We start from the raw sequence: 144179 nt of genomic DNA, 5'->3' as shown, positions 1-144179 counted from the left end.
AATTATTCCAATTACTCAGAAACACATCATTCCACACTTCGCCATCAAAATTTAATTTCACTCACAGGTGGATTTTTGGTTTTAATATAAATTATGACTATTCTAGTTCTTTTTAGTCCCTCCAGACTCGTTGGAAGACGTATGAAAACACTCTGTTATGATTTTTTCCTTAACAAAGTTCAATTACATGATTAGAATTTCTCAGAATGACTTCTATGAATATGCAAATATGGCTTGTTTCTAAAGTATAACTTGAGATTAGGCCGAGCTTTCTGCTGCAAACTGAAACAAACGAATCCCTGTTATCTTTCATAATTCATCCTTCCTATTCCTAAACTTGTTTGTCAAAGCTTCATGTAAGAAACGAACGTATAAACGGGTTTATTTTTCTGCTCTGCCTCAGTCCACCCCGAGCTTCTGTCCTGGTTTGGCCTCTTTTGCAGACGCCGTTCACGCTCCAAGATGACGACCAGACAGATTTCTTTTGACAGGACTTTGGCTGATTGAAGTCTTGCGTTCTTTATTTAGCAAAATCTGTGTAAGTGATGAAGCCGCTTCTCTGTCTGTCTTCGAACAAAGCCGGATGTGTTGATCTTCTGATGGTGAGATCATGTTTTGTCTGCTCAGATTTAACTGATCCACTTCAGGGTCCTAAAGCGATGAGCGCTGCCTCCTTAGAAACCTTCAGTCCAGACATGATTTGAGCTCCTCTCCGCTCAGAATAACAATCAGATTTCTGACACTTTCACTTACTTCTGATTCAGTGTTTATCACGATGACAATGCTAGATAATGAGCAGCGTTCTGGTGGAAGGTTTCGAGTGGCTGCAGGTTGATTTACCTGAACTAACCTCTGATGACTCAGGTAAGAGACAGTCAACTGTCAACAGTATTCTGACTTTCTTTTTACAGGATTTTTTAAACATACATGATAAAACTTAGGTAACTATGGTATTTTTCTTGAGGATTAAACCTGATTGTTTGCTTTATAACATGTTTCAACTGCATCAGTGTGCAGGTGTTTTAACTGTTTTTAAATAAAAGTGTGTAGATATCTTTCATTATGCATTAAACACCAAAATAAATTTAAAAAAACACATAATACAAAACAAAGTCCATAAAGGCCATTCAAACAGTGGAAAATTTAATTTTTTTGTTCATGAGAGAGCTATTTTTTGTTATTTTACTGTATCTTTGTTGCCCCAGCTGCTGGAATATTACAGGTTTCTTTTCTAGTGTGCTAATTAACCTTCTCCAGTTTAATTTCTGACTGAGAAATAGAGCAGAATCTGAAATATTTTGTCTTCATGCATAACTACTCATGTTTAAAAATGTTTCTAAACCCTGAAATGCGGTGATTTTTTTTTCAGGTCGAAATGAAAATCTTAGATTTTTGGACTCCACTGTATTTCTAAATCATTTATCCATTTAAATACGTTAAATTCTCAGATCCTCAGATCTGCCTTTTGCCAATGAAGAAATAAAACGTGGTGTGAACGGACATGATGTGCTGCAGATGCACATTCCTCCACACTGTGTTGACTGTACCTACCATAACAGGGATTAGGTCCACACACACACACACACACACACACACACGCACACACACACGTGTGTGTGTGCCCATGTTTTTGCTATATTGTGGGGACCAAATGTCCCCACAACTGTAGGAAAATTGAAAACTATGTCACTTGTGGGGACCTCATTTCGGTCCCCACAAGTTTAAACAGTGTTTTCTTGGCCATGTTGTTGTTACTGAAAAAAGTAAAAGTGCAAAAACGTTTCTTTAGGGTTAGCCATTGTTTTGGTTAGGGTTAGGGTTTGGTTAAGGTTAGGGTTAGGGTAAGGGTTAGGGGTTAGATATGAATGGGAGTCAATGGTATGTCCCCACAATGATAGCAAGACACACACACACACACACACACACACACACACACACACACACACACCAGGTCCATCTGTCTGGCTCTGTTTGAGGTGAACTAGATGACGTAATGCTGCTGTTCTGACACATTTTCTCCTCTTCATTAAAAATGTCTGTCAGATTCCTCAGATTTCACCCTGATAAACAACAAGAACATCTCTTTTTTCTCTGCGAACTAACACTGTGTTGGCATCGGATCAATATTCCAGAGTTTCTGAGTCTACAAAGAAGAAAGAAAAACAGTCTTTCCTTCTATTAGTGACATAAAATAGACGTGTTTTTCCTGTAGGAGCGCTGTCATTAGTGGCATTTGTTTACTACTGCAGTGATCTTCTCATCTTTCTGTCTGTGTTAGTCAGATTTTCCTCGACATTCAGCATTTCTGCGTGTTGTATACAGTAAGATTGTCATGTGAGGTCATGACACCAGTTTGTTGTTCTGTTTATTAACAGTAGAGGCTGCTGCTGACTCTTACTGTACAACGAGTCCGCTGGCATCCACAAATTTACCTGAAATGCACTTTTATCAGATAACTTGAGCATGAAAAAGGAATTTGGTTGACGTCTCAGTGCAGGGCAACTGAGGTAACACAGTACGATCACTACTTTACAGGTCCTCAGGGGTTTGAGACTGAAAGTTTTATTAGTTTTCAACCAAAAGAAGGCAGTTAGAAAGAAGAGATTTGGTTGTTTTTCTGTTGATTTACAAAAATAACCTTGTTGGAGCTGCAGTAGTTCAGTTCATGCACTGCTCTAAACATTTGGTCTTTCTGTATATTCCATTTTTATATATATTAGATTTTCTTTAACGTTGAGTATTTCCACGTGGTGCAAACAGTCTGATTGTCATTCAAGGTCATGAAACCACTTTGTTGTTCTTGTAGACGGTAGATGCTGCCTCTTCAGCTATACAATGTTCTTCACATTCAACCCGGTCTCACGGGGATTCGTGAAACTGTCACGTAAGTTTTAGTTTCGGTTTCGTGCGCACCAACACGATTTCGTCATGTTTTTCGTGCCGCTCACCACGAAATGTTTTTCGCTGTGGTAATCACATCTGAAAGTGGTTTATACCGGCGGATTCATGACGATCTAAGCTGTCCATCGGCGTATACTGCTTGTGTGATCGCGTTTGCGGCCGCTGGCCGCCGGACATTCTTGAAATTCCTATGCAAATTGGTAAGTGTACCACCGGCTTATGGTTAGGTTATGGTTATGGTTATGGTTAGGGTTATGTTTAGGAACGATGTCATGCAAAATATAGCGTTGGATTCGCCACGGTTTTACATTAAAAATATAATATACACATTCTTTTGAAATACGTTCTGAGTGGCACGAAAAGTCCGCCGTTTAAAATACATTGGTGCGCATTTCGTGGTGAGCGGCACGAAAAACATGACGAAATCGTGTTGGTGCGCACGAAACCGAAACTAAAACTTACGTGACAGTTTCACGAATCCTCGTGAGATCGGGCTCTCACATTGGGTGTTTCTGTATAAAATAATATATATATTAGACATATTTTGGTGTACAGGTTGTCCTCGAATTACTTCGCAGTTCCGTTCCTACGGCCCGACCTAAGTCGATTTTCGCCATAAGTCGGAACTCCATCAGAAGACTCTGACTTACACTTGGGAGTCAAAATGAAGGGCAAAAAGATAGTGAATGCAGCACAATCCAAGGTGGTGTACAACCGGAGAACGTAAACAAAGCCGTCTTGAATGACTATTCCTCTGCTCCGCTCGCTAACTAGTTCCACATAACCAGTTCTGACATAACGACGAAACGCCATAGGTCGAGGATGTTGTAAACCGAGGATCCCTGTATTCAGTCTGATTGTCCTTTAAGGTCATGAAACCAGTTCTGTTCTGATCATTAAGGGTAGATGCCGCCAATGCAGACTTAAAAATGTTAGGATTGACAATGTGGCATCAACAAATTAACCTGAAATGTACTTTTATCAGACAATGTCACCTTAAAAGAATAATTTGGTTGACGTCTGAGGGTAACTGAGGTAACACAGTACAATTACTATACAGTTCCTCAGCTGTTTGACAAAAATATGTAAGCTGGGACAAGGTTGGAAATCTAAGGGGCCGTTTACACGAGGACCATCTTAACAGAAAACACAAAAGTGGCGTCTTGTCATTTCACGTTTAGACGAGCGGTTTTGAAGGAAATCTGCGTATATACGGTGACTCTATAGTGTGTAGAATTCGATTGGAAATGCATGCCAGGCAGCTGGGTGGCGCTGTGATAAAACTCCGCCATGTCTACGCGCATGCGTACTTTCGGATCTCCGCCGCGGTAAATGTTCATGAATGGAATCTGTACAGATTCTGTACGTTTGTTGGTACGACTCCTGTAGTGTACATAGAGCTGCCAGAGTTGCTTGAAGGTACGAAGGATGGAAATAATCACACATCTTTGTTTACTTCCTTGTACCGGCCGGCAAACCAAAGCACCGGCGCACGTATGTGACATAATCGCGTACCCGACGTGGTCAGATCTTGGCAAAGTTTTGTGTTTTGCTGTTTAGACGGAAACGTAACGGCGGAGCGTTTTCTACTTTTCCACTCTGGAGGCCGGTTTCAAATTTTTGCGTTTTTAAGCCCCCAAAACACCGTCCTCGTATAAACGATAGGGTGTTTTGTTGAAATATTTTGACGTTTTTACCTGCAAGCGTTCTCATGTAAACGGCCCCTAAGACTGCACATTTTCTGAGCTTTAAACCAAAAGAGGAAGGTTAGAAAGAAGGGATTTGTTTTTTTTCCTGTTGATTTGGTGTTTCATTGTAGAAAAATCTACAAAAAATAACCTAAAAACACGATGCATGCTATTTTAACATGTAAACAAATGTAAATGTGGGCGTTTTCTGAAGTTTAACTGTGAGTATGTTATTACTTAATTAATTTGCTGGTATATCTGGAAAAGAAGTCAAAGACCTGCAGCTGAGGGATTCACACATTGCTTAGGATACATGAATTTAATGTGACATTTTTCTTGTTTTACGCCTGACGTCGATAATTCAGAGTATTTAGCATCGCACGTGGAGCTAAATGATAAATGCTAACTGGCTGCTGACATTTAAACAATCCCCAGAAGGCAAACAGCCACCACAGGGATGCTGAACTTGCTCAGTCTGGTGGCTAGTTTATAAACAAACAATAATATTGTCATGATTCGAAGGAGGCGGACTCGAGCAGAGAGCACACTACCAAGGCAGGAGTAAAGTGTTTTATTGCTCGGGAAATGAATAATGGAGAGGAGTGAGGGTTGCCTGGAAGGGGTGGAACAGAGTGGATCAGGGTCGGGGCTCCGGAGCCGGGGATCGGCGGTTGCCGTGGGTCCTGGGGGGGACCAGAGTGCGGCGGGAGGTGGTGGATGGATCCCTGGCGGCCGGAGATGGATGAGGACGGAGAGCTGGGGCAGAGGCGGGTGCAGGGGGACGTCAGACGTTGACGATCCGGGGGGCCATGATGGTGGAAGAGCCAGTCGACGGCTGACGTCTCGGGTCCCGTGGGGAGATGCTGGGAGGGAGCGCCGGAGAGGAGAGGAGGCGATGGGGACCAGTGGTGTTTCCAGCCGGAGGTTTCAGCTGAGGAATCCAGGAGGCGAGCCGAGAGGAGCCGATGCAGAGCCTGAGGCGGGTCGGAGCCGGAGTGGCTGGAGAATCCAGGGACAGAGCCGAGTGGGGAATCCAAGAGAGGGGAAAACTGACCGAGTAGGGGGTCCAGGAGGGTAGGAAGGGTGCCGAATGGTTTCCGAGGGGGTCTCAGGGAGGCAGGGCAGGAGAGAACCCGGACAGCTGGATCCTAAGCAGGGCAGAAGACACAGAATGTTAGAAATGTCAAAATTTTCAAGGTACTCTGGAATGGCTAGAGAGCACTAACTGGTAAGTCGAGTTCAACAATCTGGCAGGGTGTGGAAGGTTCAGTCGGTCTTTATTGCAGTTGGTGTAATCATGGTGATGAGGTGCAGCTGTCCGGGTCTCGGGGAGAGGCTAATTACCTGAGTGAAGGCAGCTGTGAAGCCACACTCCACTCAGGTGCAGCGCTGAGGAGAGAGCAGAGGGAGAGGAGAGCAAGAGAGGGAGAGGAAGAGGAGAGTAAAAGAGGGGGAGTAAAAAGGGGGAGACAGATAGGATGGGGTATTTGGGATGCCAGGTAGGAAGGGCGGAGAGGGCCCTGACAAATATTTATCAAGAGTTGTGGTTTAGCTGTTAAAGCTTTGGGCTGAATGTTGAACATCGAGCATCACCAAGCTGTCACTGTTGGGTCCTCACAAAATATAGTTCCTTTGCATGAATAACACAGTGGACCAATAAAATGCAATAAAAAAGATGGCTTATAATGAATTATCAAATCTATTTTCAGGTTAAGTCACTGTCAAAGGACTCTACTGAATATTCACTCAGGGATGGGATCAGCAAGTTCTGATTCTAGCGGAAAGTTGTTGGGAGGGGGGGTGCGGCGGAGGCGCAGCGACTTCCAATCGCTGGGCCGTTTACAATCGTCGTTAACAAGCTATCGCTAACGTCGTTACCATCGCGCGGGAGTATCAGCGACAATAAAGTGTTCAAACTTGTGAAATCGGCGTTCAAACAAATGAAATCGGCGGAAATCGGCGGATCCGCGGTAAATTCCCATCCCTGAAAAAAAGCGGAATTCCGCGAATTCGCGGAAAAATCACATCCCTGTTCACTGTAGAAGATCTGAAAGTAAATAAATGTTTTTATTTAAATTGTGCATTACAAAGTACTCTGGCACAGTTTTTGTCACTTTGTGTCTCTTTTTGTCATTTTGTGTCTCATTTTTCTCATTTTGTCTCATTTTTCTCACTTTGTGTCTCATTTTTGTTGCTTTGTGTCTCGCTGTCATTTTATATCTTGTTTTTGTCATTCTGTCTCGTTTTTGTCGTTTTGTGTCTTGTTTTTCTCACGTTGTGTCTCTTTGTCATTTTGTGTCTCATTTTTGTCATTTTGCCTCATTTTTCTCACTTTGTGTCTCATTTTTGTCGCTTTGTCTCGTCATTTTATATCTTGTTTTTGTCATTCTCTGTCTCATTTTTGTCATTTTGCGTCTTGTTTTTCTCATTTTGTGTCTTGTTTTTCTCATTTTGTGTCTTGTTGTCATTTTGTGTCTTGTTTTTGTCGTCAGCATCATCAAACAGTTTTCCAAAAGAATGTGTGGAGCAAAGCTATGTCCTCTCTTCTAGTTTTCATATTTTCATCACATTGTCAGCCTTGATTGAATGTCTCACTCTACCTCATATTATCAGGAGCAGACTCATTCTTTTAACTGTTTTCCATCAGTCAGTTTGTCCTCTGTCCTTTTCTTATGAAGACGATGCAAATGACCACTGATCACAGTTAATAAAAGCTCAGATTTCCATGACTAAAGGTGAGATAAAGGTCAGAGAAATGTTTGCCGTAGCTTCGACTGAGGCCTTCTTTTCATTTTATCTCTGTCTGCTAAACAAAAGCATCTTTATCGTCCCTTCAGCACTCCACTACCATCCCAACGTACATCTGATAAGAAGCAGATTATTCACCTGTCGGCAGGTAGCTTCATGTCTGCAGCCTCACCAGGATGTTTTTCCTGCAGCTCTGACCTTGTGTCCACTGCTGCCTCTTCTGGTGCCTCCTCAGCTGCTAATTATCACGACAACAAGAGGAGCTAATGTGCTAAAACCAGGTGAGAAAAAAAAGATGAGGTAGAGGAGTTCGAATTAATAAAAATGGGTTTTGAATAACAGGAAAATTCAAAAACTTTCCTTTCAAAAACACAAACCTTATATAGTAAATCATAACATTTTAGATTAGATTTAGTGTTATTGTCATTGCACAGAGACAAAGAAATGCAGTTTAGCATCTGACCAGAAGACTAAAAGCAGCAGTAAAGTGCAGATTTATGGTATAAACAGTATGGAGACCATTTAAATTAGATCTAAATTGACAGATAGTGATAAATAACGGTATGATTTTAGGTTGAATATCTGGTTTAAAGATAGATTGTAGAAGTTATGGTGAGTTTAAGCCTCCAGGAAGTTATTGTAAGTGTGTATGAGTGGGTAAAGATGATAGGAAGGAAGGACCAAAGGGGAAAAGTGATAACAAGAAGGAAATAAGATGCAAGAGAAAAAAACAGCAGAAAATAGAGAAAAAAGGAAGCTGGGCAAGAAGAAAACAACCTTGAAAGTTCACTCTGTGGTTTCAGTTCCTCTACTTTGACAAATTTTGGAAGTTTGTGTTGAAATAAAAAGAATATATGAAATCTCTAAAAATTCAATATATCTGCTCATTATCACAGCAGACAGACAGAGTTAGAGACAAGCTGAACACAGTGCAGCATTTATCTGATCCAGAGTCCGACTATTCCCCCTGGAGCTGGTGGAGACCAAAGACTGAACTGACACTCACGTTCATGTGTAACTATTTATAATGTACAGCTCATTATTTCCAACATTGTTATTTGTTTTTGCAAATCTCTTCTTTTTATCTCGTGTCCCGGTCTGAACCTACCCCGGATGCAGAGAGGAGGAGGATGGAGGATGGAGGATGAGGTTTCAGCGACATGCAGCATGGAGGGGGTGAGCGTGAAAACGATGATGTCATTGTAGCAACCCAAACAGTGGCTCAGCTTTCAGCTGTGGGGACAAATGCTGAGGCCTTCTGCTTTGGTTACTGCAGGACAAACAGCATGATGGGGATTCCTCTGACCCGACCAAAGGCTTCGTCTTCCATCAGAGTCTCACCTCGTCTCCTACCTGCTGCCACATTCAAAAACAATGAGACAGAAAGCGTTAGAGCCTGGCAGACAGAATCCTACAGCTTTGACCCTGAAGTTTTTATTAATTAAGCAGCAGAGTGAAGAACAGAATACATGTATAGTTGCTGGAGTTAAGGATGCCAGTGAGACAGAATGCTAGTCAACAAACAACACACTTTGCTGATGGAAACATTTCATCCTCAAAAATGTCAACTTTTTTAGGAACTAAGAAAAACAAAGTAGCCCAGTTTTAAGCCTAAAAACCACACGTTTTTCAGTTTCTTTACTTAGCTTTGAGAAGGTTTCAGTCACCCGACCGTGGTGAGACGTTTTTCCTCTCACAAATCTTTCCACAAATTGCAGTTCTTTGTGTCAGGTGTGCCTTCATTTTACCCTCTACCTTTACATCGCCACGTCATCCTCAGATTTAAACACCACTCATATATGAACAACTTGTTGCTTTAGAAGAAGAAGAATGTCTTTATTGTCATTATACAGAGTACAACGAAATTGCTATCACACACTGATGGGGAAGCTGCCATGCAGGGCGCTAACCACAGCTCATCAGGAGCAGTTAGGGGTTCAGTGTCTTACTCAGGGACACCTTGACATGAGCTCTCCAGGCCAAGGACTGAACCGGCAACCCTCTGGTTGTAAGACGGCCGTTCTACCCACTGACGCATGCTGTCCCCACCAGCACCACCACCAGCACCAGTTTACCATGTGATACTTGGATAAAATCTCACTTTATTGAGCGACCTTACAAAAGAACAGCTGAGGTTGTACAGCTGGCCAGACTGTTGGAATGAAACAGAGTTGGAGACGATCAAGCTGACAGATCTCATTTACATGCTTATCATAGCTACAGACGTATAGATTACCTGTCAGTGTGTGTGTGTTTGTGTCTGTGTGTGTTTAGGATGGTGCAGGTAAAGGCATTGGTCAATGAGTTTTGTTTACACCTTATCTGGTGCCGTCATATCGTCTCTCTGTTGCATGACTGCTCTCAGGTTACAATGGGTAACCCCCCCCTAAACACACACACACACACACACACACACACACACACACACACACACACACACACACACACACACTTTGCAGGATAGAAAACAACACTGGTGATGCAGCCTGGAACTGAAAACCCGGCAGGTGACTTCACCACAGGTGGCATCAGTCATGGATTGGCATCGGTGTTTTGGTTGGTCTGTGTTGGGCCGGAGACATGCTAATGTGTGACTAACCCCTCAGCCTGCACTTGTTCTAGCGCTGCAAGAATCTACACGAAAAACAAGGACAACCAGAATCTAAACAACTCATGAGTCATAAACTTCAGATCAAGGATAAATTAATCAACGAAAATTTGAAAATGTTTCACTTCAATTATTGGGCCAAGAACTTTTATCAATCTCATCACTCTCATTGCTATTTTTTAGACTCACTAGGCAGCTTTTAGCAGAAAAACATCTAAAATTTCATTGTACATTATAGTTACTCCATCCTAACAGCAGAACGATACAGTTAGAGATGAACTGGAGAAGTCTGTAGCAGCTAAAGAGCCAGATATTTCCATTAAAATCCAGACACAGCATTAAGAGATTTAATATTGGACTTAAATGACAATTCATCAAACCAACTTTTAAAAAGTGATCTTAGTGCTATGTTCACTACTGTCTCTGCACCTCAAGTAAGTTAATGGAGGTTTGAGATAATAAAATTGGATCCCAAAATGAAAATCTCAGTCAGCGGAAAGAGAAAATCACTGATGGTTTCAGAATAAAAACAAGAAATGTGTAAGTTAGTACAAGAACACTGAATGTCAGACAACCAAATAGCAAAAAAATACTTTTACCCTCTACATTTACAAACCTTCCAGGGCTTACAGAAACATCCCCACATAATGATGCTGCCACCACCGTGCTTTGCAGTGAGAATGATGTCTTTGTTACGATGTACAGTGTTTGGTGTCTTTTCTAACGCTCAAAAAGTTCATTTTGGTTTCATCAGGCTAAACAAATTTCTTCCAGTTGACATCAGAGTCTCCCATATGCCATCTGATGAATTCTAATCAAGATTTAATTTGACCAAAAGATACACAATTAGAGAGGAGCTGGTGAAGTCTTCAGCAGCCAAAGAGCCAGATATTTCCCTTAGGATTCAAAAGAGCCTGGATACGACAATAAAATATTGGATTTGTAAATACTGTATGTTTAAATACAAATAAAGTAACTCTTAAAAAGTGATCTCAGTGCAACGTTTACGACTCTCCCTGCCCCCTGAGTAAACAACACAGTCAGTTAAGGAAGGTTTGAGACAATAAAATTTTGCCCCAAAATGAAGATCTTGATCAGTGGAAAAAGAAATGCATTGATAGTTTTACAGTAAAAACAAAACGTGTTAGTAGGAGTAGTTAGTAAATGTCAGGCAACCAAATAGCAAAATGGTCCTTTCACCCTCTACATTTACAAACCTTACAATCATCCAGAAACATCATCACATAATGATGCTGCCACCACCGTGCTTTACAGTGAGAATGGTGTGTTTGTGACGATGTACAATGTTTGGTGTCTAGTCTAACGGTCAAAAAGTTCATTTTGGTCTCACTAGACCAAAGATGTTTCTTCCAGTTGACTTTAGAGTCTCCCACATGCCTTCCGATGAGCTATCTACCTATTTGAACCATCAATTACCCTTAGGAGTCAACAAAGGCTGGACATGACAATAAAGTACTGGACTTGTAAATACTGCATGTATCATTGTGTACTATTATTATATATTGTTTGATTAAAGTAACTCTTAAAAAGCAATCTCAGTGCTACGTTCACCATTAGAGGTCATATTACCCTCTCCATTGACAAACCTTTCAGAAACATCCCCACATGATGATGCTGCCACCACCGTGTTTCAGTCAACTGCCATACATTTCACTGCATGTCAGTCCTTTACTCTGTTTTCTGTCTGTCTCCAATGTTTCCTTAAAGCAAAGACACAAAAAATAAAAATAAAAAAGAACTGTTAATGCCACATGTTCAACACCAGAAGATCTTGGAGAGGATGAATAAGCTGCACTGTTCATCATCATAATTGGTAGTTATTTATTCTTTTGAAAAAGAAGGCCAGATTTGTACTTTTCACCTTACATCTCCCAAATGTGTTAATGATACTGAGACGAAAAAGAACAATGACAAAAACAAGACGACTGCACCTGGGAAGGAACATTAACCAGGTTATTCCTTGTTCGTCGTGTCTTTCCTGTCATGTGAACAAAGTGTTGTGATGTACTCACAATAGGAGCGAAAAATGGGCGAAGAAATGTAATTAATGATACACCAAAGTGCCAAAGAAAGACGTCTTCATAACAGACATTTGTGAGTACCGGTGACTTAATTCTAAATAAAACTCACAGACCTAAGAATCTTTTGACAGCTTGTTATTTTACAAGTAATCCATGCTTCATAATAACACAAAAAAGCGACTGCAACCTTTTTACAAAAGCAGCCTAACAGGATATTCACTGGTAGCGGCGCTGACTCACATTCATTATCTGGTCTCTTAAGAAAAATAAATTCAACGTCAACAACGTTAGGCTTCAGTTTATCATTTACACATTACAACTTACAGATCAGAGAATGTCTACAAGAAGGCACACAACATTTAGTCACAGGTATCTGGAACTGAACGATACAGTATTTACTTTATGATCAAAATGAGAAAGACAAAAAGACAAAAAAAGACAAAAAAACAACAAAAACAAGATACAAAATGACAAAAAAATGAGACAAACACCAAGAATAAGACAAAAAACGTCAACAGAACAACAAAAACAAGACAAAATATTACAAAAATGAGACACAAAATGACAAAAGTGAGACACAAAACGACAAAAGCGAGAAACAGAATGACAAAAGATTAGACAAATGACACGAAACACAACAAAAAAGACAAAAAAGAAAAGGTTACAAAGGTACAAAAACACATAAATGACAAAAATGAGACAAAAATGACATAAATGACACAAACGAGACAAAGAATAACAAAAGCGAGAAACAAAATGCCAAAAACATGAGACAAGCGACAACAATAAGACAAAAAAGACAACAGAACAACAAAAACAAGACAAAATATTACAAAAATGAGACAAAAATGACAAAAGCAATGAAAAAAAGACAAAAAATGAGACAAACGACATGAAATACAACAAAAATAGACAAAAAGTAAAAGAATTTACAAAGCGACAGAAAAATGGACAAATGACAAAAATGACAAGAACACAACAAAAACAAGACAAAATATGACAAAAACGAGACACAAAATGACAAAAAAAATAGACAAATGACATAAAACAAAACAAAAATCAGGCGCACAGTGTTGTGATGTACTCACAATATACACACGTGGACAAAATTGTTGGTACCTCTCAGTTAAAGAAGGAAAAACCCACAATTCTCACTGAAATCACTTGAAACTCACAAAAGTAACAATAAATAAAAATTTATTGAAAATTAAATCATCAAAAACAGCCATTACTTTTGAATTGTTGATTAACATAATTATTTAAAAAAACAAACTAATGAAACAGGCCTGGACAAAAATGATGGTACCTCTATAAAAGATTGAAAACTATTTGACCAGAGTGACATGATTAACTCAGGTGTGTCATTTAATTGACATCACAGGTGTTTCCAAACTCATAATCAGTCAGTCTGCCTATTTAAAGGGAGACAAGTAGTCACCCTGCTGTTTGGTGAAAAGGTGTGTACCACACTGAACATGGACAACAGAAAGCGAAGGAGAGAATTGTCCCAGGACATCCGAAAAAAAATGATAGACAAACATCTTAAAGGTAAAGGCTATAAGACCATCTCTAAACAGCTTGAAGTTCCTGTGACAACAGTGGCTCATATTATTCAGAAGTTCAAGACTCACGGGACAGTAGTCAACCTCCCTGGACGTGGCCGCAAGAGGAAAATTGATGACAAATTGAAGAGACGGATCGTTGGAATTGTATCCAAAGAGCCCAGAGCAACCTCCAAAGAAATTAAAGGTGAACTCCAAGGCCAAGGTACATCAGTGTCAGATCGCACCATTCGTCGTTGTTTGAGCCAAAGTGGACTTCATGGGAGACGACCAAGGAGGACACCACTGCTGAAAAAAACTCATAAAAAAGCCAGACTGGAATTTGCAAAAATGCATGTTGACAAGCCACAAAGCTTCTGGGAGAATGTCCTTTGGACAGATGAGACCAAACTGGAGCTTTTTGGTAAGGCACATCAACTCTATGTTCATAGACTCAAAAACCAAGCATACGAAGAAAAGAACACTGTCCCTACGGTGAAACATGGAGGAGGCTCAGTAATGTTTTGGGGCTGCTTTGCTGCATCTGGCACAGGGTGTCTTGAAAGTGTGCAAGGTACGATGAAATCTGAAGACTATCAAGGCATTCTGGAGAGAAATGTGCTGCCTAGTGTCAGAAAGCTTGGTCTCAGTCGCAGGTCATGGGTCTTCCAACAGGACAACCATCCAAAACACACAGCCAAAAACACCCAAGAATGGCTGAGAGAAAAGCGTTGGACTATTCTAAAGTGGCCTTCTATGAGCCCAGATCTGAATCCCATTGAACATATGTGGAAGGAGCTGAAACATGCCATTTGGAGAAGACACCCATCAAACCTGAGACAACTGGAGCTGTTTGCTCATGAGGAGTGGGCCAAAATACCTGTTGACAGCTGCAGAACGCTCATTGACAAATACAGAAATCCTTTAATTGCAGTGATTGCCTCAAAAGGTTGTGCAACAAAATATTAAGTTATGGGTACCATCATTTTTGTCCAGCCCTATTTCATTAGTTTTTTTTTTTTTAAATAATTATGTTAATCAACAATTCAAAAGTGATGGCTGATTTTGATTATTTAATTTTCAATAAATTTTTATTTATTGTTACTTTTGTGAGTTTCAAGTGATTTCAGTGAGAATTGTGGGTTTTTCCTTCTTTAACTGAGGGGTGCCAACAATTTTGTCCACGTGTGTATGAAGAGTTCATTTTCAAAAACAGATAACTCCGTTTTGATAAATTTTCACAAAACTTTTTTTATTGTTTACTTGAGATAATATCAATCAAACTGAAGTTGAGTGGATTTGACTCAGTAGAAAAATGCATGACAAAATAGAGAAAAAGTAAATTATTAGTGTTATTATTATTATTATTATCTCAAGTAAACAATAAAAAAAAATGAGTTTTCTGAAAACGGAGTTACCTGTTTTTGCAAATGAACTCTTCATATGTATAAATGTAATTAATGATACACCAAAGTGCCAAAGAAGGACGTCTTCATAAGAGACATTGGAGAGTACCAGTGACTTTATTCTAAACAAAACTCACAGACCTAAGAATCTTTTGACAGCTTGTTATTTTACAAGTAATCCATGCTTCATAACACAAAAAAGTGACTGCAACCTTTTTAAAAAAGCAGCCTAACAGGATTTTTGATGATAGCGGTGCTGACTCGCATTAGCATTCATTATCTGGTCTCTACAAGCTAACTGCTGACCACACGTCATGCAAAGATGGCAGAGGATCTTCGCCTGGGCATGTACCTGAGATGCACCCACCCCCTCAAACCCCTTCCTCCCCAAACAAAGGGGTGTGTTCCATTCTGAAGCTGGAGGAGGCGGAGGGGGCTTCGAGACAAGCTGCCGTTTCCAGCCGATTGAATGGCCTCCGACCCCGTCTCATGCCCCGCAGCTGAGGGGTATTTCCAGAAAACAATGGTCTGAGGGTCAGGGGGCGAGACAGCGGGGGGTTCTGCAGTCATTTGGGATGCTAATGTTATGGAGGGTTCTCAGAGCCTCGGTGTAAAAGCTCGAACAATTAGGCCGCTGTTGTGACTTGCAACTTTACTGTGGGCTGCTATCTGGAAAGATGATTTATGAGCCTTAACGTCAAGCTGCGAGGTGTCAAAGTCAGATTTTAAAAAAACACTTTAACTGCCTTAAAGTACAAACATCTTCTCTGTGCAACTAGAAAACGTGTGCCAGGTGTGTTTGAATACTGTTTGGATTGGACTGCTAAGATTTATCATTATTGGATTTGTTAACAAAACACCCACTAATCCTGGATTATAATTTAGAATGTTTGGGGTTTAGGAAATCTGATCCGAACGCCATCAAAAGGATTTTTATTGAAGCTTCAACTGCAGAGAAAATCTGGTTGTGGAGCAAACACAGTTACTACAGAGGGAAATGGAAGGTGAAATTATATTTTTCTGTCCTTATCAGTGATTTATGATAAAATCCTTTCAAGTCATTTTAAATATCAAGGAATGATGTAAATAATTAAATAATGTGCTCAAATTTGTAAAAACATGAGCTGTCTCATTAAAATCGTTTTATTTTTTCTTATCTGTGCAGCTCTAACAAATGGATTTACTCAACTGGATCATTTTCTGTGTCCTCTTGTGATGTCAAACCAGTCTGTTGTGTCCGACTCGTTTAATTTACTGCTTGGAATTGACATTAAACTCCTTTTAAGAATCGTGAAATCGAACAGAACAGACTGTGTGGCCTCCAGTCAGTGAAGAGTAAATACTGAGTGGCTGTTTACACGTGACCGAGCTTCACAGCTTTAAAACTGTGAAATGCCTGGAAATTGAAATTCGCTGAAACGCTCCTTTCATCTCGGAGACGCAGCAGAATGTACATTGGATCTGTTGAGACTTTATCGGATTCTTTTTCTTCGAATCCACCAACATACAGATCAGATAGATTAGCGACAAAAAAAATGGGCAAACGACAAAAACGTTTGACACAAATGACACAAACAAGACCAACAATGCCAAAAAAGAAAGAAAATGATGAAAACAATATACAAAACACTGAATAAAGCAAAACACAAAAGGACAAAAATAAGACAAAAAACACAAGCAAGACAAAAAGGAAATGCAAAATGAATAAAACACGAGACAAATGAAAAAGTCAGACAAAAAACAACAAAAGCAAGTTAAATATTACAAAAACGAGACAAAAATGAGACAAAAGATACGAAACAAAACAAAAAAAATAGATAAAATATTTGGCAAAAAAAGTTACAAAGCAACAAAAAAATGGACAAACAACAAAAACAAGACAAAATATTACACAAATGACACAAACTAGACAAGAAATGACAAATGCGAGAAACAAAACAACAAAATAATAGACAGACAGCACAAGCGAGACAAAAAAGAAAACGACACAAATGATACACAACACGACAAATAAACTGAAGCACAAAATGACAAAAATAAGACAAAAAACACAAGTGAGACAAAAAGGAAACACAAAACGACATAAATAGGACACGAACGACACAAAACAATACCAAAAGAGACAAAAAATTATGGAAAAAGTTACAAAGAGACAAAACAGTGGACAAAAACTAGACAAAAAATGACTAAAGTTAGAAACAAAACAACAAAAAATAGACAACACAAGCAAGACAAAAAACAGAAAAAGACAAAAAACAGAAAACAACACAAATGATACACAAAAAGAGAAATAAAACAATCTAATATTTTGCTTCATCATCAAAACAACTTGTCATGGACTAGAAATTATTTTAAATTTATAGTTTTATTAATTTACAATCTGCAATTAATGTCTTCTCTGGAATTTTTACTCTTTACAAAGTCGTCTTCATGTTTGACACCCTGTTTTAAACTGTCAGATAAATAGTTTATTCCTCTTAAACCTGAATCAAAACAGTCAGACGTCATACGATGTGTGTGTAAACAGTTGTGACACTCGCTACTCTTGTAGTAAATGTGTCATAAACACTGCTACTGTAAACTGTAGCCTGACTCAGCTCCACTCACACTGGATCACACTGTGTTGGTTTACAGCTGCTGCAGATGTGTCAAACTGCTGGAGGGGGAAGCTGGGGGAAGCCTGCCGATCAGCCAGCCGACCGGGGGTGGGGGGGTGGGGGGAGAGGAGTTAAAGTGTTTGTGTGAGTGTGGGTGGGGGGATGTTTTGTTTCCTTTGTGGGGTTGTCACATGATGAGGACACAGCTGAGGCAAGAGAAGTTAAAGATTGAAGGGAGGACATGCGGGGCATCTAAAGTTGCATTTCAAGTCTGGTTTCATGACTCAGACAAACAGACAGAGTAAAATTCTTGCTATGACTCAGTTTGTAGGGAGAAAAAAAAGGAAAAGGGAATGTGGAAGAAGGAGAAGTACAGTTTGAGGGAAGTAGACTCAGCAGCAGCAGCAGCATCTTGTCAGGGAGCATGTCAGCACTTGTTGTGGGCACAGACGGAAGTCAAAGTTAGCAACAACTGCACTGAGGAGCGGCTATCAAAATAAAAGCACCGTAACTGGGTGCATCTCAGGACAGCACTTGAAAGCCTCTCTTTCAGACTCCTTTGTGTTAATCTGAGGAAAACTGAGTACGTTGGCTTAATGTCTGAATTGTCACGTTTCTGTAAACATCCCTTGAGCAATCCAACCAGGCATTTCTATAACACTTTCAACAGTTTTTCTACACTCTTTTGGGTCATGTGAATTAAATAAGAAGGCTTTTTCTACATTTCAACACCAGTATTCATTCAAAACGTCAGAGTCTTTCCTCTGGGTTTATTAAATACTATCTTAGCATGTGCGCTGTGATGAAGTCCATCAGGAACATTAATAGACAAGTGACCTCCATTTAATTAACAGATTGCTATCAGTTTTAGAGGATTGATGAAGCCACAGTATTCTATATTTCATGTCTGAAAAGCATGAAAGAAGCTAATTTGGACAAAAAATAATCAATGTTGTTCATTGCAGCATGGTAAATACAAAATAAAAGATTGTAAGTGACTTAATGTGCACATAAAATGAGACTAAATGTGATGTTTTATTGTTTTACTTGAGCACATTTTGCATCTCTGGCAGCGATAAAAGGTGTATTTTTCTGATTTCACACGAATTTCTGCTTTTTTTGTATTGTTTCGCTGTTTCAGTTACTCAATTAAGGATTTTTAAAAAATTAAACACATCTGGCTGAGGCGCATTCATATAATTAGATGCGCTGAAAAATGATTAAAATGACAGCATTTTTTTTTTTTAAAAAGGATGACTTGTGGGGTGCAAATGGGATATATTGTGTATAGCTACTTTTCTTCCTTTAAAGTCTTTTTAACATAATAATGTCAGGTTTATTATTATACATAAATAGCAATAATTCTTCTTATTGAAAACTTACCAGCTGTTCGCAGTTTTCTTCTTTATAAATCCCAACATAAATTAGATTTTTTTTGTCCAATTTGCATTTAGTTTTGTTCATTTCATCAAACTTAGATTTGTTTTAGCTTCAAAACATTCTCCGTGTTTTTTATTTTGGCTGAAAAACTATCGTTTAACCTTCTTTAACGGTTCTGCTCGTCAGTGTTTTTGCTGTTACGCACCAAACATCCACTTACCAACACGACCGTTTCTGTGGGGTCTTATTGTGAAGGCTGGAAGCAAACCGGAAGTCCGCCTTGCTGTTCTGCGCTTTGACCGGGATGCTTAAAGGAGAGCGGCGGCGCTCAGAGCGAACATCCCGCAGAGACAGCAGCTCGAGCAGACTGCTCTTCGCTCCCTCCACCGTTGCATCTCATCGGCTCCGCGTCGACACTCGTGTTTTGATGGGTTAACCTGCGACGGAGAACCGAGCGAACATCCGACCGAGACAATCCGAGCCCGGGACGCCCGACATGGAATGACACCTCCGAGGGGAGACACTTCTCTGTCGTGGGGCTCCGCCGGTTCGCATCCACGGCTCGTCTTTGGCACCTTCCACTGTCTGATGTCCACCTGTTACTCTGAGCTCCACACCTGCAGACAGACTCACCACGGAGCCGCACACACTCGCAGTAAGCTCCGTCTCTTTTTTTAATTGTCGCTGCAGAAGTTGGTTGTAAATTTGACAAGCGCAAAGTTGCATCATCTGTCCGGCTGTTTGGTGGGAAAAAAACCGCTGCGGTTTCAACTTTGCCTGGATGACCGCATTTCTTCCCTACTTTTTTTATATTACCAACATTTGATTTGCTTTAGCGCGTTTAGGTTGATTTTTGTAGGTCAGTTAGCTGATGTGTGCCTTCGACCTTTTCGTGTTTTGTGACAGACAGGTCCGGACATGTCAGAGGGGCTAAAAAAACAAAAAACAATTCAACGTAGAAATAGAATTTAAAATCTTACCAGAAAGGAGACGTGCCCGTAAAAAGTAGCCGTCAAACACAGTTAGCCGACCGGAGAGTTAAATTTACTTAAAAATATAGATTTTTAACCGATTTTTTTCGCAGAATTGCAATTTTTGCGGTGAATTTACGTTAAGACATCGACATTTTGTTGTTTTGTTTGTTGCCTTTTCGGCTTAATGATTTCTTAAAAAAAATAAAGAATCTAAGTTAAAAAAAAACGACCGTTGGTATTTTTCTTAGGCTTGCAGCCGCTCACACTGCGCAGGCGCCGCTGCCTCTGTACGCGTGTGCGACGCCTCGTGCTCGGCGGCACGGATTTGTTTACAAACAGAGTCTCGTGCTACCGGGGAGCCACCGCTGCCTCCTCGCGGCTGACAGCAGGATGTGGGTCAACCGGGAGAAACAGCGGAGATGAAACCACCGATTAAATCCTTTTAATTCATTTATGTATTTTATAAAATATATAAAATACTATTTAATTTTTTTTCATATCCAGTGTCTAGCTTTATTATGATATACTACATTATTTTTTGCAAATTTTTGACTATTTTTTCCCCTTTAAATTTTGATTCATTTTTTATTTTTTTTGCATATATTTACACATGTGCACACTTGTCTTCCTGTGTGTGTCTACGTGTGATATTGCAAATAAACTATGACAATATAACAGTAAAATATATAAAATACTATTTTAAAAAATGTTGTTTTTATTTCCAGTGTCTAGCTTTATTATTACATTAGTTACACTGTAGAGTCTCAGCCTTAATATGCATTGTCTTTAAATTAAAGTAGTAGTTTATGTCGTTTATGTGGCATTAAACCTTAAAGTGTATATTTCTCCGGTGTAAGAAATAACACAACAGAGTCTAAGATTAGATAAGATCTGCTTCATTGCTTCAAGGGGATTTTCTTTCTCTTGCTGCGACGTCACAAAGTTAAACATAACATGCAATAAAACAATATAAACAGCCTTATCACACGTGTAATAGAACATAATGCAGTAACATACAGTAATAAATAAAACACAATGTGATAATGTCCAGTGGCCTGTGCAGACACAGTCATAACTGCAGCAGTAAAAACAGATTATGTGACACTGTTGAATTAGGTGGAAAACATTTTAATTGGCAGCAGATGTTGGAGTGGATTGCCCTTCAACCTCAAGGTTGATGGTTTGACCCCCAGCCTTCCACGTGCCGAAACATCCTGGAGCAAGACGCTGAACTACAAGCGGCGAAACACGTGGTAAAAAGGGCTTCATAAATGGGCAATTTAACTGCAGTGTTTATTCTTGTTAGGTCGTTTTGTGCTGGAATGCTGATATTCCAGATGTGCTGTCGACTTTATTTTATCTTCATACCTGCTCTGGAGGAGTCATGTGATGTTGAATCTAATATATAAATGTAAATATAAATATACACTACTGTTCAAAAGTTTGAGGTCACCCAGACAATCTCATGTTTTCCATGAAAACTCTCACTTTTATTCTCGTGCTAACATAACTGCACAAGGGTTTTCTAATCATCAATGAGCCTTTCAACATCATTAGCTAACACAATGTAGGATTAGAACACAGGAGTGATGGTTGCTGGAAATGTCCCTCTGTACCCCTATGGAGATATTCCATTAAAAATCAGCTGTTTCCAGCTAGAATAGTCATTTACCACATTAACAATGTCTAGACTGGAATTATCATTCATTTAATGTTAACATCATTGAAAAAAGCTGCTTTTCTTTCAAAAATAAAGACATTTCTAAGTGACCCCAAACTTTTGAACGGTAGCGTGTATACAGTATATATACATATATATGTGTGTGTGAGTGTGAGTGTGCACGAGTGTGGAAAAGGCCTCATATTCCTGAGCCAAGTCGGTAAAATTGGGTTCATCGGTACCACTTTGGGGGGCAAATTCTCATATGCATTTTTGTTAAGGACCATAGGTACGTCAATACGTCAAAATTTGGGTGGCTGTGGCTCAGGTGGTAGAGCGGGTCGATTCCCGCTCTCGCCTAGTCATGTGCTGTTGTGTCTTTGGGCAAGACACTTCACCCACCTTGCCTCCAGTGCTGCTCTCACACTGGTGTATGAATGCGTGTGAATGTTGGTGGTGGTCGGAGGGGCCGTAGGCACAGATTGGCAGCCACGCTTCTGTCAGTCTGTCCCAGGGCAGCTGTGGCTACAAATGTAGCTTACCACCACCAGAGTGAGAATGTGTGAGTGAATGAGTGAGTGAATGAATGGATCCATTGTGAAGCGCTTTGAGTGCCTAGAAAAGCGCTATATAAATCTAATCCATTATTATTATTATTAATACAGTTTTTTAGCCACTGATGGGGTAAAATAAAAGCATATACACTGATTTAGATACTACCTACCCTCATAAAAGACATTCAAAATCATTTAAACTGTGATGAATTTGTTACTGATGAGCTGTGATACAAAGAACTCATATTAATGTCAGTTATTAATATGTATTATAATGTAATAACTGATAGCTTGCATTGTGATGAAGGTAATCTCTTTAAACTTGAAATAATGTAGGGAAAATGAAAACATACATTGCATCTTTGTTTTCATTATTCAAGTTTGACATGAATCTAAAACCCTTTTTGAGTTATTATTATTGTTGTTTTCTTGAGGCTACTACTGAGATGGCCCGTGCAGAGACCATGGAGACCGTCGGGGAAACTGGAGGAGCAGCAAACGGACCTCTTCCCGGCCACAACACCTGCCGCATGGAGCTGCCTCACTCCCTGCATGCCTGCGTTGGCGCCATGCACCTCCATCACAATCACCACCCTCTGCACACTTTACAGGCCCTCTACGTGTCGTACCCGCTGCCTTACCCCGACCCGCAGGGCCAGGACCAGCCCCAGACTCACCAGCAGTTACCCCCGTTATCGCCGTCAGCAACGCCGCCTCCTCCATCATCACCGCTCTGCAGCCGGAGGGACGAGAGGAGCCGAGGCACCGTTGGACCTAGCGACCTCTCAGGAGAGCAGCCAGGTAAGACATTTATTATTTATTAGCTTATAAATAAAGAAAATAAGATTAGAAAGCAGCAATCTTACATGAGCAGTAAGACCATGTGGCCTAGTTCTCTGATGTTTTGACGGACAGGGAAAGGGGGCAACGTAACACCAAGATCTGCATCAGAGCACATCATTAATCATTAAACCAGCCAGCGACAGCAACGGGATTGATTTTTAAAGCAGGAAACGGTGGAATAAAAACATTAGATGTAACTCAGTTTGCCTTTCAGACCTCCACCCTTAACCCTCCTGTTGTCCTTATTTACAGGCACCAAAAAATACTGTTTCCTTGTCTGAAAAAAAATCCAAAAATTCAGCAAAATAATTCCCAAATTTCTGAAAATTTGCAAAACCTTCAGGAAGGAAATTCCAATAATTCCTTAAAAGTTTCCCTTGGGCGTTTTATTTTTAAAAATCCCCCAAATTTGGCAAGAAAATTCTTGTAAATATTTTCAAAAATCTTCCCAAAAAAATCTTAAAAATATCTAAAGTGATTACATATCAGTAAAGCTTTTAATATTTTTTAAAGAACATTCACATAAAAATCAACCAAAATCCAGTGAGTTTCACTGGATTTTGGTTGATTTGAGCAAACATTTTAAACATTTCTTTTTTTCCACCAAAAAATTTTCAGAGATTCCCCAAAAATGTTGAAAATGTGGACATCAGAAGTTTCACTGTGAAAATATATTTTTTCCCACATTTTCAAACTTTAAAACGGGTCAGTTTTGACGACATGAGGGTTAAGCAAACGGGAGCGTTATCAGTTAGCGGGAGGGCGTCGGTTATGTGCACACGAGGCTTTATTTCCATGACAGGAGTTTGTTTGGCCAGTGTTGACGGGGTGAGGGGGGTAGGATGGAGAGGAAATGTGCTACAGCTGTCTCAGGGATCAACATGGGAGGCTAGTATTGCAGGATGACATGTAACCGGCGTTAAATTATACAGGACACAGGCAGTGAAACGAGCAGTAGAGAGAAAACGGCACAAAGAGAAACATTAAATAGACGTTAGGATTTTTCTCATTCCGCTGCCGTCACTCTGGAGTTGTTTAGAGCCTCAATAAATCATCTCTCGGGTTGTTTACGTGATGATTCAGCGTCCCAGGAGGGGAATTTCTAGAAGGCAGAAAGTGAAATCCAGGTGAGGCGGCTGGGCAGGTTACAGGACAGGCCGAGCCAAGCTGCCGTGTTGTGACAGATTTTTAGTAAACAGATGAGCTGCCGCCCTCCTCCTCCTCTCAGCTGCAGGTCAGCTGTGCATGCAGGCATGTTCAGACTTGTCCTCTGCACCATGGCTGAGATAAAAGAAACAGTCTGCAGCGTTTCCTCCTCCTCCTTCATCAGAGCTGCTCAGCCAGGCAGCACAAAGCCAAGTCAATCTGTCAAACCACACAATCTTAAGAGATTCATTTGGTTTAGCTAACAGTTATTTTAGCTAAACAGATCGCTTAAAGAAAATAGTTTATCATCAGATTTACCTATTTAGTCAGACTACACATTTCTCATTTGTATTTAGTTTGGTAGTTCAGGGTATTTTTTTTTGAGTAATTGGACCCTAAACTCTTCCACAAGTGGGTCAAAAATGATCTTAAATAAGAATAAATGTGTTTTTCTGCCATTTTTTGTCATTTTAGTTAATAATATTTTCTTGTTTGTTTTAGTTTTTGTCCACACAAAGATGATTTCATGTTTGAAATGTTTTTTTTTCATTCTCAAACAGATTTTGAACATTTTAGTACATGAAAAAGAACAATGTTACACAGAGCAGCAACAAAAGAATGCCGACATCCATTTTGTTGACATTTTTCCACTCTTTTCCTCCAAGTCTGTGCACTACACCACCTCTTAAATGACATTATCAGTGATACACAGCACTACAAATGTCACAATTTCTTTAAAAGTTTAATAGGAAACTTCAAAATTTAAACGGAGTGATATCAGAAACATGTTTTATGAGGAATAGCTGGAAAATGAAATAACTTTTCTTTTTAAGGATAATTACAAGAAAGCAACCATTTTTGACCCACTTAAGCATGTAAGGGTTAAACATTCAGAAAAGTGAGTTTGTCTGACTCAAAGTTTATTCTTTTTAAATTTTTTTTTTTTAAGATTCAAGTCCTTTATTTATCACGAACACAATTACAGCATAGTAAAATGTGCCGTGAAATGCATTGTGCACCTGTTCCAAACTGAAACAATAAGAATAAAAGACATTAGCAAAATAAATACCTAATGTATAAATATATACATCAAAGTGAAATTCCCTGGGCTTATCAGATAATAGTCCAATAATCCCTCAGTTAATAAACAAGTGCGTTTTTTATCCACTAAGTGGGTTATTTATGCAGCAATCTAGTTAATCAATTATTCAGACACTTGGGTTAATCCATAATCAATCACTCAGTTGACTAATAAAGCAGAGAGACAACCAGTCACAGACTTTAATTACTCAGGTCATTTATTAGTCAGTAACCAAACACCTCACATCCTGTTATTTTTTTCCTGTTTGTTCGTGTGTTACTTTCATTTGTTTGCTCAGTGAGTCAGTCGGTTAATCTGTTTGTTGCTTAAGTTGTTATCGAGTAACGGCGTAATTAAACTAAGAGAATTATCCGGCTCACATTTAAAGCTTTCTACCTCCCCCGTTGGTGCGTCTTCAGTCTGTTTTGATTTTTAACGCTGCCCAACAACCGAACCCTCCTGCTGCTCCCACATTTAACCGGTCAAGGGGGTCCCTCTGTCACCTTGTCAATCCGTCAGCCAATCAAGCGGACAGGTCGATCCCAAGCCCCGCCCCCTTCTCATCCAGCTCGGCCTATCGCTGCTTGGCCCCGCGTTCTGTCCTCCAATCACACGCACACGCCTCCAGGAGCGCTGCCTTAGAGTTACCTTGGCAACAAGCCAGGGTTTTCCTGTTTGTTTTTTTTCTGCCGCTCTCTCTTTTCTGTCTTTCTCTCCCTCCCTCCGTCTCTCTCTCTCTGTCTGTCTAGTCACCTGCATCTTTAAAGGATCAGTCGTAATCCTCCTAGCAAAGCAGATGCTGCGCCGTTGCCAGGGGTGCCCGTTTCTGTGGCAACTAGAGTTGTGGTTGCCACGGGCAATCCGCTCCGCGCCGGAGACACGAGGGTCAAAAGCTGTGATTGGACAAAGGTGTGCAGTGGAGAGGTTAGAGCAGGATAGCGGCTCTACTTTAGCAATAAAAGTACATTAAAGTCATTTTATTGTCTGTTTAAAAAAAAGATGGGATGCATAAAAACAAATATGGTTATTTAATTCACCATCTTCTACACTACAAAGTACGATTTAACTGATTAAAGAATCAATTTCAACCTGGAAAAATGGAAATAAGCAGGTAGCTACAAATGAATAAATACTAAATAAATGAAAACTATTTCTGAGCTCATCAGTTTTCACTAAATCACAGCTTTTAGTGCAGGTTTAGGCCTGTTTTTCAGTCCAGACAGAGGGTTCAGGTATCAGTTCATTAAGAAAAAAAACAGTCTGTAAACAAACACAAACGCGGTACCTCTCCATACCAGACTTATTAAGCAGATTAAGAGATTACTCTCCCAAGTTCCATGAAGAGGAAAATAAGTCACCGTCACGCCGTCAGGCTCCTCGAAAAATTTGTGCTTGTGTGAGTGAGAACTAAAAACCTACTTTTGGTTTGTTTTTATTAAAAGGTCAAAGCTTATATCGTTAAAAATCACTGGTTCCTGTTCTGTCAGGATCAGAGAGTCACTTTTTCAACTTTGCACAAGCAAAAACAAGCATCTTCACGCTTTAGAAAGCTAAATATTTTAACTTTAATGATCACGTGTGGTTTAATTACATTTTAAAATCCAGTTCAGTACCAGTTCTTGGTTTACTGTGTGTTTTTGGGTGCGTTGGTCTGTTTGCTCATTAAATACTGTTGCTCAGCAGCCGGTCCATGTGTTACTATGTGTGGCCTGAACCAGCATCTAAGGTGACGTTAATACAATTCTACAATTCTATAAGTTCATTTAGCTTTTATCCAAAGCGACGTACATCTGAGAGTAGATTCACTGTCATGTTTACTGACCCACTGACTCATAAACATTCATGGAAACTGAAAGGAATGTCTGACTAGAAACTAACACATGAAATGTCTGTTTGACAGTATAATTACAAACCAGGACTGATTTCTGGGAGTCATTCCTGTCTGAATGGCTTTGATCTTTGACCCTTTTATGTTAAAGGACAGCTTCACTATTTATATATGTGACGATTGGCCTATGTTTGTCTGACTGTCTGTCTGTCTGTTAGCAACATTACTCAAAAACAGACAAACAGATTTAGATGAAATTTTCAGGGAAGGTCAGAAATGACACAAGGACAAAGTGATTAGATTTAGGCAGTGAAGCAGCTTATAGTCTGGATCCACGGATTTGTTAAAGATTTCTGTATCATTGCGAGATAGCGGCACCAGCACTGTAACTATGACAACAAGTGAACGCTACGTCAGCTGCCTGCTGACGATCACATGATTGTGATCCTACTACAGATCCACCACTGTGGACTTATCAGGACTTAAAAATAACACCAGGACCAACTGATTAAATTGTGGAGGTGTTTCTGAGTCCCATCAATTCCTGCCATCCGCTACATATGTAGACCACATGATTCGGTGTCTGTACATAACATACACATGCATAAAGCTATGTGTCCACAGGATCTGTTTTTTTCGCATGTAAACGCATCTGAAAATCACCTGCTTGGTGGGAGGTCACTAGAGGCCGTCGAGGTGTTCAAATGACAGTGCCTTAGCTTCAGTCTGCTAGAAACGTTGAACCACCATGGCGGCTCGGTCACAAACTTCTTTTATTATGAAAACACTGACGTAAAAAGTATTTCTGAAGAAATTTGAGGCGAGAAATAAACTGCTGAATCTGTTCTTTAGTTCAACGACGGCTAGTTTACACGTTAGACGAAAGGTTCGCAATGCGTCGGATCTCCGTTCGCCGCGCTGAATTTGCATAAAGTAGAACTGTAGTCTACTTTATGCAAATGAGCTGCTCATCACAGCTCGAATCACACCACAACGTCACCAACATCCAGTGTGCTGTGACTTCTGATCATAAATAACTAATAAACAAACGCTGCATTTCTGACAATGCCATATGGGGGAATGAGCAGCCTTGGAGGAGTACTGCGCTCTCTGAGTGCTTGTCTAGTTTGTTCTGTGTCAGCGACCCCTTTTCTGAATTTATTTCTGCCTTTTCTGGTCCAGACTCGGACAGAGAGGAGCACCTGCAGGCCTCCAGCCGACAGGGACCCCTGCCTGACCTGCTGCCCCAAAACGAGCACCCGTCCTGGGCCTCGCAGCAGCACCGGGCCCCCAGGGGAGAGGCGGTGCAGGAGCTGGAGCTCAGGAGAGTGGCCAACCAGCTGAGGGCGATCGGAGACGAATTCAACACCACGAGCCTGCGCAGAGCGGTGAGCAGAGGGATGGGGAGTCCAGAGCTTCGGTTTTTAACCCGGGAGAGGGGAGAGGCATGTAGATAAGTTCATGAGGACGCTTATAACATGTTGTCTGTGCACACGTGAAATACACGAGAAATCACACGTTTTCCTTTAACCTTCGTGTCATCCTGCGGGCCAAACTTGACCCATTTAAAAGGTATTTAAGTTATTAAAAATACTTTCACAGTGAAACTTCTGATGTCCACATTTTGAAAATTTTTGGGAAATCTTTGAACATTTTTTGGTGGGGGAAAAAAAAGAAATGTTAGAAATGTTTCTTTAAGAATATTCACAAAAAAAATCAACCAAAATCCAGCGAAATTTGGTTGATTTGGTTGATTGGTTGATTTGGTTGAATCCAGTGAAATACGCTGGATTTTGGTTGATTTTTTTTTTTTGAATGTTCTTAAAGAAAATAGAAGTTTTACTGATAAATATGTAGTCACTTTAGGTATTTTTAGGATTTCCAGGGAAGATTTTTACTCATTTTTTGAAAATATTTACAAGATTTTTAAAAATAAAACTTTTAGGGGAAACTTTTAAGGAATTATTGGAATTTTCTTCCTGGAGGTTTTGCACATTTTCACAAATTTGGGGAATTTTGCTGAATTTTTGGATTTTTTTCAGACAAAGAAACAATATTTTTTTGGTGCCTGTAAATGAAGGCAGCAGGAGTGTTAAAAAGTAGGGAATGAGACGCTGATTTTGTGGAGATGAGGCGATAATGAGCCTCTCTGCAGCGTTGTGTAACCGTCTTTTGTAGTGTCGAGTTTAAGTGAGGAGTCTGAAGTGTTTTCGTGTCCTTGAACGCACCACGGCTGCCCTGATTCCTCTCTCTGTTGCTGTCTGAGCGGTCCACCGTGTTCCTGCATGGATGAACATGTGAGTCAGATCGATATTCGCGTGTGAGAGTGAATCAATGACATCTGTGTGCGGAGCCGCTCCGTTATTTATTCATTCTACTTGGGCGTTTTTTTTTTTTTTTCACAATCTCTCAAATTAGGTCACTTTTTTGATTACATGCAGAGTCCTTCCTCCCTTCCTGTGGTCTCCTTCTGATTTCACTTTCCTTCTCTTTGCTTTTTCCTTTAAAATCACTTAATTTCCTGTCCGAACGACAACAGAAAGAAGCTTCCTGTGTGGCTCCTCAGTGGATCCTGTTTGCTTTATATGAACTGTGGGTACTTTTCTGGCTGCTTCTTTCTGATTGTTGTTTCTTTATGTCGCCCCTCCCTCCTCGCTCTGCTCGGTGGATCGCGTGAGGACTTGGCAGCGACTCTCCCCCTCTTCCTCGACCTCCTCGTCCTCCCCCACCGCTCTCTCCTCCCTCGTCCTCCCGCCTTTTTGCACATAAACAAAGATGACGTCACCCTCGGCTCTCGCTCAGACGCCCATCGCACACTTCTTTTTTTCTTTTTTTTTTATGAGGATGAAGCCGCCCTCTCTTTTTGTTTTTTACATTTTTTGCAGACATGTGCAGCAGGTTTTTCAGGTTGATTCCCTCCCTGGCTTTAACTCTCCTGGGGGGGGGAAACGGAGCATGTCGTTTACAAGCAGTCAAGGTTTTCTAAACGAGTGGTTTGAAACAAAAGGAATGATGGCTGAGAGATCGCAGAGGGAGGGTTAACCACAGGCACGTGAGGTTCAGGCAGCTCAGAGTCGCATCTCCAGCACGGAAACATGCTTGTTTATCCTTCATTAATCATGTCAACAAACAGCCTTTCTGTCCGTTCACTCGACTCTACTCCTGGATCGACAAAAAAACGCTCCCAGCTGACCGAAAAAACGTCATTCAAAGCTCACATGTGACTGGTGAATACTTTGTACATAAAGTACACAATTTTATGTAGTTTTTACATCTAGCTTGCAAGTTCTGTGTATATTTTGCACCACTTTAAGTGTTACTTTTGTCATGTGTGTGCAGTAAAAAGTAACCACTTTTAGAGTTTCTAACAAGATGTTGTCATAGATGCACTTGTACACTCACTTTTTCTTCTGGAGTTTAATATTTTATATTCTCATATCTCCTCCTATACTTGAAAAAAAGGGAAATTTTAGATGCAGTGGTACGAAAGAAGATAAAAAAACAACAAAAACATGACAAAAAATGAGGCAAATGTCACGAAACAAAACAAAAATGAGAAAAAATTTGACAAAAAAGTTACAAAAAATGGACAAACGACAAAAACGATACACAAAATGACAAAAAAACAAGACAAAGAACACAAGCAAGACAAAAAGGAAAGACAAAGGGACGAAAACCACGACAAGTCAGACGAAAAAAGACAAAAAACGACAAAACAAGATAAAATATTACAAAAATGAGACAAAATAAGAGACAAAGCGACAAGAAAATAATCAAAAACAGGACAAAAACCAACGCATAAAGCAAAACACAAAATTACAAAAATAAGACAAAAATGGAAACATTTACAAATGCATGACCATGTTTATAGTTCCTAACAAAAGGTTTTCATAGATGCACTTGTACACATGCTTTTTGTTCTGGATTTTAATATTTTATATTTGCACATCTCCTCCAGTACTTTAAAAGAAGTCACATTTAGCCGTTATTCTATAACCCAGAGTTATAACTATGATTTAAAAATCAAGGATTTGTGCAATATTTATACTATTTGCATGTGCATTACTGTTATTTCCACTTATTTTATTTTTCTACTAATATTTCCTAAATATTTGCACTGTAATCCACATTGATGCCCCAATTATGAAATGTCCCCCATCATATTGAATCAAAATGGATAAAATGTGATTTTTTTTTTTTGCCTGTTGACTGTCTTTAAAAGGAGTTAGATAATTTTCTGACAGAGCTTTGGCAGCTCAACCACCCAAAATGGTTCCAGCAGTTCTGACTTGCATGAAGTCTGTTGAGCCGTTTGGCACTAAATCTGCATTTTTTAGCATCTCGGCTCGTCTGAAAAGGTCGCTGGCTGAATAATCAAACGTCTCATTTGGATTAAAGATCTCTTATTCTTTCTTTCCTGTCTTTCAGCACGTCGCCCCCCACTGGCAGAACTGGAGGGACGCCTGCCGAGGACTGCTCAACTTCATCACCCAGACCCTCAGCACTCTCTACAGGCTGACGTAGGCCTGGAAGACGCCGGTTAGGACTTCTATTTTCTTACTTCCTGGACTCGACTGGCTGCTGCGCTTGTTCGTTTGACACTGGAGGGGAAAATTTGCTCAAACGAAGGACTTTGGGAGGACGTTCGCAGCCGGAAACCGGACTGCAGCTCGTCCCTCAGTCAGTCTGCTGGTACAGACTGCAGCTGATGGACCGTCAGTCGCCTGTACATTCTGTAAAGTTGTTTCCATCTCGGGGGTTCGGCTTGTCATGTAGCAGGCGGTGTGTTTGCATGGACCTGGGTCAGACTGAAATCGATCCAACAAGAGGGTCTTAACCACTTGGAGAACAGAAATAAGACAGTTCAGCCAACGTTTTGGTCCAAATTTGATGGTTTCGACCCTCGTCTGGACGTGCGCCGTCACGTCTTTACCCCCATCGTTGTCGCAAAACTGTGAAACTGGACGCCGTGGTTGCATCGCAGGGAAACGCCGGGTGTTATTCCACTACGGAGCAAAAACCTCTCTCCCCTACTGCTTAATTTCATCGTACAACGTGCCTTTCTGCTTGGCTTCAATCTCCAAAACCAGGACAATCAGCCTCTTTAAAGTGCTTTTTGTTTTGCTGCCGCTTTCACTCAAACAGTTTGAGGCCGTTTCAGAACAGGAACAGCTTCTAATCCTCAGCCAAACATTCATCCGGGTCCTGCTGAGTCGATAGTGTTCCTAGTTAATCGACTGTAAATATCGTTTTCTGGAAGATGATTCTCTTTCACCGAAGCGTCTGGGAGGAGTTTGTGTATTTCTGAGCGGCCGTCGGCAACAGTAGTCTGAATTTAAATCCAGTGGATTTGAGAAGGTATTTCCGTGAGTTGAATGAAAAAAAAAGAAAAAAGATTTGGATCCTTTTGATTGTCGGAAAAAGTATTTGATGATGTTTGTAAAAATGATGCCCTTCGGTTGTTGCGATTCTTTTCATCGTAGTTTAAAATTGCTCGTATGAAGGGCGTAATTTATTTGGGACAGTAGCCTATCTGTAGCTTTGTTTGTTTTTTCATTTTTTATATGTAAATGTATTTATTTGTTCTTACATTCCTGATCAGAATTATGATTTACGTCGTTATTTGAGTTGTAAACTGTTCGAAGACACTGAAAAGCGGAATTTGGGAGATTTGCTAACGTAAAAACGGACTACTTTCAAACGGTACGATTTTTTTTAGAAGCTATTCAAGTGTTTGCCGCCTTTTTTGGCCATAAAGCAGCAAACCGTTAATGATTTAAGTGTTACAGAAGCAGAAAGTGAAAGCGATGTGTTGCCGTTTGACATGTTTATCGAATGAGAAGGAAAATTATCCCTTTTTTTAAAGCACAAAGAAACTAAAACCAGGTGTCCATAAGTGTTCATTGACAGCTTAAAATGACTGAACTGAAATTTTTCTTTAATTGTAAATTTAATTCTAAAGCTTTTTGGTTCCGCTGGTGCTAAAATTGAGATTTATGTACTGTAACGTACTTTGGCTTGATGGACTTTTTCAGCTTTTATTTCAGGAAATCTTTCAGGTTTTTGTTTTTTTGCCGTTTACATGATCTCACTCAGCCTCAGCAACGCTGTTTTTGGTTCTTTTTTTCAGCCCAGGGCCTTGTTTTTGGATGTATAAAGTCATAACGAAGCTGAACAAACAGCGCTAGCATGGCAGACTCGTGTGTTCGTAGTATCTAGCAGAGCTTTTAGCCTCAGCGCTGGCGGTCGGTTGCTTCTCCTCGTCGGAGGTCCTGGTTCAGCGCTCGCCTCGGTGTCAGTCACATGCAGTGTATATTTTGGCCGTTTTTCAACTTTTTTCTATTGTAAAATTTCTACAAGAATTTTGTACTTTTTTCTTTTTTTATACAATAAAGATAAGGATGAATATATCCTCCTGTTTGGTGTATGATTTATGTACATCATTTACATTTACAGAATCAGGAATATCTACACCTTTATACCTGCTATATCAGGGGTCAAACTGATTTTAGTTCAGAGACCAAATTTGATCTCCAGTGATCAGTAAAATCACAGCATAATAACCTATAAATAACCACAACTCCAAATGTTTTTCTGAGTTTTAGTGCAAAAAAGTACATTTTGAAAATGTTCACACTAAATGAAATATCTTTTTTATAAAACATTATGATATTTCTTTAGAAAAATAAGTGAAACTTCAGGAACATGATGCCTCAGTTTATCATTTACACATTACAACTTCCAGATCACAGTTTCTATACAAAAGAACACATTTAGTCATAGCTATCTGGAACTGAACAATACAGTATTTTACTGTATGATCAAAACAACAAAAGTCAGATAAAAAAAGAAAAAAATTAAAAAATGACACAAAACAATGTAAACGATACACAAAGCAACAAATAAAGCAAAACAAAGTGACAATAAGACAAAATATTTCAAAAACGAGACAGAAAATGGCAAAAATGAGACAAAGACACACGACAAAACAAAAATATGAAAAAATTTTTACAAAGCAACAATAAAATGGACAACCGACAAAAACGGGACAAAAAATTACGCAAAATGACAAAAACGATACACAAAACAACGAATAAAGAAAAACACAAAATGACAAAAATAGGCCAAAAAGCACAAGCGAGGCAAACAACCCCCAGCGAAAACGAGACAAAATATTATAAAAATCAGACAAACAACATGAAACAAAACATAAAAGAGAAAAAATTTGACAAAAAAATTACGAAGTGACACATAATGGACAAATGACGAAAACAGGTCAAAAAATTATACAAAACACCAAAAACGATTCACATAGCAACAAATAAAGCAAAATGCAGACTTATAAAAATAAGATAACACAAATGAGACAAAAAAGACAACAAAAACAAGACAAAATATTACAAAAATGAGACACAGAAAGAAAAAATTTATCCAAAAAAGTTACAAATAAAAAATAAAGCAAAACACCAAATGACAAAAATAAGACAAAAAACACAAGCGAGACAAAAACCAGAAACAAAACGACAAAAGACAGACAAAAAAAGACGTAGAACAGCAAAAACGACAAAATATTACAAAAATAAGACACAAAATGACAAAAGAACAATCTAGTATTTTAGTTAAAACTTTTCTTTGAATGAAAACAGAAAATACCTACATATAAAACACAACAGTTTTAAATGACATTGATTTTTTAAATTACTATTTTTACACATTTTGAATTTTTTTTTCGTTTTAAGGAGTCGATAACTGAACACTTCTTCTCCTCAAGGTGAATATGTGAAGTTAACCATTTTGATTTTTTATGTTGTTTACATTTATTAAGCCAATCAGAAGAAGTTTCATCCAGAAAAATACAGACAATTAATTATTATTACTATTTTTTACTTCAAAATGGGTCAATCTGACCTGTAACATAACAGGAGGGTTCATGTGATGAAGGTTTCATTATCTGCTCCCAAAGTTCAGGATTTGTCTGTTTCCAAGTAACTGCTTTGTGTATTTTTGCTCAAACTTTAGTATTTGAAGTTTTCCTACAGTTTTCAGAGCACTTATCTAACAGAAAAACACTGTTTCGGAGCACTTTTGTTTGAGAAATCGATCAACGAGGAGCCACGAGAGCTGTACTTATCAGGAGAAAAAGCCAAAATTTCTGAAAACCGCAGAATTAAAAGCTCTGCAAAGTGCAGTCGGGTTGAAGAAAAGCACCTGGATGCTGTAATCCTGACAATCATCCTCAAAAAGAGGCTCTAAATGAGGCTAATAGAGGACTCAGAGGTGATGTTACCTGTGTTTTATTTATGTTTGAACTACTGTGTAAAGAAATAATTTAAAAGTAGAATTATATGACATTTGAGCTGATGTTTAAAAGGCACAAAGCTTGTTTTTCCTGTTTTTTGGGGGTGATTTTTTGGCGTCTCGTGTTGGGATAACACCGCTGTGGGAGGACAGCAGCAGTTTATTGGATTGTGGCTGAGCAGATGTTTACAGATGTTGGTGCCTCCGGACCCTGTGGACATGCGTGACACGAGGCCACCGTGGTCGCAGCTACATCTGGAGAGGAGCTGGGATTAGCAGGCCTGAGGTCGAGACCCTCGCTGGCTGCTCAGACACACAAGTGTTTACAGCGATTATCAACACGACAATCTGGGACACGACACGCAGCAAAATACAAACATGAGCGCATGTTTTGATGCTGTAGAAGAGACCTCGAATAACCTCGAACAGCGGATACGGCTTCATTTCAGTTATTTCTTGATAACAGCAGCAGGAATCTGTCAAAGTGTCCTGAGATCCACTGTCACGTTTACTGACCCACTGACTCATAAACATTCATGGAAACTGAAAGGAATGTCTGCTTAGAAACTAACAGATGAAATGTCCGTTTAACAGTATAATTACAAACCAAAACTGATTTCTGGGAGTCATTCCTGTCTGACTGGCTTTGATCTTTGACCTCTAAGTTAAAGGACAGCTTCACTATTTATACAGTCCTGGAAAAAATGATTAGACCACCCTCGTTTCCTTTTCAATAGAAGGCAGAGGAAAGTCCAGTTACTCTTTGCTGGGATCACAAGGATTGGACTGTTGATGATTGGGTTAAGGTTCTCTTCAGGGATGAATCCAGTTTTCAATTGATGTCTACTCCAGCCAACTTACTGGTTAGGAGGAAGCCTGGAGAAGCTACAAACCAGACTGTCTGTCCCTACAGTAAAACATGGGGGTGGATCAGTGACCATCTGGGGTAGTTTCAGTCTGGGTGGAACAGGGTCAATGAACCAGGTCATGTACAGCACTACTCTTGAAAACAGTCTTCTTCCATCAGGTGGAAAACTCTTTCCTGCTTTCAATGACTGGATTTTCCAACAAGACAAGGTCAGTTAAAGCCTGGATGGAGAATCAGAACATTGGAACCATGCCTTGGCTGCTCAATCACCAGATCTAAATCCAACTGAAAACCTGTGGATAATCACCAAATGCAAAATGGAGAACCACAAGCCCAAAAGCAAAGCAAAAACAATGGTTATGAATCAGTACTAACTCTTGTGTGGATCATGGGACTAAAACAGACAGAAAAGAAAACATGGAATCCTAAAAGTGTTTTTTAGCAGTACAATTACACAGCTACTAGGGGCGAAATAAAAAATGACGAAATAAAATTCAAAGACGCATGAAATAAAAGCACGAAATAAAAAAAAAAACGCGAAGGGGTGCCACGCACCACTGAAACTGATGATTTTTGACCCTCCTCGCCTACTGTAGCAAAACACTCGCTTCAAAATGGAGGAAGACGAGGTTGAGGAATTAGCTGACGCTCCTTCGTCAAATAAATCGGTTATTTATTTTGTACTGATGCAGCATTATTTTTTGCATGTCTGCATAAGGAAGAAAATAAAGAAAATGAGATTTTTGCATAACTTCCTAGTGTTGGGGATTTTCTGTAATCTTTATTTCATATTGTGAGTATTTCGTATCATGAGCCCTGCTTTGTATTTTGTATCGTTTTGTGAGTTGACCATTTCGTTACACCCCTAATAGCTACTGATGGAAGAACTGAAGTGATTTTGGTTATTATCAAGAAAACCATGGAAAATGGCTAGATATCAGCTCTTAAATTAAACTCTTATGAGCTATTTTTGTTGTTATCATTATATTTGTCCAAACAAATATACCTTAGTCCTACCAGGCATTAAAATGAACAAGAAATTGAAGAAAAACAAGGGTGGTCTAATAATATTTCCCATGACTGTATGCATGACGCAACGGTCAATTTGTAGAAAGATAGTAATCATGTGATCATCAGCAGGCAGCTGACGCAGTGTTCACTTGTCATGGTTACAGTAACGCCGTGCTACTATCTTGCAATGATACAGAAATCTTTAGCAAATCCGTGGATCCAGACTATAAGCTGCATCACTGCCAAAATCTAAAAACTTAGTCCTTGTGTCATTTCTGACCTTCCTGAAAATTTCATCCGAATCCGTTGGTCTGTTTCTGAGTAATGTTGCTAGCAGACAGACAGACCAATGCTGACCATCACATAACTTTGCTGCGTTCCTTGGCAGAGTAATTTTAAAAATAAAAGAAGCTGCATGTCTGACAATGCCATTTAGGGGAATGAGCGGCCTTGGAGGAGTACTGCACTCTAATTGCTTTTATAGTCTTTGCATATTTTTGCTCCTTTACTTTTACTTGTGCTCGGATGCTGCTGCACGACTCTTTTTTTTAAATTTAATTAAAACATTGCTGGGTTTGTTCTCACATCATCAGGTTCACTGTGAGTCCAATATAAAGCGGCTGAGAATGGAGTCAAAAGGGTAGAGAGTGAGAAGCTCAAAATAATACCCATAACTGCATTTGAAGTGGCAGAGTGGAGTTTGGAGTGTCGTGTTTGTGGCCGTTTGAGGACCAAAACAAACTCTGAAATGAAACCAGAGGGGCGATTAGGCAGCGCAGGGTGCCACTGCTCTTTTCCTGGGATTAGAAAAGGAGATTAAGAAAGGGAGATTTAAAGAAAGAAGCAGAGAAAAGTGAGTCTGAACGGACCGGAGCGAGGCTTGGAGCCTGAAAGGAACAGGCTAATGACATGATCGCTGAGGGAAACAGCGAAAACTATTTCTATGGCCCTAAGGTGCTTTCATACAGAAAGAGACCTTTGCATCATGACTTGAAGTCAAAAGTCACTTAACCTCCCTACTTTGCAAAGAAACTGAGTAGTGAATCCACAAGTTCATAACTACAGTAATAGAAAACAATTATTAGACCACCCTTGTTTTCTTCAATTTCTTGTTCATTTCAATGCCAGGTACCAATAAAGGTACATCATCTGAAGAATATAAAGGCCACGCTACATGAAGTTTTTTAATTCGGAATTAATTCATTCGAAATTAAAGTTTTGTGCTTCGCGTTTACGTGGAAATATTAATTCCTAATTAAGGTTTTCATGGAACACACGTTTATTCCCTTTCCTTAATTCCGCTGTAATGCTTGGGTGTTGGAAAGGATTCTGATTGGATAGGGAGTGGATGTGACGCATCCCTGTTTATCAGAAGGAAACAAACTCCATTTGCCGCAGCATTTCTTTTCCCCAACAACATGGAGGAACAACTAATAAGCACGCTTTTCGCTTTGCTTTTTATTGTCGTTTTGAAACAGCAACTCGACAACAACGTACTACTTACTACGCAGAACGTGTACATCGCTAGGTGAGCCAAGCATGTGCAGAATGACCGGAATTAACTAAAACGGAATTGACTGTATACATGAATAGAACGTACACAGGAATTAGTTTATTCGGAATTAACATCAGAATAAACCAGGCAGTTTATTCGGAATTAAGTTTATTTGGAAATCACTTTTTAATTTGGCATTAACTGTTAACAAGGAGATTTTTAAGGCGGAATTAACTTTAATTCCGAATTAAAGAGGAATTAAAGGTTTCATGTAAATGTGGCAAATGAACACGACAAAAAATTCAGCTGATTCCATCATACTTTATGTCCTATTTGACATGCTGAAGCTTAATTGTCATGTTTTTTTTTTTAAATTGAAACCTATTTTACTGGATTCCTTGACCCCAAAAATGTACACTTTGACACCAAGTTTGTCATTATAAGTACAACAGAAGCAAAGATATGGGCTCTGGAGTGTTTTTGGTGCATTGGCGGCCATTGTTGAAAAAATGTGTTTATGTCCGATACAAAGTGTGATCTCACTTGTGTCTTAGGATAAATTTATTTGTATGACCTTAAGGTACGCAAAGGGGATCTTTGCATCATGACTTGAAGTCAAAGGTTTACTTTTTAGCCTTAAAGCTGCTGTCCGGAGTTTCCGTTTGTTTTCAATTTATGTATCATTTTTTAACAAAGCTTAAATGTGTTAGTCGAGTTCGATACTATAATATAAAGTTAGTATAACGCGATATGAAAATTTATTCCTGAGCTCCGCCTTCCTCTCATAGACCCCCATGTTATTCCAAAAAGCGCCGGTCGCTGCCAACCAATCAAGTTCGAGCTTCAGCTTTGTCATGCTGTCAATCAACGGTTACGCGCACAGCAAGCAAGCCCATGCAGAGGTGGGCGAGCTACGCACTACGCAACCGCGCGCACATTTGTTTTGCTTGTGGAGGAGAGATCATCAGGGCTCAGCAACTTCCAGAAAAGTTACCAATCCCACGGCTTGTCAGGCCAAGAGACTGCAGGACGTTTTTTGGCTCGGGGTGCTCGCGTCGCTCCACGACCACGGCCTCCATAGCCCGCCTGTGGGCTTCGTTTAGATGCCGTGGTCGGGGTGCTCGCCTCGCTCCCCGACCACGGCCTCCATAGCCCGCCTGACGGCTTCGTTTAGATGCCCGACCTCTGGAGGAAGATGTTGGGGCGTCTGGGACATACTCTTCGTCAGAGGAGTCATGCAATTCTGAACTCTAGATAGAAATAAATAAACAATCTAACACATATACACGCGTAAATGCACTAAGTTTGATAAACAACGTCATCGAGAGGGATACACAAGTGTAATCACATATTGAAACTTTACTCGTTCGTCCTAGCAGATTCATGTTATTTTGGTATTAGGACAAGTTAGACTCAATACAGCATTCTAACGTAATTCCTTTATTATTTACTAAATGTACTAAATGCAGAAGAGTGGAAAACAGCAAAAGAGGCAAGATGCTGCAGCACTCCGGGCACTTCTCTCATGTACTGCGCGCGTGCACAAATAAAGGGGCGAAATCAGAGGGAGGGTGGGACCAACAGCGTTTTGGGAGACGCTGCGATTCAAACTCCGGACAGCAGCTTTAACCTCCCGACTATTTCCCCTTTCTACTAGACATATCATTGACAGCTAATAAGAACAACTCATGTTTAGGACTGTCTGATAAATGATATTTACTCATTTAACAGACTTATTTCAGCAGTATTTGTCTCTATATTGCATCTTCCACCCCTTTGCCATTCTGTTAATCTTTCTCTAGATCTGCCCCTGCTGTGTGGTCACTCTCCCAGCTTCGGCCTCCACTTAGCAGCAAAAACCAAGTGCCTGTTGTTGTGACCAATTAGATCTGTGGTTTTGCTCTCAGCTCCGCGTGATTGGCTCCTTATGCGGAGCGGTTTAACTGAGGATATCTAGTTCCCCTGCTGCCTGTTGACTCAGTAACAGACAGTGAGTGTGTGGGCAGGCCAGCAGGTCTATTGTGGATCATGTAAATCGCTAACAGTTATTTACAATGTCAGGTAATCCTCTGACCGCTTTCCTCAGTCGTTTTGGCTCAGAAATGTCAGAAAATAGTGAAAAGTACTTTTTAAATGTCCTGAAACACCTTGAAATATTCAATTTGCTGTCAGATGTGATGAAGGAAAGCGTCAGCCGTCAGGAAATGTTTGACAATTTTGCTTCAAAAATCACTGAAATCATCGACATAATTGCAGAAAAACTGACAGTTTAATCTCAAGGTTGAGTGGTGATTCATTGCAGCTAAAAAGACAGATAACAGCCCATAATAATCTGTGTAAACAGCCTGCTTATTGGGAGATCAGAGTCATTTTGTTTAGTAAATCTTGACTCCAAATACAAGTGTAGTTTTATTATTTGTCTAAAATTCAAAACCTTTATTAAATAGTGACGATGTAGAACTGCCAGAGAGATTAAAGATGTAGCAGGAGGAGCAAAACAGACATTCAGAAATATATAAAATGGCAAAGCAAGAAAAGCACTCAGAAAGAGCAGTCCTCCTCCAAGGCTGCTCAGTCATTCTATCATTTCCAACGGTTGAAATCTTGAAAAATCTATGGCAAAAATCACGACAACATAGAATGTGTCCATTTAATATAGATGTCCCAGTAATCAAAATGACCGAGAGCTGAGCTGAGTTATGCATGTGTACGTAAAATTAAGGTGAACCGAAGATGAAATTTTGAGCAGAAATTCCTCTAAAAATGTGATGATTTCAGATGGAATGATTTCACTAACGAAACGAGAGAAAAGACGTCAAAATCGATTTGCACAGGCAAGTAGAGTTCTGAAAATAAAAACATGTTTCAGCAGAGGTTTATGTTGAGGCGACAGGTTACTACAGTGTAGATTCAACACAGATTCAAAAAGGAAAAGCACTCAGAGAGCACAGTACTCCTCCAAGGCTGTTCATTCCCCCAAATGGCATTGTCAAAAATGCGGATTTTCTTTTGAGAAATGCAGCATTTTATAATTTATTAGTTATTGATGATCAAAAATCACAGCACCATAGAATGTGTCCAACTAATACAGATGTACCCACAAACAAAATGACCTTGGGCTGAGCACAAGTGTGTGTTATGCATGTGTACGGATACTGAATCACGTGACCCAAACATGTAGTGGGCAGAGGGAATTGATGGGACTCTGAAACACCCCCACAATATAATCAATTGTTCTTTGTATCATTTCCAACAGATGAGTCTATCAGGACTCAGTGGTGGATTTGTAGTAGGATTACGATCACGTGATCATCAGCAGACAGCTGATGTAGTGTTCACTTGTTGTCATGGCTGGCTGGCACACAGGCAGACGTAGGCTGATCGTCACATATCAATAGTGAAGCTGTCCTCTAACTTAAAGGTCAAAGATCAAAGCCAGGAATAACTCACAGAAATCAGTTTCGGTTTGTAATTATACTGCTAAAAGGACATTTCATGTGTTGTTCTTAGTTTCTAGCAGACATTCCTTTCAGTTTCCATGAATGTTTATGTATCAGTGGAAAAATCCAGGTCAGAGATCATGACAGTGAATCTATCTCAGATGTACGTCACTTTGGATAAAAGCTAAATGAAATTATAGAATTGTATTAGCAGTCACCTTAGTCATCCAAACCCGTCAGTCCATTTTTGAGTAATGTTGCTAACAGACAGACAGACAAACCAATGTATGCCGATTGTTGAGGAAATTTCACTCTTGGTTCTGCAAAGTTTGCTGTAGTGGGGTGTTTATTGGTATTCCGGCATACGGTGGGCTTACCAACGCAGAGCATGAGCCTGTGAAGGTAAGTCGACCCAGAACATTTGGAGATTTCTAGGGCTGGATCCGGATATTAATTTTGGTATCCGAATGTTTTCTTCATCACGATCATCACATAGATAGATAGTCAGACAGGAATGACTCACAGAAACTGCCAAAATCAAATCAAGTGGTCTTTGTGTCATTTCTGACCTTCCCTGAAAATTTCATCTGCTTTTGAGTAATTCAGCTAACAGATAAACCAATGCCGATCGTCACGCAACTACTCTGCGTTTTCTGGCGGATTAATACAGTATCTTTACAATTTGAAATACTGGTGCAAACTAATGCTGAACTGATGTGACCTTGTGTTTGTCTTTTCTGTGCCCGTACTTCCCCACCACAAAAACAAAGCTTCCTTTTCCATTACTTAACTCTTGGTGGTTGTACTTTTAAACTGAAAGGTCAAACACGGGCTTGTTATAGTGAAACGCCTCAACATTAAAGTCTCCTTGCAGAGGATGTGACTCATTAATATTCTTAGTTTTGCACAACAAGTGATACTAAAATGAATACAAGAACAGTTCAGGAACACATCACAGATTAATTCCTTCAAATCTGACCACAAAATCAGACCGATCCCCATTTTGAAATGTGATAAATCATCCAGATTGTGAGGCGTTTCCAAAAAATATAAATTTTTGCAGGATTTTATGAAGTCTCTGCAAACTTCCACCCTCTCTTACCATTTCCTGCCTGCTCGTATCATATTTATTCTGTCTTTTAAAGCTAAAAACCCACTTCCACCAGTGTATTACACATAGTGAAACCAATACTACGCTTAACCTGTGAACTTTCAGCGTACTTTGACGTCAATCTAAATGTTTGGTGCGCCGCAGCGTCCTCATGAATTAGCTCCTGTTTTGCTTTTACAATCACTGAGGTTGTCAAAATAAGACTTGTTTTTTTTTTTTTTTTTTTTTCCACGAAGACACACGCTCAGGTTTCACAGGTCTGACGATGTGTTGAAACAGGTAGAACCGGCTCGCTGTTGTTATTGTTGCTGCCTTATTTGGGATGATGTATTAGGAAATGCAGCTCATTTGAATGGCTGCCTCTGCCCTTTCCTAGCACTCTTTTACTACCATGTTAGGCCTGATGAGTGTCGCATCGCGTGGTGAGAGGCTATAACCAAATACAGTCATGCACTCTGCCAGACATCACGAGTTCATCTCATATTTCCATTCACTGAGATTCCCCTGAAACTCCTTTCATTTTTAACATTGCATAACTACATACTGAACTGAAAGGGTTTATTTGTCCTCCAGATCTAAGTAAGGGTGTGTCAAACTCATCTTAGTTCAGGGTCGACATTCAGCCCAATTCAAACTCCAGCTGGTCAGACCAGTAAATCGCAGCATAATAACCTATAAATAACCACAACTCCAATTTTTTCCTTTGTTTTAGTGCAAAAATGTTAACCTACAGATCAGTTTATCTACAAAAAGGTACTAAACATTTAGTCATAGGTATCTGGAACTTAATCATATAATATTTTACTTTATGATCAAAATAACAAAAGAGACAAAAAAGGATAAAACAACAAAAACCACAACAGAACATTACAACAATGAGACACAAAATGACAAAAGCGAGAAGCAAAATGACAAAAATAAGACAAAATACACAAGTGAGACACAAAGGAAACACACAATGACAAACGCGAAAACCAAAAAGACAAGACAAAACAGACAAAAAAACAACAAAACCAAGACAAGATATTACAAAGATGTGACACAAAATGACAAAGAATTTTGACAAATGACACGAAACAAAACACGAGACAAAAAATTAGACAAAAAAGTTAAAGTGACAAAAAAATGGACAAATGACACAAACAAGACAAAAAGTGACAAAAGCAAGAAACAAAATGACAAAAACATGAGACAAACGACAAAAGTCAGACAAAAAAACAACAAAAATAAGATAAAGGATAACAAAATGACAAAGACGAGACAAAACGACAAAAACATGAGACAAATGACAAGTCAGACAAAGAAAGACAAAATATTACAAAAATGAGACAAATGACACGAAACAAAAGAAGACAAAAAAATTAAAGCGACAAAAAATGTGCAAACGACACAAACAAGACAAAAAAATGACAAAACCGAGAAACCAAAAAATAGACAAGGCAAAACGACAAAAACACGAGACAAATGATAAAAGTCCGACATACAGAGAGAACAAACAACAAAATATAAGGCAATATTTTACAAAAATGCGACACAAAGTGACAAAAGAACAATGAACAATCAAGTATTTTACTTTATGATCAAAACAACTTGTCATGGTCTAGAAATTATTTTAAATTTATAGTTTTCTAATTTACAATCTGCAGTTAATGTCTTCTCTGTAATTTTTACTCTTTACGAAGTCAACCCGCGGGCCGGATTGGACCCTCTGGAGTGCCGGTTTTGGCCCAGGGACCCACTGCAGTCACCTTAAATCAAGTTGTAGGTACTATAAGTCACCTCAAATGATCCTACAAGCTGTCACCTCTGACCCGTTTCCTTTCTGCTTCTCCTAAATTGAGGCTATAAACATGTTTATGCCCTCTCTGTTCCTAGTGTGGTTAACACATATAATGTGTTAATGTATATATATTTATATGAAGAGTTTATTTGCAAAAACAGATAACTCCGTTTTGATAAATTTTCAGGAACCTTTTTCTTTTATTGTTTACTTGAGATAATATCAATCAAACTGAAGTTGAGTGGATTTGACTCAGTAGAAAAATGCATGATAAAATAGAGAAAAAATAAATTATTATTACTATCTCAAGTAAACAATAAAAAATTAAGTTTTCTGAAAGTTTCTAAAATGGATTTATCTGTTTTTGCAAATAAAGTCTTCATATATAAAATGATGGACCCTCATCCTTTACTAAAAAGCCTTTAAAACATCCTTAGCCAGAACGTGGCTTACAGTAACAAGAACAACAAACGGAATGAAAAGTGATCGAAAATTGATCCAAAGATAATGTAGGAAGTCAATACTTATAAACAGCCAAACATTGGAATACATGGCATTATCGTGCAGATATGCAATATAGAATACATTCCATCAGTGATATAGTATATATATCAATAAAAAAGTTGACATAAATATATATATATATTTATGTCAACTTTTTCATTGATATTTGAATTATTACTTTTTTATTCATAATTGGATTATATATATATATATATATATATATATATATATATAAATTCAATTTGATTTGCTCATCTTAAAAATTCCATGAACACATTAACTCTGAGAATGCCGTCACTTATTCATGTCATTTCTATTGTAATGAAAATACAACAGAAATGTATTTTTTATACATTTCTATTGTATAGAAATGTATAAAAAATACTGAGTCTCGCTTATATGTAAACAGCCATTCAAAAGTTTAGGATCACTTACAAATGTCCTCATTTTTGAAAGGAGAGGTGACACCAACAGAGCAGCAGTTCATGCAAGCAACGTCAGCATTATTGTTCTCGTATAATCATACAAGAACAGTATGATTGTATTTGTAAACTAGATATTCGAAGCTTTTATATGATATATTACATGTCGTTATTGTCGTGTGAAATGGCTACAATAGCTATGTCAATTTTCCATAAAAAAAAAAAAAGAGAAACGAAAAATTAGTGGAACATATCGCCTTTCCTGGAAAAGAAAAAATATTATATAAATTATATATATACATTTTATGACAAGAGTCCAGAGTCTTTTTTGTAATTAAACAATGTTTTATTAGCAAATGATAAAAAAACCACATCTCACTGTACTTGTGTTTTCAGGGAAATTGCGATCATGTGATTTAAAAACAGAAAAAAAATGCATCAACAGTTTATTTCTTTGACTTGTGGAGAAAATGCCGACATAAATAACAAGACAGAACAAACAGAAAGGCTCGCATTTGTGTGTGAAGCACGACGGACTCAGTTTGGTCCAAAGTAGTCGACCACGCCGTTGCCTTTACGAGCGTCGAAGAAGAAGAAGTTGCGGTGAGGAGGGTCTCTCTGGGAGAGAGCCTGAAGACGAAGAAGAAAGAAAATGACAGTTTCTGAAGCATGTTGGCAGGATTACGCAAAACCTACTGGTCCAGTTCCCATGAAATTTGGTGGAAAGGTGGCGCTTGAGCAAAGAAAGAACCTCCACTATATTATGGAGTCTGTGGCTTAAGCATTGTAGCGCCACCAATGGGTTGGAAATGGAGGTGAATTTATCCACATAGGGTCTTATGGATGCAACAGGAGAAAAGATTCATTCATCCCAGTACAATCAACTATGAAAGTCCTTTTTTGTTTGTTCAATTCGAGGTCTTAACAGATCCACGACACACTCTGACATATTAATGAGGCAGTACATATGCTGATGTAGGCAAACGGTTGTCTGAGCTGCTTTTTGTCTTTTTTTTTTGGAAACGCAGCTGGAGTTAAGCTATAAAAAGCCCCAAATAAATAACAGAAATCGTAGAAAAAAAAAAAGCAGAAATAGCATTTGATATTTAAACAGATTATATAGTGAGAGAAAAAATGGTTTAAATGAAATCTGGGGTTATAACGACAAAAAAATATATATACTGCCACAGGTTGCGGTTTTATTTGCGTTTTTGCGTCGTGCCATCAGTTTCTGGAAAAATTGTTTAATCTTGCTTTATATGTAAACAGCCACTCTAAAGTTTAGGGTCACAAAGAAATGTCCTCATTTTTTAAAGGAGAAGTGACACCAACAGAGCAGCAGTTCATAAAAGAAACGCCAACATCAGTTCTGAGGATTCTCTCTGATCTTTGGGTATGCACAACTTAAAAGTCTGGGGTCACTTAGAAATGTCCTCATTTTTGAAAGAAAACCATTTTGTTTAATGAAGACAACATTAAATGAATGATAAATCCAGTGTAGACATTGTTCATGTGGTAAATGACTATTCTAGCTGGAAACGGCTGATTTTTAATGGAATATCTCTATAGGGGTACAGAGGAATATTTCCAGCAACCATCACTCCTGTGTTCTAATGCTACATTGTGTTAGCTAATGGTGTTGAAAGGCTCAATGATGATTAGAAAACCCTTGCGCAGTTATGTTAGCACATGAATAAAACTGAGTTTTCATGGAAAACATGAAATTGTTTGGATGACCCCAAGCTTTTGAACGGTCGAGTAGCTTCGTCCTTTCTGAAAGCATTTCTACATCCAATCCAATCGATTCTGGCAGCAAAGCAGAACAACAGGAAATGAGGTCACATCATCTTCCAAAACCAAATCTGGTCCATGGACTCGAGTTTTAAATTTGTGGTATTTCACCACGAGTCCTGCTGCATTGAGTGAGAATCCATTCTGCTTAATAACTGTTGATGTTTTTGCCTTTAGCCAACTACTTCCTATGTCTGGTGATACACTGTGAGGTCCCAAGGTCAAGAAATGCCGATTTTCTTTGCAAACCCACAAATTGTAGAAGAGCCGACGATTCGTTTTAAGTAACGACCCATTATGGTCCGTTTTGCTTCGATTTCAGAAGTTATAGTCCGTTGAACACAGCTTCAATTCGTCAATGCCAAAAAACATTTCTGCAGGTAAACTTGGAAAGGCGACCGAGTTTCAATGCGCCAACGACAAAGAAGCATTCTCATGCCAGCTTTCCATTTCTATTAGTGCACTTTTGTCAGCCATCAGTGCTTCCGTCCATAAGGTGAGTTCATTTTTCTGTGTTCAAGTGAAATAAGTCAGTTTCACTCTGCGAGGCATCAGTCGGCCAGTTGCAGATGGTTTCATCATTGTCGGGCGCAGGTTGGCCTTGTGCCAACACAATGCAGCCTGATTCTGAAATGTCAGAGCGCTGCCTGCCGTCCTGCCATCCTCCCTCTCCCTTCCTACACACTGCTGCTGACCTCAACTACCCCGTTTACCTCAGCTGGAGGTTCACAGGAATACTGCGCCAGAAAAAAAAAAAGTTCTCTACTCTGCTCGGGGATGTGAGTGAAGCCTTTTTCTTAGAGCAGCAAATGTAATTATGTGTTAGATTAAATAATGTTTTCATCTGCGAGGTGAACCTTGATGATTCTGCTGCCGCACTGACATCAGAAGAAACAAATCAAGTCACATCAAAATGGACAAGAAAATGTAATTTAAAAGAATTTTAATAGTGTCCATGGGATAAAAGGATTTTTGCTTCCCTGAAGAAAACAATTAAGTAGTACGGTCTTCCGGAGTGCCCTTCTTTTCTTTAAAGTTACTTAAATCATTATTAAGTAATAATTAAATATGTGCAATATCTAGAATAAGTGTTACAGAGGTCATTTTCTACTCTTCTTAAAAATCTGTGCCATATAGATAACCTGGGTAATGTTAATACTTACACTACCGGTCAAAAGTTTGAGAACGCCCCGATTTTTCCATTTTCTTATTGAAATTCAAGAAGTCCAAAGAATAGCTTGAAATGGTACAAAGATAAGTGGTGAACTGTCAGAGGTTTAAAAAAAAAAAGGTAAGATTACTCAAAACTGTAAAATAATGTACATTTCATAATTATACAATTATCCTTTTTCAGGGAAACAGAAATGGGTTAACAACTTAAATCCGTTTTGTAGCAACGGAGGTTGATCAAACCTTGAAAGTTGGTTCTACCAAATCCTACGGGTGTCCTAACTTTTTCATCGAGAGCATTATCCGAACAGTACTGTACTGCAGAAAGTAGCGTGTCGCTATAAAAATGGAGAGGAAAAGGCAATTAGCAATAGAAGAGAGACAGACCATCATAACAGTTAAACATGTAGGTCTTTCCTGCAGGGAAATTGCCAAGAAAACCAAGGTATCAGTTTTGTTCACCATCAAAAGGCACAAAACATCAAAACTGGGGGAAACTGACAAGAAAAGGTCTGGAAGACCCAAAACTACAATAGAATCAGAAGACAAGTTTCTGAGAGTCAACAGCTTGGTGATAGGAGGTTCACAGGACAACAGCTTCAAGTACAGCTTAACAGTAGTAAGAAGTCTCAGTTTCACCGTTAAGAGAAGACTTGGAGTTGCAGGTTTGACAGGTGGAGAAGCAGCAAAAAAGCCACTGTTAGGACGTCAGAAATAGAAAAAGAGGCTTGCCTGGACCATGAAACACCACCAATGGACTACTGAAGACTGGAAGAAGCTATTATGGACTGATGGATCAAAATCTAAAATCTTTGGTTCATCATAAAGGATTTTCGGAGCCGTTGAGTCGGAAAAAGGATGGTTCCTCAGTGTGTGATATCAACTGTCAAACATGGAGAAAGTGTGATGGTCTGGGGCTGTTTTACTGGATCTATGGTTGGTGACTTGTGCAGAGTGAGAGGAACTCTGAACCAAAACAGCTACAAAGTCGTCTGCAGCTTCATGCAGAACCCTCTGGTATGTTGTAGTTGGTCAAAGGTTCATCCTACAGCAAGATAATGACCCAAAACATCAGTCCAAGCTGTGCCAGAACTACTTTAGGAAAAAAGAACAAACTGGCCAGCACAGTCTCCAGACTTAAACCCCATGGAGCTGGTTTGGGATGAACTGGACAGAAGAGTGAAAGCAAAGCAACCTACAAGAACCACACATTTATGGGAACTTCTGCAACAGAGCTGGGAAGAATCCTCTGAAGAATATTTGATTTCTATTGTGGAAAGAATGCCATGAGTGTGTTCAGCTGTTATATCTGCCAAAGGTGGTACTTTGGTGAGTCAAAGTTTGGAATACAAATTTGTTTCTAAATAGATTTTTTTTTCCAAACTTCATTTGTTTATTTGCTCTATGCTTTCATTTCAGAGTACAATGAGGCATTACCACGCAGAATTTCTGACAAAAAAAAAAAAAAAAAGAGGCAAAATTGGGGTGTTCGAAAACTTTCAAGCAGTAGAGTATGTCTGTGCAATACCACTGGCATGTGAAAGAATGTTATTTCTGTTTTGTACTTGGGTATATGTTGGTTTATTTTGGATATATTTATCTATATATAGAGAGAGATAGATTGATACTTTATTAATCCTGACAGAAATTCAACTATTTTAAACTTTGTACTTCCTTTTCTAAATGTTTGCACTATCTGTGCTGCTGTAACACTGTAAATTTCCCCACTGTGGGATTAATAAAGGCTTATGTCTGATATGTTAAATCTGCACTGATCATCCTGTTGAGTTGTAAACCCAACAAGTATGCACCATGGACACAATGTTAGTGGTGCTTGTGCTGTATTGCATTTTATTTACACAAGTACATATTTACCATTAGAAAATCTCACAATTATTGAATTTTCAGTGAAGGAGGCAGCTCGACATGGACCGTTTTCCCTTTAACTGTGACTGTATGATCACTATGTGCGGTACTGTAGCTGTGCAGTCACATGTTTTCCAAGTAACGACCCCATTATGTTCTTTTAATGTTGCAGTATCAATATGTTTATTATGTTGTTCAGCTCGAGGACAGCATAAATCATTTTCTCTAAGTGACAGGCTGCTGCCAGAGCGTCACACTGAGTCGTAATGCGGTCACAGTGAAAATCACTTCTCCACGGAGCAGAGTTGCTGCCGTTTCTCTGGATCCGACCCAGTAACCAGCCGAGTGGCCACATGTCAGCTGACCGACTCCCTCACACACCAGACCGGCCGTCCTCATCACTGAATCACCGGCTGAAAACTGCAAGATGCGTCAGAGGTGATAAGACCAACGTGTTCATATCGTTTCCTGAGGCTTTCATGTTCATATACACTAACTGGCCACTTTGCTAGCTCCATCTTGTTAAAAGGTTGGAACCCCTTTCACCTTCAGTACTTCCTCAATTCTTGGTCACAAACTTTCAACAAAGTGTTAGAAACTTTCCTCAGATTTTGGTCCATATTGACATAATTGCATTATGGAGTTATTGAATATCCATGATGCCAATCTCCTGTTCCACCACGTCCCAAAGGTTCTATTGGACTGAGATCTGGTGACTGTGGAGGCCGTTGGAGTACAGAGAACTCATTGTCATGTTCAAGAAACCAGTTAGAGATGATCCGAGCTTTGTGACATGGAGCATTATCCTGCTGGAAGTAGCATCAGAAGATGGTCCACTGTGGTCATAAAGGGATGGACATGGTTAGAAACAACACTCCGGCAGACTGTGGAGTTCATATGATTGGTACTAAGGGGCCCAAAGTGTTCCAAGCAAATATCTCCCACACCATTACACCACCAGCAGTCAAAACCGTTGATACAAAGCAGGATGATCCATGCTTTTATGTTGTTTACACCAAATTCTACTGAAATGGAGACTCATCAGCACAGGCAACGTTTTCCTAATCTTCTATTGTCCAGTTTTGGTGAGCCTCTGAATTGTAGCCTCAGTTTCCTGTTCTTAGCTGACAGGAGTAGCACCTGGTGTGGTCTTCTGCTGCTGTAGAACATCTTCCTTGAAGGTTGGACATGTTGTCTGTTCAGAGACAGTATTCTGCATTCCTTGGTTGTAACCAGTGGTTATTTGAGTTCCTGTTGGCTTTCTGTCATCTCAAACCAGTCTGCCCATTCTCCTTTGACCTCTCACATCAACAAGACATTCTGGTTCAATGGATATTTTCTCTTTTTCGGACCATTTTCTGTAAACTCTCGAGATGGTCGTGTGTTCAAAGTCACTCAAATCCCCTTTCTTCTCCATTCTGATGCTTGGTTTGAACTTCAGCAGGCTGTCTTGACCACGTCTACATGAATAAATGCGCTGAGTTGAGGCCATGCGATCGGCTGATTGGCTATTTGTGTTAATAAGCAATTGAGCAGGTGTACCTAATAAAGTGGATGGTGAGTGCAGTTCTGTGCGCGTTTATACACTTCTCAGAAAACTTCCTAATGTTTACATGCTTACCTTGACAACTTCCTGTCCAAGAACTCCTCCGACTACGGCGCACACTGGAGACATCTCGGAGAAACAGTAGCTGAGGACAAACAGTACAAGGAAACATGAATCACTAAATAGAATGTCACGGAAGTGAGAAACCGAGAAAATGACTGGTTTACAGTCTCAAACCTAAAAAAAAAAAAAAAAAATCTCCATCTGGAGCCGTGCCATGGATTCCTTTAGACTCACTAGCTGATTTATGGGTTTGGCTGTCTCGCACCGCCAACATTACCACAGTGACACAGATGAACTGAATGTCTTTCTGCTGACACTGGAGGCATGGATGTTTGGGTTAATCGGTCTGCAATCGCTCTCTTCCACAGATGATGGTAGACAAGTTAATGTGGGATTTATTCAGCCTCACAACACTGGTGTGAAACTGATTAGGAGACAGACTTTGAGATAAAACTAAAATTCAGGTGCTTCTGTCCAACTTTCAAAGTGTGGACATCAAAGACTGGTGGTGGTATTTTGGCCAATAAGAGGGTCAGCTGAGGCAGAAGAAATGGACTCCTTGTGTGTCTTTCAAGGGCATAAAGTATCCTGGTGATATATACAAAATTATACATCCACTTGTAAAGACCATGTACTTAAAGTGTTGGGTTTCCAATGACTCCTATAAGTCTTAATTTTCTGTGATGAATCATTGAAACATGAGTCTTTGTCACCAAAAATATCAAGAAAATAATTTGCGACTCAGACTTTTGCCTTGATTACTATAATATAGCATACATTTTGGTACTTTCATAGATTTATTAAGTCTTTCTATGTTTATCTAGGTCTTCTGGAAATATGACAAAATCTGACGGGTTAAAAACATACACACAGCAACTTGAATTATCAGCTTTGGCGATGTAGAAAGTTGTGTTAATCAAATGTCCTTAGTGGAATAATCCATCACCTGCTGCTACCTGAAGAAGGAAGTTGTTCATCTAGAAGCAGAACCTTAAAGCTCCACTCAAGTTTGATGCTCATCACATAACCAAAGAAAAGGCCTTCTGGTGGAAAAATTAAGCTATGTTTGGAGGAGAGAAGGTTGTGGTGGTTTTGTGTCTTTTTGTGGTGTTTTGCACTCTTTATGGTCATCTGGTTCAGTTTTGTGGTTGTTTTGGGGTTCTTTGTGTCTCTATCTACACTATACAAAACGTATATTTTGAGGCCTTTAACTCCAAGAACACCAAACCTACCATCAAGCATGGTGGCGGCAGTATCATCCTCTCTGGAACTGGAGCATTACACAAAGTTAATGGAGTAATGACGAAGGAGGATTACCTCTAAATTCTTCAGGAAAGCCTAAAATCACCAGGAGAAGGTTGATCTTGGACACATTTGGGTGTTTCAACAAGACAATGAGCCCAAGCAGGCATTCAAGTGGTGAAGAAATGGTTAAATGAGGCTAGATTGAAGGTTTGAGACTGGTCACCCCAAAGTCCTGCATGAAACCATCAACAATGTGTGAAATGATAAAGAAACAAGTCAACAAATTTAGTTTAACTGCACCAATTCCATCCAGAGGAGTCAACATATACAACCAGAGGCTTGTGGATGGAACCCAAAAGAGCCTAGTTGAGGTGAAAAGGGCCAAAAGAAAATTAACCAAATATTAGCACTGTATGCTCGGCATATTTCCAGATGACCTATGACAAATGTACGAAAGAAAACACAGTTTTTTGTGTTCAAATTCATCCAGCACAGAAAATTCAGAGTTATACGAGTCAGTGGAAACTTAAAGCTGCTGTCCGGAGTTTGAATCGCAGCATCTCCCTAAACACTGTTGGTCCCTCCCTCCCTCTGATTTCGCCCCTTTATTTGTGCACGCACGCAGTACCTGACAGGAGTTCCCGGAGTGCTGCAGCATCTCGCCTGTTTTGCTGTTGTCCAGTCTTCTACATTTAGTACATTTAGTAAATAATAAAGGAATTACGTTAGAATGCTGTATTGAGTCTAACTCGTCCTAATACCAAAATAAAATGAATCTGCTAGGACGAACGAGTAAAGTTTCAATATGTGATTACACTCGTGTATCCCGCTCGATGACGTTGTTTATCAAACTTAGTGCATTTACGCGTGTATATGTGTTACATTGTTTATTTATTTCTATCTAGAGTTCAGAATTGCATGACTCCTCTGACGAAGAGTATGTCCCAGACGCCCCAACATCTTCCTCCAGAGGTCGGGCATCTAAACGAAGCCCTCAGGCGGGCTATGGAGGCCGTGGTCGGGGAGCGACGCAAGCACCCCGAGCCAAAAAACGTCCTGCAGTCTCTTGGCCTGACAAGCCGTGGGATTGGTAACTTTTCTGGAAGTTGCTGAGCCCTGATGCTCTCTCCTCCACAAGCAAAACAAATGTGCTCGCGGTTGCATAGTGCGTAGCTCGCCCACCTCTGCATGGGCTTGCTTGCTGTGCGCGTAACCGTTGATTGACAGCATGACAAAGCTGAAGCTCGAACTTGATTGGTCGGCAGCAACCGGCGCTTTTTGGAATAACATGGGGGTCTATGAGAGGAAGGCGGAGCTCAGGAATAAATTTTCATATCGTGTTATACTAACTTTATATTATAGTATCGAACTCGACTAACACATTTAAGCTTTGTTAAAAAATGATACATAAATTGAAAACAAACGGAAACTCCGGACAGCAGCTTTAAGTCTATCATGATATAAATTTTTTTTGCAAGTGTATGTACATTTTTGTTCACAACTGGGTCACAATATTTGGTGACAACAGGCTAATGAACTGTGATGAATGTCTTTCTATCACAGCTAAAGACTCCAGCAGGGTGAGTCGGTGTCATTGGTGTGGTTGCATCGCCGTATCCTGCTGCCAACTCTGAGCATCAGTGTCAGTAATTTGTTCAGTTAAACAGCTGAAGAGCCTCTATCCTCGCAAATGATTCATTCAGAATTCGACTGGCGTGAAATTAAAGTTACCTGATGAAGTCGTCATTGAGGAGGTCGGCACTCAGGGCCAAGGTCTCGAGGACGTCATCACGGATCTGTCTCAAGAGCTGACTGTCTTCTGGAAAGGACTGTGGGTCGGGGTCACGGCCTTTGTCCGTACGAAACTTCAACAGAACTGTGGACGGATAGAAGACAGAATAGAAAGAGAGAGGGAGAGCAGGAAAGAGGAGAGAAATGACAGTTGAGTCTGGAAATAAGTTAAAGCCATTCTACTAAAGCAATATTTTCCATATAATCTATTGCACTATTGCCATTTATAATTTCATCACGCTTTCAAGTGACTTCCACGGCAAATTACCATCTCATGGAAAGACAACATCTTGAGCTCTGCTCCCTTTGAAACAGGATAAGATCAGCATGTGGTTGCACCATCAACCATTTCATCCGATTAGACCTATGTTCCTCCACTTCAAATTAAGAGTGTGCACATGCAGAGTTCACACACACTTCCACCTGCACATGTAGGAAATATTAGTTCTTTATCTCCCCTTTGAGGGTGAAAAAAAACACAACTCCTTCCTGTGTCGGCTTCGGGACTGATTGAGAAATTAAAAATCACGAAAGCGCACTTTATTTGGTAATGAGCAATATTTCAAACATAACTGACTTCTTCAAGACGGGCGCAGGCATCAACGCATCGCCCCCATGTTTCCTGTTCGTCCATTAACTTAAACCACATGAGGAAGTTGAGTCCTCCCACGGCCATTTCCACCAGCACCACACACACAAGTAGTGGCGGTGAATCATTTTCTCACCCCGGCTTTGCCCTTTATCAGCGACACTTTGTTAGTAGAGAGTTACAGAGTGGTACAAACAGCATTACTCTCAGGTCTGGGCCAGACAGGAAATCAAACCGGATTTCAGAACAGAATATAAATCTGCAAACATGCATGGAACAATGATAATATCTCTAAAACAGACACATGTAGCAGTGATGGTCTTTACAGATTAGAGCCAAAACCTGCATCTGAGATCATAGATTGTGGACAATATTTGTTTCCATGTATTAACAATTACAGAATGTGGGATATATAAAATCACACAAACAATCAAATACTTTGAAATCTACTGATTTAGTTAAATTTAGAACTGAAATAATGTTCAAAGCAAGCAACAACTTACTCCTTGACAACAGACAACTGTTTAGAAGTAAAATAGCAACTTGTGAACTTACAAAGAGATTTTCAAGTTAAAAATACATCTGCTCTATGAAGACTGGATGTTTATTAATATGTGGGGTAAACTCAAAAGAAGTACAACTATAAAACAATTTACAAGAAGAATACAAAAGATTGCTTGGAAAATATAATGATGTGGGAAAGCAAATCTGTACAGAGGTGTAAAAGTAGAAACAGGAAAGAATAAGATGAGATGCACAGATATGTCGCGGGTTAATAAGTTAAACTTCATCCTACTCGTTTTTAGGGTTTGGATTTGGTTCGGTTGGTTTCTCTTTTGACTTTATGACACTGTGACATGTCTGAAAGTAGAAAAACACTCAGAGAGAACAAATTACTCCAAGGAAATGATGTGGCACTGAGTACAGGCATGTGTTATGCATGTTCATGTTATGTACGGATACCAAGTCATGTGACCTAAATATGTAGCAGGCGGCAGGAATTGATGGAACTTGGAAACACTCCTAATATTTAATTCATTGTTTCTTGTATCATTTCCAACAGATAAGTCCTGATAAATCTACAGCGGTGGATTTGTAGTAGGATCACAATCATGTGATCATCAGCAGGCAGCTGATGTAGTGTTCACTTGTTGTCATGGTTACAGTGATAGTGCCGCTATCCGATAACGATACAGAAATCTTTAACAAATCCGTGGATCCAGACTATAAGCCACATCACTGCCACAATCTAATCACTTGGTCCTTGTGTCATTTCTGACCTTCCTTGAAAATTTCATCCAAATCCGTTATTCTGTTTTTGAGTAATGTAGCTAACAGACAGACAGACAAACCAACCTCGATCGTCACATAACTCTGCTGCATTCTTTTACAAAGTAATAATGAAATGAAATTACACACATCACCTCATGGCAGCAGACTCCATATTAGCAAAACTTATTTTATTCTTCATTTTTATTTCATTTCCTATGATTGTTTTGCGGATATATTTACAAACAGGTCATATTTTAGTCTTTAGGTGGTATCTAAATTGAGAAAAGGGAATTAAAGAGATCATAGATACTAATGATTAAAAAAGCAAACACACACCCTAGCTGTGGTTTAGATCACCCGACTGTTTCTAGTGAGACAGGAAGCAGTTATAACAGAGGAAGAGCCACTTCCTCATTGGTCGCCCAAAACAACAACCGCTGGCTCCAATTATAGCAACAGCGAAGGAATAACAACACTGTGTCCTGTCTAACCTTCACAAAACCAAAAACAACAACAACAACTAGGCGAATGTTTCCACTCAGACTGAAGACGGGTCGGTGGGTTTCAGAGCGGGGTGTGATTAGACCGAAGGCCATGACGGCTGGCACAGACCTAAAATTAACCGGCCAACACGGTCTGAACGCAAAGACAGCTGCAGACGATCAGAAAACTGAGAGGCACATACACTGATGAACAAACCAACACACCAGAAAGCCACTGTCACATGACCGCATCAGGCTGGTGTGAGTTTTTATTCATTTATTTCATGAAATCATCTTCAAATCAGAGATGAAATCTGTCTCATGAGACTCAGTCATCAAAATTTCAAGTCCTTTTTTAAATTTTAATGTTGACGATTGTGGCCTATAGCTCATAAAAATTTGAAATCATACATTTCAAAATACTAGAATATTTCCTAAGCTCAATCAAAAAAACATTTACAATATGGAAATATCCAGCCTCTAAACAGTATCTTCACTTTAACACATTAAATTTTCACTTTTTTCAATATTTAACGGAAAATATTACCCTTTTCGACAATGTTCTAATTATTTGAGATGTATTTTTTCATCTAGTATGTTCTGTAATCCACCAACAGTTAATCACTTCTTTTTTTTTTTTTTTTTTTTAATTACAAAACTTGACCGTTACCAATCATGTGACAGAAATTCTTAAAGTATTTCCCTGTGAAAATACTAAAAGTATTTACAGTTATTTAAGGAATTTGGTAATGTAATTGATTGTGGATTTATCACATGTAAGGTCATATATTTCATGCCCTTTTTAAATTTTAAAGTTGATGATTGTGGCCTACAGCTCATTAAAATCAGAAATTCTACATCTTAAAATATTAGAATATTTCCTAAGATCAATCAAAAAACATTTACAATACAGAAATATCCAGCCTCTAAAAGGTATGTTCATTTTTACACATTAAATTTGCTTTTTTTTCAATAATTAATGGAAAATATGAACCTTTTTCACAATGTTGTAATTATTAGAGAGGCACTTTTATCTTGTACGTTCTGTAATCCACCAACACTTCATCAAATTTTTAAAAATCTATTTAAAATGAAGAAAAATTAAAACATTTTTATTATTCAAGTATTTTTAAGTGAAAATACTATAAGTGTTTACAGTTATTTAAGGAATTGGAAATGTAATTTATTCTGGATTTATTGCATGTGAAGTAATGTATTTCAAGCCCTATATCTTAAAATATTAGAATATTTCCTAAGGTCAATCAAAAAAGCATTTACAGGTATAAAGTATGTTCATTTTTACACATTAATTTTCATTTTTCCATTTATTTTTATTTGTCTTGCATGTTAAAAAGGAAGAAAGTCATCCAGAATGTCATTGTACACTGTGTGTAACGACAATGAACCAAATTTATGAAGGACAGATACAGCGTGGAACCTGATGTGAAGAATAATTTAAGCAAAACAGAGATTCCTGTGGTGGTTGCACGGTGTTTACTTTGTGTAAATTTACTTCAGTTTTTTTCCCCATTACTGGAGATATGGGATGGGAACCTCCAAACATCAGACATAAATGCCAAATGCTTCGCCTTTGGAACAAAGGTCCAATCAGAGAATCACTAAAAAGATAATAAATTGTGACATCTTCGGTGGTCACCCCTGAGCTAAAATCTTTATTTCATTTGAACAATTCACCATTCATTTTTCATAAGAGGTTATTTTGTGACATTCAGGAGATGAGAGTAAAATGTTGGTCTGTTGACATTTGGTAAAAATCAAAATTACAAACTTATCGTCTTATAAAGGACAGATAAAGTGTGGAATCATATGTAGTATAATTTATGCAAAATACAGAGACCCCTCACAGTCTTTAAAGCGAACAGTTCCTGAGCATATCTGTGCACTCAGGTTTAATGCTGCTCAGAAGGACTGACTTTATTTGCTGTGTAATTTAGGTGAAGCTTAAAATGAGGGGAATCTTATGTTTTACTGTCCAGTATACAAAGACATAAGGGAGGTACTTTTCAGGAAGATGTCCTCTGTGTATTTTGATTTCTTTTGGTTGGATGACCATGAAAAACTAGAGTTATGTTTTAGAACAGGAATCTTTTTCGTGGCAGAATTTGGGATAAAAGGAAACGTATTTAGCTAGAGAACTGTGTGTTTTGGATGTATTGCTGAAATGCTGGTATATTAGTGTCTTGTAAACCTAATGAGGGTTGGGAACGCTTGTGTACGTGACACAATAAAAAAAAAGAAATTAATCAGTCAATCAAAAGAAAGCTTTCTCATCTTATCTCTAAACATCTGAACCCCAAAACTTTCCGGTGGGCTTAAAAGGTGTGATCACTAAAATTACACATTTTGTCTGAGGAAGAAACCTGTGAAAAACTAACAAAAAAAACAGAGTGAAGAGAAAAATATTGCATTATTACTGGTAATTACAACAAAACCTCACATGAAAACTTGTGCATTCCTGCCACACCACTGCCCGACAAAGACACTGTATTAAGTGGTTCGACAAATAACAAAATTAGATCTAGACCGCTGTAAGAAACTGAAAAAAATGAAGAGAATTTGACAAATACTTAGCTTTTTGTTGAGTGAGCTGTTAGAGGGAGTGTGGATTTAGAAAATGTATTTGCAAAAAACTTAACAATGCATCTTTTTTAGTAAAGGAATTTTAAAATTTAAAGTCAGATTTAAGATTTAGTGACGTTCTACAAGTTAATGAACCTATTAGACTATTAAAACCCTGTACACGACGATGGAAGGGAGTTACATCTCAGGAAGATGTCCTCTGTTTATGCTGATTTCTTTTGGTTGGATGATCATGAAAAACTACAGTTATGTTTTAAAGGGGAACCTTTTTCATGGCAGAATTTCCTTTCCAGGCCGGGGATAAAAGGAAACATATTTAGCTTGAGAACTGTGTGTTTTAGATGCATTAATGCAATGCCAGTATATTAGTGTCTTGCAAACCCAATGAGGGTTGGGCACGCTTGTGTGCATGACACAAAAATAAAGAAATGAATCAATCACAACAAAGCTTTCTCATCCTATCTACCCCAAAACCTTCTGGTGGGTTTAAAAGGTGTGATCACCAAAATTAAATAATTTTCTGAGTAAGAAACCTGTGAAAAACTAACAAAAACCCAAAAAGAATCATCAGATGTTGAACTTTCCGAGGATCCTTGAAGGCATCGTGTTAATCCATCGGGTAAAACAACCAAATCTAAGCTTAATATTGTCTTCTACATCCTGCAAAACTGATTTTTTCCAATCACCGCATTTGTGCACGGAACAAATTTGCACCCATTCGTAGTTTCTGGTTACTTCCTGCCTGGTGTTGTGCGGTGGAGATGTCGGGCTGTTGGCTGCTCTACGCTCAGTGCACATGACTGGTCATGGACAGCCTGTGATGGAAACTAGCGTGCAGCGAGCAGGGATGGTGCAGGTGACAGGAGGGAGGATAACAACATCAGAAAAGGTCAAATCACACTCAAAAATAACCTGAAAAACAGGAAGGTACCATTTACTTCAAGGGTCAAGACGCCTGTTTGGGCCGATGGTTACCAATCCTGTGACGGAAATTACTCTCCGTGAAAATATGATAAAAATTACCGTCATTTGTTTAAGAAACTGGAAATTTAATATAATTTGGATTTATTACACATTTGGTTATATATTTCAAGCCCTTTTTTAAATTTTAATGTTGTTGATGATTAGGGCCCAGAAATTCTACATCTTAAAATATCAGAATATTTCCGAAGATCAATCAAAACAACATTTACAATAAAGAAATATCCAGCCTTTAAAAGGTAAGTTCATTATTACACATTAAATTTTCACTCTTTTTAATGACTAATTCAAAATATTACCTTTTTCACAATGCTCTAATCATTTAAGATGCATTTTATTTTGTATGTTCTGATATCTACCAACAGTTAATCAAATTTAAATCAATCTAAAGCAGATTAGTTTTTCTGCCTGCGGTTGTGCATTTTCTTTTTAAAACCCGACCGACATCTCTTGACATTTAACAAACTTTACGGACATGATTTTCCACGCGTATCGGTTAAAATGGAACTGTGATTTTTGCATGTTCATGGTTTGTGTTTCAGTCTCGCTATAGTAGCCTACGCGTTTTCAGTTTCCATTTTCTATACCTTTTTTTGGACTTTTCGGGATTCTTTGTGACATTTGAAAAATTCTGTGTGTGGAAATTTTGCTTGTGTCCCGTGTCTTCTACAGAACCGTTAGCTTAAAAATAGCCAACTGTAGCGACTGTTAAACTAATCAATTATCAACGTACAATTTAAAGGCTTTTTATACACGTGAAAACTCAACTTTAAATGTCTGAAACTCCTGATTATCTTCACAAAAACTATGAAAATACTGAAGTATTCTGACCATCATTCAAAAATTACATAAATGACCACAAAAAAAGTCTCATTTTCACACTGAGAAGCTCTGACTACTAAATTATCTGTACTTAATATGCGACTTCAAGAAATAAAAATGTCTTTAGGTACCGTGAAGAAGGAAATAGTCCACTGGTGTTCTCTTCAGACCGGCTTTGGCCTTCTCACTGGTCCAGTCCACCTCCAGAGCCTCCTTCAGCGTGCAGAAACTGGCCGTCTGAGTGGTTTGAAATTTGGGGGGAGAAAAAAAAAAAAAAAAAAAAAAAAAAGACGAGTAGTGTAAGTTAGGGGTGATTAAATGGCGCAATTGTTCAATTTTCAATCCTTTTTAGGGTTTATATGAAGTAATGTCAAGCAAAATTTCAAAAAGGTGAGCAGCTCTTTTGGGTTTGTGACCATAAATGCCAAAAGACACCTGAGATAAATTTAACTACCGGTAATATTTTTGGGGAAAAGTAGGACATATTTTAGAGGATTTATTAAGCAGATAACCAATTAGTTTATGTCTGGATGAAATGACAAAATCATTACTTGGCTTTTAAGAAGGAAAATACAAGAATCGAACCTTAAAAATGACCCCAAGTGTTTTTCCATGTTGCGTAATGTTTTCAATATTTTACATTTTTAGTTGAGTATCTGCTACCTCTTTGAAAAAAACATGACAAATCCAGCTGTCTAGATGTACGTTCTTGAATATAAATCAGCTGTGAATGATGCTCTTGGTCTCTACCTTCTTCACCATGGTGGTCTCGTTGGGGTCCATTTTAGCTTTCTTGGCTTCTGGACCGTCGTTGGAATCAGCGGTCGGCTTCACTGCTTTAGGCTTCTCCCTAAAAAAAAAAAAAAAAAACAGAATGAAGAGGAAAATGTTATATTATTACTGGTAGACACAACAAAACCTCACATAAACACTCGTACATTCCTGCTGCATCGGTGCCCGATGGAGATAATGTGTTAAGTTGTTCGACAAAGAACAAAATCAGATCAAGACCACTGTAAGAAACTGAAAAAAATAAAGAGAATTTGACAAATATTTAGCTTTTGAGCGAGATGTTAGAGGGAGTGTGGATTTAGAAAAGGCATTTGCACAAAACTTAACAATGCATCTTATTGAGTAAAGGAATTTTAAAATCAGATTTCAGATTCAGTGGTGTCACACAAGTTAATGAAGCTATTAGTCTATTAAAACAACTACTCATACGCTTCCTTAAAGTACTTTCAAGCATCAAAATCAGTTTTTTTCCATCATCACCCAACTTCAAACACTCAACCCACACCGTGCGACTAACAGAGGCAGACTGAGGTTAGACACATTCTTCAAACTCTTGCCTACACCTACTCCACATAGTTGTGCTCCGGTCCGAGGTTGCAGAACATGTAACCGTAGTAACCGTGGACGTCTCCGCAGAAGACCTTGATGCTGTGTTTGGAGCAGAGCTGGTCGACCCGAACCATCAGGTCTCTGGAGCAGCCTGTCAGACAAACCTGAGGGAGGAAAAAAAAAAAAAACACAAAGCAAAGGGCTGATTAGAGAAAAACATGTAGCTTTTTTTTTTAAATTGTTATACACTACCAGTCAAATATTTGGACACATCTTCTCATTCAATGGTTTTTCTTTATTTTTTTTTTACTACTTTCTAAATTGTAGATACATAGTGAAGACATCAAAGCTATGAAGCAAGATATATGGAATTATGTCGCAAACAGACAATTGTGAAATAACGGTAAAACTGTTTTATATTTTAGATTCATCCTTTGATTGCTACTTTGCAAACTCTTGGCCTTCTCTCGATGAGCTTCATGAGGTAGAACCTGAAATGGTTTTCACTTCACAGGTGTGCCTTGTCAAGGTTCATTTGTGGAATTTTTTGCCTTCTTAACCCTTTGATGCACAACATTCTTCAAAACTGACCCATATTCAACAGAAAATGGGTATCTCTTGCCCCATGTTTTGCATCAAAGGGTTAATGGGGTTGGGACCATCAGTTGTGCAGTGCAGAAGCCTAACACAAGAGCTACTTTTGCCTAAAAAAAGAAAAATTTCATCTTTATGGTTCTGGGAATCTGCACAAAAAAAATTAGAGGTTGCTTTCGATAAGACAGAGTTTGTTTATTTGTGCATCTTTTTGCACCATTAACTTCCGAGGATAGCATTGTATGAAACTGAACTCCCACTCTGTTGGCAGTTTCTCCTCCTTTGCCACCCATGCGGTTTGTTTTTGTGCCATTATTCAGTTGTTTTCATTGCCATTAGTGTAACACTAAAACTGCTTGTATTAACAGAAAACATCAAAAGATATCGTTGTCTTGCATTTAGTTCCTGAGGGAGTGAAAACTGGCTGTCGTTTTTACAAAAACATCAGAAACTTGCAGTCATTTCTTAGAACGATAAAGAAACTGAGCAGGAGTTGCCAAACCGATGGAGACACACCTCACACTTCACTGTCCTGAGGTTGTGACCAAACAGGACTGAGACCAACCCTGGGACTCCGTGTTCTCGGGTGAAACCATGGGTGGGCTGGTCTCTCTCTGTAAACAACTGACCGGTGGGCTGGGCCGAGCTTATCCAACTGACCCAGAACACCCAAAACTCACAGATAAGACCGGTGTTGGCGAGAAAAGGCTGCTTTCTTGATGAAAATCTCGCTAGGAGTCCAGCTCTGTTTACAAATTAGACCAAAACAAGTTATATCGAATCACACATGTTTGTGTTTTTCTTACTCGTGAAACGCTGCAAAGGTGTTGTCGGGTGTTTTCTATTGACACATCTGACTACGTTGCCATGGAGACGCATTATAAATGAAATCTAATCAAATCACACCAATGCAGGTGGCTTTCTGACTCCCAATCCGTTCCGATGACTAACTTTTTAAACTTTTGCTAGCATCTGATTGCTTCCTATTTGGTCATAAATACTGAATTTCACAGAGAAAGGATGCTAAATCAGCGTCAACGCGCTCTGTAAGAATTAGAGAGGGAGCCGCATATTTGCTCAGCAGCCTCAACGCTCTGTACTTCCAGTGTCTGGATTGTAAACAGTATCAGCGGCACTCGGCGAGCACACAGATGGACAGTGTGTGTTTTTCTATTGTATTCATCCCTCAGTAATTAGGCCTCTCAGACGAAAACCGCGACCACACTCCAACTGCTCCGCTTTAATCAGCCTCCATCTTCCTGCTGAGCCACACTCAGATACATCGGTGGAAGCAGATAAAAGTGGCGACACAGACTCCCCCTTCTGCTTCCCTTTCTTTTTTTTTAAAAATTGTTCCACCTTCTTTCCTCCAAACCTCTCCTCCTGCCTCAATCTGTCATACTAACATCTATCTCATCCCGTCCTCATCTTCCTCCCCCCTCCTCCTTCTCCTCCCGACCCTCACTTAGCACCCCCAGAGGGAGGAAGACTGCCGACAATTCAGACACAACAGGAGGGAAAAAAATCTCTGTTATTCTTCTGATGGTGTTCAAATACATTCTTGCTGTCAGCGGTGATAAAACTGAGCTCCAGCCTGTGTGCACAGCTGCCTGTAGAAATGAACCATGAGAGCGGCTTTTATGGTGTTATCTAAGGAAGACAATCATCCATTTACTGCCAAATCCAAACCCATTTAATACTTATTAACATTATCATAACAATATCATTTGCTGTAGCAATTATGTCATCGTGTTTTCCATTAGTACAAACAGTAGGAAGAAAATACAACCTACAGAGAATCTAAATCTTTACCTCGGACTGTCACACTATCAAATATGGAAGCCAAATGTTAATATTCCCAATACAATTTTATACAAAAACAAAGGTCCTGCAACCAGAGACTGAGTTTTATCTTCTCAGCATGGTGGCCCAACGCTCCAGCACATAAGAACCGAAACAAAATAGTGACACTAAAGCTTTAAGGGGGTCAACAGTGTAGGAATCTACACAATCCTCCAAGTTTAGAGCTTGAACAGTGATAAAGAGAAATTTCCTACATTTTACACACGCAGGGTGCGTTTTAACCTTTAAAAACTGAAAAGGTTTCATGCTTTGTCGTAGTTATTCGGTTGCAGCTTTAAATCCAGTGTCCTCAAATGTGTCAGAAATGACCACAACTCCAGGACTTACTTCTTTTTGTAGCTTTAGTGAACGGAACAAGCTCAGGAGTAAATACACGATCATTCTAAAGTTTGGGGTCACACAGACAATTCCATGTTTTCCATGAAAACTCACAGTTTTACTCATGTGCTAACATAACTGCACAAGGGTTTTCTAATCATCAATGAGCCTTTCAACACCATTAGCTAACACAATGTAGCATTAGAGCACAGGAGTGATGGTTGCTGGAAATGTCCCTCTGTACCCCTATGGAGATATTCCATTAAAAATCAGACGTTTCCAGCTACAATAGTCATTTACCACATTAACAATGTCTACACTGGATTTATCATTCACAATATGTTATCTTCATTGAAAAAAAACTTTAATTTCAAGAAAAAGGACATTTCTAAGTGAGCCCAAACTCTTGAACAGTACTGTAAATGTCAGTCACTTGATAAACTGGTTGATATTGGTCACTTGTGTGAGATCCAGTTGAAAGTTCCTTAAAACCTAGTAAGTGGACCTTGAGTGGAGATCATAACACCCATGCTCATGCAAAGTGTCACACATTTTTATTATCCAAACATATGAGATGGAGCTATTTCCATTAGGATGAAATATTGGTTGACATGAATCATTAGTGAGTTGGGTTGTGATGGCTGGTTGCATTTTGGATTTTAACATTTATTTGCTTAAAACAAGCCCTGGCTCCAGTGACAGGTCATGTTAGCTGTGACTTAATGCTCATACTTTAACTAAACCACTGAAACTTTGATCTGTTAGCTAACAATTTACAATGTGATTGTGTTTAAGACAGATATTGTACCAACTAATGAGGAATTACAGCCATTTTAACATAAATTTTACACACTACCTATCCTTATAGTTACTCAAATTAACTAATAAAAATGGAATTTAGTCAAATATTTTACTTCATCTGGATCATTTGTCTTTTCTGTCTGACTTTTTAGTATCAATAAATATTTCACTAACTTTCTAATGGTAACCAAAGAGGGTAAGTCACAATTAGTACAAATCTCCACACACTGTAAACCCAGAGGACCACAGACCGCAAACAGCCTTTAAACCAGCAACCAGTGTCATTGTGTTAATAAAAGTCTTACATGAAAAGCTCTCTAATGAAATACATTAAGTCAAAACATAACCATCATGACTGACAAAGAATGAAACCAAAACTGCAGAAACACTTTAGAAAAATCCGTTTTGAAGCCGGTCCAAACAAAACAAGAATCATACACAATATGGGCTATGAGCGACATCTTGTGGTTAACCTGAGCGCTCACATGAGTCTGAAACACCAGAGAGGAACTGTACAGTCACTCATATTGATCTGGATTAAACCTCCAGGTGACCTCCTGTGATCTACATTTACAATTACAACAGGTATGCGAGGGGCTACATCTGGTATAAAGAAATAATAGATGTGGTGAACTTTTAAATCAAATATTTTACTGTAGCTCTCAAATATCCACTCATTTTTTGCTATCTTATTGCTTTTTAATACAGCCGTCTTCCAGTTATTCAGCCTACATGTAAGTGTCTTGAATAAACCTCCCTTTTCACTCACCGCATCAAACTGCAGAAAGAAGTCGTCTGGTTTGTCCTCGATCCTGCCTGGGTCAGCGTGAACCTCCACCATTGGGTTGAGGTTCTGCGCTCGCTCCAGAGAGGCCTGGGCCCGATTCTGACCCTGAGCCGTCACCGGAACCAGGAACTGAGCTCGACACGAGTCCTCCGACACCTGACAGGTAGACAAGCAGGGGATTCATAACAGGATGAGGATAGCGAAGCTTCCACAGACTCTTTCTTTAAATCAACAGGAGGACAGGGTTATGTTTCTGTCCAAAGTGCAATGGAGGTGCCCAGATAGCTCAGCTGGATGAGCAGGCGACCCATGAACAGGAGCTATAGTCCTCAACATAGCGGTCATGGGTTTGAATTCTACTGCATGTTCTTCCCCCACTCTTCTACCTATGTTTCCTGTCTCTCTCTCCACTGTCCTATATGGAAAAAAGGCCAAAAAACCACACACACACACACACACATTATATATATATATATATATTACACACGTGGACAAAATTGTTGGTACCCCTCAGTTAAAGAAGGAAAAACCCACAATTCTCACTGAAATCACTTGAAACTCACAAAAGTAACAATAAATAAAAATTTATTGAAAATTAAATTATCAAAATCAGCCATCACTTTTGAATTGTTGATTAACATAATTATTTAAAAAAACAAACTAATGAAATAGGGCTGGACAAAAATGATGGTACCCATAACTTAATATTTTGTTGCACAACCTTTTGAGGCAATCACTGCAATTAAACGATTTCTGTATTTGTCAGTGAGCGTTCTGCAGCTGTCAACAGGTATTTTGGCCCACTCCTCATGAGCAAACAGCTCCAGTTGTCTCAGGTTTGATGGGTGTCTTCTCCAAATGGCATGTTTCAGCTCCTTCCACATATGTTCAATGGGATTCAGATCTGGGCTCATAGAAGGCCACTTTAGAATAGTCCAACGCTTTTCTCTCAGCCATTCTTGGGTGTTTTTGGCTGTGTGTTTTGGATGGTTGTCCTGTTGGAAGACCCATGACCTGCGACTGAGACCAAGCTTTCTGACACTAGGCAGCACATTTCTCTCCAGAATGCCTTGATAGTCTTCAGATTTCATCGTACCTTGCACACTTTCAAGACACCCTGTGCCAGATGCAGCAAAGCAGCCCCAAAACATTACTGAGCCTCCTCCATGTTTCACCGTAGGGACAGTGTTCTTTTCTTCGTATGCTTGGTTTTTGAGTCTATGAACATAGAGTTGATGTGCCTTACCAAAAAGCTCCAGTTTGGTCTCATCTGTCCAAAGGACATTCTCCCAGAAGCTTTGTGGCTTGTCAACATGCATTTTTGCAAATTCCAGTCTGGCTTTTTTATGAGTTTTTTTCAGCAGTGGTGTCCTCCTTGGTCGTCTCCCATGAAGTCCACTTTGGCTCAAACAACGACGAATGGTGCGATCTGACACTGATGTACCTTGGCCTTGGAGTTCACCTTTAATTTCTTTGGAGGTTGCTCTGGGCTCTTTGGATACAATTCCAACGATCCGTCTCTTCAATTTGTCATCAATTTTCCTCTTGCGGCCACGTCCAGGGAGGTTGGCTACTGTCCCGTGGGTCTTGAACTTCTGAATAATATGAGCCACTGTTGTCACAGGAACTTCAAGCTGTTTAGAGATGGTCTTATAGCCTTCACCTTTAAGATGTTTGTCTATAATTTTTTTTCGGATGTCCTGGGACAATTCTCTCCTTCGCTTTCTGTTGTCCATGTTCAGTGTGGTACACACCTTTTCACCAAACAGCAGGGTGACTACTTGTCTCCCTTTAAATAGGCAGACTGACTGATTATGAGTTTGGAAACACCTGTGATGTCAATTAAATGACACACCTGAGTTAATCATGTCACTCTGGTCAAATAGTTTTCAATCTTTTATAGAGGTACCATCATTTTTGTCCAGGCCTGTTTCATTAGTTTGTTTTTTTAAATAATTATGTTAATCAACAATTCAAAAGTAATGGCTGTTTTTGATTATTTACTTTTCAATAAATTTTTATTTATTGTTACTTTTGTGAGTTTCAAGTGATTTCAGTGAGAATTGTGGGTTTTTCCTTCTTTAACTGAGGGGTACCAACAATTTTGTCCACGTGTGTATATATATAGCTTGTTCATTTAAAGGTAATTTAACCCATTGATGCACAACATGGGTCAAAAGTGACCAATATTCAATACAAAATTGGTTTCTCTTGACCTATGTTGTGCATCAAAGGGTTAAAAAAACTTAAATTTTAACAAACTATTACTTTGCAACTTAAGCCATCTAGTGGACATAGGCAGAACTGCAAGTCTTCAGAGTTTAAATAAAGCTTTCTGTAGTTCCATTACGTAATTGGTTATGAATATATGGGGTTGTGTGTAATATTTGGCAGTATTCAACAGTAATATACCCTCATAAGACAGTTGTTTAATGTACAGCTAAAAACTAACACTTCCAGATTTGGAAACCCTCTCTCCAGGCTACAGTGCACTAAAACGACAACAAGAAGAGAAGCATCTGAGCCTGTTTGTTTGTGCATCTTTTATCAGCATGTGTACCTGTTCATGATCCAGCAAAGTGAGTCCTTTAACTCCAGCCAGGATCAAGTTCTTGGCCACTTCAGCCCCGAGACCACCAACACCAGCCAGGAGCACACGGGACCCTCGCAACCTGAAATGCAGACAAATTGCAGACTGAATGTCGTGCCATTCTTATAGTAATGAGGAATTTAACCTCTGAACATGTGGATGGTTGGTCTTGGTAAAGTGTGCAGTAGAGACGTTTACATAAATGTAGAGTGACATGTTCAGCAACAACATTCAGGTCGGGCCAAATTGGCCACTACAAACAGCAACAAGAACAGAGTCTGACCTTAAACAATATTTTCCTGAAATTACAGTAAGGTTTTGAAGGGTTTGTCCATAAATAATCAATTTCAAATCAAAAGTTGCAATGTGAAGGACTTCGGTTAGCAAATCACAAGACTGTATGTGACGCAGCACGTTGAACCTAGGATTTAAACAGCTGAGGCATTCCTACACACCTGTACAATAGACAGTAATCCAGTGGACATGTACAGCATTTTGTGCACCATTTACAGCACTCTCTGCTTTTTGCAGTACTGTCTTCATATATTCTTTTCTAGCTGTAAATTTGTGCATAAACAGTCATATCTAATTTTATTACTACTATTTTTTCCCTCCATGTTCCTCTTTCTATAGTTTATTTTTATTATTCTCTTCCATATTCCTTAGGTGACACCAACAGCCGAAACCAAATTTCTTGTACGTTGTGTACGCACTTGACCTGATTCTGATAAATTATATCACCGTCCTTGTGTTTGAGAGTAACATTTTGTTGTCATATCTTACATGTTTTAAATCGGTAAATATCAAACAGGAGGCAGAATGAGAGATTTTACATCTCAAATCAAATCAAGTCACAATATCTGTCCAAAAAAATATCACAATTTAAGATTTTCCATGAATTTTTCATCCCTATTTCATGTAACTGGAGCAATGCAAGAGCAGTTTTTCCATTTTAGCTGAAGAGCAGGTCTGTTAAATCAACTATTCTATTGCTCTGTTTAGCTATGGAAACTAGGTGTCTTCAGCAATGACGTCTTATATTGAATTCTAGTTAAGACAACAATGATTTAAGCTGTCATTGTTCTACTATTTGCATTAATAATATAAACATTCTTGCCTTTATAAAGGAATTTATGGATATTCTCAATGAGTATTACACAAATCGCCTAGGCTGGTAACTGTGAAACTAAAATAATGAATTACAACCGTCTGTAAATTAAGAAAAACTGTCTTAAATCTAGCGCTTTGGTCAAAGCCAGTGCAGAAGAGTGCAACAAGTCAAACCTTCCGCCGCACCGGTTAGCCGTGAAAGCTAGCGGAGCTAACTGACCTCTTCTGTGCATCCAGTCCCCACAGGCGGATTTGACGGTCATACTGCGCCGCTTCCTCCTCGCTGATGACCGGGTCCTCTTTCTCGATCATATCGATCATTTCAATCCGCTCTAAAACCGAGAAATAAGGTATAAAATGGAATTTTGTGGAGCTACAGATGTTGATGTTTCAAACGCCGCGACGGTCCCGCTAAATGGGCGCCGAAAGATGACGTCAACAGAACTTCACAATAGATGCGTTTGCTCGCGTTTTTTTTTAAAAAATACAATCTGTGTTGACTTTCGGGTTTTTTCTTTGATTTATCTGATTATTTATTGCAGCATTTTGTCACATAATATATTCTGATTTTTTGCCTTTCTCTGCATTTCTTCTTTGCCGTCAGCTTTTATGTTTAAATTTTCTTTTGTTTTTAAATTCATTTCAATCTGCAAATTTGCTAGATATCCATTTTTTTTCTCTTTATTGCTGGCTAGTAATTTATGCATCGGCCATTCAGCCTTTTAGTATAATTTGAATCCTTAAAGTGTTACAGTCATCACATGGCTTCAGGCGACGCAGGCTGGGTGTATTTTTTCCCTGGGTGCGGTCTTCTGCTAAGAATTTTACAACTATTTCTTTATAAGGATTAGTTATGTTCCCTTCCAATAATTCATGTAGGACAGAGAGCTAAATGAGCGGTGCAAGTTAATTCTGCTGAGTCTAATGTATCATCAGCCCCCTTGTTTTTTTTATCTGACTTTCATATATATATATGTGTGTGTGTGTGTGTGTGTGTGTGTGTGTGTGTGTGTGTGTGTGTGTGTGTGTGTGTGTGTGTGTGTGTGTGTGTGTGTATGTGTGTGTGTGTGTGTGTGTGTGTGTGTAAAACGAGGTCAAGACACTGTACCTACACTTTTTTCATATTTTCATATTTGGCCCTTAAAAAAAATTATTGTAGTTAGGATTTTAAGTGAGAGATGTTTGTATTGTTACTGAGGGACTGAATTTTACGGTTGATGCAATGCAGGGAAGTTGTAGATATTGTATTTCAGCTTTGCAGATATTAGCAGGGTAGTCTGGTTACTATCTCAATGTGGAGCCTGATAAAATCATTGGTTGTTGAATTTTCTGTCTAAGTTTTTTTTTTAATGATAAACACCACCACACACCAAATAGTACAATTTTATTTTATTTACTATTTTTTGTAAACAACTGCCCTCTTATTTTAGCATTATAAACACTCTCTGAGGGTGAGTCCTGGATTACACAGGTGGATTTCACTTTTAAAAATATCATTAATTATCTGTAATTAGTTCATTACTTTGTTATCGATGTTTGGTTTGAAAGTGCGCCTGCGAGTCAACCTCGGGGACGTATTTACCCTCTCAGTGCGCTACTCGGTTATTTCCGTGAGGAGCGTACGTCATCCTCGGTAAAGCCCGCCCTTTTTCTGTTTGGAGAAGACAGTCGGCCATTTTAGGCTCACCAGTCGTCATTTCACATCGCTACAGTAGGACGGAGAACGTCAGGACTCAATTTCATCAAATTTCTCTTACAACTGTAGTGGAGAATTGTCTACTATGAACTGAATCTCTTCCTAAAATCAAAAACAAGTAGATCCTAGTGAAGTGACGCATAAGCCAGTAGGTTTCAGTGTCGAGTGGTAATTTTTTTGCACCTCAATGTAGCTAGAGGAAATGGCTGTGGAAAGCATGACTGTCCATCCAAACTCCCCAACTACCAACCACGAACACAACAGTCTCCTGACTGACGAAAGGTCGAGTAATTCTACAATCATATTTAAATGAAATTATTTATTTGTCCTGTGCTTTTACACAAAAAGCCCGGGGTTTCTTTTTCTTTTTTTCTGTCAGAGGGATTAAACTCGCCTTTTCTGGAAAACAAGTACAGAGGTAAAGAACGCCATGTTGACACGACAACGCCAACTGGGAGGCCAAATAGCACCTGGGATAACGTTATTCCCTGTGTTTTTATTACGTTGTCACAATCAACGATCAATCGACTCAAGCAACTTTTCCGAAGAAAAAAAGATGAGGTCGAAACAGCTGATCAATTATACTTTAACTGCCATACTTTGCCAATTTCAACGACGACAATTTATCGGTTAACTACTTTCCCATCGTTTCTTCAGAACAGTTAACTAATTAATTCAGTTAATTTTGTGGGTGTGTGTGTGTGGTGACCGTTGCTGAAATGTCGCAAGTGGAAAAAAACAATCCAAGCGATTGTCTTTTGCTAAAGGTGGGCCTGTTTTTTCAGGCTAACTTAGCAACATTAGCTTGTTTGCTAACATTAGCGACTAATGCCATTGGCAGAGAGCGAGAGAGAAGCTAAGCTAATGATGGCTAATGGCTAGCGGTTTCGTTGAATGTAATTTGCAATTCGTCGACGTTTCCAGTCTCCGCATCGCTTAATTAATATAACGTTAAGTAACGACGTAAAACAACTTCTAAGGTTGTTTGACTAATATGCGTTTTTAATTTAACCAAAACCCATTCAACTGTAATCGTCCAGTTGGCGGTGCGAAGCAACTTGTCGCTCCATTAGCTCTACGCAATTAAAATTGTACTTGAGTCGTCGTTTTTCTAGTTGTAAATAACTCTCGTAAGAAAGCTTAATGTAGCTCCCGAATACCCTTAGACACCTGGGAGCTCTCCCTCTCAAGACTTGAAGGTTAGTAGTCTTAAAATTGGTTGTTTTTTAAAAATTTGAAATAGTTTCGGCTTATCTATTCGGTAAACGTAGCTAGATATATAAACGTACAGCATGTTGGTCATGAATATTTATCTAACATGTCACTTTTATTCACAGTCGTGCCCACACTGACTCGTCCCAAAACATCCACAAAAGTCCCCCCCCAAAAATGTGTAAAACGTCTGCAAAGCATCCCAGAAGTGTTTCAAGTCAAACACAAAGTTCCCCCTTTCCACAGTCCCCAGTTGGCAAAATTTGCTGTACCCAGTTGGCCCCACTTTCAAGTCCCACAAACCCCACTAGAGTCCCCCAAAAAGGGTTAGGGAAACGTTTTTCAATGGTTTTGAATGCAAAATGTGAAGAGAACCTATCACAGTAAGTATTCCCCATTTTAATCATGGCCCTTTGCTTATAGGATTAAGTTATGGACTCATCCACTGAGCTAATAATGTACCATAGTGCATGGTAAATCCTTTGATTCAATCATCCTTAATGGACAGAATGATCATGTGCTCTGTTAAACTTTGAGAACTTCTCAGCTGTCTTCTAGTCAGGTGTGTTGAGAGATTTTGCAGTTTGGTGCAGTGTTCATAGATAAAAACTTTTTGGTGACATACTGCTCAGGCTTGGACTTTAACGTGCTCACTTGTCATTGAAGCTTTTGTAGGGTCTAATCAAGAAATCACTGAGTAAATAACAGTTTTTCCTCTCCACAGGTCTGCTCAGTGTAAATGTGCGTTAATAGACATGAGCTATAGTAACTCTTGAAGTTTGTGCTTATCTGACTTGGTAAAATATCTCGAGCCGAGCATAAAGTTGTCTGGATGGAGTTTGTTTGCATTTCAAGTTTTGCTCCAAAGTGGCATATTGTTGGCAGCAGGTGATGTGTGTGTCGTATCCCAGCAGGCTGGAGAGGCCACGAGCTTCAGGCCACAGTGAATCCCAGCCACCCCCCCATTCACGGCAACCTGCCTCCATAATACAGCCAAATCCCTGAGCTGTGATACAGAGCCCTCCACCGCTACATGACAGATTCACGGGTCTATGTGCCTGAATCTGGCAGGTTTTGATTAAAGTGCCAGCACATAGCACATGCCAGTAGTAGGGAAAAAAAGAGGGGTGAGTTGGCTGTGGACATGTTACCCCTGAGTTTGTGGTGTTTGGATTCAAAGCTGATGGCTGGTGCAGGAGAAAGAACCTGCCTGACTGTAGAAGGTGTTGAAGATGTGGACAGATTCATGGTCACAGTAATCCTCTTTTTGGTTCTTCAAGACTTTTTTTACGTCATGATTGATTCAGTTTGAAATTGGAAAATGTACCCTACTTCTAAGTATCTGATACAGAGTATCTATTTAGAGGCCGTATTGCCAGATAACACAGCATAATCTGCATTTATTCTTTTATTTGGAGCTACTTTGCTCAACTTTGTTGAGCAAAAGTGATAAAAGTAGAACTTTCAGTAAGAGCATGACAAGTTTAGAGTTTCACTGGAGCTCATGTTCCAGTGTCAGATCAAATATAAAGATAGATTTTGTTGTTTGTTTTGGATTGTGTGCTATAACAAACAGCAGATAAGTGGATTTTGTTTGGGGAGTAACTTTAAGCCGTATACCACGACATGTTCCAAAAAAAAAAAAGACGGGCTTTCCTCGGTCATCTGGATAACTTTGCTATATAAAACCCAAAATACTGTCAAATCTGGAACCACTCCTGATGAAAACTTAACTTCTCTTGGCTTTGCTCAACAAAATTATCCAGATAACTTATTTCCTAATCATAATCTTAGTATTGATAGCAGTCACAACCTTGGATAAAACTCCGATGCAGCTTTCAAACATAGTGATCGTACCGAGTTGGTTTTCTTCTTTCCGAAAACACAAAGTTGTGCAGAGTTGTGGCTCTGTTTCCGAACTTTCTGCAGATGAACTCTGTTTGCAAGGCAGAGATTAATTAGGGCTGATTATTTAGCTCCCCCCGCCCCGAGGAAGCGGGTATGCTGAGGATGTGGTGCGGTGGAAGCCTTCGGTGCAGCTGACATTTTGCTTCAAAGCAGATCGACTAACCCACCACCTGCTACGTTCACAGTGTACACAGTTCACCGTGTGCTTTTCATAGGACCAAAACTGTATGGCAGCTGTGTGAATAAGTGGAATCCTGTTCTCATCGTCCTGGCCTCAGGCATCACTCCCAGCCTGCTGCAAATGCTACTCGGGTGTTAGCCTTTCTCTGAGAGCTGGCACATATTTTCTCAAAATGGGAGTGATTTATACTTGGGTCTATTTGTTGTTGTTAAACTTTGCTCTCTCTGTTGATAGCCTATGCCTTAAATCATACCACATGATCTAACTATGGCAAGATAATGTATGCTCAGTAGCTGGTTGTGGATAAAAGTAGCTCCTCTTACAGTAGAAGGACGTTATGATTGTTATTGTTCAGCCTGAGCAGTTGACTACAGTAACGCTGCATGTGGTGATCCCCTCAGCCTTTGGCATTTAGGCAGTTTGATGATGTAAATGTGTGTGGATGCCCTGCAGATCACGGCTTGCATTGATTTAAACCAGTTAGGCTGCATTTTTACAAAAGTAGCACAGAGGTTAGCATCAAGGTTAAGTCCAAGCTGATCAGTGTTACGTTCTTCTTGACTGTGTTGAATAGATATGTAGAGAATGTAGAAAATTCCTCTTGATTCCACGAATTTGTGTGTTTTCAAAGCGCCTTTGTTGAGTTGTTATCCTGTGGCAGCTTGTTTAGCTGTAGATATGGATGCATGAAGATGTAACATATTTATAGAGCAGTGTTGTTCATATTTGTGTTCTGATTTAGTTGTTTTTCTATTAGCAAGACGATATATCCTATTCAATGTGCGTGGTTTCAGTTGTGTTCAGCATTTTTAGTTTAGTCTTCACGTGGCTTATTCAGTTTTGCTTGATTCCTCTGAGCATTTTAGGTGTTTTTCATGTGGAGTGTTTGAGGAGATTAATATATAATGTAGTGAGGCATGTGTGGAAGCTTTTGACTCACTGTTTAAACATAAAAAGCGCCCATGAGAAATTAAAAAGTTGTGCCATTGCAGCTAGTAGAGACACAGACGCACCAAAAACATAATCTTTTATTTACAAATCCCCAATCAGAGTAAACAGCTAATCAAACTAACCTTTGTTCCGTCTGACGGTGTGTCAGGTTTTCACCCAGAATACGGAAGATAGTCCCCTCGGAGCTGTTTAATATAAAGAATAAGCCGACTTAAACGATTCTCCATGCCACAACTTGTTACTAACTGCAAAAAGTCGTCTGACATTATTTTTAAAAAAATTTCAACCTCAAATGTGCGTTTCAGTCAAAAGTCCACCTCCTAGTTTTGAATCTAAAAACCCCCGTTTGATCACAAAATAAAAACATTTAAATTGGCAGCAATGCTTTGTAAATCATTCATCCTTTAAATCTAGACTTAATGTCTGAACTTAGATGGTTGTCAACTTTACCAAACCTCTGTACTTGTTTTTCATCTGATTTATCTGCAGGTGTGTATAAAGAAGTAAATAAGTCATTTTTGTGCTTTTTTTCCCCTTATTTTTTTTATTTTTTAAATAATTTTTAAAGGTTGGTGAGATGGCCAGCCGACCGAGCCAAAACAAACGAGAAGATGAGATATGTAACTTTCCTCCGTTTGCTTTGTTTCCAAATACAGGCCAGAAGATGGAGAGCTGGAGGAGGGTGAGCTGGAAGACGACGGGGGAGACGTCGAGGCCGAGGAGATGGGTGGAGGTGCGTCTGCAGCAGTGGCAGGAGGAGGAGGAGATGGGGGTGATGAAGCAGGAGGAGGAGGTGAGGCGGGAGGAGACGGGGCGGTGGAGAGGCCTCGGCGAAGTCGGGAACGCCACGCCAGCAGCGACTCGGACGAGGAGAGAGCCCACCGTCGCAAGAGGAAGCGGAAGAAAGAGAGGGAGCGGGAACGGGAAAAGAGGAGGTCCAAGAAGAAACGCAAATCCAAACACAAAGTAAGAAGAATTGTCGGCATCTAAAAATTAAGTACCACACTGGAGAAAATGCCCCTCTCAAAACAAGAAAAAAAAAACTTATTTCAAGGAACTTTTACCTTGAAATATGGGAAAACATCTGCCAATAGAACAAGTGAAAAATGGCTTGGTAAGATTTCTGGAAATAAGATATGATATTTAGAATATTGAGATCTTAAAATTAGCTGGGAAAATTTATTTTAAGCTACATTTTACCAGATTGTCAAACATAGGTGTCTTAAAATATGTCAGATATGCTAAAATATTAGTCGTTTTTCACTCAGAAATAGATTTTTGCTTTCATGTAGCCTCCTAATTTGAGACATATGAGCACCAAAAAATACTGTTTCCTTGTCTGAAAAAATCCCCCAAATTTGACAAGAAAATTCTTATATTTTCAAAAAATGAATAAAAATCTTCCAAAAAAAAAATCCTAAAAATATATATATCAGTAAATCGTCTGAAATTTTCTCTAAGAACATTCACATAAAAATCAACCAAATTCCAGTGCAATTCGCTGGATTTTGGTTGATTTTTTTTTTTTTGGGTGAATGTTCTTAAGAAACATTTTTAGCATTTCTTTTTTTCCACCAAAAAATCTTCAAAGATTTCCCAAAAATGTTGAAAATGTGGACATCAGGAGTTGTACTGTGATTTTTTTTTTCACACATTTTCAGACTTTAAAATGGGTCGATTTGACCTACAGGACGACACGAGAATTAAACTTATTTTGAGTTTTCATGTAAAATTCAACTCAAAACAAGATAATTTCAAGATTGTTTGACTTAACGAGATATTTAAGATGCAAACAAGTCCCTCCATCTGCTGAAATGTCACTTATGTGAATTTATCTTAAATCAAGTGGGATGAGACATTTTGACTAGAAATAAGACAAATGGACTTGGTAATATTTTGAGTTTTTGCAGTGCAGTGTGTTGTCTTTCTTTGTCTTACGCTTGGTGGTTTCTCGTCTAGCGTCATGCGTCCTCAGATGACGACCACTCAGACTACAGTGACGACTCTGACTACAGTCCCAGTGAGAAGAGGAAATACAGAGAATACAGCCCCCAGTACCCCCCGTCTGTAAGTCTCAAGAGCAAACATTCCCCACATGTGCAATAAACTTTGACAGTTTTATGTTCTGTGAAGCTAACTTATCCTTGTTTATTAACATTTGATGTGCCTGTAGTCTCATGGGGGCTACGGCGGCTCAAAGAAGGGCTACATGAAGATGGACAAACAGAGCTACGGAGGCTACGACGACTACGACGAGGACAACTACGAGGGAGAGGAGGACGAGGACGTGGGGGACGAAGACTACGACGACTTCACCAAGGAGCTGAACCAGTATCGCAAAGCCAAGGAGGGAGGCGGCCGCGGCGGGCGAGGTTAGTTAAAGCGACTGAGAATGAAAAAATATGCCACATATTCTTCTTGAAGTTCCTCAAATACAGTGTATCAGATGGCAGAATTGATTATCCAAGGTCTCTTTATTTATACTCGTGGGTAGATGAGTGCATTTGACATTCTGGTACAAAACAGACATTGAACCTGACAGGCAGGTACTTCATCGAATGGCAAGACAAGCAAAACAAAAGGTGCTCAGTGTTCCAGTATTCATCAACATAGCAGCAAGGATAGGTAAAAAGATAAGACAAAAACAAAACACAATCTCTGGGATAAAAACCAGATAAATAAAATAAAGTGTAAATGTCATTACTTCTTATTGAGCTGGGAAACAAGTCCTGCAACTTGGGATTATAAACCTCCATCCAGCAGGAAGAAACTGAAATTAACTTCATTATTAAGGATTGATAAAGCCGTCCTCTGTACCTGTTTAGTGTCCAGAGAGGCTGGACAAGACTGTCATTCACTAATTAGGCGACTGGACCATCTCTCTATATGGTTCAGTGAGTTTTCCTCTGTGATAGAGGTCTGACAGACTCGATAAAACCGAATCGAGATTGTTTGGTCAGTGTGTAAAGATGCAAGTTTTCAGAGGCAGTGGTCCCAAGGTATTTATATTTTTAAATGAGAAAAGGTTGTGAAGATGACTGATTGTTATATTTTAACCCTCGAGTCGTCCTGCAGGTCAAATTGACCTGTTTAAAGTTTGAAAATGTGGGAAAAAAATAAATAAATTTACAGTGAAAATGTCCACATTTTCAACATTTTTGGGGAAAATTTTCAACATTTTTTGGTGGAATAAAGAAATGTTTAAAAAATGTTTCTTTAAGAACATTCGAGGAAAATAATCAACCAAAATCCAACAAAATTTGTTGAATTTTGGTTGATTTTTTTTCTTTACCTAAATGTTCTTGAAGAAAATATTAGAACTTACACTGATTGATACACACGTGGACAAAATTGTTGGTACCCCTCAGTTAAAGAAGGAAAAACCCACAATTCTCACTGAAATCACTTGAAACTCACAAAAGTAACAATAAATAAAAATTTATTGAAAATTAAATAATCAAAAACAGCCATTACTTTTGAATTGTTGATTAACATAATTATTTAAAAAAACAAACTAATGAAACAGGCCTGGACAAAAATGATGGTACCTCTATAAAAGATTGAAAACTATTTGACCAGAGTGACATGATTAACTCAGGTGTGTCATTTAATTGACATCACAGGTGTTTCCAAACTCATAATCAGTCAGTCTGCCTATTTAAAGGGAGACAAGTAGTCACCCTGCTGTTTGGTGAAAAGGTGTGTACCACACTGAACATGGACAACAGAAAGCGAAGGAGAGAATTGTCCCAGGACATCCGAAAAAAATTATAGACAAACATCTTAAAGGTAAAGGCTATAAGACCATCTCTAAACAGCTTGAAGTTCCTGTGACAACAGTGGCTCATATTATTCAGAAGTTCAAGACCCACGGGACAGTAGCCAACCTCCCTGGACGTGGCCGCAAGAGGAAAATTGATGACAAATTGAAGAGACGGATCGTTGGAATTGTATCCAAAGAGCCCAGAGCAACCTCCAAAGAAATTAAAGGTGAACTCCAAGGCCAAGGTACATCAGTGTCAGATCGCACCATTCGTCGTTGTTTGAGCCAAAGTGGACTTCATGGGAGACGACCAAGGAGGACACCACTGCTGAAAAAAACTCATAAAAAAGCCAGACTGGAATTTGCAAAAATGCATGTTGACAAGCCACAAAGCTTCTGGGAGAATGTCCTTTGGACAGATGAGACCAAACTGGAGCTTTTTGGTAAGGCACATCAACTCTATGTTCATAGACTCAAAAACCAAGCATACGAAGAAAAGAACACTGTCCCTATGGTGAAACATGGAGGAGGCTCAGTAATGTTTTGGGGCTGCTTTGCTGCATCTGGCACAGGGTGTCTTGAAAGTGTGCAAGGTACGATGAAATCTGAAGACTATCAAGGCATTCTGGAGAGAAATGTGCTGCCTAGTGTCAGAAAGCTTGGTCTCAGTCGCAGGTCATGGGTCTTCCAACAGGACAACGATCCAAAACACACAGCCAAAAACACCCAAGAATGGCTGAGAGAAAAGCGTTGGACTATTCTAAAGTGGCCTTCTATGAGCCCAGATCTGAATCCCATTGAACATATGTGGAAGGAGCTGAAACATGCCATTTGGAGAAGACACCCATCAAACCTGAGACAACTGGAGCTGTTTGCTCATGAGGAGTGGGCCAAAATACCTGTTGACAGCTGCAGAACGCTCATTGACAAATACAGAAATCGTTTAATTGCAGTGATTGCCTCAAAAGGTTGTGCAACAAAATATTAAGTTATGGGTACCATCATTTTTGTCCAGCCCTATTTCATTAGTTTGTTTTTTTAAATAATTATGTTAATCAACAATTCAAAAGTGATGGCTGATTTTGATTATTTAATTTTCAATAAATTTTTATTTATTGTTACTTTTGTGAGTTTCAAGTGATTTCAGTGAGAATTGTGGGTTTTTCCTTCTTTAACTGAGGGGTACCAACAATTTTGTCCACGTGTGTATATATATATATATAGAATCGCTTTAGATATTTTTAGGATATTTTTGGAAGATTTTTATTCATTTTTTTAAAATATTTACAATTTTTATTCTGATTTTTAAATTTTGCCAAATTTGGGGATTAAAAAAACTTTTAAGGAAAGCTTTTAAGGAATGTGCAGTGTTTTTTTAAAGAACATTTGGGTAAAAAATCAACCAAAATCCAATGAAATTCGCTGGATTCTGGTCGAATTTTTTCCAAATATTCTTAAAGAAAATATTAGAACTTTTACTGATATATTTGGAATCACTTAAGATATTTTTAGTATTTTTTTGAAAGAGTTTTATTTATTTTTTTGAAAATATTTACAATTTTTCCTTTTTAATGAAATTTTTATTTCTTGCCAAATTTGGGGATTGTTTTCTTAAATAAAACTGAAGGAATTTTCTTCCTGAAGATTTTGCATATTTTTATAAATATGGGGAATTTTTTGCTGAACTTTTTATTTTTTTTCGGACAAGGGAACAATATTTTTCGGTGCTGTAAATGAGGACAACAGGAGGGTTAAAAAGGCAAACTAAGGAGAATCTTCAAATAATGTGTTCATCATTATGTGCCTGCTGTTTCACTTACAACAGTTTCATTCACACGGTCGTGTTGAGACAATGGAGCTAATTTGCCAGAAGTCCTCCTATCCATCCAAACTCAGCAGATAAATGACTGACCTGCCTCCGTAGATCACTCTCCTTTCATTCATCCCTTTGATTCCGTGCTTCTGCAGGGGTCAGGGGTCGCATGAAGAGCCAGCGAGGCCGTGGAGGAATGAGGGGAGGGAGGCGAGGAAGAGGAGGAGGCAGAGGAAGAGGAGGCCGAGGTGGGGGAGGAAAGATGGGAGGAGACAACGACGATGGAGACGGCTACGGAGACGACATGGAGGTGAGGTTTAGAACCCCAAACAAAGCTCAGCGTCCGTTTGCTTTGGCCAAAGTCGAGAAAACAAATCTGTTTTTGTGTATATTTCACATGGAAACATTCCAGTAAACAAATAACCTTTGAAGCAGTAATTTCCTTTGTTGCTGCGTTTGAAAAAACTGTTTATTCTGGGATAGATAAACACGCAACATCTGTAGTAGTGGTAGGTAATTTGACAAATTAAACCCCTTTGGTGGGCTACATAAGGAGAAGAATTATTGTCCTATTATAGGGAATAATAATCTAAATAAATTCATGTGTTTTCATCAGTTAGTGCTATCGTTGTGGTCTTGTTTCCTAGAATAAATGAAACTAAGTATGAAATAATGACCTTAAATGAAGTCTTGACACCACCTGCACAAATCTTTATTTTTATTCAGTTAAACTTCATTCTAATCTCATGCCAGAGTTGCATCTTGTCAGATCAGTGGCGCTGATTAATTGACCGTTCTTACAGTACGGGGAGGACGACTACGACAACATGGGGGATGACGACTACGACGACTACTCAAAGGAGCTCAATCAGTACAAGAAGTCCAAAGACAGAGGCAGAGGTTTGTCTTTCTGGATGAAATGTCTGTAAATGAAACTGTCTTTCAGCTGTGATAGCGATATAAAATGCTAAAATAATTTACTGTGTTTGTTTCTGCACCAGGAGGTAAAGGAGGCCGCGGGCGAGGCCGAGGTAAAGGAGGACGGGGTATGATCAGAGGGGGAAAGGGTCGAAACAGAGGGAGAGGAAGAGGTGACATGGGGAACGACGACGACAACAACGGAGACCTGGACAACGGGGTAAAATTACTGTCAAATTAGCCTCACACAGAAAACAAATTGGACAGTCCAAAGCCGGTTAGTGCTCATGTGTGTTTGCTGGTTGTGTTTGTGTCATTCAGGATGGTCTTGGTGATGGAATGGGGAGGAGGAACCAGAATGAAAAGCACCAGGACAAGAAAGGAAAGGCCATCTGCAAGTACTACATCGAGGGCAGATGCACCTGGGTAGGAACAAATGTTTGCTGTCTGTGACTTTTACATTTGTTAAGGTACAAGTTTGCTTTCTGCTCGTTTGTTCATCAGTTGATTTTTTTATTGCTCTCACATTACATACATACATTTCAGCAGCTTTTCTAAATTGCCCTTATTGAAAAGACATTAACAGGATGTTTAAAATTATGTTGTCACAAAGGTTTTCAGAATTTGATACTTAAAATACGACATAGATTCCTCTAAAAGGCTAGATTTTGAGCCCATCTGCACTCAGTGTTAAATCGGCACACTATCTACTCCAATAAGTGATTAAATGTTGACAATTCTCAATGAAAATTTTCAAGTTTAGCTCCAGTAAACTACAGCGAGAGATACAGATTATGAATTAGTTCAAGCTAAGATTTGACTACAGACAAACAGCAGCAAAACAGAGGAATGCTATTCACATACTGTTATTTATTTTAGCCTCCCTGGTCTACAGATTGTCAGTTTGCACATCTCAGACACAGATTTCATTCTATCCTTCTTCAACCACCAGGGGGACCACTGCAACTTCAGCCACGACATCGAGCTGCCAAAGAAGAAGGAGCTTTGCAAGTTCTACATCACTGGATTCTGCGCCCGAGCTGACCACTGTCCTTACATGCATGATATCCTTTACTGCTGAGTCTCTTTCTCACTCCACCAAAGACTGTATTTTAGTAGAAACGTGGATCCATTCATCTATATCCACGTACAGGAGCTTTATTCAGACACTATGCCAGCCTGGATTGAACATTCTGCACTTTTATTCCATTTTTAAAGACCAGATAGTTATTCATTAGTGTAATTTTTTACAATTGTGGCTCATTTTAGATGAGTTTTAAGATGTTTTTGAAACTACTGATTCATTTTACACAGATTTTCAGTTAATTTGTACAATCTTTATCTTCTTTTTTACATATTTGGAGTCATTTTGAAGACGTTTCAAAACATTTTTTGGTTAATTTTCAATAATTTGCGACATTTTTTTCGGTTAAAAATACAAAAAACTGGCGAAAAAATGTTGGTGAAATGTCGACCAAAGACTGTATTTTTAATAGGAGCTAGGCGTCTATCCATAAATATACACTTTAAGGAACTTGCTGGGGTCATGATACCAGCCTTGTTTGAAAAATTTACACCAAAATAATTCTGGGATTATTGATGAGTGACACTTTGTCCTGTAAAGTTATCTCTGACAATATTCAGCAGTATGAAGTTATGTAGTTAACAGGTTATAATTGGTCCTTTTGTCAGCGTTCCTCCTTGACTCTCGTGTTACGTGAATTCCCCTGTAAGCTGTTCCACACCACGGGGAAATGTGTCAACGGTGACGAGTGTATGTTCTCCCACGAAGACCTCAATGATGACACTCAGGAGCTGCTCAACAAGGTGAGGTCCTCCAACTCTGATTTTCAGTAAACTCTGGAGATTTTAAGAAGTTCTGCACTAGTGTATATTTCAAAGAGATTTATATGCTCAAGGTATTTAAATGTCTTGCACACTTTTGAATGTCTACAAATTGCCAGCTGTATTTGCTTTTCCACAGTTCAGATTCACTTAATGTGTTTATCTGTGACCTTGTTTTCCAGATGTTGGCAGAGGATGCAGAGGCTGGAGCTGAGGATGAGAAGGAGGTGGAGGAGCTGAAGAAGCAGGGCATCAACCCTCTCCCTAAACCGCCTCCTGGAGTTGGCCTTCTCCCCACCCCTCCTCGGCCTGTTCCTGTAGACGCCAACACAGGGGCTGGGGATTTCGGAGGGCCTCCTCCTAGTGACTTTGGGGGTCTTCCTGGACCGAATCAGGGGCCAATTCCTGGCAAAGGACCACCGGGACCTGGGCCTATGCCTGGGCCGAACCCCTGTGCTGTTCCGCCTGTCCATGGTCCTGATGGAACTCCCTTCCCAGGTGGTCCCCCAAATCCCAATGTCCCTCCTCCCCACATGGGTCCTCCACCTCCTGGTGGAGGAGGAGGAGGAGGAGGCATGGGGAAGAAGATCCCCTCATTGTTTGAGATTAAAGTTCAGCCGACGGGACAGCTGGCTCAGAAACTGGCAGTTAGGTACGATATCAGAAAACTCGCATTAGGAATTAAAGAACACTTTTTTTATTCCCGTTTGTAGAAAATACAGGCAGTGATCTTATGTAGAGTGAGATTAAGTTAAATCTAAGTTGTAGATGAGAATGCTAGACCTGAATACTTCCACATATAGGCCAGAAAGATGGCTCTGAACATTTGTTAGGCTGCTTCGTTTGGGTTCACTTAGAAATGTCCTTATCTTTTGAAAGAGAATCGTTGTTTTTTTTTCAATGAAGATAACATTAAATGAATCAGCACTATAGTCTAGGCATTGTTAATGTGGTAAATGAGTATTCTAGCTGGAAACGTCTGATTTTTAATGGAATATCTCCATAGGGGTACAGAGGAACATTTCCAGCAACCATAACTCCTGTGTTCTAATGCTACACTGTGTTAGCTAATGGTGTTCAAAGGCTAATTGATGATTAGAAAACCCTTGTGCAGTTATGTTAGCACATGGATAAAAGTGTGAGTTTTCATGGAAGACGTGAAGTTGTCTGGGTGACCCCAAACTTTTGAACGGTGGTGTACATTTGTTCATTGTTTCCAATGAGAATAGTCATTTACCACATCAACAATATCTAGACTGGATTTCATGTTATCTTCACTGAAAAAAAATGCTTTTCTTTCTAAAATAAGGACATTTCTATGTGACATCAAACTTCGTAACGATGGTGTAACTGTTTGTCACTTTGCTCTTTATTCTCACTCGGAGGTCTTTCCTGTAAATCCTAACACATCTTTCGCTTTGAACCAGAAGCCAGACCCCCAGTGGGAACCAGGGTCAGTCCACACCACCTGGACCCCAAGGACCCCCTGGTGCCCTGCCAGCCCGCTTCCCTGCCCCTCCAGGCATGATGTCCCCTGACATGCAGAACATGGGCCCTCCACCCAACATGGGTCCTGGCGGACCACCCATGATGGGAGGCTTTGCGCCTGGTGAAGGTCCTCCACATGGAGGTGCTCTGCCTCCAGGTCCTCCTCAGAGTGGAAACTTCTTCAATAACTTCTACAATCAGCAGGAGGGCATGAAGATGGAGGGAGTGGTGCAAGAAGGTGAGAGTGAATTCAAAGCATTCCAGCAACTGAGCAGTGTGCATGTTTTTTAGTTGATGACAGAAAAATTTGTTGTTGAACTAATGAGGACGTTCACTTCTCCCTGTCAGGCGACAACTACCAGGGGTTTTCTGGAATGGACGAGAGATCAGGAACAGGGAAGTTTGGAAATCAGTCGGGTGGCCAAGAAGGTTCAGCTAACGGAGCCTCGGCCGGTCAGGGAGGGATTTCTGTTCCTGACTTTCTGCCTCCAGCCCAACGTGTTCTCTTCATGAGGATCCAACAGAAGCAGCAGGAGGAAGAGGAGCGAGCTCGCAGGATGGCCGAGGGAGGAGCAGAAAAGACGAAAGACACTGAAGGTAGACGAAAAATATCTGCACCTCTGTGTGAAAATGTAGTTTGAAATTATGAATTGTGTCTTGTGTCCTAAAAATGTCCTTTTCAAACAAATCTTACTTAATTTACAGTCTCTATTGTAAACTATAGATTTGTATCAACACATTTATGTAGTAGAACAGCTTTTATATACATGATATGTTTAGACTTCTGCTAATTGGCTTTTGTTGATTAAATATGACTGGCAAAAGTTTTTTCTATCCCTGGTGATGGTAAGAAACGTTTACAAGGACCACAGTTAATCAGCCAATGTGGTTTAACCCTCCTGTTGTCTTCATTTACAGGCACCAAAAATATTGTTTCCTTGTCTGAAAAAAATCCAAAAAAATTCAGCAAAAAAATTCGCCAAATTTCTGAAAATTTGCAAAACCTTCAGGAAGAAAATTCCAATAATTCCTTAAAAGTTTCCCTTCAAAGTTTTATTTTAAAAAAATCCCCAAAATGTGGTAAGAAATTTTTTGTAAATATTTTCAAAAAATGAGAAAAATCTTCCAAAAAAATCCTAAAAAATATCTAGAGTGATTACATATACATCAGTAAAACTTCTAATATTTTCTTTAAGAACATTCACATAAAAATCAACCAAAATCCAACAAATTTCGCTGGATTTTGGGTGATTTTTATGTGAATGTTCTTAAGAAACATTTCTAACATTTCTTTTTTCCACCAAAAAATTTTCAAAAATTTCCCAGTATTGTTGAAAATGTGGATATCAGAAATTTCACTGTGAAAATATTTTTTTTCCACATTTTCAAACTTTAAAACAGGTCAATTTTGACCCGCAGGACGACACGAGGGTTAAAACAGCTGTTTTCATTTGGTCGTCCCCACTAGTACACGGTGCAATGTGAAAACGCCCAATATCACAATTCTCTGTACAACTTACTGCCATTCTGTTGATCATAACACAAACTTTTTCTCCCTTTACACGCTCCTGTCTTTACTTGCCAACGTTTTTGCTAGACCAGCTGCGTCTCTGAAGGGTGAAAGTCACCTGTTAATGTATATAAATATCTGTAATTATTGATATTTCACTGTGAAATAATTAAAAATCGTGTCATTGTTCTGTTACTGTCTTTGTATATGTACATGAAGATTTGACTTTCCAACATTCTGACAGTCAGTATAACTCTCAGATATGACAGATTCCTTCACACTGACTGTAATGTTACATGTGTTCTCTCCACAGGTGACTCAGGGAACTGGTACTCCAGTGAGGATGAGGATGGTGGAGGTAGTGTAACTTCCATCTTGAAGACGCTCCGTCATAAGACTCAAACTCCTCAAAAGCCGGACAGCCTTCCAAGTGACCCTCGGCTCCAAAAGTCTTCTCCTGCCGTCCCCCCGGCTCGTCCAGCAGACCCTCGCTTGATCCGGGACCCCCGTCTGGCACGTGCTGCTGAGTCGACTCAAATATCCGACCATTTGGCCGCTCCGTCTTCCTCCGGACCGCCTGCAGACCCCAGGTTAGCCAGGCTAGCCGCCGCCTCAGCAGGAGCAACCTCCCACTCATCTTCTGCTCCTAAACCTGAACCTCCTCTGGTCTACAAGCCCCCGCCTCTTACAACCCCAGCAGCAGATGAGGAGGAGACGGAGCGGGTTCTACGGGACAAACCGGTGCCGATTCCTCTGGACCCCCTCATGGGCATGGCTCTGAGAGACCCGCGCTCCCAGCTGCAGCAGTTCAGCCACATCAAGAAGGACATCGTTCTCCACATGCCGGCCTTCGCTAAAACCATCACCTGGTCACCTGAAGACCTCCTCCCACTCCCCATCCCCAAGCAGGACCTCCTTCCCCTCCCTCCAGGCATTCCCCCCGTGTCCTCTCTGGACTCTCGTCGAACTCAGCAGTCGCTCCAGACGTCACTCCCTCACTCACAGCCTCCTCCCATCCAGCCTCCTCCCTCCTTGGACCCTCCCGCTGCCTCCTCCTCCACCTCGACCATCCCAGACTTTGAGCTCCTGTCCCGCATCCTCAAAACCGTCAACTCCGGCTCATCGCAGACGCCTTCCCCTCCTCACCTATCCACTCCTGCTGCACCTTTGTCGCTGCTGAGTCAGCCTCCCTCCATGCCTCCTGCACCTTCAGAAAAGCCTGTCGACCCCCGCATGTCCCGTAAAGATCCCCGTCTCCAGCCACAGAAGTCAGCACTGAAGCAGCCCTCAGAACCTTTACCTCCTCCTCTTCCTTCCACATCTCCAGCAGCAGCTTCTGGCTCCTCTCCGCCTGGCATCGCCCCCTACGACCCTCGACTGCTCTCCTCTGGTGGTTCAGGGCGCAGTGTGGGTCCCGGGGCACCAGGGGGAGCCAGCGTGCTGAGCGGCATCAGCCTCTATGACCCTCGGACTAACAAACCTGGCAGCCCTAATGCCGGCAGCGGCTCCAACAACTCCCCCAACTCAGCCGCCAGCACAGAGTCCAAACCCAGCGAGCCCACGACCAGCAAGCCCAAGTCCAAGGAGCCCCTGTTCGTTCGGAAGTCCGCGTTGGACCAGCCGGAACCAGAGAAAAGTGGCGAGCAAGGAACCGATCGATACAACAGCTACAACAGGCCCCGACCTAAGCCTGCACCCTCGCCTAACTCCACGGCACAGGGAGGAGCGGCTGCAGCCGGGGGGGCCACAGCTGGAGGTCTGGGCGCTCCCGGAGCCGCCGGAGATCAGGGGCCTGCGGGGGTCCACAACCTGCCGGTGTCCTCCCTGTTCGGCGTGGTGAAGCAGGCGGCCAAACCTGGCGGGACGAGCAGCCCCTTCGGAGGAAGCAGCCCGGCGCAGTCGGAGCAGGCGGCCGCGGAGCAGGACAACGCCTCCCTGAAGGACGTTTTCAAAGGCTTCGACCCCACAGCGTCGCCTTTCTGCCAGTGACACTCGTCCTGGAGCCCTGAAGCCCAGGACCTGCTTTGGTTTTGGGCCGTTTTAATACGTTTTGGACGCTGAACAGATCAGTGAAAAACGGAAAAGCGCACGGCGGCGCCTGCCTGTAAGACTGGTTAGGACGAACCTTCGTGAACAAAACACACACACTTTCCCACAGTGTTGCAGATGCAGATTCTATAAGAGACTTTGGGGTAATGGGGAGGGTTTAAAGTGAGATCTCTATTTTAAACAGACTTATTGGTGTATAAATAGATGTATTCTCTTCATCTCAGTGCTTGGTGAAAACAATTATCCAGACAGCGACGATACGCGTTTATATGGAATGCACATTTTAGCTTCACATCTTGTTTCAGTCTCTTTTCTCTTCGGTTTCTCTTTATTTTTTTGTCAGTCTTCTCATCTTTGCACCGTTTGACGTGCTCGTACTACGTGTTTTTGGGCAGTTGCAGTCGGCGGTGCGATAAATGAAAAGATAGATTTCTTCTTAACACATTTGTGGTGTTTCTGTGGTGAAATCGCACTGAAATTAGCACATCGCAAACAAACATGTAAACACATCACTGCCTTCTCTGTCTCTGTTTTCCCTTTACGACCCGTTCTCCAGCGAAATCACACATTTAGTTTCTGTTTACATCACGTTTTCTGCAGAAACTGTTTCAAATATCTGAATATAAATCTATATTCTGCCTGATCTGGTTTTTTTTTAGTATTTATTTTTCTACTTCTTCTTTGCACTGTCAGCTTATGTTCTCTGAGGCTTGTATTGATATTTTTAACATCTGTAGCTCCTCCTGCTGTTCCCATACAGATTCCTTTCAGGTATTTACCAGAACAGGTGACTTTGCTGTTCCTCTGTAACCACTACACCCTTTTTTCCCCCATTCTACACGTTTTGCCTTCAGTAGTCTTGTTACTATGAAGAGAAAAGACTTTCAAGTGAACATTTTGTTTTATCGCTGTGCAAAAGTGGAGATTTCTGCAACTTTAAGGTGGAAAAGATAAAGAGCAGACGGAGCTGATTTTCTGAAGCGTTTGTCGCAAGGTCTGCCGCATCTGCAGCCAAAAAAATCGAACCTGGTTTGATTTTTCACGATCAGAATTGAGCTCTGATTAACCGGAGGACTTTAAAGCCATCGTGTAAATCATTGCTTTTAATTTTTTTTTGATATTATTAACCGCTTTGTTAAGAATGGAAAGGAATCCTACTGGATGAGACTGCAGATTTCTGAGAGCAGGTTGGAGGAACAGGACAATTCGCCGCCCTGCTGCATCAATTTTCAAGCTTTTCGCTCAAGCGTTAGGTGGCACTGTGACAATCAGAAATGACCCACGGACCTAAAATTCACATCAAGTATTGAGCTGTGCAGGGGCGCCCTCTGCTGACAGAGAGAACCATGTCATTAAAATGCACTCAACTAAATATTTTTCAGTTTCAGGCTCACATTTTAAGTAGAAATGTTCTGTTGCTGTGGATTCAGTTTGTACGAGTTGAAGTGGAGGAGCGGTTGTTTCCGTTTAGTGGGACTCGGCGGCGGTTTCATCGTCAGGTGTGTTTGAGAATCTGTAAATGTGGACGTCACAGCAGTGGAAGTTGCAGAACTTCTTTCCCCCCCCACTTCCAGGAGGTTAAGATTGTACAACAGCTCTCAGGATCGTCGTCGACCGTCTCGTGTTAAAAATGTTGATCATTTTAATTTATTTTTTATACTCGGGTAAATATGCTTCCTCACTTTGTCATTTTTGAACTGAGTAATTTTGTATGTCAGGATATGTGAATACCACTCACCTCAGTGGGATGAAGGCGGTCTGTAACGGAGAGGAGAGGAGAGAGGCTTCTTTTGGTTTCTGTGTGTGAAGATTGAGACTAACAAAGAATTCCCTATTTGCTCCCTCCTGGCCAGCCTTTGAAAAGCCTGGCGGGAGGCTGAGTGCCAGCGTGAAAGTTTGTCCTTTCCTTTACGGCTTTTTGTTGTTTTGTATATTTGTTTTAAGTTTATTTTCTCACTCTGTAAATTTGACCAGTATCTTTCCTGTCTTTGGAGGAGTTTTCTAACTGTACACTGTAGGTGAGGCTGTAAGTATTTAAATAAAGTTGACATGTGTTCAACCAGTTAACACGCTGCTTCCTGTGTTGATTCTTGTGGTTCATTTGTGTGTCATGTTAAACCTAAATCAAAATAAACAAGAAGAGCACTCAGAGAGCGCAGTACTCCTCCAACGCTGTCCATTCCATATGGCATTGTCAGAAATGCAGCATTTGTTTATTAGTTATTGATGATCAGAAATTACGGCAGCATAGAATAACAAAATGACCTTGCGCTGAGCACATGCGTGTTATTCATGTGTACGTTATACAGGGGGTCCTCCACTTACATCAGGGTTCCAGTCTCACAGATCAATGCAAGTCGATTTTCGCCGTAAGTCGGAACTCCGGTGACAATGTGAACAAAGCCGTTGCGTGCACACATATCGATCAGTTCTTCATAAAAGTCATGAATATCAATGACTTTCATACATTTATGAATCATTTTACAAGAAGATAACAGAATATGTTTTCACAACTTGAGCGTTTTTTTTTTATATCTAATTTCTCTTCCATGGAGATGGCTTTCCTTTTCTTCGAAGTTCTGCCATCAGAAGAGTGATTTACGCTTGGGAGTCATAATGGTCAAAAAGTTAGTGAATATAGCACAATCCAAGGTGGTGTACAACCGGAGAATTTAAACAAAGCCGTCTTATAGCACTGCGTGACGACATACTCATCCGCTCCGCTCGCCAACTAGTTCCACGTAACCAGTTCTGATGTAATGATGAAACATCGCACGTCGTAACCCAAGGACCCGCCCGTTCCTACGTAACGATGAAACTAGGGCTGGTCCAAATAGCAATTTCTGGACTTCGGATATTCAGTCCCAATTACTGACGAATATCCAGCTCGTCTCGAGAATGCCCATCCTCGTAGGCCGCTGAGTGTTAGGAGGGGTGAAGAATGCTCTTTTTTGAGAAGTTTCATCTTTCTTCAGAGTCCAAGAGCATTAGCATAGCGTTAGCATGGATACCTCCGTCTTCGGCTTTTGTCTACTGTTTACTAACGCAGGCGAAGTGAAGCGTGACGTCAGGGTTGGTTGGTCTGCGTGATACAGTGGTGGGAATCCAAATATTCAGATCTCAAAATTAATAAACCAAGGACCTCCTCTATACGGATACTGAATCTAAATATGTAGCGGACGGCAGGCACAATTACATCAATTGTTCCTTGGAGTATTTCTGACAGATAAGTTCACGTTTTTAATAGGATCTCAGTCGTGATCGTCAACAGGCAACTGATGTAGTGTTCACTTGTTGTCATGGTTACAGTGACACCGCGCTGCTATCTCACAATGATAAAGAAATCTTGAACAAATCCATAGATCCAGACTATGAGCTGCATCACTGCCAAAATCTAATCAATTTTTCGTTGTGTCATTTCTGACCTTCCCTGAAAATTTCATCGAAATCCGTTGGTCTGTGTTTGAGTAATGTTGCTAACAGACAGACAGACAAATGTATGTGTAACTCCGCCACGTTCCTTGGTAACAAACCTTTTCTTTGCTGTCATCCCCTGACAAACATTAACCTTCTGCATTGTTATTATAAGGATCTCTCCTGTTACGACAGCTGAATATACTCCTTTAAGTCTTGCTATGAGAGCTTCTCCGTCTGTCATCAACGCCGACTAAAATGAAACCTATTTTTGTTTGATTTTGTTCCCTTGTCGGCTGAAATATGCTGCTTCAATGCGACCTTGCGGTGTTTTTTCAACCCTTCTCTCAATGCACTTCTTGCAGGGAACCACTGATGCTTATTTTAAGCTACTTAGAGAACCAGACGGGTGGGGTTAAGTGAAACCAGGACTATTCAGGCAGCTCGGGTCTGTGGTCACTGAGCTCACCGTTGTTTCCTGTGACTATTTCGACTTCTATTTCTCGTTTCGTCACACTGTCTGTCTGTGTCGCCAGTTAAATCATGATATATGTCACAGTGCCCTTCCACCCAGATTACTGCATGCATTATTCACCAGCAGGCGTGTTGCTCTGAGCTCTTTTTCTGACATTGTTCCTCGGTATATTTAGGCTCTTGGCTCGGCCTCTGTGGATTTGGATCAGCACCTCAGCGGCACGCAGCCCGTTTCCTGGTTAACTACGATCCTCTGGTTGACTCTCTTCCTGCTGCCCGCCCATCCTGCAGCGCCGGCTCCAGGAAGACAAAGTATTCATCCCGTACCTCAAAGGTTTCCGATCCAAACACGCACAAACACGCATGCACTCAGCTGCCAGTCTGCTGCACGGGACGCCTCGCTGCATGTCGACCTTCAGCGCAGATGTTGTTTGTCGTGGAGGGGTCAAAATATTGTGACTTCTGTCTGAGAAAAAAACAAGGCAAAAGGGGAAAAACAGAGTTAAACATTGTAAAAGATTTTCAAAATTCATCAATACTGCATGATATAAAATGATAAAAAAAAACAAATGCTACATCCGAGTAAGAGATAACGACATGTGGAATTCAAGAAAATGGAGCGTCAAGCCATGAACACAAGGTTAAAAATAATAATAAAAGTAGCAACAGTTAACAAACGAAATAAATAGGAAAATTAGTAAATATATAAGGGATAACAGAGAAAAAAATAGACGAGAAAAATAAAAATAAATGATGCTACATGTCCAGGGATTTGCATATATCTGCAATGCTGTGCAGCTGTCTTAGTTAAATAATACAGTAAATAATTTAAATATTTTTACTATTGTTATATTTTTTTATAGGTGATTAGATGTGTTTGCTTTAACAAAAAATCTTTTATCCACCATATATCCAAGTAAGAAAAAAAACGTAGAATAAAAGAAAACAGAGGGTAAAACTGTAAACACAAGACTAAAAACAATAATTAAAATAGTACCAGTAAATAAATAAAATGAATATGAAAATAAGTAAATAAATAAGGCATAATAGAGAAAAAAATAGACTGGAAAAATGCAAATAAATTATATTACATGTCCAGGAATTTGCACACACCCATGCAGGTGTCTCAGTTAAATAACAACTGAAGTGTTTTTAGTATTTTTGGTATTATTATATATTTATATTTTATTATGTATACTGTAATGTTTGATTTTTTTAAATTTAAAAATCTTTTATCCTTCTTTAAATGTTCTGCTTGTCTCTTTACTGTTGTGCACCGTCTAAACAAGTAAAGGAAAAGAACAAGTGGAAGAAAAAATAAATGACTTCAAAAGACTAAAAAACAATAATTATACTATAAATATATTAACGAGTAAACAAAGAAAGGAGAACAGAGAGTAAAATGAGCAAATTAAAGTAAATAAAATTTAACAAATCAACATCAAATCAAAAAAACAAGCAAGTGGAATAAAAAAATAAAGGGTAAAATCGTAAACACAAGAGTAAAAATAATAATAAAAGTAGTAGCAATAAATAGATAAAAATAAATACAAAAATAAGTAGATAAATAACAACAAAAATACCAATGACACTGCAAATATTTTTAGTATATTTCTTGTTATAATATATTAATATTTGACTATATACACCGTAATGTTTGCTTTTTTTTTTTAAAAAGAAAAAAAACTTATCCTTCTTTAAATATTTTGCTTGTCTGTTTACTGTTGTGTACCGTCTAAACAAGTAAAGGAAAAAAACAATAATAAATAAAATAAAATGGCTTCAAAAGAGTAAAAATAATAATAATAGTGGAAGTATAATAATAAGTAAACAAAGAAAGGATAAAAGAGAATAAAATGAGCAAATTAAAGTAAATAAAATCTAAAAATCAACATCACATAAAAGCCAGCATGTAAAAATCAGCTGTAAGAAGTGTTTTAAAAGAAGAAATTAGCTCAGCAGGTCTGCTTCATGGGGTTAAAATATGGAATGATGCATTTTTAAGTGTTGTTCTGAGTGTAGATGAACAGCCGTCATGCTGGTGTTTTCCCAGACCTCCTGAAACACTGGCTTGTGTCTTCACTGTATCTTTCATCGGTAATCTGCTTATCTGCCTGTTCAGGGAAGCTACCTGTGGCGAGGGTATATATAGAAGATCTGATCCTCTTAGTCGAGGACTTCTCCTGGGATTTGGAGCTTGTCGGCCTGAATGCTGCAGTGTTTCCTCTGCTCTTGTGGGGGCGCAGCGGCTGGATCAGGATGTTAGTATCTGCTGAACATTGAGTCTCCATTCAGAAGACGTGTTGTGTCTCTTTGTCTGCCTGTTTGTCTCATTATCCTGGAAGTCACTGCTTTGCAAATGCTGCAAAATGTCGCCGAAATCCTGCACTTTTAAAAGAAAAAAGGAGATTTATTCCACCCACAGGGCCTCGCAATTACTGCTAAAGAGCTTCTTTGCTCAGAAACAATTAAACAACTCATGCCATCAAGCAAAAAAAATGAAGCACACATTGTTTTCCTGTGGTAGTTTTCTCTCCCTGGCGCCTTCGGTCTCCAGTCTGTCTGTCTGAGAGTTACTTGTTGTCAGCCTGTCCAGATAAGAGCGTCTGTATAAAACACAAATATAAATGCCTGCCTCTGATTTCTTCCTCCGTCACTGTCCTATTATGGAAAGTTGAGCTGATAATATTTGAGCCAACACTACCGTTCAAAGGTTTGGAGACATCTAGAAATGTCTTTATTTTTGAAAGAAAAACTGTTATTTTTTCAGTGAAGATAACATTAAATGAATGATTTTAAATGAATGATAAACCCAGTCTAGACATTGTTAATGTGCTAAATGACTACTGTAGCTGGAAACGTCTGATTTTTAATGGAATACCTACATAGGGGTACAGAGGAACATTTCCAGCAACCATCACTCCTGTGTTCTCATGCTACATTGTGTTAGCTAATGGTGTTGAAAGGATAACTGGTGATTAGAAAACCCTTGTGCAGGTATGTTAGCACATGAATAAAAGTGTGAGTTTTCATAAAAAACATGGAATTATCTGGGTGACCTAAAACTTCTGAACAGTAGTGAAGGTCAACCTTAATTAATATAGAGCAACTTTAACTCCTTTAGAGCAGCTTTAACTCCTTTAGAGCAACTTTAACTAAAATAGAGCAACTTTTACTACATTAGAGCAACTTTAACTCTTTTAGAGCAGCTTTAACTCCTTTAGAGCAACTTTTACTAATATAGAGCAACTTTAGCTAATACAGAGCAACTTAAACTCCTTTATAGCAACTTTAACATAGAGCAACTTTAACTCCTTTAGAGCAACTTTAATGTAGAGCCACTTTAGCTAATATAGAGCAACTTTAATTAGAGCAACTTTAACTAATATAGAGCAACTTTAATATAGAGCAACTTTAACTAATATAGACCAACTTTAATGTAGAGCAACTTTAGCTAATATAGAGCAACTTTAGCTAATATAGAGCAGCTTTAACTCCTTTAGAGCAACTTTAATGTAGAGCAACTTTAGGTAATATAGAGCAACTTTAATATAGAGCAACTTTAACTAATATAGAGCAACTTTAATGTAGAGCAACTTTAGCTAATATAGAGCAACTTTAATATATAGCAACTTCAGGTAATATAGAGCAACTTTAACTAATATAGAGCAACTTTAATATAGAGCAACTTTAGGTAATATAGAGCAACTTTAATATAGAGCAACTTTAATGTAGAGCAACTTTAGAAAATATAGGGTAGCTTTAACTCCTTTAGTTTTCCTTGAGTTTTCAAGGAAACATGAAATTGCCTGGGTGACCCCAAACCTTTGAACAGTAATGTAGCTGCCAGTCTGTCTGTCCAACCCCTGTGACAAAATTAACTCATAATCTTAATGTTCATACAATTATTCTGGTTTGTCTCAGCTCTTTAAGCTTTTTTTGGTCATCCTGTTGAGCAGGAACTGTAGGAACTGTGTGTGCTGAACCCAACAGCCCCGCAGATAAAACCAGAACACCACCATCACTGTGTTTTGTTTGCTGTTATATCAGAACACTCATTTCACCGGAGACGACCTCAGAAATGTGCTGCATCAACCAGCAAGATTAGAACCTTGAGAAATGTTGCTTTAAATCCTTTATCCTCTCTGACATTAAAGAAGAACAGACTCAAAGTTGGCCTGCGTGGATTAATTACTGTCAGGAAGAATTTAAAAAATGCAATTTTACTAAAAATTCTAAGTGTGAGTTATGTTTTAATATTCTCTAAGTTATATATTATGTTTATGTTATAGTTGTGGGAGTTAAAGGCTCTTCTCGCTTTCAGATTTGATTAAATATAAAGGCCACACACCAAAAAAGACATATATTTAAAACCTGATAGATAAAAAGATGAATTCATGGCATCCAGTAGCTCACATACGGTACTTTTTTTAAATTAAGGAAAAATATTGTGCAAAATAACATTCAGTTTGCAAAATCAGAAGCTCCAAGTGCACAAAATGTCTCCTTTTATAACCCAAACTCTTCAAGTGTTCTTAAAGATATAAAAAAAAAACATGAAAATGTATAAAAGTGCACAAAAAAACATGGAATATAATGACACTTTTGCAGGCTAAAACAACAGATACACTAAATGTTTCTTTTCCTTAATGATGGGATTCAGTCCTAAAACAAACAAACATCATCATCCTGAGGTTTAAGGACTGTCAAATGAAACAAAAATATACAAAAACATGTTCAAATCAGTGCTGTTTGTGGACTGTGATGTGAGTGAAACCTGGGAGGAGAAAACCTGAAAGCGAGCCACGATTCTGCTGGCAGGATGCCTCAGTAAACCTCCCCTGGTGAGCCGCAGCAGATTCATTTCTAACCGAGTGAGACAGTTTTCAGCTTGTGCTCGCTGCTGATTCGTACTCTGTGAACATCAGCTCATCTATAAATCTAATTTTCTGTGATAATTAAGCATGATGGTGAACTTTAAGGACAGTCTGTCTGCAACAACAGCTCAGGGTCGACTGTTTAAAAGTTTAAAGTTAAACAAATTCTCATCCAGGTGGTGGTTTTATTGTCCTGTACATTTAAGTCTTTTATTTTGAAACTCCTCAAAATCACATGAACATGATTTCTTGTCAGATTCGCATCATGACAAGGTGATGAAATAGCAGTTTCAGTTTTTGCCTAACCCTCCTGTTGTCCTCATTTACAGGCACCAAAAATATTGTTTCCTTGTCTGAAAAAAATCCAAAAATTTTGTAAAAAAATTCACCAAATTTCTGCAAATTTGCAAAACCTCCAGGAAGAAAATTCCAGTAATTCTTTAAAAGTTTCCCTTAAAAGTTTTATTTTAAAAAAAATCCCCCAAATTTGGCAAAAAAAATTCTTGTAAATATTTTCAAAAAATGAGTATAAAGCTTCCCAAAAAATCCTAAAAATATCTAAAGTCATTCCATATATATCAGTAAAACTTCTAATATTTTCTTTAAGAACATTCACAATAAAAAGCAACCAAAATCCAGCGAAATTCATTGGATTTTGGTTGATTTTTTTGTGAATGTTCTTAACCCTCATGTCGTCCTAAATGGTAAATGGTTGTATTTATATAGCGCTTTTATCCAAAGCGCTTTACATGATACGTCACATTTACCCATTCACACACTGATGGCGGAAGCTGCCATGCAAGGTGCTAACCACAACCCATCAGGAGCAATTAGGGGTTTGGTGTCTTGCTCAGGGACACCTCGACATGAGCACGATGGGCCGAGGATCAAACCGGCAACCTTCCAGTTACAAGACGGCCACTCACTGAGCCATGCCGCCCCCACTCATCCTGCGAGTCAAAATTGACCGGTTTTAAAGTTTGAAAATGTGGGGAAAAAAATACAGTTTCACAATGAAACTTCTGATGTCCACATTTTCATAATTTATGGGAAATTTTTGAACATTTTTTGGTGGAAAAGTTTTAAAAAAAAGGCTTCCTTAAGAACATTCACAAAAAAATGTGTTTTTATTTGTGCTCCTGAAGGTTTTGCAAATTTTCTGAACCTTGCAGAGTTTTTTTCTGAATTTTTTCATCTTTTTCAGACAAGGAAACAATATTTTTGGTGCTGGTTAATGAAGACAACAGGAGGGTGAAGAAACATTTTTTACATTTCTTTTTTTTCCACCAAAAAATGCAGAAAATGTGGACATCAGACGTTTCACTGTGAAAATATATTTTTTTCCCCCACATTTTCAAACTTTTTTGTCAATTCTGACCCACAGGAGGGCACGAGGGTTAAAGCAGCTGTTTCAACAAGAACATCTGGAACCCTACAGAGTCTCAGGATGCTCTTCTTCTGCAGCCCCGTCTGGAATTTTAAACTATATAAAACAAATTCCACAAGAAAAGATTGAACATACAGTTTGGCTCAACTGTGCTTCGGTTGTACAGAACTTCACCCGACGTCAGAAACACCCGGAGGACAAATGATTCCCGGTAGAGGAGAGACTCTGCAGTGTTGGCGGTGGCCTTCAGCTGCACTGTTGGTGATGAATGGAGCAGCAGATGAACAAACTGACATCACTGTGCTGGTATGTATCTGCTCGACATGTGACAGGAGGCTTTGTGGTCGGAACACATGCTCACGCTGCTGTGCATACTATAGATCCACAACACACAATCCAGTATCTGTGTCTGGATGTATGACTGGTTCTGATGTCACTGACTGTAAATATTCATCTTGGATCGTCAACAGGTGCACCAATGTCCACGCTAAGGGTCCAGTCAAACCAACATTTTTAGTGGTTTCACACTAAATTAGACTCATTTAACATGAAATGCCACACAGTCTTTCCATCTTAGAGGTCCATGTTCCAAAACGAGGCTCTCTCTGTTATTTAAAGTCATTTCTAAAGGTTTTTATTGAAGACCTGGAAGAATATGAGCCCTGCATAGCGGAGAAACATTCCCACATCTTTGGATAACATTCCCTACAATCATGTTTTAAAGGAAATGTTCCAAATTTTAATTTCCAGTCATGTTCCTATGAAGTTAATACGATCTTTTCAAGGGTTTTGTCAGAATCACCAATTAATCTATAATAACGGCGGAGGAACGTTCTCAAATCAGCATTTAAAAGATGTTCTTCAGATGTTATTGAGGTGATTTTTATGAAATGTTCCAGTGCTGTGATACGTCAACTAAGGTGGAACTTTCTGTCTGCGATGTTCTGAAGACTCTTTGGGGATGTTGTTAAGGGAGAACATTATAGAACATTCTTCTGTAAAACATTCTCACAATATTTTATGATAACAGAAGAACATTCTCAAACTAACATTCGAAAAATGTTCTCAGATATTGTCCAGTCTTCAGACAACAGAATTTCTTCATTCAGAACATTTTATAACGTTCCTGTTTTGGGATGTATTAAAGATGGAACATTCTGCCCCTAATGTCCTGTGAATTCCTTGAAGACATTGTTGAGGAACACATTATAGAACGTTCCATTTCAACAAAGAAAGAACGTCCTTAAACCAACATTCGAAAAATGTTTTTCAGATGTTAAGTCTTCAGATAACAGAATGTCTTCATATAGAACATTTCATAATGTCCCTTTAACATGATCTTTAAACATTTTGCCTTTTTGTTGAGGGAACACTTGTAGAACATTCCTTTATAAGATGTTCACAATGATAACCAAGGAAGACGTTCTCAGTGCATCGTGTTATTGGCAGATAACAGAACGTTTTTTAGAAGAGGTTTCTGAAATGTGTTTTACAATATGTATAACTAGTGAGAACTACTTTGCCCATGATTCTTTTAATATATAATGTCCTGTTTACTCAGCTGATGTATTTTCAAGGTGTTTGAATGATGTATTGTAAGCCAATAGGGTTTTTGGTAAAGCTGCACTCTTGGCCAATCAGAATCACTTCTGTTGGTGAGTGCGAGTAAAAACAGGAAGAAAAACGGCGCGACGTGCGAGTTAAGTTGGAAAAAGAGGAAGAGAACAGGAGAGGAATAGCAGGGAAAACCAAGTTTAATGTCGAGGTGATTAAAAGTTGTACACCTGCATACTTTAAAAGTATTGGCACAACTATTATTTAGCAGATTTTTGTCTCCTGAAACTTGCAGTTTAGTGTCTCACTCTGCCGTAGTTCAAAGCGAAGTGCAGCTAGGCTAGCCGCGATTATTGGTTTTACTCATAGACTGTATATAAAGATGGACGTACCATCTGGCTCCAAAAATGAAGCCCACCCGGAAGTGTCAAAAACTTGCAATATCACACCATCCGCTAGGGTTGGCTCCAAAAAGCTTTTGCTCCATAGAACCCAATTCATTTTTGGAAAAAATAAAATTTGATTGGCTGATTTTCTACAGCTCAGGATTTTTTTCCCGTTAGTTTTCATGGTCAAAATGGGAGATCAGGTGGCCGATCTTAAAATAAATCAATACTAAATTTTAAATAAATCGTTAAAGTTGGCGGAGCCAGAGGGTGTGGGTATACTTGATAGACAGTCATGTCTGGAATGATTGACAGATCCTTTAGGGCGAGGCTTTCAGCAGTCTGGCTTCAGTCTGGCCCACCCATAGACTGGTCCTGCACCAAGTTGCTCTCCGGTCCAGCCTGTTTGATGACGCTTTTTACGTCACTGGCTCCAAAAAATCCAAAATGGCGACCAGGAAGTAGCAAAATCCGGGCTTCATTTTCTCGGCATTGAAACCAACGGGATGTCACGGTTAGTTCATGCCTGGTTTTACTAGCTTGAAACAGTCTAGGCATGGACTCAAACCTGGACATTTTAGAACATATTGATATCAGAGACAGTTAGTTATAAACACCAGCCACCACTTTCACTGAGAAGGATTGGGAAAGCTGAGGACTTTGCTGGAGGACCGTGCATGCTAATTAGCCTGTTGCTACTGCTGTGAGGAGGGACCCCCGCTGAACTTGTTTGGACACACGGAGGACAATGTTTCATCTCGCTTTCTGCTGCTGCTGCTGCTGCTTCATCTTCACCGTCAGTTCTTCAGACCTGCTCTGCATCCTGCATCTTGGATTTGTGAGTAAGAGGAACCCTTTTTTTAGGCACAAAGAGAATTGTTTTTCATACAGCGCCCTCCATAATTATTGGCACCCCTGGTTAAGGTGTGTTCTTTAGCTTCTAATGAATTCATTTTTTTTTCTAAATAATATAGGACCAGAATGAAAAAAGAGGAAAATCCAACCTTTAATTCAAGTGCATTTATTCAGTGGGGAAAAAAATCACACATTAAGAAATAATTCTTTTACATCAGATCATGTGTGCCACAATTATTAGCACCCCTGATGTTAATACTTTGTACAACCCCCTTTTACCAACAAAACAGCACCTCATCTTCTCCTATAATACAATTTTCTGCAATTTTCAGTGTGAGAGTATGCTTCTGCAATAAAAATTGAGTTCATGTTAAGGCTTTTAACACATCTTAACCAGGGGTGCCAATAATTATGGAGGGTGCCGTATTAATGGATCAAAGGAGCGTTTGTTTTTATTTGTGCACCAACTAAGGGCCCCAACGATAAACGTAAACCCAAGCACTTGGCAACATTGAACACACACAAAAACTGAACATTTGACACTGCTTAAAACTGTCTGACTGTACACATACACACCTGAACATTGAACACTGGTTAAGACTGCTCTGTTAAATCTTAAATGTGTTGTTGTTATTTAAGTTATTTGGTTGACCTGCATAATTTCGTATTGTTTGAATTTATTAACATCTTATACATGTATTACTTGTTTCTGGGGAATACACCTGTAGCTCATAAAGTTTTGAGTTAATTAGCTCCACAGTAGAGACACCGCGTTATTATTCTTCTTTGTGAATTTTGCCTGTTATAATACCATCTATTTAAACATCACCTGCTAAGCACTTCTTCTATAAAACAACGGAGAAACGTTCTCAAACCAACATTCAAAAAATGTTTACCAAATGTTATTTCTGGGGAGGTTTGTCAGGGAAACGCATTATAGAATCTATAAAATATTCTCACAATGTTCCATGACAACGAGGGAAGAACGTACTCAGAGCGACATTCAGTTTTGAGAACATTAGAGTGTAACGGTCTAACATTAATTATCATCTTCAAGTAGAACATACGAGGAACTACAAGAAAACTCCCTGCTGAGACCACTGGTAGAACTTTGCAGAACTTTCTCAGAATGTTTTTGGAACAAAATAATTCCAGCTGGGTCATTTCTTTTGCATCAGATCTGGTAAAGGTGTAGTTGAGATTGAAAATAGCAGGTTATATAACAGCAGTAGTTCCTGGTTTATCATTTTAAGGCTGATATTAGCTGTAACTTAGCTTAAAGCTGTGCTTAAAAATGTTGATTTTTCAAAGAGTTTTACATATTCCACTCTGACCTGGAGATTGAGACACAGAGACTTCCTGTGTTTCAAAGTTAAACCAATGTGTCTCGTATCCATTAAGCCCAAAGTTGTGCATTTCAGCCTTAAAATTCTGAACCTGCTACTGACTGAAATTGTGTTTTTATTTTCTTTGTGTACAGATAGAAAGCTCAAGTGTCAAGTCCACTGTGTTAGGCTCAGAGTCTTGCAAATCTGGCAAGTCTGCAGTTCCCATGCGGCCTTGGTCCACTTGTACAGATGCTTGTCCTGTTGTTTCCCACTCTGACATAATACATCCTCTGTTTCCTTACACCTTAACTTCAACCATCACAGTCAAATGTCGAATTTAACCTTCAACTGATCAAAACCTAAACCCTCAAATAGCCTTTAGAAGGTGTGAAAACCTACAGAAAAGTTTCCTCAAGGTGTGAAACTCTTTAAAATGGTCCTCGCAAAGACAGAAACTCCCACTCTCTCTGTTTCCTGTCTGAAAGAATCCCAGTCATCGCTGGGAAGACTCCTCCTTTCCTTTTTTAAGTCTCCTCTCCTCCCTGTCCTTTCCTTTTTCTCTCTTCTACTCAGGTTACTTCAGTTCATGACTTGACGGTCGCTGTCCTCGCTGTCATCAAAACAAATTCCTTCCATATCGCCTATCGTTTCCCTCTCTGTCCGTCCATATTGGTCCCATTCCTCCCGTTTGATGGATCATTTCTGCAGCTAAACAATGCCGTAGCTTCCTGTCAAAAGCAAAAAGAACATTATATTCTCAGTCAGGTTGCAGCCAGCCTGTCTGTCTGCTCAAAACTTACTGTTTCCCTCTGCGGTGACAGTTAAAGTCGTCATTCAAGCGCTGGGAGCTCTGCTGTGGATTAATTTCAGAAAACATGCAAACATCTAGCAGCTGTTTGGTTCTGAAGCCAGTTTATTAGCCCTCGTGTTGTTCTGCGGATCAAAATTGATCTGCAGAACGTCCAGATCGTTCTTAAGGAAAGTTTTACTGATATATATGTAATCATTTTAGACAGTTTCAGTTTTTTTGAGGAAATTTTTTACTCAATTTTTGAAAATATTTTTTTTTACCAAATTTGGGGGATTTTTAAAAAATCAAATTTCTAAGGGAAACTTTTAAGGAATTATTGGAATTTTGGGAAATCTTTGAACATGTTTTGGTGGAAAAACAGAAATTTTAAAAATATTTCTTGAGAACATCTAAAAGAAACTGTTAGACGTTTTACTGATATAAATGTAATCACTTTAGATATTTTTAGAATTTTTTTGGAAGCTTTTTACTCATTTTTTGAAAATATTTACAAGAATTTTCTTGCCATATTTTGGGTTTTTTAAATAAACTTTTTAGGGAAACTTTTAAGGATTTATTCCTGAAGGTTTTGCAAATTTTCATAAATTTGGGGAATTTTTTGTTGAATTTTTGGATTTTTTTCAGATGAGGAAACAGTGTTTTTTAGTGCTCGTAAATGAGGACAACAGGAGGGTTAAACCTTTTCTATAAACTTCTGTTAAGTTGTGAAGCTGCTTTCCTACTGATTATTTACACTGGGAGCAGCTCTGACGTCTTGAGAATAAAGGAATGGTTGTTTTTTGCCAAGGAAGACAATCAGCTTTTTAATCTCTAATGCTATAAATGAGTTTGAGAGAACCTAATCTCCTGAATTCAACATTGTGATGCCCTTTTCCTTGCCTTGGATTCTGCTGTGGCCAACATCAATAGGAAATAAGCTGAAATTGGAGGGTCATGCAGTAGTTCATCCTCCCAGGCTGTAAAAGCTGATCCATGTGTTCAGTCACATCTGTTTTTTTTGCAGCTTCATTACTTTCACAGCACACATGACACATCCAAACGCTGATGTTTGCTGATTTCTACAACATCTCGTTCATTTCAGCCAAAAGCTGCATTTGTTTTGCCCGAAATCTTTTCATATTTTTGTCATTTTCTGTTATTTTTTGAGGAATACGATAATCAAAATGCACTTTTATTAAACCGCAATGGACTGTAGTCATTATAGAAACATTATTTATCGTTACTCAGAAACACTTTACATGTTATCCCCTGAATTTAGAGGTGAATTAATTTCTAACTTTGTGTAAAAAGAACGATAAATCACTGTAAAATCACAGCAAAAGGGGTGGGGGGCGGGAGTGGGGCTTGTGGTGGAGGCGGTGGCGGCTGCTTGTGGCGAATATTCGGATCCGTTTGTCTGGTCTCCCGGGTCCAAATGTTGCCTTCGTTTTGTCTTCAGTTAAACTGAAGAATTCCCAAACAGCGGAGGTCTTCAGCATCTTGTCTTGTGTTTATGCAATGAAGTGAAGCGTGACGTCAGAGTCGGCAGCCACCCGGCCATTCGGGTGGTGTTTACAAACACGAATGGAGGAGCCGAGATGAGCCGAACACGACGGGATGAGCCGAAGTGGGCCGAAGGCGAAGGCGAAGGGAAGAGACGAGCTCCGAATATTTTCGTCTAGGGGGAGGAAGGGGTGATCACATATATTCGGATACCAACATTAATATCCGGATGCCGCCGTAGCGAACGAATATTCGGATATTCGGGATATTCGGGTCCAGCCCTAGATATATTATAGTTTTTCCTTGATTTCTAAACAAACCAAATATTTAAGAGAATACAATTTGTCCTACCTTTTAATAAATGCTCTCTATCCAGTAAAGTCTAGCCTTATACTTGATTCTTTAATGTTTAAAGTGTTTTACCGATAAATGCATTTTAAAAACAGAACAGAGTTCTCAGTTCTGAATCATAAAGGTTAAAGATTTATTCTATTTATGGTTTATGTGTGGAATTCACAGGCAACTACATTAACCCTGGTGTCGTCCTGCGGGTCAGATTGACCTGTTTTAACATAAAATATTTTCACAGTGAAACTTCTGATGTCCACATTTTTAACATTTTTGGGAAATTTTTGGAACATTTTATTTGCGGAAAAATGTAAAAAAAAAAAAAAAAGTTTTTTTAAGAACATTCACAAAAAAATCAACCCAAATCTGGTGAATTTCACTGGATTTGGGTTGATTTTTTTTGTGAATGTTCTTAAAAAAATATTAGAAGTTTTACTGATATATATGGAATCGCTTTAGATATTTTTAGGATTTGTTTTTGAAGATTTTTACTCATTTTTTTGAATATATTTGCAAGAATTTTCTCGGCAAATTTGGCTTTTTTTAAAATAAAACTTTTAAGTGAAACTTTTAAGCAATTTTTTAATTGGAATTTTCTTCCTGAAGGTTTTGCAGATTTTCATAAATTTGGGGATTTATTTATTTTTGCTAAATTTTTTTGTTCGGACAAGGAAACAATATTTTTTGGTGCCTGTAAATGAAGACAACAGGAGGGTTAAATATGATTAATGTTGATCACAGTGGCAACACGATATGAATAAAGATTATTATTAAAATGTAGTTAGAACAATAAATGGTCAACTTCATATTTTGCTTTAGAGTTTTGCAATCAATTAACTGTGATTAATTGTTTAGGCAAATTACAATAGTAACACTGTAAAATTATGGAAAAAACCCGGTATTTTGCAGAAACTTTTGTTCCATGATGTACACTATTGTTCAAAAGTTTGGGCTCACTCAGACAATTCCATGTTTTCCATAAAAACTCACACTTTTATTCATGTGCTAACATAACTGCATGAGGGTTTCCTAATCATCAATGAGCCTTTCAACACCATTAGCTAACACAATGTAGCATTAGAACACAGGAGTGATGGTTGCTGGAAATGTTCCTCTGTACCCCTATGGAGATATTCCATTAAAGATGAGGACATTTCTAAGTGACCCCAAACTTTTGATGGGTGAGACCAAATAACTGTTCCAGAAGCTGAAGGTACAACACAGCAGCAGTGTTCATATTCTGGACAGAGAAGACAAATGGACCAAAAAGGAAATTAACGAGACCATCTCCTAGAAAAGGGGGAGTTCTATGCCGGCACTAGGGCTGGGCGATATGACCAAAATTTTATATCCCGATATAGCTTATTTTATATCCCGATACGATATACATCACGATATATCACATTTTTGGTAAATTCAATGAATGAACAGTTTGGATAAAATCGCCATGTGAACAAGCAGTTTGAAATCATTTATTCAACAAATAAACAGGAGTGGGTATTTGTTTATATATGTATTTTTTATTTAGAACTTTTTCCAAGCATGTATTATGCAAAATATTTGTTGGTCACATTAACATCTGTCATTTTCAGGTGATAAAAACAGTTACTCGTGTTCGAGTGTGTTGTTGGGACCGGGCAGCGGCATACCTTACAAAGTACGGTAGTCTGATCCTTGTCGGTCTTTTAAAATCCAAACCGCCATATGACAGAAGTTCCCCCTCTTTTAGGTACAAGCTTGTCGGTTTGAGCTGGTTGTTTGTCATCTTGTTTAGATTGTTCTTCTGAGTCGAGTCCACCGTCTTCCTCCATAGCTGTTTATGTTTTAGCAGTGTTGCCAACTCCTCAGTAAGGAAAGTCGCTGTTGGCTGTCCTAAAATTCGCTAGAAGTCGCTAAATGACGTCATTGTCTAATTTGCATATTTCCCAGTTTGCATGTAATTATAATCAACGTTGTAGGAGAGAGGAATAACATTGTGGAAGAGACCAAAAAGTGAGTATAAAACACCCAAAATATGTTTTTGTATTAGAGGCTAAATGCTGTGGTTTATTTTAGTATGACAGTGAAGAAACATTTTCATCTATATCCCGCTCCGTAAGTCTGGATGGGATCTTTAGTGACTTTGTGCATGCGCGATTCACCTGCCGTCTGACCGCGGAGTGATGTGTCCTTTAATCAGACACTGGGACTGCTGCGGGGTTACTGGTCTGACAGCCTGTGCTTTGGGACAGGGAGGAGCTCACAGCAGCACCTGCTGCTTGTTGAAAACAGTAACTGCAGAATGATCCAAGTTTTCCTGTCAGAGTCTCTAGAACGACAGAAAAAGTCGCTAGTCACTTTTGACAAAAAAAGTTGCGAGGACGCTTTGGAAAGTCGCTAGATTTAGCAAGAAAGTCGCTAAGTTGGCAACACTGTGCTTTAGCCGTGTGCCTGGGCTTGCCGTAAGGCACGTCGGTGATGTAAAATACTGCCGTAAATCATGTTTTGCGACACTGCGATATAAACGATAGAATCTTCACATAAAACGATAGACATTTTCTATCGTCCAGACCAAGGGCGTCAGTTTGTTTTTAAAAGCGGGGGGGATGGAGACCACAGCCATTGTCAGATGGAAATGCACACCCTGGGTGGCGTGCTGGGTAATCGGGAACACCGGGGATATTTTGTGGCCCTCTACTTGAGATCAAAGTTTAGCATTGGTGCGGCACGCCTGCTTTTCTCATATGCTTCTGTGTCGTTGGTAAGACAGCACTTTGAGAAAATGTCGAAGAACGGCGGCAAAATGCCACAAGCTGGGCTCAAACTCACAACCACCAAACCAAAGGCAGAGGCTCAACCTGCTGAGCTATCGGTACATGTGGGTTGAGAGGTCTGTGGGCCGCTATAGTACTAATTCTCCCGGGCCGAAATTTTGCCCCTGCACGCCTCTGGTCGGAGCTTCCACTTGGCACGGGCGCAAATTTAGCATCTGCACGTCTTTTTTTTTAACCTCAAGAAGGTGTGCTGCGTGTCTGTGCAACTCTCGGCTGAGTGCGGATGGTGCGTTCAGGAGCGTCGGAATTTTCTATACTGCTGAAAATAACTGGGTTTACAATGGCTTACATGTGAAGAATTTGAATGTGTTGGAGACAAAATGACCCCTGATAAAAAGTGGGGGGGACACATCCAGACGATATCTATTGTCATATCGCCCAGCCCTAGCCGACACCATTTTCCAGGTACTTCCAATGCAATCTTGAAATCTCTTCCCAGAGGGTTTCCCCACCGTTAACACCCTGAGTCATCTCTCACCTGGAAGTTTCACAACCATCTGAGTGAGAATAAATTCCTGGGAAATCACCACCAGTTACTGAGAAATGAGGAAAGTCTCGGATAAGAGCCAAGAGGAGCAGTTCCAAGAGGAGCAGTTCAGTCACATTATACAGCAGCATTTAGAACCTTAAATCCTGTGTATCTTATTACTGAATGTGTCGTGTATCTTGTGGTATGATTATTTTATATGTTGAATTCACATCCTGTAGGCAGAAGAGGAGGAACCAGGAAAGGTTTTATTTGTTGCCTTCTCTGTAAGTCCTGTAATCACACAAACTGCATGAAAAATAAGGACAAATGAGGTATTTTTAAGCTAAGATAACATAAAATAAGCCTGTATTAACTCCATTGCAGTGAAGGGGACAGTGTAAATGTGTAGGAAACATTAGTAGAAAATAAAAATAAACAAAAAAAACTTGATTATTCCATGTGTAAATAATAAGTGAGTGGCTTGGTTTGATGGATTGCAGCCCAGCTTTGTGTGTGAATAGGTGAATAAAAAGCAAATGAAGACTCGTTTTAGATAAAATTTGCAATATAATTGAAGCAATTTTGTTCAAAATAATAAATTAAGTAGAAAATATGAACGGATCTGTTTAGATTGTCTCATTCCACTGCATTCAGTGACATTAAAATACTAAATATTGAAGTCATTTTTGATAAAAACGACTGCAGTTATTACAGCATTTTAAAGAAATTCTCAATATCTCTGACGTGAAATCACAAATTGGTGGCTGACAATGTTTTCACTCTATTTATTGTGGTTTCACAGTGTATAATACGACTTTATTATGGTATTTTCTTCTGAGTACAGGATGGTCCAACGTCATTTCTTGTAAAACAAAACTCATAAAACTCTTTGTAAACTCCGATGACAGCAGCAGAAACAGTAAGAAGAGACACAAACCATTTTATTTTTACAAGCCGAATTTATGAACTCTAAATTTTACACACCTCAGATTTAGATTCTTGCCTCCCCCTGATGGTCTCAGGTTTTTATAAAACCCGGGGGAACCGTTTGGAGTGACGTCGATGCAGCTTCTGGTTGTGTTTCGGGCCTCGTCGCTCTCGTTCCCAGAGACTCCAACATCAACATCTTGACTTCCTGTTGTGGAGCGGAGTGAACCGGTCCACGGGACAAATTTAAAACTGGTCATGGCTGGCGTGTTCCCAAAGACACACACATACAAACACACACACACTCCTCAGCACTGCAGTAAACACTGGCGCTGGATTCTAGACTCGCCTCCGCTGGGTGTTGTTGCTTCAGAGCTTCTTATTTCTACAGTAAAGCATACACACAAACACTCCTCGGTCCGGATGTCTTACTGAGATAAACACTGGCGAGGGTTTAAAGTCTTCCATCTGACAAGCTCATAACACACACAAATACACCTTAAACCTCCTGGAAGCATGCCAGGATCAACAAGCCATAAGCTGGATGTTTGTTTGTTTTGCATTTCAGCCGCTAAGATTCCCAGCTTCATTCTGTCAGTCAGTCACACACACATAAACGCATATGTATGCACTGTAAACGGTTCCACACTTCATATAGAACCCGGCATTAACATGGAAATAATTGACCTTGATCCTTGAACCCAGTCTTTAAGAACACATTCTGTGAAATGCACCTATTTTCTCTCCTGTAAAGAGTTCGGTGAGAAACTCAACATTTTTCTTCTTCTTTAGAAGTATATATGATGCTGAAGCTAGCAATCAGCTTAAGTAGCTTAGCATTAGGAGTCTAGCATTGTCCAAAGATGACAAAACCCGACTAAATCCACCTAAGAGCGTGCTGTTTTAAGCATTGTCTTTTATTTATACGAGAACAAGGCATTTTAGGCATTTTTTGATGAGCTTTGTCGGAAGCAGACGTTTTATTCAGATGATTTGTCAACTGACAGCAGAAAGAATGACATCAGTTTAGATAAGTTCACATCAGTTAAGATAAAATGTTATCAAACTGGTTTTATTGTTGTCTGTTTGCAGAGTTTGACGCCTTTAAACAGAACCAGGTGAGCTGTTTACAGTCTCTTTGCTCAGCTAACAGTGTCGTCTAACTCTGCAGAAAACTGCATCATTTCCCAACTTTTACCATCAAATAGTTCAAACTCTTCATTCTCACGGTGTAAAAACGACTTTGTACACACACTTCTACTCGCGCTGTGTCCCTGCTTCATTCAGGCTCAGCGATAGTACGACTAAAGCTGCCATTTAGCTAAATTAGCTTAGCACAAAGAGCCTAAATTTGCCCCAAATCGACTAAATCCAACTAAGAAGCCACTGATTTATCTATTATTTGTTATATTTGTGCAAAAACAAAGTATAAATTAACAAATGATGATGGACTATCTTTGTCGGACACAATTATTATTTTATTTTTGTTATTTGACAGTGTGGGGGGAAGACAAAATATGCTAATATGCTATAGCTTTATTGTTGCTGCCTGTTTCCTTGTTCTTAGTTTACATGTTTTTTGCTCTCTACTTCTTAATTATAATAATTATATCTTATTTTGTACATTAAATTTCTAAATTTAAACTATTTCTTTTATTTCAGAACCTTCTAAGTTTTATTTAATGTCTGCTGTTGCACAAAGAGAGAGTAACGTAGTTTCGATTCTTGGTATGTCATGTACATATTGAAGAATTGACAATAAAGCTGACTTTGACTTTTGACTTGCTGTTGTGCAGATTTTTGACACGTTTAAACTGAGCCAGGCTAATTTAAGAGCGGTATCGGTGTTGTCATCGAACTTTTCCTTTTAGCCTCAAACAACCTCGTGATGAAAATGCAAAATCCCCGCTGTGAAGGTTTGAAAGTGAGTTTGGAAACACACTTATGTTCACATTGCGTCCCTGCTTCATTCAGGCTCAGCGATAAGTGGAACAGCAACCATCCGGCCGCTTCCCTTCCTCTCTTTCTCTGCTGCTGTCTATTTCGGTGTGTTTGTTTCCAGCCGGGCGAAGCTCTGACCCTCCAGACGACCTCCGAGCCTTGACAGAGAGGAGGAGGAGGAGGAGGGGAAGGAGAAGGGAGAGAGGGAGGAACGAAGGGAGGCCAGAGGAGAGGAGAGGATTGTGGGAACGGAAGAAGATCAGGCCTGGATGGGGAGAGAATGAGAAGCAGCTGGTTTAATATGTTAAATACGTTTAATATGTGGCTGCTGATGCTAAAAAAAATGGTAAAAACAGAGTTAATTTACATTTTTTGCCCCATGGATGCATTCATGTAACATCAGCTGGGACGAGACGCTGTGTTTTTGAAGTGTTTATGTTAGCAGTTTCATATTTTAAGGCTGGACTGACACATTTACAGTGCTTTCCTGTGTTATTTTGCCCTCGGTCCTCTTACATCATTCATTGTTTTGCTTTCCACCGCCGCCTGCTCGTTCCCTGGAAAACACTGCTGGAAAAACTGCACCACAGTCCAGATCTGTGAGGAAGCCCAGTAGCATGACAGACTCTTAAACTGTCCCTCATGAGTCACAGAATAAAGCTGTGAAAACGGATTTGATCTGACTAGTTCTATCCGTGCCATATACATTTGGAATTAAAGTGATGTTTTGTTCAGAAATTACTCATTTCAAGTCGGGAAATTTGGTTGTTTCAGCAGAAAGAGTAAAAGTCCCACCACCGTAAATACAGATAAATGAGCAAAAATGTGCAGTAAATAAAAAAAAAAAATTATGTACTATGAAAAATCTATGTAAAGAATGTACAAATGTTAAGGTGTTTTATGTTTAGAAGATTATTCAAGCTTGTTTTCAGAACAATAGCTCAAGAAAACTCATTGCAAACCATTGTGATAGTTTTCACATTGTTTTACATTTAAAATAAAGTGATATGTCCACAAAACTGCATTATTTATATTTCTGGGTTGACTTTGGCACTTTTTAAAAAATTAAACATCTGTCTTTGTTCTCAAGCTTCACGGTAACTTTGCCAATATTTATATCTTTGCATAGAAGATACTATGCAAATTAAAATTTTACTGAAAGTTTTTATCATATTTAGTGCATTCAGCATTTGCAGATAGTTTTGCAGATATTTGTCCATAATTTTGACCTGATGATGCCATTAACTTTTTTTTGCCTCCACAGATTCAATGTGGCTTTGTAGAAAGAAGAGTTGAACTGATACTTCTCAGTGGACGTGAAGGGCGGACACATCGAAAGATACCAGATGGATTTAATGCACATCATCCAAGGAGGGTTCCAGTTGGCTTTTCCATGGAAGCGGAAATGGTGAAAAAGTTTAAAGAAAAGGGCAGCGTCATGGACAAACCCCATTCTAAGCGACCAAATGGATCAGCCGAAACTAAAGAACTGGTCATGGCTAAAATTCATGCTAGCCCCCCAAAAAATCACTTCTCTAACCGTAAGCCTACTCTCGATATGTTCATCCTTCATGTCCACTGAGAAGTACCAGTTCAACTCTTTCTTCTTTTGACAAAGGCATATTCAATCTGTGGAGGCAAAAAAATATAGTTAATGAGATTTCCTACGTGTCCAGACTTTAAGGACTCCCTGTACATGAAAAATCATTGGGTTCCCAAAGTTTTGCTAATTTCTAGTCTGCAAAGTTTGAATATAGAGTTTTGTGCACCAGTTTATCTGGCAAATGTTGAGATATTTTGCTATACAAGGTGACGTTTTTGAGCTTTCAGTGAAGCAAACACGAGGTATTGTCAAGCAAAGGCAATTAGTAAAGTGGCTGTTGATATTTCTTATCTGAAAGTCAACTATCTCTTTAAATTTGCAACATATAAACAGTTCATTCGTTAAGGCATGATAGGAATTTATAGCAGCACTCATTGTAAACATGAACTTCAATCTTCCAAACAAGTAAAGCCTTAACATTTATTTTAGGTTTATTATGTGTCTCGCTTTTAAAAAAAACTTCTTGTTCTCTCCTAATGCCTCTTCCAGCATTTTCCCCTCTTTTCTCTTCCTCCTCCTCCGCCTTCCAGCTGATCGCCCTCAAGGCTCTGCAGTTTGCTTCAGTTGCAGCGAACTTAAATGGAAACACATGGAGGCTCATTTACTCACAGATTCCCAGAATTCCTGCCTGTGAGGTCATTTGGTGTCTTCATGACTTTCGCTGCTCGGAAATGGAAACGCTCACCAGGATCCGCTGTGTCGGACTATGTGTGTCAGGACCATTGAGGTCAAAGCTCTTTTATGGAGTTTCATGTCAGATTTATGATAGTGGAGTTCATCTGAAGTACTTTAGGAAGCTAATACAGATTTTAAAAAAAGAAGATAGACTGGCTAGGGGGATAACAAGACAGGAGAACATTCCCAGAAATGAGCTGTGACTTGTATAGTTAATAGATAATTAACACATGGCTTATCAGCATTTTTCCCACTGAAATGCAAACTTCAGACTGTTTCAAAGTCAACTCAAACAGCTTTATTTTATTTTATACTATAATCTAAGCTGTACGTATTCATGTATACACTCACCGGCTGCTTTATTAGATACACCTGTTCAATCACACAAATAGCTAATCAGCCAATCACATGGCAGCAACTCAGCGCATTTATTCATGTAGACGTGGTCAAGACAACCTGCTGAAGTTCAAATTGAGCATCAGAATGGAGAAGAAAGGGGATTTAAGTGACTTTGAATGTGGCATGCTTGTTTGAGTGTTTCAGAAACTGCTGATCTACTGGGATTTTCATGCCCAACCATCTCTAGGGTTTACAGAGAATGGTCTGAAGAAGAGAAAATATCCAGTGAACCAGAATGTCTTGTTGATGTGAGAGGTCAGAGGAGAATGGACAGACTGGTTGGAGATGATAGAAAGGCAACAGGAACTCATGTAACCGGTTACAACCAAGAAATGCAGAATATCGTCTCTGAACGCCTTGAAGAAGACGTTCTACAGCAGCAGAAGACCACACCGGGTTCCACTCCTGTCAGCTAAGAACAGGAAACTGAGGCTACAATTCACACAGGCTCACCAAAACTGGACAATAGAAGATTAGGAAAATGTTTCCTCCTCTGATGAGTCTCCATTTCAGCAGAGTTTAGTGTTAAGAACATAAAGCATGGATCCATCCTGTCTTGTATCAACGGTTTAGACTGCTGCTGGAGTAATGGTGTGGGGGATATTTTCTTGGCACACTTTGGGCCTCTTAGTACCACTCATTTAACTCCACAGTCTACCGGAGTGTTGTTGCTATCCATGTCCATCCCTTTATGACCACAGTGGACCGTCTTCTGATGCTACTTCCAGCAGGATAATGCTCCGTGTCACAAAGCTCAGATCATCTCAAACTGGTTTCTTGAACATGACAATGAGTTCTCTGTACTCCAACAGCCTCCACAGTCACCAGATCTCAGTCCAATAGAACTTCTGGGATGTGGTGGAACAGGAGATTGGCATCATGGATGTTCAATAATTCCATGACGCGATCATGTCAATACGGACCAAAATCTGATAAATGTTTCCAACACCTTGTAGAAAGTTTGCTACCAAGAATTACGGTAGTTCTGGAGGCAAAAGGAGTCCAACCTTTTACTAGCAAGGTGGACCTAATAAAGTGGCCAGTCAGTGTACATGTATCGTGCTTTTTTTATGCCTAAATTTGATCTATATGTTTTTTAATCTTTATTCTACTTTTTGTCCTGCTCCTTTCATGCCCTGTTTGTATCCAGCTGCTGTAACAGTAAATGAAGTTGATCTGATCTTATTTAAGCTTAATATTCAAAAGTTGTTGGTAATTTTAAACTGTAAATGAGGCACAAAACAACTAGAATGTTACCATAAACCATCTTAAATTATAGTTTAGCTTCAGTTAAGAGTTGGAAAAGCAGATTTTGGGGATTTACACAAGATCTCCTGTAACTAAAGCTGCATTAAGGTCAAACTTACAGTTTTTTATTCATGTTTGAAATCCAATAATCAGCAGGAAGTTGAACTTTCTGTGAAGTAGACTGAGGTGATTCAACAAGGGGAAGTTTTGCTTAATCTCGACTCTTTTATTGTGAAATCCTTGAGCCTGCATGTCTCACTGGGCCGCATTAATTCCACCTGGCTGAAGTGAGGCTGTTGCATAATGACTTAGAAAGAGCGAGGACAGATTCGCTCCGGCTGCCAGCATCAGTTTACAGGACCAACGCGGTGCCGCTACAAAAATGCACGAATCTTTTCTACTTCTTCCTGTAGATCTGAACCTTCTGCTTCCATCAGTTTTTGTTGATGATATTCGCAGGGAAACCAAAACATGTTTTGTTCTTGCACAACTTGTCAGTGGCGTTCACAGATTCCCTGTTCCTCCCTGTTTGGAGTTCAACTCTGAGAAACAAGCCCCCCGCTTTGGAGAAACCTCTCTGGGGGTCTCTGCATGAGGCAACACCTGGGGGGCTGGAGGCTCCACATGAGGCCTGATGGAGCGTTGGGGGCTGAAATACGATCAACCAACCCCGCCGAGCAACGATTACATCTTGATTTACTTAGATGATGTCATATCTGTGTGTACAAGTACACATTACTGCCTGCTGTGTGATGTAACCACATCTGTCAGAGACTTTGTGTAACTCTTATCTAGTTTGCACATTCCTCTCAGCTTCAAACACTTGCTGACAGTAAAGGAGATAAAGAGAGGCTTTTAGTTTTTTGTCTTGTTTCCAGAACTTTCACTGGGAACTTCGAGATTCATTGTGAAGAAAGTTAAAAAGTTAAGGAGTTGATGTTGAGTTTCAACCTTATTATCACTTCTGCACACTTTATAATTTGTGCAAAACCTCCTCAGGGTATTTATTATTACCATATTTGTATTCACAGTGCTTTTTATAATGTGTATCTACTTCATTCTTTTATTTGTATATAGCTGCTGCTTTTGAGAAATCCTTTAATCTGGCTAACAAGTTTAGCAACAGAATTTGATGCTACATTCCTTGAGAGAATTCCAAAGTAGATTAATTTCTGAAAAGCTTCATTACAAAATGTTAAGTGTCCGTTTCAGAGAGGAACGAAAGACCGCAAGTTTACCACATAAATATAATGCATCCAGTCAAACTTCAGCTATTTGCCTTTAAAGTAAAGTAAGCTGTTAAAAAATAATTACAGACTGTCAGATTTTTTTTTTAAAAAAAGGAGGATGGAATTGGAAGGAATCACCGTGAAAATACTTCCTGAAACCACAAACATGGATGTTATCTTTTACTGCAAATGGCAATAAAATTCTGTTGTTTTCATCTCTGCAGTCCACTTATGTTTAAAAATTTGCTTTAACATTTGCTTTTCTATGCACCAAGATGAGTTGAGGTCCTAATTTGCAGACCTTGCAAGGACAATAAAGACTTTCTGATTCTGAATTTCACTTGTTTTTGATGAAAAAACCAAAAAAAAAATCTAAATGTTCAAGGCCACAAGCTGGAATCAAAGCATAGTTTAAATTAAGATTTTGCATTCTCTTCATCCATTTATGTTACCTGGAGTGCCTCATCTCTGCAGTTCACTTATACTTAATGTTGTTTTATTGTTTGATTTTTGCATTTAATGTGTTTTTGTGTTTATTATTACATTTCTATGCACCAAAGTGAGTTGTATTCCTAATCTGCAGAGCTTACCAGGCCAATAAAGGCTTTCTGATTCTGACTTTCACTTGTTTTTGAAGGCAAATTTGAAGAAACTAAAAAGTGAAAGTGTTGAACAGTTAGCCTGATAAAAGCCACAAGCTGGAATCCAAGTGCTGCTTGATATTCGACCTCTTCATACTTTCCTTCTGCACCTCCATACAGCTTTAATAAGAACTTGTGTCAGAACGAAACCACAGAAACCACAAAAGTAACATCTCCAGTCGTTTGGAAGCCGTTCTGCTCGTCTGCACTTTTATTGTGTGCTGCTGCTTCAGCGGAAAAGACGGCCGACCTTCTCAAAGCGGTGGAAGAGTGAGGAGGGAACGGCTTTAATTTGACTCGCAGGCGTCCTTCAGGGGCTGTAAACAAGATGCCGTCCGACCAACAGCCAACGTCTGCAGTCCCTGTTTGTTAAATCCTTCATTAACTCGCTGCAATTATGCTCAGCACTGCTGGGACCAACCAGCCCCGACTGAGACAGCAGTAAACATTTAAAGGCCCGTTTAAATTCATAATTATTCCAAGTAATGCAGAAACTTTATTACTCTGTAGGGAAAACAAGGCTCAGGTTGTATTTGATTGACCCAGATTCAGCTTCTGCAGACGAATACATGATAGAAACCAGATATCAGGTACTTGAAGTTGCGTTTCTCATCTTAAAATTTGAACTTTAGTGTTTAGAAACTCTTTAGAAAACTGCACAGAGATGACTTTATATCTAACAAAAACAAAAAGACATAGAAGGTAAAGAAATACTAATATTACACAGTATGTTTTTGTAGACTTGGTTAAAGGATTTGACTCTTCATTGTGTTGGAAAAGTTACGAAATATTGTGTTTTCCAAGAACTGTGTACTCTCAGCCCCTTTACCAGTTCACAAAGGTGTCCCGAAGGGTTCAATACTTGGTCCAACACACTTTAACATTTACATCAACAATATGACTCATGCTTTAACCAATTCACACCTCCGTCTGTACGCCGATGACACAACTGTCTAAGCATCTAGTTCCTCCATCTACATGGCCCCATCTGAGATACAGATTAGCTTCAACAACATTCAATACACTTTTTCAGATGTTCTTTTGACACTAAACATAATCCTTCCACAAATTGAACATCCGATCAAACTTCTCTCACTGAACAGCCCTGAGATTCAGTTTGTGTCCTGCTACAAGTATCTGGGAATTTGGCTTGATTGTTCACTCTCATTTAAACACATGTCAGTACTCTCCTCTCCAAATAAAGTTAAATCCAGAATTCTGCCAGACTTTTTGATCAAAAATGCAAAGTGATGCCCTGAACTGGTGCAGCTTTAAAAAGCATCAAAGCTGCAGGTTTCGAAGACTTCTCTAATGCAGTCTGACATTTATTAACGTCACAATCCTCCAAATATCTGAGATTATTTTTATTCAAATGTTCGTCTAATCAGAATCTGCTCCTTGTTTTCAGTATCAGTCTACACCGGTTTGGCTGCTGCACAGTGAAGCAGCAGGTTTCTGGTTTCTGCCTGCTGCTAATCAAATTATTGGAGTCTTTGTCAGCTCAACACCGTCTGTCACCAAGAATCAGCAATAAGAAGAGCTCTGATTGGCTGGACGAAGCAGAAAACATGACTCGTCAGTTTCACCACTAAAGCAGAGAAAAAAAACAAAGTCTAATTTAACTACTGATGAATTATAACATTAAAATCTGCTGTTTTGTTAGTTGGAGATGAAACATAAATTTAGACGGATTAAGTCTGTAGTGTCATAAACAAAACAAATCCTGAGATTATGTCTCCCCTTTTCACCTCTGACCTTTTCATGACTTCACACCTGTTGATCAAAGTGGCTGCACACTTTGTTATTCAAGTGCAATATAAAATAATTACATTTATGTCTGTGCAACGCATATTTCATGTTGCTGTTGATTATATATTGACAATTTATGCCACCTGTCAATAATAATCTGCTTTATATTTAGTGTTGACACTACATTTATGCTGTTTATGTTTATTTTACTGTTTATTTACATAATATCCTGTGTTTTTTGTGTTTTAATATTTACATTTCTATGCATTAACAGCAGCTGCACACCTAATTTAATTGTATGCAGACCTTTAAATGACAAAAAAGGCTTTCTGATTGTGACTTTCACTCGTTTTTGTTGGTGGATTTGATCAATAACACTGTCTCTCCTTTAATATCTCAAGAGTTCTGATGGTTTCGTGATTACTGGTTGTTTTAAGGACCCCTTAATGAGTTATTTCACTGCAATCTGCTCTGTCATGTCAGCCAGAATCAGCCACAGTGGCACCACAGGTTCAGATATTCATCCTTCACAATAAAACCAAGCATATTAATTCTTAAAAAAGCATTTAAAGGTTGTTTTTATTTAAGTAAAATGCCTAATTTTCTTGTCTTAGGTTGCTTAAAGTGATTACCATTTTAGCATTTGTTGTTAAAATAACTAATAGTGAGTGTTTTATAGAAAAAATGCCCAAAGTGACACAATATGTTATGATACAATGATATACAATGAGAGTTTATTAATCCTACAGTGGGGAAGTTAGCATTGTTACTGTCTTATTGATACTATTATATATTGTAGTTGGGAGGTTAGAGTTAGCGCTTAAACCGGGTGAGGATCTTACTTTAAAACTCCCAACCGGATGCTCGCTCTGCTTATTCCGGTGAGCTTGACGCCTCTCCCGGTGATCCCGCTTTACTTTCTCCGTCCAGCAGCTCCAGACTCAGTAGCAGCCCTCCGGTAAGAGGTTTACCTGGCCGGAGCTCAGCTGGATTTTACCGCAGGACTCCACAGAGGTTATTTCCAGCAGAATGTCGGAGCGACGCTTCAGTTTTTAGGTAAAAGAAACCACCGATTATTCTCTTTATTCCGCTACTTTTTTCACTCTTTAAAAAAAATGAGAAAAATGCAAAACGTGGTCGGTTGTTGATGTTTGGCTGCTGAATGGAGCTTTTGTTGGCTTTTATGTGGAAAAACAAAAAGAGGGAAAGGTGGCGAGTGTAACGTTGTATTTCTATGTGTGTGTGTGACACTCCCTTTGGTTTCAACGTGCGCACTTTGTTGTGATGTAATAAGAGAGAACAACGCTAAAAATACGCCTTTTATCCTTTTTCTGCTCTTTAAACGGACCTGATCGGAGGTTTCATCTCATATTTAGAACTTTAAGAGACACAAACTGATTTTTATCTCAGAGTTTGAAGCATGCTTGTGTTCTTACAGCTGATTTCTGGTCTTAAAAAGCAGAATAAAAGCTAAATAAAAGCTCAGCCTGTTTATTCCGGGACACTCTAATGGAGAATCTCAGCCCATCTGGGTTATGATGATCTAATTTCTAAGCAGATTAAGCAGTCAGATGTTTTTGCGCCCCAGAAATTCCCCAGAAAGGGAGGGAGGGCAAGACTGATGGTGGAAATATTGCACAATTTAAAACACATCTAGTGACTCAGACCGGTGCTTTCTGCCACCTGTATGATAAAAATGTCCCCTGGAATAAACTTCAATATCTGGAGGCCACAGATCTGCTTTAGGAGCCACACAATGTAAGAGATCTGTGTTATTTTATTCATTTAATGTAGATTATATCAAAATAGCCTCTAAAATTTCACTATCATTGTGAAATTTATTTATTCTGAGAAACAGGAAGTTCATAATTTGGGAAAAATATTTTTTTAATGATCTGAATCAATCAGAGGTGGAGCTGCACTGTAGAACTAAATTTGTAAATTATGTAAAATAATATTTTAAATTGTTTACATGTAATTTTAACATTTGTAATCATACGGTCACACGTAGTTAAAAAATAATATATTATTTATAAAAAATACTTACATTATTAATAGTTTTGAATTTTTTATGTTTTTGTTTTTGAGTCAACAAGTAAATTAAATTTTTTTCTGAGATTTTATTAGATATCTTCAATTTACAAAACAGGGAAAATCTTTAAAATACCATTTATACAGTGATTTAACTTTGTATATTTTTCTGCCAATTATGTCTGTAGAATAATGCTATTTATTTGCAGATTTAAATACAACAAAAATAGTGTAATTTAATGGTTCAAATGTGGTGAAATAAATTCTTATCATTTGTCAAAAAAAGATTTTTGATTGTTGTCTATGTATTTGTATGTTGTCTCTTCTGTATTTTATTTTTATAATTAACATGTATTTCATATTTTTTACTAGTTACTTTATTTTTTATTAATTTAATACAAATGATATCAAAACAACCTCTAAAATTTCACCATTATTTTGAAGTTTATTCATTCTGAGAAACAGGAAGTTCATAATTCGAAAAAAAATGTTTTTTTATGACCAGAGCCAATCAGAGTTGGAGCTGCACTGTAAAACTACATCTCTTAAAAACATTTCTGTAAAATAATAACGTTTTTATAATAGTTTCAATTGTAATTTTAAAGTCAGGCATAATAAAAGAACAAACTATTATTTTTTAGAAAAGTGAAATATTTTTCATGTGAACATTATTTACAGCTTTGGCCATTTTTCTGTGTGTTTACGGTCAGTAAGTATTTTTTTAAATACATTTTTGACATTAATTTATCTGATATTATTTTCAGTTTAACAAGACAAGTTAACAACCGTTTAAAAGTGATTTACTATTTTTCTGTCCTTAATATGCAGAATTTTTCTTTAAATTAACATCAAATGTCTGTAAAATAATAATATTCATTTGTAAATTTAAATACAGTAAAAAAAATGTGTAATTTATGGTCAAATGTGGTCAAAGAAAGAATTTACCATTTGTAAAAAAATACATATTTTTGAGTATTGATGTTGTTGTCTGTATTTTATTTTTTAAATACTAAACACATATTCAACACTTTTAACTATTGATTTTCTGCGATTAAAGAAAACAGAAAAAATGTCAAATAACAGTTAAACATTTGCTATTCAATATACTTTTTTCTCAAATAATGGCAAATATTTGTTAAATATTTATGCAGATTTAAATGTCTGTTGAAAGCGTTATAGAACAAATTACAATTCGTAAAAATTTAAAACATTTTTTAACGTGAAAATCATTAACAGTTATAACTGCATTTTATCAGGCAAATTTAAAATAAATCTGTGCTTTTACTAGATATTATATACAATTCAACAAAACAAAGGACGTCTGTAAAATAACGGTTATTTTATTATTTTTTAATTATTAATTGTTGTTTTTAAATTATTTATAAAAAATCAATTCTTGGTATGTTTACTTTTAATTTCAAAAATTTGCAACCTGAAACCTATTAGTGAAATGATTTTATTGCGGATTTAAAAACAGTGAAAAATAATGGAATTTAACTGAAAAATATAGTGGTTTTATTTTATATTATTGGCAGTTTGGGCAGTTTTTTTTTGTGGTTAACATAAAAATGAATTTGACTTTTTTCCTTTTTTAATGTTATGAGTTATTAGCTTCCATTTAACAAAACAGGGAAACTTGTAAAATAACAGTAATTTGTTTTTTTGTTTTTTTACAGTTTTAAAAAAATATTGTTGACATGGGCATTATTTACAATTTTAAACCATTTTTTTTCAGTCAACAGGTAAATTTATACTGTTGTTCTGTGATTTTACTAGATATCATCTGCAATTTATCAAAACAAAGGACATCTGTAAAATAACAGTTAAAAATTATTTATAAATATTCAATCCTTGAGATATATATTTTTTCAATTTCAAAAACCTGCATTTTGCTGTAAAATACCGTTTTCTTTAATGCTATTGGCACTTTTTCATGGTGAACATAAAAATAATAAGGGATTTAATTTTCTTTTCAGTGTTATTAGTTAATAGCTTCCATTTTAAACTTGTAAAACAACAGTAATTTCTTAAAGCATTTTTTCAGTGTGGATGCAGGTTTATGAGTCATTTATGTTCAGGTTTGTTTTATTTGTGAGGATTAGAGCAGAAAAAGGCAGATTTGTTGTGTCCATCAGTGGAGTGTTTGGAGACTTGAGGAGAACCTGAGATGATCTCAGAGTTACGTAACGGAGGGAGTTAACTGGAGCTTTACTCTCAGCTCAACATCTTCTGTCTCCGGGCTTCAGCTGGAACCAGTTTTAGTTGTTAAATAGCAGTTCACAAACTCTGGAAGATAAGAGGAGAAACAGAGTAAAACACATGATTTCAACACGTCATGAATCAGAGTTTCTGCTGAATGTGGGGGATATGTTGCTTCACCAGGAGTCGTAAGTCAAGATGTGACTCTTTCATGACATATTCACGGTCAAATGAAGAAAATGAGTCATTCTAAACGCACACAGACGACAAATGTGAAACTTCAGCGTGGTAAACAGTCAGAAGGAGACAACAGCAGATTTACTTTTGTGGTAAAAACAAACGGATTAGCGGACGAGCAAAAATGCTTTTCGTCAACAGTCGCCTGCTGAGCGCAATTACGCGCGGCGGTGCGTTCAGGCGCGTTCGTCCCACAAGTTTTAGCGGAGAAGGGGAACAAACGGGGCCTGAGAGCTGCAGCAGATGTCGGATCGGCCTTGTTGCATCATCGGCAGCGCCCCGGATTCCAGGAAAGTTGAAGAAAGCGTCTGAAACATCTCCTCCCTGCTGCCTGTCGAAGGACTTTTAGGGAACGTTGTTTGATTCTGGCTTCTTTAAATCCCTGCTGGATGGTTAAAACTTGACCTGAGGGTGGAAGTTTAGCAGTTTTACGTTAATATTAATCATAAAATTCAATTAAACATGATGCCTTTGGGTGGAATAAGGAATAATGGTAACTTTAACAGTCTTATTTTCGTCCTAAATAAACCCAAAATGCTAAATTCTAAGTAATATAACAGAATCAGATGGCTGATCTTTTAGAAACCAGTTGCATAAGTTGATTAATTCAGATTTTTCTCATCTAGTTTATTTGAACTTGAGCCACCTTTGAGTTCTTGTGCTTGGAATGACCCTTCACTGATTGCATTTCCTCAATAATTACATTAAAGAACAGCTTCCTCAGTGTCATTTAATCGAAGTTTGTTGCATACAAAGCAACAAACGTTAATGTAATTAGCTTGTATATTGCAAAAAATCTCCCATATTTACCCCAATTGCCTCTTTTAGATTGAAAATCAGGAGATTAAAGTGATGCAAATGTTGTAAACTGGGATTATTTGGCTACGAAACAGTGAAAAAACTGGCTAAAGTGAATAAAGGACGTTTTTTTAACTCTTGTTTACAAGATTTTCAAACAGAAAAGTGTGAAAACTGAGTTAAACAGCGTAGTTTGAAGCAACTTAACCACAAATTTAAACCCAAAATGTCGAAATAGTCAAAGAATCTGCTGCAGTGTTTGATTTTGTGGCGCCTCCGCCCTCCTGAACCACTTCTGACTGGTCCACTTCTGATGTTTCTTCTCTTTGCATTGTTGTGGTTTTTATTAATTTCTTTCATTTCTCCTCTCGGACTCATGCAGCGTAAATGAAACTGCAGTTGTTTGTCTTAGAGTTAAAACCACGTCGGACAGTTTTTCTTTACGACTGAGCGGCTTAAAATAGACGGAGATGTTTCTGGGTTAATGAATCTGTGGTTCACGTGGAGAGAATTCATCTTCTGCTTTGTTTCTCATGCGTGGATGTTTTTGGAAAGTGGAAAGACGGCTAGAGAAATGAAAAACACCAAGGATAAGTCAAGGTTTTCCATATTTAAACAGCTGTAGGGATGAATCAGCAGTTATACCTGACAGTTTGTGGTGTTCTGAGGTGTAGATGTGGTGATACACCAAAGAATCTCTTCTCCTGGACTATTCTGATCAATACCCAAAAACACCACAGATGTTTGCAGTACCTGTATTTGTCTAAAGATGAAAATAATCCATTAAGAAATGGTGAAAATCTGGCGGCAAGAAAGCCAGAAAAACAGTCAGATTGTTAAATAAAACACCATGCAAAATCATACTTTTTTTGGTGATTTTACTGGATATTAACTCTAATTTAACAAAATTGTGAAAATCTGCAAACCAACAGTTAAAAGCTCTTTTTTTAAAAATCATTGTGAAAAAATTTAGAAAACTTTGAAAATCAGGCAGCAAAAGCACTTAAATTCAAAAAATGGAAGAATACTGTAACATTCAAAAGACTATAAAAGCTGTGAAAATAGCAGCAAATATCTGTAAAATAATGATGTGCGATCTGACTTCAATACAGATTTTCAGTTTTTATGTGCTTTTATCTCCAGGTTTTGTTTCAAGTCCACCATCTCTTGTCTCATCTGCTCCTTAACTTTCCGAGCTCCTACTTTTCCCAGAATACCTTGCAGTAGTCAAGTTGTGGGTGGAGCTGAAGAGAGACCACTTTAAGCTATAATATATAGAAGTTTAGCAGTATAGCATTGTTGTTTAGAGTATTTCTGCATTTCCCAAGTTTGAAGTCTTTCTTCTGACTTTACTGTGTTTGTGTGTTTTTAAGTCTGAATGTGGACGCTACAAAGATGATTGTTTTAAGACCACGTCATCCAACTAATGAATAACTTTCCAGACTACTCTAGGTCACTCGATCGACCTCAGACCACATTTCAAAATAAATGTCACTTAAAATTAATATGCAGTGTTTGAAGTTCCACCATTAACCAATAGTTGCGTACTGTCATCCAGACATGAACTTCGTACGGTATTTTTCTGTTTCTAAGACGTCCAACAACTCAAAAAGTCGTGGCACTGAAACTTTTTATGACTTTCTGAGCTGTGAGGCAGTTTTCAGGGGATTTTTTCCAATAGTTCTCAAACATTACGTCACCATATGAATACGCAGTCCATCCATTAGCTAAAGAAGTGTTTCATCTTGACTTTATAATGTAAACTTTGTCGTAGCATCGAAGGAAAAGTCGGTTGACCAAAGTGAAGTTGGGATTCATCCTCTGGGCACCATGAGTGCAGCTGCTGAGGCATTTTTATCAGGACTGGGACAGAACTTGACTGTAAATACTAGAAAAATGGATAATAAGTGTGTCACTGAGCTCTAGAGTTTGGTTCAGAATTATCAGAAACTCTTGCTGCCGAGTCGATCTCATCTTTGTTGAGCTGATTCCTGCAGATGTAAACGATGTTGACTCGTCTAGAGCCTCTTCATCCGCCGCCAATCAGCTGCTGCACTTTAATGAAGAGCAGGCGATAATTAACTGCTGTTTTAATTGGATTTAAATGAGATTATAAAGTCTAAACCACACGGTGAAGAAGGAACCGAAACACAGCTGAAACAACGGTTCTGTGGTACCAAGACTTTGACTTTTCAACCAAATTTGAGTTGATTTGGAACCAGAAATACTTTTTGAACATGTTTTTACTAGATTTTCTGCCAGAAAAGTTCATTATTAGTGCAGTCGGTTTGGTTAAACTCACAAAAGTCACTAGATCTCTGTAATTCTCGTTTTGTACAAGCTGACATCTTCCCAAATTATCTTCTGACAGTCAGACGCTGTAGGAGGAAGATATGTCAGGACTCTCTGCTGCGTTCAAGGTTAGATATTGTTTATTCTGGAATGACTAAGCAGAGGAGTTGTCTCCATATTGGTTTGTAATCGATACCTGACCTTCTCCCATCTACAACATATAACCAAAGATCAGAGAGAATCCTCAGAACTGAAGCTTGCATGAACTGCTGCTCTGTCGGTGTCACTTTTCCTGATATCAGTAAACATTACTAACAATCTAAATCATCTCAGTCTCCAATGTCTCTCTGTATCTTCCTCCTCATCCTCCTCATCCTCACTTTTCGGTGACTGATATCCCCAATTATTACGTCTATGTTGTACCATTAACACTCAATGGTAGCAAAACCAATATTTAACTTCCCTCCCTTTGTTTTTTCTGTAAATTATTTCTGTGAAAGATGAGATTTCAGTCAGTGTTTGTTGGCATGTTTACACATTTAGTGAGCAATTTTGCACCACAAGCAATCACATTATCATTGGTATAGTTTCAGTTTGTGTCCTGGAGTGAATTTTTGCGTCGTATTTAAACCCTGAACTCGTCTCCAGGGTGGTCCGACTTTCTGCTGAACTCAACAAGCTGCAACGTGAAAACACTCCAGTGCGTGAAATACTGAAGTTTGTGTGGAAAGTTTCCAAGAGAATTACCACGAAGGAGCGCGTTTCTCAACATTTTTTCCAAATTAACCTCAAAATATTAACATTCAATAGAAGAAATGAGTGTTCATTTGCTCACGTTTATCTGTTTGACTCTAACCTTCATGTGCAAACGTTCACACGAACCTTTCAGATGCCACCCAGATGTGACCAAAATACTCGCAGCTGAGAACTCGTCCTCAGGCATTTAGTGCTTTTAGTTTGCACAGAAGTGCATAAATACACCAGTGAACTCGTGAACTGTGAGATTATTCTTTAAAAACAGTCACAGAACTGAGACCGAAGCACTGAAAGTCGTCCAAAATAGAAAGATTTTACAAATTTGAGATGAAAGATTTAACACCAGATGAGAAAGTGATGCAGCAAAGAGAAAATAAGTGTTTTTTTTAATGTTAAAGCTTGTAGATATCTTCTAATAGGTCCAAAAAAATGAAGCATGAAATGGGCTATTTAAAAGGATGCTACACAGTTAATATGAGGGATCATGAACCGGAGGTCAGACTGTCACAAGATGAACTTTTTCCCCCTTTCCATTCATATTTGTTTCTCTAATTCTTAAACAGTAGTGAGCCTATATGCATCCCGACATCATGTTTGAGTCACAAGATGTTAAAGTTATATAAGAAAAGACCAAATGTTAAATCAGAAACCTCAAACATTGAACCTTCTTAGCAGTGAATTCATCAGAATCAGTTCTATTGCAGATTAAATTTAAGAAACAGTGAATTTGACTCATTGTTTTAGTGCAAAACAGTGAAAACTAACATGTAGATTTAAAAAAGTGTGTTTAAAGTCAAATTAGCAGCAGGTTTAATAAATACAAGAGATTGTAAGTAGAAGAAATGCATAGTATGGAGTTCTAACTGTGATTTTAAAGAGTCTGAAGTGAGCTTTGTCTTCTAAAAATGCAGAAAAACCTGAAAAAAAAACCTGCTGCAGCCTGAACAGAACAGAGGACTTCTTTATGTCCAGGTCAGAAGATCACAGAGGCTTCAGGCTCCCATAATTCACTGTGTTTGTCTCAGAAAAGACACTAGAGGATTTTCTTCCTGATAACAGGCTGAGATGAGGCCCGGAGCTTTTCAAACCAACAGTTTCCTCGCCGTAATTTGTATTTCCACCGACGAAGCCGAGGCTCTTTGGGAATGTGCGACCAATTTTCTGCTGTGACTCACATTTTCAGAGAGTTGGGGGCAGCAGACACCGTTAGCAAACGCTGACTGTTTTCCTTCATATGTCTTGTGGCTCTTTGAAAAGGAGGCTGTAAATCTCCCGTCTTCAGCCCTCCCTCCCATTTATCTCCCCCTGGCTCCTTTTTTGACTCCCTTTTCTCTCGTCTCTCCTCACAGATCTACAGTGTTTTGATGTCACATTCCTGAAGCTTCTGGAGGACGAAGCAGCGGCGGCAGAACCGACTCTTCGTCCCTGAGCGTGTTTGGAAGCGACGAGGACTCGCTGTTTGCTTTGATATGGCTTTTCTGTGTACGAGAGGAAGCTGATCTGAGGTCAAGGCCTTCGTCCTCTCCCCCAGAGTCACATGTCAGCGTGAGGCTCTACCCCCGGGTTGCTATCGCTACTCTGACCGACCGACATACTTGTTAGCTCACTTGGAGAAGCAGCTGGGAGACGACAGAGACAAGAGTTTGCTGTGGAGGTGTTGATTCTGTTTTGGAGCTGTTAGATCGCCTCAACATGCCGGCAAAGACGCCTATGTACCTGAAAACTACGACTCCCAAGAAAGGGAAGAGGCTGAAGCTGCGTGACGTCCTGTCGGGCGACATGATCAGCCCGCCGCTGGGCGATGTCCGCCACAGCGCCCATGTCGGACCCGAGGGCGAAGGCGACATGTTCGGAGATGTGGGCTTCCTGCAGGGTAAGATGGACATGCTGCCGTCGCTGAGCCGGGCCCAGAATGGACACTCGCGCTCGTACAGCGTCGAGCGACACATGGACGACGACTTCGGATCCAAACATGACCCCAACAGCTACGCCTACAACGGCTTCCACTACCAGCACTCGGCCAGCGGGCTCCTGAAGACCACCGTGTCCATGCCGGTCTTCATCGCCCACGAACAGGCTCCACCCAAACCCCCACGACTCCACCTGGACGACCCCTCGAACCAGAACCACCACCAGAACCACCAGCAGCCCGCAGACGGCAGGCACAAACAGACCAACGGTGTCACCCAGCAGCACCCAACTCTGTCTCTCTGTGAGAACGGCGTTGTGGGTCGCCTGGCGTCAGAACCCTGCCGGGACATCTCCCTCTCGCCGGCCATCCGGAAGCTGGTTCCGTCCTCCGGTTCCTTCTCCGAGGTCTCCTCTGAGGACTCCATGTCGGAGACCTGCGGGCCCCTGGACGTCCGTCGGGGCCTCAGCCTCGACTCAGACGCCGGTCTGAGCAACGAGGACCTGAGGAGCGAACGCAGCGAGTCTCCGTGTGCCGCCTTTGTCCCCGCTGCTCTCACCGCCTCCTCCACCGTGGCGCGGTCCGACTCCATGATGGGGTTGGACCTGGATCTGGGCCCGTCCATCCTGGAGGACGTCCTGAGCATCATGGACAGATACAAGACCGAGGACAACCGCTGTGAGCTGTGATCAGCACAGATCAACGAGACACTAAGATATTTTTATACATGGTTTAATATATCCTTTAATATAAAAACAACAAAGCAGGGACAGAAACTGCTGATTTAAAGGTAATGAAAGACTTTAAAGGAGGAGAAGTGTTTATTTTTAAGTGCTGCTGCTCAACACGACGATAACCGAGGCAACGGGCTGGTCCTTAGAGCCTTCACGAAGCTCAACTACTCCTGTAAACATTAAACTGTGAGATAAGGAGCAGAAATATTATCAGAAGCCTTCCGTCTCTGTGGATGAAAACACTGAACCTACTGTCGATGCGAGGGTTTTCTGCTGGTTAATGGTTAACAAATCGTCAACAGACTCAGATATTAACGTCTCAACATCGATCCGGGAAAAACTGCAGCTGCACAGAATCACTACTTCTTCCAGCCGAGGATTTACACTTTATTTATGCAGTAGAAGTCAAACAAAGCAGAACTGCACGATATAATCAGTCTTAACATGTTGATTTCAGGACAGACGTTTGTTCATGATTCGACTGTCCTTCAACAGCTGATGGTCACTTTCTGCCATCTAGTGCTGCTTCTGAGAACAGCAGCAACATTTCACCGACACCTTTCCTTCAATGATCAGAGACGTTTGTTCTTGTCATTTAAAAAAAGCTTTACGTGTCAGAAAAGGGCTGTTTTATGCAGATGATCTTCAGATCTTTTCTAAAACACTCTTCCTCCGTGTCGTGGCTCGTTGTCGGCCTCCAAACACTCACTGTCTGCGTATCACAGTAGCCTATTATTCAAATGTCATTTATGCTGTATATAACTCTGTAAATGTCAAAATAAAATGTTTCCTACAAAGAAAACTGTGCAGTTACGGACAATTCTTCAAATACAAACACATCAATTTAATTATGGTTATATTTATATGTTAAAGACCGTAAAAGTGCACAAATACTTCAAAGTTTTTCTATTACTGAGCGAATATTGAAGTCTCATATTGATAGTAATGTTTTTTTAAACAAGAAATATTACGCTGATGACATTTGCTACTACAGGGCAGTGAAAATGAATTATCACTACTTAGCAGCCACTTTGATATGGGACTTTATAATGTCCAATATAAAGATAGAATAAAAATAATCTCTTTGAATATGTGAATTATTCCATCAGAAAAATGTGACTGGTAGAAGACATTTAAAATGTCTTTTCATTTCTTTCTGGTGCTTGTTTTATCTCGCTATTTTTAGATTTCACAGGGAAATTGGATTGGTTTAATAACACGGTAGGTGACCAGAAAACCATCCATGTTATTGAAGCCCATTGGTTTCTTTTACCCCTAATTTTTGAATTGCAATTTTGGCAGCCTAAAAACACCCAAAAATGCATGAAAATTTGCACACACATCAGGGGATTAACAAAGGTGTGACCCAAAATAGCTCAACAGCACCTCCTGGAAAATTCCAAACATTAACTACAGCCAGGACATGTCACCTACAGCCATGAAATTTGGTTGGCATATGTACAATCATGGACGAAATGACTGGCACCCTGGAATTTTTCCAGAAAATACACCATTTCTCCCAGAAATTGTTGCAGTTACAAATGTTTTTGGAAAACAAGTTTATTTCGTTGATGTGCAATGGAAAAACAAAAAAAATCAGAAGAAAAAAGACAAAATTGACAAAATTTTACACAAAACTCAACAACTGGACCACACAAAATTTTTTCCACCCTCAACTGAGCATTTGGTTGCATATTTGGAGGAAATAACTGAAAGCAGTCACTTCCTATAACCATCAGCAAGCTTCTTACACCTCTCAAATGGAATTTTGGACCATTTTTCTTCTGTAAACTGCTCCAGGTCTCTCAGATTTGAAGGTTCTTGCAACAGCAGCTTTGAGAACTCTCCACAGGTGTTCAGTGGGATTTAGATCTAGACTCATTGCTGCCACTTCAGAAATCTCCAGCTCTTTGTCTCCAACTGTTTCTTGGTGCTGTCTGAGGTGTGTTTCAGGTCGTTGTCCTGCTGGAACACCCATGACCTCTGATGCAGACCCAGCTTTCTGGCGCTAGGCCCTATATTGCGGCCCAAAATATTTTGATAGTCCCTAGATTTCCTGATTCCTTCACACCGTCAAGACACAGAGGCAGCAAAACAACCCCAAAACATCTTTGAACCTCCACCATGCCTTCCTGACAGGTTTGCCCCGTTGTCATAACCTTGCCCTCTGCAGTCTCCAATGTTTATCCCTTTGTCATCAAGCACATTTTCAATCATTTCTGCTATCTCACTTCCTGTTTTGTTGTGAGAGTCCTTAAATTCTAAGAACCGTTCTGTGATCTCTCAGTCATCTGTTTCTTCGCTATACCTCACATATCTGATGAGCACCACATTCTGCTCAGTGTGGGAAATTTCTGGTGTAGCATCACAGATGACTGAAAAATAAATAACCTCTTCCCGTTCCTTCAAAACTCTTCTACCACATAAATCAATGAATTCATTCTGAATGTCAGAACTCAGATAACGTGTCAGCCTGGTTCCTTTTTTTTGTCCCTGACTTTTTGCAAGTGCTCATTAAGCAGTGGCTCATAATGAGACAAAAGCTCTAGTGTGCCTAAGAAATGTCCATTTTGGACATTATCTAGGTCTTTAGTTTTACCCCTGAAAGGTAAATTCCTTGATGCCAAGTGCAGTGTTACATCTAGAATTCTCTGCAAGAGAGCTCTGTTTTTCTCAGTTTCTGTCTGGATCTGTTTTTGCAACTGAGAGTCAATGCCACTAACAGCCATTACTGACTGTTGCAAGTTTTTCCATTTCAAATAGCAGTCCCTGTGTGCTGTATTTGTCAGGGCTGGGCGGGTGAACCCAAGAAGCAGGCACTGACAGGTGGGTGGATCAATAATGATTTAATGAACAAAAAAAATATATGTATATAATAAATAGAAACTCTTAATCGAGGAAGCAGGGGAGGAATAACTGAGTGGAGAGTAAAACTGAACTGAACTAAAAGCGGACCCGAAGGCCGAGGTAAAAACTAAACACAAAGCTAAATTAACACGGGAGGAAACTCACAAAAAGTCCAGAGAACGGAAGCCGTGGTCAGGGGGCAGAGCAGAGGGAGCCGGAGGTGAGGGGCGCAGCAATGGCAGAGTAGACAAACTGGCAAGGAGTTCCTGGGTGAGGGATAGACGAGGTGATCCAAGGAAAATAAAATCCAGAGTCCATAGAGCGACGTGTGTGAAGCAGAGGGGGTAGCTTGTGGAGAGCAGAGTGCAGCATGTTGTTTGTAATGAGCCAGCAGTGAGTCTAAGAGAGAGTCAGTCTTTTATGCTGCCTTGATTATTGATGAAGAGCAGCTGTGCTCTGTCACAGCTGCTGGTGATTAGGCCGATTGCAGAGTAGGAGAGGGAGGAATCGTGACAGTATTCTTCTCATGGACAGGGAATTTGTCATACATTCGACGACATTTTACATCAGACATTTTATATTCACTTTGGCTGTTCAGTGCACTCAGAGAAGGTCTTTTTTGTGAATGTGAGAAAAGCACACATGGGATGCAATACAGTGAATTACAGGATTTGCTGTAAGTTATCCAGTCTCTCTTCACCTTTTCCCTCCCATTAGCTGCCTTACTGTACCATAAGTATTCTGGGAATGGTTTTCCCTCAGAATCCTGTGGCAGTACATCATCATCATCTCGAGTGGACAGTGCCCTCACAATAGCTTCTCTGTCTTTGTCAGTTAAATTTGCTGGCCACAAACCTGGGTCAACACTTTCTGCCTTTCCACTACATTCTTCCACCTGTCTCTCTTTCCCTTGTTCTTGTTCTTCTTCCTCTGCTGCGACTGTTGGTTCTATATTAGAGGGCCCTGGCTCTGTAGGAAGTACAAAATCCATGTAATGCATATATACTGTTTGTGATATATACAGTATATATATATTAAAATATTCCATATACCAATAGATGACTACAGAGCATTGACACAAATTATTTGCACTTCTGTATCATCACCACTTGATTACATACTTTAAAAACAATGTTTCATTTGTGTGTGTGTGTGTGTGTGTGTGTGTGTGTGTGTGTGTGTGTGTTCTGAAGGGAGATAATAATGAAGTCTGTATCTATCTGTCTGCCATTTAATGGCCCTAATGAACATATAAAACTGTATTATTTTAATATTACCTGTAACTTACATGCAGGCTCAGGTAAGATACTCCCCTTTTCCAACTGTCCACCATCCCGTACAGACAGAAGGTTATTTGTTTATTCATAAATCATTTCATAATGCTCATGATGTGATAAAAAATAATTTGTTGGAATTTATGTCATTAATTAATATTTCATTTTCTTTTTTGTAATGGTGAAAAGAGCAAGATTGACAGAAATCCTCACAGACTCCCTGCAATGATACTAACTGACATGCCAATGTCATTAGCACAGTGTTGCTCACCTTCTTCACTGGGGCAGGGAGGGATGATGGTCATCATCATCAGCTGCTAAAAGGGGCAGGGGCAGTGATTTAATATGAATACCTTCCTAAACGTTTCCCTGCACTGATTAGATGTTAACAAAATGTAAGCTAACACTAATCTATAGCTAGTTGGTTTATTTCACCATGGACATTAGCCTAAACCAACAGGCTAAATTCACAGACTACAGGCTACTCACCTTTCTTATTGAAAAACTGGCTCAGAGATCGTACGCCTTTCTTTTCTCTCTCCTCTCTCTCTTTCCTTTCCTTCCTCTTCTGGTAAAAAGATTTTTGTTTTTTGACAACATTGTGGCCACACAGCAGCGACGTCTGTTTGGCGCATCTCCTGTCTGATTGCAATTAAGCACCGTTAGTGAGTGACGCTAAAGCGGACCAAACCATTTCATGCAGATACAGTCAATATAGATGTTTACTCTTTGTCAATGGATATTTAACTTTTAGTGCAATAAAAACATAGCGAATATGAACTGTATTATATTTGAAACGCACAATAGTAAAACACTTTGCTTAATATTGAGTTTAATAATTTAAATTTTTTTCTACATATTTTTTGGGAGCCCTGTCATCCATGGGCCCCTGTCATCATGGGCCCTTGGAATTGTCCTAACTTTTCACCCCTATAAGGCGCCCCTGCAGGAAGGGTCAAGGTAGTCCAAGCCCAGATACTAAAGAAAAATCATCTAGCTACTTTTTCCCCTGTGCCTCTCACACCTTAAAGCTGCTGTCCGGAGTTTGAATCGCAGCGTCTCCCAAAACACTGTTGGTCCCACCCTGCCTCTGATTTCGCCCCTTTATTTGTGCACGTGTGCAGTCCATGAGAGGAGTGCCCGGAGTGCTGCAGTATCTTGCCTGTTTTGCTGTTTTCCACTCTTCTACATTTAGTACATTTAGTAAATAATAAAGGAATTACGTTAGAATGCTGTATTGAGTCTAACTTGTCCTAATACCAAAATAACATGAATCTGCTAGGACGAACGAGTAAAGTTTCAATATGTGATTACACTCGTGTATCCCTCTGGATGACGTTGTTTATCAAACTTAGTGCATTTACGCGTGTATATGTGTTACATTGTTTATTTATTTCTATCTAGAGTTCAGAATTGCATGACTCCTCTGACGAAGAGTATGTCCCAGACGCCCCAACATCTTCCTCCAGAGGTCGGGCTTCAGCCGTCAGGCGGGCTATGGAGGCCGTAGTCGGGGAGCGACGCAAGCACCCCGAGCCAAAAAACGTCCTGCAGTCTCTTGGCCTGACAAGCCGTGGGATTGGTAACTTTTCTGGAAGTTGCTGAGCCCTGATGCGCTCTCCTCCACAAGCAAAACAAATGTGCGCGCGGTTGCGTAGTGCGTAGCTCGCCCACCTCTGCATGAGCTTGCTTGCTGTGCGCGTAACCGTTGATTGACAGCATGACAAAGCGGAAGCTCGAACTTGATTGGTCGGCAGCGACCGGCGCTTTTTGGAATAACATGGGGGTCTATGAGAGGAAGGCGGAGCTCAGGAATAAATTTTCATATCGCGTTATACTAACTTTATATTATAGTATCGAACTAGACTAACACATTTAAGCTTTGTTAAACAATGATACATAAATTGAAAACAAACGGAAACTCCGGACAGCAGCTTTAAATCTTGTAGGTGTGCATGCTACACAGACAAGCCCAGAAGTAGCAACATTTTTTGGCTGCATCAATCGCCTTTACTCACTTTTTCGTGCCAGCCCAGAACGCTGGGCCACCTTTAAAGAGAAAACCGGATGCTCTTTGCATCGCCTCTCAGATACCCGCTGGAGTGCAAGAATCATGGCTGTTAAACCTGTAGCACAACACCTTCCTTCTGTCATAGAGGCCCTTGACAGTATACTCACAACATGTAGTCTCACCAGTGAGGTCAGATCAGAGGCTAGTGGTCTGAAGAACTACTTCATGTCATTCAATGCCATTGTCCTACTCACTGTCTGGCTCAAAGTACTGCAGTGCATTGATGACAGGAATGTGGTTCTCCAGTCTGGAAAAATCTCTCTTGACTCAGAGGTAGCTACTATCAGTGCCTTAACAAAAGAGATGCTGGCTCTTAGAGATGGATGGGAGTCACTGCTGTCTGAGGCTACACTGATTGCAAACACAAATGGATGTTACACCTCAGTTTAACCAAGAACACAGTCAGCAAAAGAAAAGAAAGAGATTTCACAATGAGACCTCTCAAGAGGAGGCAACTCAGAACAGTGCAGCAACAGTGTTTTGGAACACAGTGTTTTTTACTGCTATGGACAGCATCATAAGTGACCTCAACACCAGGTTCCACACCACTGCAGAAATAGTTGAGGAATTCTCTGCTGTTTTAAAAGTTGGGCAGATCAGTGAGGATAAAGTCATTTCTGTATGCCAGCCACTTGTCAAAAAGTATTCCAGAGATCTCACGTCTGAATTTGAAAATGAAATAAGACACCTTAACTCAGTATATGCTGCCACTTTCCCCCCAAACCTGTCTCCTCTTGGTCTCCTGAATGCTATTAACAAGATGCAACTACAAAGTATTTTTGGAGAAGTCTGCATTGCTTTACGCATATTTTGCACATTGCCTGTGACTGTTGCTGGTGGGCAGAGAACATTCAGTAAATTAAAACTGATAAAAAACTATTTGAGGTCCACCATGAATCAGGACAGACTTTGCAGTCTTGCCATGTTGTCTATTGAAAGTCAGTTAGCCAGAAAACTAGACTTCAAAGACTTAATCAATGACTTTGCTACCCAGAAGGCTCGGCGCTGGACTCTTGGTTAGTCAGGCTGAGCAAGGGCCAATGGCATGACTATTCAGATAATGCTAACAGCCAAAAGAGTTATTTGAGTTCTTTGTTCTTATTTGTAACATGTTTACCTTTTAATTTGATGTTTTTTCTTGTTGGCATATATGTGTAGCTATAGGTGTTGTTTTCATTGTTTTAAAATGATTATGTTGTTATTCTACTTGAGAAGTTAATATACAGTATGTTCAAGTTTGTTTTTATATATTTATTTTCATATATTTTTTATATAGTTTTTCATTAATGTTACAACATTTTTCCATGCTGTGGTTTACAATAAAAAACATTGAGACTGTTATAGATGTCACTTAGTACATTTTAATGGTGGCTGTTAATCTTGCATCAAATGGTGAACTGGATGATGTATGCAGATTTGCATGTACAAATCACCAGTAGTAAATCTTGCTAGTACTAGTACAGAACTACAAGAAGAAAGACAGTTGCAAGCCTTTAATTAGAGTCATGTAAAGCTTTGATGGGACAGTTAGGTCATAGAGATGTGGTAACAATGGTAGCGCAGCAGCACAGAGGGGGCCCAATTTAATTTTTTTCATGGGGCCCAAAATTCCTGGCGGCGCCCCTGCCTATGATACACACAGTTACATCAATTACAGGTACACTATACTTTTTTAGTGCTCTACATCAACACTCTCTCTCACTCACTCACTCTCACACACGCACACGCATGCACACACACACACACACACACACACACACACACACACACACACACACACACACACACACACACACACACCACTATAACACATGTTCCAACTGCATCGACTGCCCACAGGTAGCCCTCTGCAACTGTCTTATTACAACTGTTTGGCGACATGTAGTGCAAAACACGCCTTCAGTACAACAGATGACCTCAGCAAGAACAAGGTGTCACAGTCCTTTAACAGGTCAACATGGGCCTACCTTATTTGAAAAGAAGCTCACATCGACGGCCGATGTGATCCCACTCTCTTAACTTCCAGCTTTTCCTCCAAAGACATTGAGGAAAATGGACATGAAAGCAAATAATCCACCTCGTTCGTGCTAACGCCCGCCATATGGAGTAAGATTACTGTCAAAAGTATTCATCCACGATTCTAACCATTCGTATTCGTAATGTTAAACATTTGTATGTTAATAAAAAACTTGTACACAAAATTCTGCTGTCATATGCATGAGTTTGATAAATTAAGGGTTAGGATTGTTTTTACGAGTATGAACCTAAAAGTTGTGAGTGCAACTCTAATTTCTACGACTACGAAGTCTTCCCTGTGAGGACGAATTCAAGTTTATGGGTACGAGTAGAAAAATACTGGAATGACGTCACATAGGTCACAGGGGAAGGTAATCGAACACCGATTGCTCCAAACGCGCATGCGCCATTTATAAAGAGTAGACGCCGGGTGGACCCGGTGGATCTACCGGGGCAGGTGACGCCTCACAGGTCAAGTAAATAACACATCCAACTTCTTGTAATTTATTTATTTCATGAAACTGTACTGTTTTAATTGATATACAGTTTATGGACGAAAGACGGTACTGCTTAGCTTGCACGCTAACGAGCCGGGCCGGTGACACATTAGCCTTCTAATGCAAGGAGGCTAATGAGGAGGCTAAGGAGGCTTAATAACTAAACAAACATAATTTGAGATTATGAATCGTGGCAATTGGCGTATGAATCAGCCCATTGTACAGCCTAAATTGCTGTAAATTAAGTCCAGTTTTAGTTCTTTGCAAACTCAGACACGTGCATTAGTTTAGTTTACAATGAATCTGGCGGAGTTCGGTAAAGTTGGAAAGATATTCACAGATTCGGACTTCCGGCATCAATAACTCATGAGATATATGTTGTCAAAACATGAACGATGCCTCTTTCAAATCGTTGTAAGGTAGACAATGTGCTACAAGGCCAATTTTATCAAAAGTTGCTGTATTTCAAGCTACAGAAATAACATTGGCGTCTATGAGCAGCCGGCGGTGCAACGAGTGAACAGGGACCGTCTGCAAATAGCAAAACCGCTGCAACAGCGAAAAGAGACACTGCACATATATTCAATAACTTTACTCTTGTACCCTGTAGAGCCACTAAAATCACTGGAGCCATGAATGGGCTGCGGCTGGTCATACTACAACTCTTTGTTTGGTGATAAATGAAAAATTGAATTTTAAAGATTTTTTATGATTATTTTATGAGTATTAAAATTCAGTAACTTCACTCTTACACACTGTACAGTCACCAAAATCACTGGAGCCATCAATTGTCTCCTGCTGGTCATACTACAACTCTTGCTTTGGCGCTAAATGAAAAATCTGAATTTTAAGGAGTTTGTATTTTTTATAATTATCATTTTATTAGTAATAAAATTCAATAACTTCACTCTTACACACTGTACAATCACCAAAATCACTGGAGCCATCAATTGTCTCCTGCTGGTCATACTACAACTCTTTGTTTGGTGCTAAATTAAAAATCTGAATTTTAAGGAATTTTTATGTTTTGTATGATTATTTTATGAGTATTAAAATGGCACTTTTCTTGATGTATGTGGTATATTTTATATAACACACAGGAAAAATGGCATAAGGGCATAATGTACTTGTTTGTCCAAACACATAATTCTGTATAGTAATGGAATTTACAATCCTTACCAAAGAGAGTATCAGATAACACCAATATACCAAACAAACTGTTTAGACTGTCACCTCAAGTACTGATATTTGAGAAGAAAGATGATAAGACACTTTATTGCAAAGTTTCAGTGTCAATTGATTCATTTATACCATAATGTTAAACTGAGAGTAATATTTTTCTAGTTAAGGACTGTACAGACAATACTTGGAGGTAATAAACCTGACGGTCTGACCAGCACAGGTCACAGCAAGTACACTATGCCCTTATGCCATTTTTCCTGTGTGTTATGTAAAATATACCACATACATGAAGAAAAGTGCCATTTTAATACTCATAAAATAATCATACAAAACATAAAAATTCCTTAAAATTCAGATTTTTAATTTAGCACCAAACAAAGAGTTGTAGTATGACCAGCAGGAGACAATTGATGGCTCCAGTGATTTTGGTGATTGTACAGTGTGTAAGAGTGAAGTTATTGAATTTTATTACTAATAAAATGATAATTATAAAAAATACAAACTCCTTAAAATTCAGATTTTTCATTTAGCGCCAAAGCAAGAGTTGTAGTTTGACCAGCAAGAGCCCATTCATGGCTCCAGTGATTTTGGTGGCTCTACAGTGAAGTTATTGAATATATGTGTAGTGTCTCTTTTCGCTGTTGCAGCGGTTTTGCTATTTGCAGACGGTCCCTGTTCACTCGTTGCACCGCCGGCTGCTCATAGACGCCAATGTTATTTCTGTAGCTTGAAATACAGCGACTTTTGATAAAATTGGCCTTGTAGCACATTGTCTACCTTACAACGATTTGAAAGAGGCATCGTTCATGTTTTGACAACATATATCTCATGAGTTATTGATGCCGGAAGTCCGAATCTGTGAATATCTTTCCAACTTTACCGAACTCCGCCAGATTCATTGTAAACTAAACTAATGCACGTGTCTGAGTTTGCAAAGAACTAAAACTGGACTTAATTTACAGCAATTTAGGCTGTACAATGGGCTGATTCATACGCCAATTGCCACGATTCATAATCTCAAATTATGTTTGTTTAGTTATTAAGCCTCCTTAGCCTCCTCATTAGCCTCCTTGCATTAGAAGGCTAATGTGTCACCGGCCCGGCTCGTTAGCATGCAAGCTAAGTAGTACCGTCTTTCGTCCATAAACTGTATATCAATTAAAACAGTACAGTTTCATGAAATAAATAAATTACAAGAAGTTGGATGTGTTATTTACTTGACCTGTGAGGCGTCACCTGCCCCGGTAGGTCCACCGGGTCCACTCGGCGTCTACTCTTTATAAATGGCGCATGCGCGTTTGGAGCAATCGGTGTTCGATTACCTTCCCCTGTGACCTATGTGACGCCATTCCAGTATTTTTCTACTCGTACCCATAAACTTGAATTCGTCCTCACAGGGAAGACTTCGTAGTCGTAGAAATTAGAGTTGCACTCACAACTTTTAGGTTCATACTCGTAAAAACAATCCTAACCCTTAATTTATCAAACTCATGCATATGACAGCAGAATTTTGTGTACAAGTTTTTTATTAACATACAAATGTTTAACATTACGAATACGAATGGTTAGAATCGTGGATGAATACTTTTGACAGTAATCTTATTCCATACCGCCATAGCTTAACCTTTTCTCCCTCCTTCCCAACTCTGGCACAAATAGCAGCACCGCTGCCTCAACTTGCTGCTATTGGTCAAAGTCAAGGCCTGTGGGCTGACTGAAGTTAGCCCAAATGATCAGTAAATCACGGGGGCGGGACATGACACCTGTCAATCACTTACAAGAATGAAATGAATGAAAGCCACCGCTGTGTTAACTCGCTGCTATTGGTCAAAAGTCAGTGGCC

At 39.3% G+C, this 144179-nt stretch overlaps 4 protein-coding genes across 7 annotated transcripts; 3 read left to right on the top strand and 1 right to left on the bottom strand.

Annotated features, from left to right (window-relative positions):
* The first annotated feature begins 19206 nt into the window (after positions 1 to 19206).
* bbc3 (BCL2 binding component 3) lies at positions 19207 to 33407 on the top strand. Its single transcript, XM_022198072.2, has 4 exons — positions 19207 to 19566; positions 22534 to 22900; positions 28180 to 28385; positions 31426 to 33407. Exons 2-4 carry the CDS (start codon positions 22546 to 22548, stop codon positions 31519 to 31521), a joined length of 657 nt encoding a protein of 218 aa, XP_022053764.1. The 5' UTR covers positions 19207 to 19566; positions 22534 to 22545; the 3' UTR covers positions 31522 to 33407.
* A 12841-nt stretch (positions 33408 to 46248) lies between these two features.
* sae1 (SUMO1 activating enzyme subunit 1) lies at positions 46249 to 71985 on the bottom strand. Its single transcript, XM_022198071.1, has 9 exons — positions 71770 to 71985; positions 70410 to 70521; positions 67832 to 68005; positions 63505 to 63650; positions 62896 to 62995; positions 62277 to 62382; positions 55339 to 55483; positions 52375 to 52444; positions 46249 to 46556 (listed from the first exon to the last, which is right to left on the bottom strand). The coding sequence occupies exons 1-9, from the start codon at positions 71868 to 71870 to the stop codon at positions 46464 to 46466; spliced, it is 1047 nt and encodes a 348-aa protein (XP_022053763.1). The 5' UTR covers positions 71871 to 71985; the 3' UTR covers positions 46249 to 46463.
* A 1216-nt stretch (positions 71986 to 73201) lies between these two features.
* zc3h4 (zinc finger CCCH-type containing 4) lies at positions 73202 to 92950 on the top strand. 4 transcript variants are annotated; one of them, XM_022198068.2, is made up of 14 exons: positions 73202 to 73527; positions 78154 to 78463; positions 79457 to 79564; positions 79671 to 79869; positions 83229 to 83383; positions 83877 to 83973; positions 84075 to 84211; positions 84313 to 84417; positions 84944 to 85055; positions 85709 to 85818; positions 86019 to 86488; positions 87264 to 87562; positions 87673 to 87921; positions 89148 to 92950. In XM_022198068.2, exons 1-14 carry the CDS (start codon positions 73448 to 73450, stop codon positions 90821 to 90823), a joined length of 4107 nt encoding a protein of 1368 aa, XP_022053760.1. In that variant the 5' UTR covers positions 73202 to 73447; the 3' UTR covers positions 90824 to 92950. The 4 variants fall into 4 exon arrangements, with proteins under 4 accessions (XP_022053760.1, XP_022053762.1, XP_022053758.1 ...); XM_022198070.2 differs by lacking the exon at positions 73202 to 73527 and adding an exon at positions 73647 to 74444; XM_022198066.2 differs by lacking the exon at positions 73202 to 73527 and adding an exon at positions 74485 to 74840.
* Positions 92951 to 122392: 29442 nt separating this feature from the next.
* On the top strand, positions 122393 to 133251 carry zgc:154093 (uncharacterized protein LOC777623 homolog). Its single transcript, XM_022198065.2, has 2 exons — positions 122393 to 122549; positions 131156 to 133251. The coding sequence occupies exon 2, from the start codon at positions 131499 to 131501 to the stop codon at positions 132402 to 132404; it is 906 nt and encodes a 301-aa protein (XP_022053757.2). The 5' UTR covers positions 122393 to 122549; positions 131156 to 131498; the 3' UTR covers positions 132405 to 133251.
* The last annotated feature ends 10928 nt before the right edge of the window (positions 133252 to 144179 follow it).

Source organism: Acanthochromis polyacanthus, chromosome 13 (genome assembly GCF_021347895.1).
Source record: "Acanthochromis polyacanthus isolate Apoly-LR-REF ecotype Palm Island chromosome 13, KAUST_Apoly_ChrSc, whole genome shotgun sequence".
Taxonomy (NCBI): Eukaryota; Metazoa; Chordata; class Actinopteri; family Pomacentridae; genus Acanthochromis; species Acanthochromis polyacanthus.
This window is presented reverse-complemented; position numbering and strand designations above follow the sequence as displayed.

Bases quoted from the DNA above. Each gene is read 5' to 3' on its own strand.
- zgc:154093 (XM_022198065.2), top strand. From the start codon at position 131,499: ATGCCGGCAAAGACGCCTATGTACCTGAAAACTACGACTCCCAAGAAA.
- bbc3 (XM_022198072.2), top strand. From the start codon at position 22,546: ATGGCCCGTGCAGAGACCATGGAGACCGTCGGGGAAACTGGAGGAGCA. The intron at 22,901-28,179 runs GTAAGACATTTA...TTTCTGGTCCAG, and splicing joins CCTCTCAGGAGAGCAGCCAG to ACTCGGACAGAGAGGAGCAC. The intron at 28,386-31,425 runs GTGAGCAGAGGG...CCTGTCTTTCAG, and splicing joins CCACGAGCCTGCGCAGAGCG to CACGTCGCCCCCCACTGGCA.
- zc3h4 (XM_022198066.2), top strand. From the start codon at position 74,635: ATGTGTAAAACGTCTGCAAAGCATCCCAGAAGTGTTTCAAGTCAAACA. The intron at 79,870-83,228 runs GTTAGTTAAAGC...GTGCTTCTGCAG, and splicing joins AGGCGGCCGCGGCGGGCGAG to GGGTCAGGGGTCGCATGAAG. The intron at 83,384-83,876 runs GTGAGGTTTAGA...CCGTTCTTACAG, and splicing joins GCTACGGAGACGACATGGAG to TACGGGGAGGACGACTACGA.
- sae1 (XM_022198071.1), bottom strand. From the start codon at position 71,870: ATGATCGATATGATCGAGAAAGAGGACCCGGTCATCAGCGAGGAGGAA. The intron at 68,006-70,409 runs GTACACATGCTG...TCTACCTGTCAG, and splicing joins CTTTGCTGGATCATGAACAG to GTGTCGGAGGACTCGTGTCG. The intron at 63,651-67,831 runs GTGAGTGAAAAG...TTCCTCCCTCAG, and splicing joins TCTTTCTGCAGTTTGATGCG to GTTTGTCTGACAGGCTGCTC.